Source organism: Squalius cephalus, assembly GCF_949319135.1.
Source record: "Squalius cephalus genome assembly, chromosome: 1".
NCBI classification, from domain to species: domain Eukaryota; kingdom Metazoa; phylum Chordata; class Actinopteri; order Cypriniformes; family Leuciscidae; genus Squalius; species Squalius cephalus.
The window spans coordinates 50868307-51012485 of record NC_137122.1 but is presented as its reverse complement, the minus strand read 5'-3'; the positions used below and the strand labels follow the sequence as shown (position 1 = coordinate 51012485).

The following is a 144179-nucleotide window of genomic DNA, read 5'->3' as shown; positions in this document are numbered from 1 at the left end:
AGACTCTAAAGGTATTAAATATACCATTTCTAGGTGTGTTCCCCAAACCATAGGAAGTTGCGTTTGAGTTTGGTGCTGAGTTTGTTGATATCGATGGCTCGAGAATCGATTATTCACTCATGCAGGGGGTGTTATGTGAGAAAGCGGTGTTCTTTATAAAATAATCACTTCAGAAATAGTGGAGATTGCATTTATTAGGATTAATGGGATATTATAAAAAAATAATCTAAACTATAGCCTAACCTACATATTTTAAAAGTGTGTCATATATTGCTGCCACAGTAACGGCCCACAAATGTTTACGTGCTTTCTTCTTTCTCCTTGTTCGCTGAGGTGGAGCTGTGATGAAATATTGTTCTTGTAAATACTTTACAGCACTTACTTTACAGTAGCCTAATAAAAGTGAAGGCTACATTGTGCGTACGGTGCTTAAACAGTGAAGTTTGAAGTGATCTCTTCTTGTAAACTTAGAGATGTGGATTCGGACGGCAGTTAAATCACCACACAACCTTGGTGTTCGTCAAAAAACAGTAGCCTAGGTAATTTGGCCAGAGATTTCTTCGTGGGTTGAGTGAGAAAAACACTGACATTCTGGATTCAGATGGCAATAAAATCACAGACTAAACCCTGTAAATGTTTAAAATACCGTATGACCCCCAAAAGGGCTCCGCGGACAGTGCCGTCTTTCATTATTTCACTACTCGCTGTATCACTGCCATAGTTTGAGCAATCATTCACAATCATTGCCTTTAAATAGACTCCTAAGCCTTTAGTGCCTAATGGTTTGCCAGCTGATGAAGGCATACCTTTGGTTAATATAATCAAAAAGCTAACAACAATCAGTGTAATTACAGTTTTATTCTGTGCATGAAAACACTTGAATTAGCCTAATTGAACACTGTGTGTATTAACTTCAGAATTATATTCGTATATAGGCTACTGATGTAAAGAGGTTTTTCTTTTTTTTTTTTTCTCAATAGCCTAAGGTACAGCTTAAGGTATTACTTAAGAACGACGTAGCGTTAAGAAGATTTCAGGAAACGCATCAGCCAAGGACAGTACAATACATTTGCTACAAAATTGTCATCATTATCATTTCCCCACAGGCTATTTACATTATTTCTGTACATCATAAACATTTGGGTGACAGAAATGAGTATGTTCTAGATGTAGAAGCAGGACATTTTGTATACTTACTACAACAGTGTTATTTCAGCCTTGAAGATAATACAATTATAATGTCCATTAAAGCCATAAAAAAAACAAAAAAAAAACGGTAACACTTAAAGCACTTTGCGTATAATGCATAATAAAGGTATTCATAATGTACGTTATAATCCATATATTTTCTTTAATAATTGTAAACAAAGTTTTATTTGCAATTCCATTGTTACATATGATATTGGTTGTGTGTCATGTGTTTTAATGCATTATAGGTGTAACAATGAGTAAGTATTATAACTGTGGTTACAATTATTCATGAGATCATATTATGCCTTATAAGGTGCATTGCAAGGCATAATTAATACATAAAAAATATAATGCATCATGCTGTATTTAAAGGCTTTAAGTAAAGTGTTACCAAAAATTCACTATTCACTTAATCCATATTATACAATACAATACAGGATGAGCCTCTAGTATACAAAAATACTGAATATCTTCAGGATATATATCTTCAAGAATATCTTTGTCAGCTCTCATCATTCGTAAATATTATCAAGAATGACAGTGTTGGTACATCAGCCTTTTTTCTTTTCTTCTATTGACCTTAGTGAGAGAGTTTAGACATGGCCAATGGCATCTCTGTGTGTGTTTGTGAGCAGCAGAAGCAGTCGGCTATTCTGAAAGCCTGTGTGCAGTTTAGATCCTATACAGTAGATACAGCCAGCAGACAGAGAGAGAGAGAGAGAGAGAGAGAGAGAGAGAGAGAGAGAGAGAGAGAGAGAGAGAGAGAGAGAGAGAGAGAGAGAGACTGCTTCAGGTTTCTAATCACTGTTACACAGTTACATACTGTCACAAAGTACTTTTAGCATTAAAGTTTCATTAGAGATTGCAATAGTAATTCACAAATCATGGGCAAGTGTTTATCACTGCATAATGTTTAAAACATTTTATTAAATTAAATTAGATTAAATTTGGAACAATGCACTTAATAAATCATTAAGTAAAACATTCAAAATGCTAGGCTATATATAGTTTTGGCATTAATAATTATTATACTTAAAGAATTATGTTAACAATTTGTTAAAATAACAGAACAAAATAAGATAAGTTAAGACAAAATATTAAGAACTTTTCTGTGATTTAATTTGGGATTACATTTGTTTATTATTATACCAAAAAGGCAATGGCACCAAAGACACTTACAACTTTAAATTGTGATCGGATGAGCTGAAAAATTAGCAAAGCAATAAATGTATGTTATTGCTGTTGCTGCCATAATAAAAACGACAAGCAACTCAAGGCCTTGACTTACCATAATTATACTATGAGCGAGGAGTATTATTAAGCATAACAAAAAGCAGTGTCCAAAACCCCCTTAACCAATGTTGGGGAAAAGTTGCAGTTCCTAAACGTAGTTTCCAGGGGAGGGAACGCATCTAATCTTTCAATTAACCAAGCGGCTGTTTTTGCATCCCTCCACCTCTTCAACTTCACCAACATAATGTCATCTTGCTACCAGACTCATCTTCCAAGCATTAGTAGTCCCTCTGGGGGGTATATAAGCTGCTTCCTCGAGCCCCTCCACTGAGGAAAGCAAGCCAAATAAATGTAATATTTAATAGCTTAAAGATTATATGGGTAAACAAACTAGTGAAAAGTTAAGGCGTTACTATGTTTTTACTCCCTAAAATTAACTAATTGCGTTACTTAGTATGGAAAGTAATGTGTTACGTTGCCTTTTCTTACCTGGGTTGGACTTGCTTGCTTAGCTTGCTACAAAAAGTTATATTTTTGGCAAATGTTATGAATATGAATAAGCCTCAGGCTGAAGGAAATGCAAATTCACACCTGTAGAGGGCGCAGCTCAAACAAACATTTCAGTAGTGCTGCACTTCTGGGTCACAGAAGACTAGAAGCAGGAGAAGAATACTAAATTTATACTAAAAACTAAATTTATTTTTGCTTATTAGTATGGTTGAATTGGATCACTGAAGTTCAGCAACATAGACATTGGTTAAAGTGAGATTAAATACACAAAGTATATTTGTGTTATTTAACATATTCAATTATGGCAGGTTTGCTTAATATTCTGAATTTGTATTTCACTGTTTTTATTCATTTTGAGGAATACTGAATCTGTTTTTATCCAAGCGAGATGAGTAAAAGCATTTTTATATTTAGTCTAGAACTACAATAAATGATGGGTTACTTGTAATGCATTGCCCCCAACACTACCCTTAACCATATTAAAATCACTGTAAAATCATACAGCCTCAAGTGATTAGCTTTTACAAAGCAATATAACACTTATTATAGCTCTGACCTGAAGCTCTGCACGTTCCTTCTCATTGTATATTCTGTGCATTTAAAGATAATGTTTGTTGTTGGGTTATTCATAATGCTTCCTAATTTCTTGTACAGTGTTATGAGACCTGACTTGTACTAGAATTAGTAGAGAATATTCTGAAAGCAAGCCATAGGAAAAAAAATATGAGCATTTTCGTTAGCGGATATAATGTGGAATAGAACAAAAATCTAATAAGACCATACATTTTTCTGTCAGAACACTATTGAAGCATTTATATTTTGTTTGTGTGTTCCTAACTGAGCTTCATTTGCATGTGATGCAAAATCTTTTGTATCTTCATTAACAAAGCAGAAGGAAAGACTGCACAAACAAAATACTGTGACTCACTATCCGCAGCCTTCTTTATTTTCCTACAATCTATTGTTTTCATTTACTGACCCTTTGTAGATGGCATCACCATGAATATTAGCTGTCAGATGAACTCAACTGATAAAGACTCTATTTGTCGTCTCCATTATGACTGTGATGTGTTTTCCCCACCACTGATAACACATTTTATCACGAGAAAAGCCCTAAACAACATTGTTATCTGAAAGCTGGTGTACCGCATTGAGCTATTTATTTCTTATAGATAAAAGACAACAGTAGAGAGGTTAAAAGTATAAACTGTGTATATTACACTCAGTAAATCTCACTAAATGTCTGAAATTATACTAAAAGCGCAATCAGTGTTTTTCCAATCACCTAATTACCTCACGCCATGTGTCTGCTAATGTGATTATTTGATGATTAGCCCATTTATCGTGACATCTGTGATCGATAACTCAGTTCTCCGGCAGTTTGGAAGCATGATTAATTTCAGACCATCACTAGTTATCTTCATCTAACACAGTGCTTCTCAGAGTGTGGGGGACGGTTTTTAAAACCTAGTGAGGTCTATCCACATGCAACCATCTGAATGCTCATGGGTACTCAGTTCTGGGAAGAGCCGGCGCCAGTGCACATATTTCTTGCAGCGACTGCTGAAATCACGTTCAGTGTGTGTGTTTGGGGGGGGGGGGGGGGGGGGGGGTTGGGGCTTGGGGTGATACAAAACAGTATCATCAACATGGTTATGGTTTCATCTTGTCCTTTAAAATGGTGTTTATATGAGGACTGCCTGCTGTGGAAACTAAAGAGAAGTGATTATCATTACAGCTCCCCATGCTGTCAGAGCCATCACAGCGTGCCTCTCATCGTGTAACTTCCCACAGTCTCTCTGCTAATGGCTATGAATCAGATTTCTTACCACATTGTGACAGGCGTGTAGTGTTCTTGACCTATTAATAGTTTGTTTGATTGCTTTATTTAGTGTCATTTATAATAATAATACATTATATACATACATTTTAAGTATAACATTTACTAATACATTATTAAAATCAAAAAGTGTGGTTTCAGGGTCCTTGGCTTCACTTTATGCCAAAAAAGGTTCTGAATTTGTGTATTACTATCATGGTTAACGTGTTATTTACATTTTTTCTAGTGATAAACAATGCTTACAAGCTGTTTAATTCATAAATTTCAATTAAAATTTTAAATGTATTAAAGCAAAATTAATTAAAACTAAATCCATTAAATGATCCCATGATGGGGTAATGTTTTAACCATGTTAACTAATAGGATCTTATTGTTAATTGTTACCAATTAAATTTAAAATCCAATTGAGATAAGAACCATTACAAGTACACACTTCAAAATGACTTTAGTAATCAACATTTCAGCCTTGTTTTACAGTGAAAAATCTTTACAGTCACAATACAAAATCAAAAGTCTTGTTTTCTATAGAATATTGCAATGATTATTTTTTATGATTTTTTAAGTATTTAAGTATTATTTTAAAAGTATCGTGCCCTCGTAATATTTTAATCATAATAACTTTCCCTCCCTCTCGCAGCTCATCTCTTCTCTTCTTTGATGATATGTTTACTGGCGTGAGGGCGGGGCAACCTGTCACTCACATGAGATCGACCAATAGCAAACTACAACCATTCATTAAATTCCCCATGGATAAAATCAAGCCCCGCCCTACATTTGTTCTTGTTTAAGCAGCTGTTTTACTCAGATGTACATCACAACATGGAAAAAAAGATGATTGCAACTTCGGTTTCATGCCGACTTGAGACGTCCGATTGCACATAATATTGTTTTCAGAGGTGTTTCGATTTTTTTATCAGAAATCAGATAAAATAGTGATTAAGAAAATGGTTCTTGCAGTGTGTTTTCACAGTACATAACTGCATGATAACTGTATGCAACTAAATTTCCACTTTGTCAAACAAGCTGTGGTTGCAGAATTTCTTAACTAGACATATACAGATGTGTTGTGAGAAAATGTGTGGCAGCCATGACTGTTAAATCATGGATAGATGCCCTGTTTTCCATCCCCTAATGGATTCTGTCTTACTGAGCTCAGACTCTAAAACCTATAGAGATTAATAAGACATCTGAAGCATCATCCACTGACAGAGTCAACCCATTACTGGCTGAAATGGCAAGCCAATGTCTTTATCCACTTTCACACAGCACTTACCTGTTTACGTAAGTAAAAAGGAGCATTCATTTGTGATATTGACAGTGTGGAGAATAGGATCAAAACTTTTTTTTTTCTCTTGCTAGTCAACTGCTAACAATCTTTTGCAAAACCATCCTTGCACTGAATTTAATACAACAATTTATGTAAGAATCTCATGCTCTCAGATGTAATGGTTGGACCTTTTAAGCTGTCGTATATCAGAAATATTTGGCTAATAGTTTCCTCTTGCAATTATTTGATTAGTGTCTCACCAGCTATTATGATAAAGTCATGTTTGTTAAAGAATGTTGTTTGTAAATTTTAATTGTGTTACTTAATCATGTAAAGAAGGCTCATCAGTCTCACAAATCACCACTGCCCTCTCTTGTCGTTAAAGACAAGAATTCTCCAATGATGTCTGTCCAACTCTATTGCATTAGTGAGATAGAACACTCTGGCAAAGCTTTGCTGGGTGGCTTTATTTTACATGCAGCTTCCATAGAACTTTCTATGAATTTTCTCAAACTATTTCTTTTCTTAGGCAAGCTTTAAACCTATTTCAGTCTTTCAATGCATTTTATTACAAGTAACCCCCATTTTTGAAGTTGTCATAAAATAGAAGTTATAACCATTTTTACTTGCATAGTGTAACATACTGTGCAAGTGAAATGGCTTCTCGAACAAGAAAAAAAATTCTACAGGAAAACTAGAAACAAAAACATGGGAAACAGAACAACCACTAAGACTAACTGAAAATGAGGTCTATAAATGCACAGAAACACTAGGGACAAAATTAGATAATTAACTAGACAACTAGAGGAGCGTGGGCGGGGGCTTAGGAGGAGGACTTAGAGCTGGCAGATGAGACAACCCAGGATTGGGGAGGATCCAGGGAGGAGATGACGGAGGGAGGAGCCCTCATCTCAAACCATGCTAGCAGGCTGAATGCGCACGGTGGAGCTGATGGAGGGAGGAGCCATGGTTGATCCTTGGTGGAGAGGCCAGGTGAAACCAGGGGGATGACGGACAGAGGTGTAGACTCAGGAAGAGCCGAAGAGACTGGGTAACACCGAAGGACCTAGCCAGAGCCGAGGTGGAACCAAGGTGCCGAAAGACTGAGGTGGAGGGGTCAAAGGGATGGAACAAGGTGGATCTGAAGGGACGAGGAAGCCCGGTGGACCGGGTAGGACGGTGGTCCCAGGTGGAGCCGAGGGAGCGAGGAGCCAAGGCGGAGCCGACTGGTCAACAGGCTGACGTGGAGGGATGGGATCGGAGGTTCTAGGTGGAGCTGGCGAACTGTACTCCCAAGGCCCAAGGATGAGTTGAATGGGTGAAGGGAGCCAGCAAAGACATGGCCGAAGAACTGGACAGAATGGGCAGAGGGTTACAAGACAGCCTCCATGGGCATGACAGGGCAGTCAGTGAGTTCAAAAACGGCTTCCTTGGCCAATACAGAGCAGGCAGAGAGTTCAAAAACGGCTTCCTTGGCCAATACGGGATAGGCAGAGAGTTCAAAAATGGCTTCCTTGGCCAATACGGAACAGTCAGAGAGTTCAAAAATGGCTTCCTTGGCCAATACGGGATAGGCAGAGAGTTAAAAAAAACTCCTTGGCCAGTATGGGACAGGCAGAGGGTTCAAAAACGGCTTCCTTGGCCAATACAGAACAGGCAGAGAGTTTAAAAATAACTTCCTTGGCTGACACAGGACAGGCAGAGGAGGAAGGGTGGGAGCATCATAAACCACACTGACATAATGCTGGGCGACAAAACAGGTATGGAGTTAATCCTTTCACTCTCCTCTATGATCACAATAAGGTCTGTGCTCAGCACACTTACGCCAGCCTTGGTACTTTGGGCCGGGCTCCACTCCATGCCCTCGTACTCTCTAAGAACTCCCACAGGACAAAGAGACTGGCTCACACACTTGGTCAGAATTCTCTTCTGACTTGGGCTACGGGACAAACTTGGCCTTGGGTTATGCTCCTTGATGAAAGTGATGGCCAGCTAAAGCACCAGGTCAGACTGGGCTTCTTTTGGCTCTGGGTCTGCGGTGGGCTCAGGCTTCACCTCCTCGCAGGGCTTCGGCTCTTCTTTCGTGGTGGGCTTGCACTGTGAGTCTGGGATCTGTCATGAGGTGGCCGGTTGGGGGCTGCTGATGCCATGTGTGCTGCGGGCACAAGCTGGACTGGATCCTCCTCACTCTCTCTGATGGTGTTGGGAGATCCACACTGCTGTAATACCCACTCAACGAGATTGTTGAGTGTCCCTTAAGGGCCATCTCCAGATGGGTATCAGATCTAGGAACCTCTGCATGTGCACCTCAAGGAATAGATCCCCTTGGGAGAGGTATAGGAAGTGCTAATAGACCCATTTTATTCTGGTCTGATCTTCTGTCACACCATGGCTGCAAACAAACAGAAATAACAGAGCGTGTTTTAAATCGCATGCAATTCTTTTTAATTAAATCAAACTGAAAATCACACTTCAACTAGAAAATTTGAAAAAAAGGGGAAAAAAACATGGGAAACAGAACAACCACTTCAACAATGATGAGATCAGACAAAGACTGGCTGAAAATGAGAACTATGACCACACAAAGAAACACTAGGGACAAAACTAGATAATTAACAGGTGAGACACATGACAGCAAATCAAAAACCATGGTAACAAATGAACACAGATCAAGAAAACTGATCTAGAGACAGTGAAAACCAACTCGAAGAAAACTCAAACCCAGAAATAAAAGTAACATAGATAATGTACAAAGGTTTGATGATACTGCTAGTCAAGTCAAATCTTCTTTAACATTCTTCCACAGTAAATATGACATGGAGGTGAGTAAAAAAAAAAAAAAGTCTACATACTTGTTTTAGGGTAAATTGTTACATTTTTTTTATTGTTTTATTATTTATTTATTATTTTATTTAACTATTCATTTAATTCCTTTAATTTTCTTATGCAACATCAACAAATAAATGAATTTTGAAATTGAAAAGAAAATGAGTATGGATATGTTACAATGCCTCTGTTCCACTGCACTAATTAACATCCATAATCCACAAACAACACTGTATATTGTCTTACCATGTTTAGTTTTACAGCATTTGTTGACTAAGCCTTAATAAATAATAATAAAAAAAAATCCAGGGAGATTCCAAATCATCTGTATTTCATAAGCGAAAAAAAAAAAAAAAAACAGTCCGTCAAGAGAAATGCATACTTGCATTAATCCATAGAAAATAGATCCATAACACACAGCTGACTGGCAGCAGAGCCCTGCACCTGTGCTCTCTGTTCTCTGTTTGCAATGAAAGAGGGAAAGAGACTGACATGAGGGCCTCTGGGCTGGTGGTATAAAACCAGGACCAGTCCCAAGATGCAAATCAGCCCCCAGACCGAGTTTTGGAGCATGTAAGTCGGAGTCAGGGGAGAGGTGTTGTGCGACAGGCTGGATCATGCCTCACCGAACCCATTTATTCTCTCTGATCTGACTGACTTTATGCAGTCTTTTCACTGCCCTGATTAAAAGACACACCTAATGATAATAATCCATTTAATGATTAATGTAAGATTAATGTAAATTATAAAGTATTATAGGCTACTTATAATGACGAAACCATTATAGATGTTTTCAGTTTGTTGGTGTATATTAAATGAGACATTTTGTCAATTTAGAATGAAGCAAAATAATCTCTGATTCACTTCTAGGCAGATGTCCTTGTTATGATTCAAGAATAAACAGTAAAAGCGAAATTTAAAATTGAAACACATTTTTCAATTACTTTTCAAATTGCCTTATCTTATAAAAAAATGCATTCAAGCCATTTAAAATCATTATTAAAAGCGCAAAATTATATTATGCTCTTTATGGGCATTCATCAAGAAAAAAACATCCACCAAAACAGTTCTGATCCTGTGAGGACAGATGAATCTAGAAAACACAGTCTAATTCACCATCAGGGACCGAGTCCAGAAAGCACCTCAAAAAAGATCCTCCCTCCTACCAACAATTGTAATTCCTCAAGGCCTCGTGATGTTTATAAAGGCGACTCCAATCTGACCCGCATCTTTACAACTTAAATCATCTATCCGGTAAGAAGAATGCTTTTTCTTGTCTTTTCTGTGTCTTTAATTATAATCATTCAAAGCCCTAAATACTGTTGCATGCTTTTTATAAGGTCGGTATTTTGTAGGTGCCACTAAAATTTTACATGAAAATGGATGTTCTTGCCGTCATATTGGTTGCTTTAAAACAGGAGTATCCAGTTTTGCTCCTGGAGGGCCACTGTCCTGCAGAGTTTAGCTCCGTGATCAGCTGGTTCAGGTGTGTTTAATTGTGTCGGTGTTGAACTCTGCTGCATAGTGGCCCTCCCGGAGAACGTTTGGACACTCATGGTTTAGAATATCTTCAAAACTTATAAACAAACTTTAAATTATTATTGTACATTTGTTGTTTTGGGTAAGTTCCGGATCAAGTTTGTAACTTATTTTTTTAAGATTTAAAGTGTTAATTTGATAGAAACTATTTTAACTATTTTAAACTAAACTAAACTTGTCAAATACAAAATTTGCAGAGTTAAACCAAAAAAAAAGGGTCACACTTTAGATTAAGGTCCAATTCTCACTACTACGACTTTTGCTTCAGTAAACTCCCAATTACTGCTTATTAATAGTTAGGAAGGCAGTTGTTAAGTTTAGGTATTGGGTAGAATTAAGGGATGTTGAATATACTCATGCAGAATAAGGCATTCATATGTGTTTTTTAAGTACTGATAAACAGCCAATATAGTCAAGTCACCTTCATTTATATAGCGCATTTAACAACATAGATTGTTTCAAAGCAACTTCACAGTGATAATAGGAAATTAAAGTAACAGAGATTGTTTTGGCTTTACAGCAGCTCTAGAATAAAGTTATTGTCCAGACTCTAAACTATATTGTTTCCAAAAGAATTTATTGAAATTACACAGAATAATCAACTTGTCATCATTTGAGAGTAGGTCAGATTCATGAAAACTGACTTCTGATATAGATTTTCATATGTGCTCAATAAAGCAAAAACAAGCCTAACCACCCCAAATATATAAATGGACACACTTTATCAAATCATGTGCCTATATTATTGCCCTGAGCTGAAAGAGAAAAAGTCAATTGATTAACAGTGTCAATTCAAGGAATATTCCTAATCTTTCTCAGCATATGTGTCCCACTGGAGAGAGTTTGACCTGAAGGCAGAGAGAGAGAATAGGTCAGGGACATGCTCAGGGCCACAAGGGCCCTTCTGAGGTCCCAGTGGAGCAGTGGTACAGAGAAAAGCATGACAAGAACACATGAAGCTTACTGTCCCTTCAGACTTAGCAGGGAGGTGCTTCACATAAACTGTGCTATAAAGGAGGCAGATGAACCACAGAAGTCCCTTAGTCCTTTGCATGTGATGTTAGACATGTTTTGTAGTAGCTAACAATAAAGAAAAATTACAGATAAATAGTTCTGACTCTAAGTTCTGATTAGACAAGTCACTGTATATGTTTGATCATATGTGATTTCTATTCTTATCTTTTACAAAACAGTGAACACATCTACAGCTTATCCTAATCTGTGTAAATTAATGTTAAATACTAGGAGCCATATTTACTAAACATCTACTGACGACACGCAAATGAAAGAACACAGACGCAGATCTGGCTCATTTCCATTATGACCAAAGCAATCTACCAAGACCAGCGCAAATTAGCCTCTGGTTTAAGACATGCTTTTTTTTGGGCGGTAAATAATGACGCAAACACCAGTAAATTGACAAGCGCAAATCACCTTGCATGATTCATTTAAATACTCTCCTCCCATAATTTTTGCGTCTGAAAGGGAAACGCCTACAAATGCATATGAAATACGGTCAGCCACAAAAATAACAATGTCAACACCTAATTTTTCACTGCGTGTTTTTAGTAAATCCTGACAGTTGTTTTTTTAAATGCCAAAAGAGTTACTCTGGCACAAGCTGGTAGTAAATCTTGCCTAAAGTGTGCTGTTGCCACAACCTATCCACAGGAGTGAGTTGTAACATTAATAGAAAAAAGATATTTAAATGTTTACTTTTGTACTTCAGATTTGTTTTTTACTTGATTAGATTTTAGATTTGTTTTCTTTGATTCGGGAGGGTGGTAGTCATGAATGATAGTGATTTCCCTCCTGTAACTGTTCTGTGTTTAGACTGATGTTACAACACTTATGGTCTCCCCTATTAATGCACCAAGTTGCTATGTTGTTTGTCAACCATTAATGATCATTGAATGTGATTTGTTGTGCAAAATATGTTAATTTAAGCTATCAAATTAATTTTTAAGTTGGACATTGTGAACAGCGTTGCTACAATTGCAATAGCCTCATAGTGAAGTCTGTCCTTATATATCTATGTTGTGGAAACAGGGCGGGACTCATGTCTTGTACTGATCCTGATGGAAGTCCCTGTCGACAGGTGGTTCTGCACAGATGTGTTCCTGTGCACTTGTGTTTGTGCAGTGACTGCACTCCTGTGGGGTTAGCTGATGTATTGTTAGATCACAAAATGTGACATGATCCACAAACTGGCTTTAAGCTTGAGGCTACCAAAAATGTTATTGCTCAGATGTTGCTTGGGATTGTCTCATTTAAATATTTACCTCTCAAATGTTTCTCTAAAATTCCTTAGGGGAAATAAAAATGGACACAAATGAGAACATTGGTGACATCAAACAATGTTGGTAAAATTAGAAAAGGTCTATTGAAATCTCTGACTTTATATTGCAGACTTTGGTATTGTGGGATTACAAATTTAATAATATCTTTTAAGATTTGCTGATCCTGTGTTCTGACATAACATCACATGAAAAAGTAAGGTGAACTACATTGGATTTGGCATTCAGATGGCATCAGTTTACTGGTTAGAATAAATAGTTTCCAGTGAGGGGGAACTATCTTCCTACTGAGAGTTTAACTACATAGGCTTTCGCACCAGAGGAATGTTTTCATGAGCTGTATTCGAAATCACCTCCTATAGCTTCATTCACTATTCCCTACATTACTCCACTTACACTCACCTAAAGGATTATTAGGAACACCATACTAATACTGTGTTTGACCCCCTTTCGCCTTCAGAACTGCCTTAATTCTACGTGGCATTGATTCAACAAGGTGCTGAAAGCATTCTTTAGAAATGTTGGCCCATATTGATAGGATAGCATCTTGCAGTTGATGGAGATTTGTGGGATGCACATCCAGGGCACGAAGCTCCCGTTCCACCACATCCCAAAGATGCTCTATTGGGTTGAGATCTGGTGACTGTGGGGGCCATTTTATTACAGTGAACTCATTGTCATGTTCAAGAAACCAATTTGAAATGATTCGAGCTTTGTGACATGGTGCATTATCCTGCTGGAAGTAGCCATCAGAGGATGGGTACATGGTGGTCATAAAGGGATGGACATGGTCAGAAACAATGCTCAGGTAGGCCGTGGCATTTAAACGATGCCCAATTGGCACCAAGGGGCCTAAAGTGTGCCAAGAAAACATCCCCCACACCATTACACCACCACCACCAGCCTGCACAGTGGTAACAAGGCATGATGGATCCATGTTCTCATTCTGTTTACGCCAAATTCTGACTCTACCATCTGAATGTCTCAACAGAAATCGAGACTCATCAGACCAGGCAACATTTTTCCAGTCTTCAACTGTCCAATTTTGGTGAGCTTGTGCAAATTGTAGCCTCTTTTTCCTATTTGTAGTGGAGATGAGTGGTACCCGGTGGGGTCTTCTGCTGTTGTAGCCCATCCGCCTCAAGGTTGTGCGTGTTGTGGCTTCACAAATGTTGCATACCTCGGTTGTAACGAGTGGTTATTTCAGTCAAAGTTGCTCTTCTATCAGCTTGAATCAGTCGGCCCATTCTCCTCTGACCTCTAGCATCAACAAGGCATTTTCGCCCACAGGACTGGGTGTTTTTCCCTTTTCACACCATTCTTTGTAAACCCTAGAAATGGTTGTGCGTGAAAATCCCAGTAACTGAGCAGATTGTGAAATACTCAGACCGGCCCGTCTGGCACCAACAACCATGCCACGCTCAAAATTGCTTAAATCACCTTTCTTTCCCATTCTGACATTCAGTTTGGAGTTCAGGAGATTGTCTTGACCAGGACCACACCCCTAAATGCATTGAAACAACTGCCATGTGATTGGTTGATTAGATAATTGCATTAATGAGAAATTTAACAGGTGTTCCTAATAATCCTTTAGGTGAGTGTATATAGTCTTGAAGGGGTGGATGAAAATATGAGTGAATTCGGATACTGAGTGCGCCAAAAGGGCTGTCGCTTTGCATAGTTTGTGTTTTTTATTGCATTTTTAATTATTTGAAACTTAGTAAACTGGCAGCTCCAGTAGTAATGAAAAGACTGATCTTGAACTCTTTCATGGAAACTGGCATGTTTAAAAGTTTATTAAATAATTTAATAATCTTAATAATATACCTGTATGATATTGCGCTGTAGCCACATTGGTCCAGCGATTTGGAAAATGGATGAATGGATGATTCATGCAGACGACATCTTCTGGCAAGACGCAAAAATTCATTTGGCATGACTGCCACAGTGCATTATGGGTATCCTCTAGCCATTGAGTGCACATTGGTTGTACACTCGTCATTGCGGTGCATTATTGGATTGAGTAAGTGCACTCGATAATGTCCACTATTTCGGAAACCACTACAAATGGTTGTACCCCCAAATAGTGCGCTATTTAAAGGTATAGGGGGCGATTTTGGACACAGCCATAGTTTAAATAACCCAGTGATTTTCAAAGTGTGGGGCACCCATTTTTTTTTAAAGCTTTAAAGGGGGGCATGACCGATAAAGTTTGAGAACCACTGCTATAACCATTGGTGGAAGTACCCACTTTTTGGCGTGTTCACATAGACGGAACTGGGAATGATTTTAGTTATAGGATTGTCTTTTGGGGTTACTAAATTAGCTCCTACTTCAGAGTAGGGTCTAACCCAGCACTATAGAGGATATGTGCATGACGTCACCGTCGGCCGGAGTGACTGCGGTAACGCCCACTGAGTAGCAAAAAGACTGAGCAGATCATTGGTACAGCATTGATTTTTAACGTGAATGTCGCGAAAGACACACAAAACATATCTAAAACAGGAAAGAGCTTGGATTTGAAAAGAAATCTGAGGTATATTTTTATAGACTGCTGAAAGCTATAGAAAAGAGAAGCAACTGGATCACTACAATTCACAGAAACAACTGACCTCCACACAGCAAATGTGGATTTACAGTTATCATTTTTTTTTTGAGTCAATATGTTGAATTTGGGGGTAAAATCATACACTATAAATTGTATTGTTCTATACTGTATTGACAACTCATCCATTAAATATTTGACATCTTATATTTTGCATAATTGGATGTTTTTAAATAAACACTGATAAAAATAAGTTTTAGGGCTGGACGATATGAAAATATTTATAACATTGATATCAACCGGATTTAGACCTACCTATATTGTATTTATATAAAGCGTTCACTGGCAAATTTGCTTTATGTATTTCCCCTGCGTCGAAATCAGACACATAAATGTGCTGCATGCCAATATCCATGGATCACTGGACCTTTGGTAAGTTGTAAGGAACACTATATCGAGTCCAACCTTTAGTTTAAACTGATAATCGTTTGTTTTATTCACGTTTTCCCCTATTAAATCCAGTCATGCAGCCGCTCTTCTGGCACTCAGTCCGACTGAGGGGGCATGGTCCGGCGGGAAAGTGACATCAATGCATAACCTCTATAGGAACTACCAGTGACGTAAGCGTACGTTGATTGGCCCAAACGTATGCCATTTTTACACACAGTTTACATATACAGTACTGTGCAAAAGAACTGCGGGAACGTCTCCAAGACGCTTGAAGAAACCTTCCTGCAAATCTACCTGAAAAACTATGCGCAAGTGTACCTGGACAAAAGCCGTTTTAAACACAAAGGCTCGTTAAACTATATATTGATTTGAATTAGTTAATAGAAGTTAAATCATAAATAAATTCAATTTGTGATTTTATTTTTGAAAGCATTCTCACTTTACAGCATTTTAACACAAGTGCCAGTACTTTTCACAGTACTGTAGCATTGCAGAAAGGTTTCTTCAAGCATCTTGGAGACGTTCCCGCAGTTCTGGATTAGTTTGTCTCAGTTTCTTCTGTTTCTTCATGTAATCACAGACGGACTCGATGATGGTGAGATCAGATCATATCGGCTGTTGTCAGATTCCTTGTGCATACAGAAATAGGCATAAACATTCAGAAAGCTAATGTCAATGACATTTAACTGTCGTCATTGTCTGCTGTGTTGTTTTTTTCTCAGCCTTTTTCTCAAGTAGTCACAGATTTCATGTCTCAGCCCTCCTTTTTGCTCTTCAATCGCATGACTACGTCTACACTCCATCTCTGTTATCACGAAAAACATGACACACAACAAAAACACAGCTCCGATCATGGCGTCCTACATCCTCCAGCTGTTGACTTTGTTGAACTAGGCTAGTTCCTATAACCGAGTTCCTATAACTACCTGGTGCAAAAGCCTCTCATGTGTGAATGTTTAGTCATCTCTAGTTCTCTATATGCTTTGGTTAAGTGGTCACTTCTGAGGCTGTGTGTAAGATCAACAACTTTACTGATTGCCTTTAAAAACTATACTGCCTGATAAATGTATAATTGCCTTAGTCGGTCTCGCTGACTACTGTACACCCCAACCAGCACATTCTCAATAAATAAAAATGCTATATCTTATCTTGTAAGAAAAAGATTTTACCCAAGTTCTGGAGTTTGCACTGAACCCATGCAGCCAAAGGATCCTACTAATGCTGAAGTACCTAAATGGTACTGGTTTTTTTTAAAAAAAGTGTAATTTTGGCCACAATTGTTGTGTTTTAAACAATTTAAACAATGTTGGGGAATCAAAAAATATTTATTTTGCCATCCAGCAAAGCCAGCAGTCTTTGACTTGTGTAGTGTTACATGTTCACTGATTATTAGGGCCCAAGCCCTGAAAGGGCGAAGGCCCTATTGTTTCCGGAAGGATTTTTTTTTTTTTTTTTTTTGTCTTTTTGCCACTTTTGGGGCCCTTAACATGCTCAAAAACTCTTGAAATTTTGCACACACGTCAGAACCTGCGGCCATCAGGGCCGGGCTGAAGTTGGTACCGGGGCGTGGCAGGGGGGCTCGACAGCGCCCCCTGGAATGGGGTCCGAAAACTTGGTCCATAAATAAAACACGCTTGCATGTAATAATATGAAACTCAGTACACATATAGATCTTATCGGGCCGAACAACTTTCGTGCTCTAAGTTTTACAAAAGCCCAACAGGAAGTCGGTTATTATACGTTGTTTGGAAAACGCATACAATGGAATGTGAAATAATCCTCCTAGGGATTTCATCTGATCGCCACCAAACTCAGTGAGAATAAAGTCAAGACATTGAGGATGAATTCTTGCGAACGGATTTTTGATATCTCGAACGGTTTGGCCGTGGCGAGGAAACGAATTTATGGCGAATAATGGGACACAGGAAGTGTGTTATAACTTCTGCATACATTAACTGATCTTGATGAAACTTCCGCAGTGTGTTCGTTGTAAGAGGCCGATCACATGGATGTGACTATTGTGAGTCAAAGTTATAGCGCCACCAACTGGCAGCAGGAAGTGTGTCACTTTCAAAATGCTTTGAAGTCACCCTCTTAATTTTACCCGATTTGCTTCAAACTTTATGTGTATAATGTAAACACACGGCAGATGTAGACCTGTGAAAGGATTATTGATATCTTAGATACTGTTGCCGTGGCAACGCATCAAATTTTAATATTCTTTTCGGATGCGTTTGAGACTCTTAGCATGCTTGAAATTGGATGAAACTCGACAGACACATAACACTTATTAGCCAGTAGACATGTGAAAAGTTTCAGAAACGGACGTGGCAGGGGGGCTCAACAGCGCCCTCTTGAACAGGGTCTGAAAACTTGGTCCATATATCAAACACGCTTGCATGAATTAATGTTTAAAAGTTGCCGAATCCTTAAAAGTTGTCGAATGCGCATGCGTCACGTCTGAACGCGTTGTTGTCTTTGGAGCTCCATCGATCTGATTTATAATTCTTGATTTTACTCTTTAAACTTACTTACAACAAACATTTTCTACTTTTCCTCACTGAGAAGCACTACTGCTCAAACCTCATAGTTACAACGCGGACTGTTGAGCAGACGCGTCTCAAGCCTATTAGTGATCCAACGCTGGATACTCCTATAGGTTACGTCCGTGGATCACGGCTGAACGCTTCTCAACACTCACTTACAAACATTTTTCGCCTATCGTGCGTCTACTCTACACCCGTACCACTAAAAAGACGGATTATATCTAAGACTTCAGTCATAAATTTGTATTAATATTGATAGCATCACTGGTAGCGTCGTTGCTAACTTACTGTCCATCTGTTAAAATGGCGAATATATCAGATGTAAGTAGTCTACCTTTTGGTGCAGGTGAGGACACATTTGAGCTGCACGTGGTGCAGTCTGAGCTGGAAGCTGTTGAGAAACAGATCCACGACCTTTTAGTGAGACAAGCCGAACTGATAGACTGATAGACTGATAGAACTGAAGCCGTTACTCAGCATCGGTCCCGAGCGCCGAGGTCGCGATCAGCCATGGTCTCGTTCACTCCGGCTCCAACACGCCACCACGAAGCCTGGATATTTCCGCAGCGGAAGACGCGAGTCAGGTCTAGACCAAGACCCTCTCCGACCCTCCCGGTTTTCGAGTTATCCACACAAAACCGCTTCTCCCCTCTTCGCAAAACAGAACGCGATGCTGTGATCATCGGCGATTCCATCGTTCGGCACGTCCACGCTACATTAGGTAAAAGTAAGGTGCACAGTCACTGCTTTCCTGATGCTCGTGTTTCTGAAATCGCTGCTCACGTACCCGAGATTCTGAACGGTGACGTGCGCGTCGGAACTGTGGTCTTGCACGCGGGAGTGAACGACATCAGGCTGCGCCAGACGGAAGTTCTGAAGAAAGACTTCAGGAATCTGATCGATACGGCACGCAGCACATCGCCTGATATAACGATCATTGTGTCAGGACCGCTTCCCACGTACCGTCTAGGACATGACAAATTTAGTAGATTATTCGCGCTAAATGAATGGTTAACGTCATGGTGCAATGAGCAGAAACTGCTCTTTGTAAATAATTGGAATCTGTTTTGGGAGAGTCCTAGGCTTTTCCGTGCTGATGGCTTACACCCAAGCAGATCTTCTGTCGGATAACATCTCCAAAATGTTAAATACCTTTTGACTAGTAACCAAAAGTCCAAATCATAGTCTCTGCTGCACCAAATTAACTGATATAAATACTAGTGTAGAACATTGCATAGAAATTGTGTCTATTCCTCATTTAGTGCGATCAAATAATAAATTACTGCAGGATCTAGGAAAAATCGAATTGTTATTAAAACAGAAAATGTTGCTATTAGTAAACAAAAAAAAATTCTAAAGCTTGGTCTTTTAAACATTAGATCACTCACACCTAAGGCAGTTATTGTAAATGAAATAGTCACAGATAATAGCATCGATGTACTTTGCCTTACTGAAACCTGGCTTAAACCAAATGATTATTTCGGTCTAAATGAGTCTACTCCATCAGGATACTCCTATAAGCATGAGCCCCGTCTGTCAGGCTTCTGGGTGGATGATGTAGGAGACGTACATGAAGATGATGAAACAAAGGTTTTAATTCTCAATATCAAAGGTACACGAAACAGGAAGCGTATACTCAGAACATAGAATAACCTAACATAAACATTGACCGACAAGTGAAGAGTGAAAACCAGGAACTTAAATACACACACAGATGAACACAAGACAGGTGATGCAGATAATGATGATGAACCGGTGGGTAATGAAGGGAGTGAGTTCAGGTGTGGAAACAAGGAGGATTCTGGGAACTGTAGTGCAGACAGGACGATGACAGACAGTGAATGTGACACCGTCTGATTGGTCGTGGCGGCGGTATTGCAACAATCTATAGAGATTTTCTTAGTGTTACTCAGAAAACAGGTTATAAGTTTATTTCATTTGAAGTACTTGTACTAAATGTTACGCTCTTAGATGCTAGAAAAACATTTAGTACAAGTACTAAATGTTACGCTCTTAGATGCTAGAAAAACATCCCTATTATCTTTAGCCTTGGCTACCGTATATAGACCGCCAGGGCCTTACACTGATTTCCTAAAAGAATTTGCAGATTTTCTCTCAGACCTATTGGTCAATGTCGATAAAGCATTAATTGTTGGAGATTTTAACATACACGTAGATAATCAAAATGATGCGTTAGGGCTGCGTTTATAGATTTATTAAACTCCTTTGGGGTTAAGCAAAACGTTACCGGACCAACTCATCGTTTTAATCATACACTCGATTTAATTATATCACATGGAACCGATCCAACCGATATAGATATCATTCCACAAAGTGATGATGTAACTGACCATTACATGGTAACTTGCATATTACGTACCCCTGTAATATATCATGCTGCGCCGCGTTATCGATTAGGCAGAACAATCCTTCCATCCACCATAGATAATTTTTCAAATTGCTAATCGGATCTGTCTCAGCTGCTCAGTGAACCCAAACAAACAGATGAACTAGAGGAACTAACCAGCACTATGAGCACCATTCTCTCTGGAAAATTGGATATTGTTGCACCTATTAGACTAAAAAAGGTCAGAGAGAAAATTAAAGCACCATGGTACAACAATACTACGCATGTTCTAAAGAGAGAAACCCGTAATTTAGAGCATAAATGGAAACAAACTAATTTAGAGGTTTTTAGAATCACTTGGAAAGACAGTACGTCACGTTATAAAAAGGCCCTAAAGGTAGCCAGGGCTGAGCACCTCCGCAAACTAATAGAAAATAACCAAAACAATCCTAGGTTTTTATTTAACACCGTGGCTAGACTAACAAATAAACAAGCGTCACCTGAACAAAATATTCCGTTACAGTTTAGTAGTAATGATTTCATGAATTCTTTCACTGAGAAAATAGAAAACATCAGAACCACAATTGTAAACGTTCAATCCTCAATCGCGCCTTATAACTATAAGCCTCGATTATCACCCCACAAGAAAAACTACAGTGCTTTACAACTATAGAACAAATAGAGTTAAATAAACGTATCACTTCATCTAAAACAACAACATGTTTTTTAGATCCCATACCAACTAAACTACTGAAAGAAATGTTACCTATAGTGGAAGAGCCTCTCCTCAATATTATTAACTCATCTTTATCTTTAGGTCATGTTCCAAGAACATTTAAACTGGCAGTTATAAAACCACTCATTAAGAAACCACAATTAGACCCAAATAACCTAGCAAATTATAGACCCATTTCAAATCTTCCTTTTATGTCTAAAATACTAGAAAAAGTTGTGTCTGCCCAACTAGGCTCTTTCTTGCAAGAAAATGACATCTATGAAAAGTTTCAGTCTGGTTTCAGGCCGCACCATAGCACTGAAACTGCGCTCGTTAAAATCACAAATGATTTACTCTTAGCTTCTGACCAAGGCTGTATCTCAATACTAGTTTTACTTGATCTTAGTGCTGCGTTCGATACTATAGATCACACAATACTCTTAGATCGACTACAAAATTATACTGGTGTTCAAGGACAAGCATTAAGCTGGTTCAGATCATACCTATCTGACCGCTACCATTTTGTCTATTTAAATGGAGAAAAATCTATCATAACTCCAGTAAACTATGGAGTGCCGCAAGGATCTGTGTTAGGCCCTCTATTATTCTCAATATATATGCTGCCACTTGGAAATATTATAAGGAAACATGGAATTAGTTTCCATTGTTATGCTGATGACACTCAAATATATATTTCATCACGGCCGGATGAAAACGCTATATTATCCAAATTGACAGAGTGTGTTAAAGAGATAAAAGATTGGATGACGCGCAATTTTCTTTTATTAAATCCAGACAAGACAGAGGTAATACTTATCGGTTCAAAAAACCGCCCACAAAACCTCTCACAATACAACTTTAACATAGTAGGATGTCCTGTTACTTTATCCTCTACAGTAAAAGACCTGGGTGTTATACTTGACTGCAACCTGTCTTTTGAAAATCATATTTCATATGTTACAAAAACAGCCTTTTTCCACCTTAGAAACATTGCTAAGCTACGTAATATGCTATCTGTTTCTGATGCAGAAAAGTTAGTTCATGCGTTCATGACCTCGAGACTAGATTACTGTAATGCTTTATTAGCTGGTTGTCCTGCATCCTCAATAAACAAGCTACAGTTAGTCCAAAATGCCGCCGCTAGAGTTCTTACTAGATCAAGAAAATTTGACCATATAACACCAATTTTATCATCACTACATTGGTTACCTATAAAGTTCCGTATTAATTACAAGGTATTGCTACTGACTTATAAAGCCCTAAACGACTTAGCTCCAGTTTATTTAACGGATCTTCTATCACCCTATAATCCATCGTGCTCTTTAAGATCACTAAATTCGAGGCTTTTGGTCATACCTAGGATATCCAGATCAACCAAAGGAGGGAGATCATTTTCACATTTAGCTCCAAAACTCTGGAATAGCCTTCCTGATACTGTTCATTGCTCAGACTCGCTCTCCCAGTTTAAAACTAAATTAAAGACGCATCTCTTCAGCCAGGCATTTATATAATATTTTTAATCTTACAGTTAAATCCGGTCTCTAGTTCATAAACGCCAGAGGAGAACTGGCCCCCGACTGAGCCTGGGTTCTCCCAAGGTTTTTTTTTTCTCCATTAGGTCACCTGATGGAGTTTTTCGGTTCCTTGCCACTGTTGCCTTTGGCTTGCTCAGTTGGGGATACTTAATTCAATCAATCAATCAACAATACTATTGATCAGCATTACCAAACGTGGACGTTTTACACTAGAAACAAACACTGATGTACTATTTTATTTAATACTGTGAAGCTGCTTTGATACAATCTGTATTGTGGAAAGCGCTATATAAATAAAGTTGACTTGACTTGACTTAATATGAAACTCGGTACACATATAGATTTCATCGGGCCGAACAACTTTCCCTCTGTCAAGTTTCACACCAGCCCAACAGGAAGTCGGCTATTATGGGTTGTTTGGAAAACGCTTGCTGTGGAATGTGATGTACTCCTCCTAGAGAATTCATTCAATCACCTCCAAACTCAGTCCGCATGAAGTCAAGACATTGAGGATGCTAAATTGCGGATGGATTTTTGATATCTCGAACGGTTTGGCCGTGGCGAGGAAACAAATTTATGGCGAGAAAAGAGAGAGACGAAGTGTTATAACTTCTGCATACATTAACTGATCTTGATGAAACTTTAGCAGTGTGTTCGTGGTAAGAGACCGATCAGATGGATGTAACTATTGTGAGTAAAAGTCATAGCGCCACCAACTGGCAGCAGGAAGTGTGTCACTTTCTAAATGCTTTTGACAAAAGTGAAGGGGTTAATTTTATGTACAGTCACAAAAATCAGTACACATATTGGTCTCATCGAGCCGGACAATTTTCTAATTTACAGTAATTAGCTCCGAGTAACAGGAAGTCAGATATTTTGGTTTGAATGTGGATTTCTTTGCAAAACCAGCCTCTGTATTTTTACCCACTCCTCTTAAGTGGTTTATTTTATTCCCACCAAACTTTTTCAACATGATGAAAATACATTAAAGATGCTAAATTGTAAACAGATAATAAATATCTCAAACGGTTTTGCTATGGTTTTTTATATTTTTTAATATTTTTTTTTTGTTACATTTATTATATACAGGTGCTGGTCATATAATTAGAATATCATCAAAAAGTTGATTTATTTCAGTAATTCCGTTAAAAAAGTGAAACCTGTATATTATATAGACTCATTACATGCAAAGTGAGATATCTCAAGCCTTTATTTGTTATAATTTTGATGATTATGGCTTACAGCTTATGAAACCCACAAAATCAAAATCTCAGAAAATTAGAATATTACATGAAATCACACAGTAATTACACAGTAATCCCATGGTCATTGAAGCAGGTTTTGGTTCTTTTGGCAGTGTGGGCAGGTGCAAATCCTGCTGGAAAATGAAGGAAGCATGAAGTGCTCTGAAAATGTCCTGGTAGACGGCTGCGTTGACTCTGGATTTAATAAAGCACAGTGGACCAAAGTCCTCTTTTCTGATGAGAGCAAATTTTGCATCTCATTTGGAAACCAAGGTCCCAGAGTCTGGAGGAAGAATGGAGAGGCACACAATCCAAGATGCTTGAAGTTCAGTGTGAAGTTTCCACAGTCTGTGTTGGTTTGGGGAGCCATGTCATCGGCTGGTGTTGGTCCACTGTGCTGTCCACTCAACGCAGCCGTCTACCAGGACATTTCCAGAGCACTTCATGCTTCCTTCAGCAGACAAGCTTTATGGAGATGCTGACTTCATTTTCCAGCAGGATTTGCACCTGCCCACACTGCCAAAAGAACCAAAACCTGGTTCAGTGACCATGGTATCACTGTGTAATTACTGTGTGATTTCATGTAATATTCTAATTTTCTGAGATTTTGATTTTGTGGTTTTCACAAGCTGTAAGCTATAATCATCAAAATTATAATAAATAAAGGCTTGAGATATCTCACTTTGCATGTAATGAGTCTATATAATATACAAGTTTCACTTTTTTAATGGAATTACTGAAATAAATCAACTTTTTGATGATATTCTAATTATATGACCAGCACCTGTATATATATATAAATATAGCTGCGAGCAGCGATGGAGGGCCCAAGCCGGTGACACCGCCACCCCGGTGGCTTTAGTGTAACTAAAGGCACCAGGGTGGCGGTGCCACCGGCTTGGGCCCGCAATCGCTGCTCGCAGCTATATTTATATATGTATATATTACCTTTGCAATTGCAAAGAAAACTTCTCTTCTGTTGAAATTCTTTTGAAATTTTGAGTTCCAGGTAAAATAAAACTGAGTACGAATTGCTTGGATTTATGCAGTACACAGAATGCTGTTTCATAGCACGAAATCACTCAAGAAACAGAGAGAAAATCACACTGTGAACTTGGATTTAGCCAGTCTGATTTTATATTCAGAACTGAATTTGTGAGCTTGCCATTTTAATGAGTTCTAGTAACACAATATTTTTTACTGTTCGTTCTAGAATTTCATTACAGATCCTCAGAAGTCATGGAGGCTCAACTGCGTCACGACACAAGATTCAGCTACATCCTCAGAAGCAACCTGCCCCCATCTAACCTGACGACCGATTCAGTCAATGCGACGCATGCCTTCAATGTGTTTGATGGGTGTGAAGAAATGATGGCTGGTTACATTTTTGACCTAGCTATACAGTCCTTCAATGTGATCATAGGAATACCTGCCAACATCCTGGTCATAGCACACCTAATACACACCCGAAATGAGCCTTCAACTTCTGACATCTTCCTTGGCTGCCTGGCTTTCACGGATGCCTACTTCGGATTTATGACAATCATAGCGTTCCTCAATCTCTTCCACTGGAGGAGTGCCATGGGTTGGAGGGCTCTGAAGTTCTCTTATGGCGTAAAAGACACCAGCGGACCGCTCTTCCTCTCGTGTGTCTGTCTGGATCGATTTATAGCCGTTCTCTTCCCCATCACATTCGGACAGTTGAAGGACATCAAATACAGGATCGGTCTGAGCATCGTGGTTCTGCTGCTCACTTTTGCTTATGCTTCAGCCAAATCCGTTGGTGGCCTGCCCAACTTTGAAAAGGTTTTCACTGGTGAGGTCTTGTTTGTTTTCACCTGGATGATGGTGTGTAACGTGGCCATCCTCTGGGCCCTGAAACGCTCACGAGGCTCTGGTAAAGATGAGATGCACCCTATGAAAAGAAAGGCGTTTAAGATGGTGCTGTCTATCTTGATCATCATCGTGACCAACTATCTCCCTCTAGTTGCTTTGTTCCCCTTGGAAGACCACTATCCACATAAGATCTTCACTTGCTATGTGCAGCCAGTGGGTTATGCCTTTTTAAACATCAGCAGCACTATCCAGCCCTTAATTTATTTGTCCCGCCTAGAGAAAGTACCATTCTTGCCTGAATCTTGTGTAAAGAAGTTATGCTGCAAGGAACAAGACAAGCCCTTAAAGGAATGATAACTTCTGCCAGGGTCTGAAATCAATGTTTAGTACTATACTACTGAAATACTGGCATTGATCATTAAAAGTAAATTAGAGGCTTTGTTTCCATAGTTCTTCAGTTTTCAAAATATCTTTGTAAATAAGCAAACTTGTTGGATATTTGTAACTACAAATCATTATTTTTACTAGATGTTTCTAGACTCTTTCTATTTGTAATATGTACTTTGTTTGAAATGTTAAAGCATAAATGTATCTGTTGTAAATCCTGAGACACACCTAAATAAAACATGCAAAGATTAATTTAAAGAGTTGTGGCGCCACCGTGTGTTACAGACAAGAAAATAAGGCAAAACCAGAAGTGTGATCCCATGAGGTAACAGGTAACATCCAATGGCTATATTTTCTGTGTCTCAGTTGTGTGTCAGCTGAAGCATTATCAGGCCTAATCTGCTGGGTAGAAAGTCAGTTTAGAGTGAAAGAATGGAAGGTTGTGAACAGACAAGGTTTCTTCCTACATTATCCAGCTGTAAGAAGACAATAGCAGTCAGAAAGAAGAGAGAATGGCATTGCTGACTGAACATTGCCCCCCTGAAGAATGCAGCTCGCTGCAGAGCGACAGGCTGTTCTGGGAAAACTCGGGTTCGATGTGTAACATGCAAGGTGTTCTTATGCTTGCAAGTTGAACGAAACTGTTACACAGTCTTTCACACCAATTAAGTGTGATAAAAAGGAAGATAAAAAGAACATTACTAGTTTGGAGAAGCAGAAGTTTTGGAGTGTTGTTGTTGTTGTTAAGTTATTGTTTTTTATTTGGATATAAATTTCGTAACACTCCCCCCCCCCCCCCCCCCCCCCCCAAAAAAAAAGATTATGTGGAGATTACACTTTTTTTACAGGGGGCATGATATAGAAGGGGATCACTAAGCTCAAAAACAAACAATCAGCTCTTTAAATTTAAAAAATGCCACTGAGCTTTCCTTTAGTTCAGTTGTTCTTTTCCTTATGGAGATGCATCATAAATGCCATTTTTTTGCAAGTGTTTGAATAATGAATAATACAATTTTAATATAATTTTATAAAATTAATTAATGCTTAATTTTATGTCTTGTCTCTTAATCTTTAGACATGATCCGAGTTCAGTCAAAACGCTTCCACCCCACTGATTGAGGTATTTTTGCTGGTTTACAGGCAAAATGGTCTTCCAGAGAGAGTTGGTCTACACACGTCTACCAGAGGAAAGGAAAGCTGCTGGATGAATCCAGGTTTAATGGCTATCATTGACCAGGTTTGTGATCTTCTATACGTGGTTTGTGATGATCTTTCCTGAATTTCTTTTACAGAATGACTTAAAGGGTTAGTGTAGGTGGCAGGTACGGATTGATGATGTCTTTTATTTTGAAATTTTTCACTTCCAGTTTGTTACATCACTTGGTATTGGTGCATATAACCTGTTAGTTTGCCTGTGGATAGAATGGAGGACGGGGGTGAGTAGCTATGACCCATTTGGCAACATTTTTTTGTTGACTGTTTCCGTTTCAGTTTTGTTTCGTTTCGTTTCATTTTTTCTTATTTTACCGTCATCATTCAACATTCTCCTGTTCTTTTCAATATTACAAAAAAAACACATGGATTTGCGGTTGAAACGCGTCATCTTTTACTTCCTCTACTCAGCCTCTTTAACGGCTGCCGCTATAGTTAGTTCACACAAAATTGAAAACTATCAAATAATTTACTCACCCTCAAGCCATCCTAGGTGGCTCCATGGGGTTGATAAAGTCCATCTGAAGCAAAGCGAATAATTTTTGTAAGAAAAATATCCATATTTCTAACTTTATAAACTCTAATCACTGGCTTCCGTTAACGGCCGTACGCAAGTCTAGTTCCGGTGGAAGACATATTGACGAACGTGGAAGCGCAAAAGAAAGGGCTAAACAAAATACTGGTCATGAATTAGCAGCCTAAAACAAGAATTTTTACAAGCTTGAGTTTGTTGCCCAGCCCTATTTGTTTGAACCGCGAGAGGCGTTTCCTCTCACCTAAGCTTACACTACTCCTACATCCTATGTCATACGTCAGGTATATAGACCTAGGATGGCTTGAGGGAAAGTAAATTATGGGGTAATTTTTATTTTTGGATGAACTAACCCTTTAAGGCCTGTTCACACTAAGAACGATGACTATAAAGACAACTATAATTATAACTAGAGTCCACACCAACGCGCAAAATTCTGTTTAAATGCATGCTGGAGTTTTGTCGTCTGCCGCTTTAAATGCTCGAGTTCTTTAAAGCAGGGTGGATTCTGATTGGTTGCCAAAGTGGCATAAATATACAGTTAGTTGCATCTACAGTTACGAGTGGGATAGTGATCAAAACGTGGATTACACCTGTGGTGGGAGATGACTCGAAGGTTCTTAATAAATAGGCCTATAACTACCTCTGAGAGCACAGTTGAATGACTTAATTTAAATCAAATATGGGACCATTGTCATGTGCACACTGATCAGGACATCTAAAACTTTTAAACCATCCAGGCTGCTCTCTACTCATCCCTGACAGCTGCTGAAAGAGGTTTCTAAGTATCACGTTATGTTCTACAATGTGTACAAGAAAGACGTACTAGTGTAATGGACGTAGGCCAGTAAGAGCTGTTCATGTAAACCTCACTCCCCTGGCATCAAGAGGTGTGCTAGCATCTGACGCTAGAGACTGTTGTCTTCAGCATCCTTGTTAGAGTGCCCTCCTCCCACTCCTACACAATTAGTAATCTGCTAATTTTCTTTAACTGTATTTGCCATGTTTTGTTTGTTTTCCTGTTGTATTATTTTCCTGGCAGGAGAATTGATTCATTTTTATAATTTGATTTAGTCATAGCACATCACTAGCATTTAGTATCCTATTAAAAGAGGAAATTTATGGCCTCATTAATGCACACTTCCAGCATCTTTGCGTGAAATACAATGAACAAATATAGCTGCAAGCAGCCATTACCGGGGCCAAGCAGAATAAGACGACAAGACATGCCAACATGTCTGAAAGTGTCAGACCAACTGCAACAATGAGCAATTAAATACATTTAAAGAGGATTTTAGGCAAAATGCCTGAAAAATCATAGAAACAATAATTAAAAATATGATTTAATGGATTATCACTTTCGACCAATAGGTGGCGCAGTTACAAAACTGATGTGATGTGGTCAGAGTGAAGTGACAATGACACATACAAAGTTTGGTGTCAATATGTCAAGGCATTGCAGAGATAAAGCCTGAATAGTGCTATTAGCATCATGACTCAAATTTGCTGCTGCGCTATACGAAAACGGTTTCGTCTATCGACACGAAATCCATAACTTTTAGTCGGCATGGTCTGGAGATGATACGATTCGATTTTGGTGAAAATCGGACAAACGGTCTAGGAGGAGTTCGAAAAAGTAGGTTTTGACTGAAAATCAAGATGGCGGACAGGAAGTTCGGCCAAATAAGGAAAACTTGGTATCTATGTTCTCGGCTTGACTCAGGGAATCTATTAAGACCAGTGGCATTTCAATAGCTAGATTTATTCAAAAGTTATTAACCTTTTTGGAAATTTTGTTATAACTTTTGACCACAAGGTGGCGCTGTCTCGAAATATTTTGAGTACCTTCAGGGAATGGTGCTGATGGCACATTCTGAGTTTCGTAATATTACACCAATGCATTTGTTAAGTATAGCATTTTATTTCACAAAACTGTATTAAAGTCAATGGGAATTTCATGTTTTGTTCTATTATAGCGCCACCAAGAGGCTCAGTCCCACCATTTTTTTACGTGTCCTCAGAGTGAGCCCATACATATGTGTGTCGATTTTGGTGAAGATATCTCAATTCACTTCGGAGTTATAAACATTTATACGTGGTTTCGTCTCGATCGGACAAACGGTTTCGAAGATATAGGCAAATGTTTTTTAAGCGCTAAATCACAACGCTACACAAGCCGTAAGGCGAAACCTAACATGTTTGGTATCGTTGGACTCGGCAAGGATTCAGGACTCTAATGAGATGAGTCTCGTGAAAATAAGTCGACCACACCTAAAGTTATAAGCCTTTGGGGGAAAAAAATCGCCACTAGATTTATCGAAAACGGTTTGACGAATCAACTTGAATTCCATAGCTTTTTGTCGGCATGGTCTGGAGATGATCTGGTTCAATTTTCGTGAAAATCGGAGCAACGGCCTAGGAGGAGTTCGGAAAAGTAGGTTTTACGGAAAATTCTAAATGGAGGAAAAATTTTTTTGATAGGCCTTACGGTTCAAAAGTTATTAGCATAAATATGAGTGAAACTTTGGACAGTTGGTGGCGCTAGAGGGATTGAGTTGGAGACTCCAAATTTGCCATGGTGACTTTTCAGACTGTCCTTTATCAGTGTGCCAAATTTCATAACTTTCCCGCAAGCGGTTCTATGGGCTGCCATAGACTCCCAGTCGGAAGAGGAAAAAGAAGAATAAGAACACTAACGATTACAATAGGTAGGCTTCGGTGCTTGGTCTGTTTAAGAACTGAAAGGCCGTTTGGCTGTGACAATGGACGAGCAGGAAATATGTTGAGTGAAAACTGAAAAGCCATCTTTTAAATGCAATCTTCCCATTCCTAATACTCTTCCTCCACAGACGTGCAATTTAAGGGAGCATGAAACTCATCTCTTTAGGTAGCCTATACTTTAGCAGACATGCAAACTGAATTTAAACCAATAAACATGCACAGACAAACTGGTCGTTCTCACACGTTTTATACAGAAATTTGTTTGTTCTATATATGTAGCTTTGATAATTATTCTTATAAAGTCAATGAACATGTTGTAGAAGCATGTAAACCAGCTGCTGAAAATGGGCGCAGCGGTTTAAGTGTGCTTTATCTTTTGACCACCAGATGGTACCGTATGGAAAAAACATTTCAATACATGATGTTTTATTAACAAAGTCCGGGAGGAGCACGTTCAGATAATTAACCTAATTAACACGAGAGGAGCGCATTCAGTTAATCAACTCAATTAACAAGAGGTATATATAACAGCAGACTTACCTCTGTTCATTGACAGTTTATCAGCATCTTGGTTGGCAGCTGCCAGCCTGCCCGAACAGCTACATGCTCGCCAACCCTCCCTGGCGTCCTCCTATCGTTCGGCCATCCCAACGAGTAGTAGGATTGAGGCAAGCACTGAATAATTCTGATGTGCTGTTCTCACGGAAGATGAACAAAGCAGAACTGTCTGATCTCTACGTTACCTTACAATCAGTTAACCTCTCTAAGTCTACTCCAGTCCCCAAGATGGACAACAGGAAATTTGCCTCGCTTGACGCCACCATCTTCCTCCCACGCAAGATCCGGCTCACTTTGAGTGTTGGGCTGCAGTGGCAGGCCTTCAGCGATCATGGGCCGCGCCCTAGATTCCACCACAGTAACCCCCAATTTCCACCAACTGCGGAACGGCTGCGGATCCGCTCCGGAACGGTGGCGGAATCAATAGGTTTCCATTAAAGGGGTGGTGTAATGCCCTTTTCACAAGATGTAAAATAAGTCTCTGATGTCCCCAGAGTGTGTATGTGAAGTTTTAGCTCAAAATACCCCACAGATATTCTTATATAGCATGTTAAAATTGTCACTTTTTGAGGGTGAGCAAAAACGCATTGTTTTTGTGTGTGTCCCTTTAAATGCAAATTAGCTGCTGCTCTCAGCACAGGGGGCGGAGCTTCAAGAGCTCCTGTCCTTTTACCTCACACAGACATGCACTGGAAATGTCAATGTTTATGTTCAAACTGGAGTCAGACAATGATGGAGAGACTCAAGAAGAAGTGACAACATGTAGAATGCAACAGGACATTTCTGAATGGTTAGTTGATGAATTTATGTAGCTTATGTGTGGTTATCTTCTAGTCATTGATTAGCATTTTCTGTCATGATAATCTATAAATCTTGTTCCCGGGGGCGGGATTTATGTAAATTATAGGGTTAGTGATGTCACTAACCCGGGAGGAAGCTTGTGTAGTCCCTACCAGCCATTTGCTGTAGTCCTTAAAAAACAATTTCTTTAAAAGCAAATATCTTCCTTTGCTTTGAACTTTGAGCGTTGTAACTTTGCAGATGTTGTTTATGCTCAAACAGCAACATTACACACTAACTAAAGTTAGAAAAGTGAAATCATAATCAACCACCCCTTTAAAGTCAATGTGTGTATTTTCACTGACTGCGGAACGGCTGCGTTCCGACTCCGTCCCAGCTCCGGCGATCCACAGCCCTCCGGAGCAGATACGCAGAGCTTCTATTTTTGCCGGATGCCGCAGCCGTTCCGCAGCAATTCAGCACAGGGCAGATTGTGCGGTTATTGTGTGGACACGTTATATCACGCGATCATATGTGAATCTCGTGGGTCCTCGTGACTTCAGCTGTCAGTCATGGCCGCAGCCGTTCCGCATCAAATCCGGACCTGGTGAGTATTGAAGAACGGCAGAGCATGGAGCCGACACGCAGCGGAGGCGATCCGCAGCCGTTCCGCAGTTGGTGGAAATCCGGGGTAAGACTTCACTCGCCTCCCGTAGCGCTGCATGCCCTCCCTCAATCTCTTAGTCTTTTCCTCCCACTGTTTCAAACCCTTTTATTTTTCAGTGGCCTATTGCAGACGCTAGTATGCAGTCTCTGCTAGTGGCGCATACCTAAACATTTCAGCACTTTCCTTTGACTGTCACTAACCCCTCCTCCTTTCTGTGGCCTGCAGCTCCAGCAGCTCAAGCAAACTTTAGGCTGCCTCTGCTTGCAGCATAAGCCCACATGTCTTATCCTCAGCCTAGCTTTTTATTCTGATGCTTCTCTCAATTTCTCTCCCCAGATTCAAGCATTGAGACTGCCTCGACTAACAATCGCAGCCCCGGCTCCTATCCCTTTCAGCTCTCTCCTCCAAACAAAATCACATTATTCTATCTTCACAGCAACACTGATGCCCATCCCAGTAGCTCACAACATCCGAGCACAGTTCTACCAGAAAGACTCGGGAGGTAAAATTATGTAACAAAGCATTAATTTATTAATAGCCCAGCAAGAAAGTATTGTGTTATAAAGTTATTTGGCATAGGCCTCGTCCGTATAGCTCGCAATCCGAGAGTAACGGAATCTACATTTCCTGCCTGAAGATGAAGGCAGGGGTGCAGCCGACCCCCTGGGAGGTATGGGCAGGGACTATCCTGCTGGTGGTGAGGATGGAGGGTGAATGTTGGCGTCAGCATCTGCCAACTCAGACATGTGTAATTACCGATCTTTTATACAACAAGTATTAGAACACGATTGGTTAGATGTGAAGGTAATAAGTGACTTGAGTCTTCCTTGCGGAACTTACGCTAAAGCTTTCATATCCTGGCAGGTGCGGACGTTGATCTCTCATCTCTACTTTCTCTGCTTCCCATATCCGAATCAAACTGCCAAATAGAAAAATGCAAGTATTTTTCAGTCATGATTATTTGGAGCTTATAGCTGAGCTTGCGTTGTCCTATGGAGGAGGACCCTCATCAGTAAAAAAAAAAAAAAAGCCTCTTGCATTTTCCGTCCGTCTGCCGGCGAGGCTAACCCGTCCGATGCCGTGAATATTGAATCTGATGCCGTAAGCTGCTCCCCGACCGGGCGTCCCAAATTATGCGTGTGATTTATATATGCGCCCACTACTACTATGCAGATCACTGACATAAAAGTAAGCACATCAAAATGTGTGATGGACGTCAAAATGGAATGTGCATATTTTGTTTGATACATGCTTCTCAATAATCCTTCTGATACCTCTTTTATCAATCAAAGAGTTGTCTGTGCAGAAAGAGGATGGATATCTTTCCCAGATTCTCCCTGAACTGGCACTTCACCTATATCACATCAGAGCCATCAACATGGACAATCAATCTGACCTATGTGTGGCAGCAGTTCTTTTAGCTTGTGAAAGTCTTCCTCACATTCAGCAAAATGGAAAATGTTTTTCCTGTCAAAAAACAAACACTCTAGAGAATGAGCTCCAAAGAGAATAAGAAAAAGTTCCAAAACATGCAAATCAAACAAAGGTAAGAACTTGCACACTTACTAAATACTCCCAAACTAATTTTTAATAACAAACCATGTGGTTTACTTTCAACGCATGCAAGTTCTGATGAAGACTCGCATGAGTCAAAATATTAACCACAGGGTTTGTTATTAAAATAGTTTTAAGCATTTAGGAAGTGAAAGAGGTAGTTCCCTTGTATAACGAATCTCCTGTACTTGCTGATTTGTCCAAAAAAGCTCATGCTTTCCTTTTTTTTCTGTGATATTAATTTGGCTTCCAGCTTTTCCATGTGTGGTCTATTTTTGCCATGACCATTAACGTAACCTCCCTACTACCTTCAGCCCGAGATATGCTATAGGATCCAGCACTCCTCCGTGACCCTACAGAGGATAAAGCGGTATGGAAGGTGGATGAACAGATAAATAAGGTAACCTACAGTTTGTGTCCATGAGTATTCTGGTTGATGGTCAGTGATGCCATTTAAAGCCTTTAAAACATCTTTTAGATGGTAGAGAATCTCTTTCCAGGACCTACGATCACCACATCATCCTGGTAACATCCATTAATCTTTAAAAAGTAGTGCCCCATGGACACAAAATGGCATTATGATATACTGGTTAAGCCCATGGGAAAGCTGTACAACAGGGGAACTCAATCCTGATCTACCTTCCTGCAGAGTTTATATTTGACATTATTTAAACACACTTGAACTAGGTAATCAAGGTTTTGCAGTTATAAAATGCAGTTGTGTTAGAGTATAGGGATGGAACTAAACTCTGCAAGAGTGTAGATCTCTAAGAGCAGGATTGATCCCAATGTGTATAGGAACTACACTAAGTAAGTGAATGAGTAATTGGAACTTGCTAGTATCCTTTACAAATACATGATATAAAATAACCCTTGTCACTTATTTCATTAGACTTTCTAGAGTCTTGATACATAATCATACAAATCTGTTTCTCCAACTTGTGAGACCCTCCATCAAGAGCAGCCACACACAGTAACACACAGCAGTCATGCTAGCTAGTGCACTCAAACTGGCAGAAGAATCCTGCACCTGTGCTCTCTGTTTGCAATGAAAGGGGGAAAGAGACTGACATGAGGGCCTATGGGCCGGTGGTATAAAACCAGGACCAGTCCCAAGATGCAAATCAGCCCCCAGACCGAGTTTTGGAGCATGTAAGTCAGAGTCAGGGGAGAGGTGTTGTGCGATGGGCTGGATCATGCCTCACCGAACCCATTTATTCTCTCTGATCTGACTGACTTTATGCAGCCTTTTCACTGTCCTGATAAAGTAATCTTTATAATAATGGTACACTGCTTTTGTAGGAAGTATTGCAGATTCAAGTTCTTAAATGTTTTGTCAATTTGGAATGATTAACATATTGGCTAAATTATTTTCAGACAAATTGAATTTTTTATCATTCCAAAATGGACACGTGGGAACACTGTAGGCAGAAAATGTAACAATTTAAAGATCTCTCGCTTTTTCTTAGAAAAGCTGCTCTTTCCCATTTCTAAATTGAATCCATAAGATTCAAAATAATCCAAAGTAATCCTAATGAGTAAGTTCTAAAACAACACACTATGAGCTTTGACCAAGAAAACACCCACCAAAACAGTTCTGATCCTGTGAGGACAGATGAATCTAGAAAACACAGTCTAATTCACCATCAGGGACCGAGTCCAGAAAGCACCTCAAAAAAGACCCTGCCTCCTATCAACAATTGCAATTCCTCCTGCGCTCGTGATGTTTATAAAGGCGAATCCACAATCTGACCCGCATCTTTACGACTAAAATCATCTATCTGGTAAGAAGCACACTTTTTCTTGTCTTTTCTATCTTTTCAGTCTTCATGTTATGGATATTGATACCCCTAAATACTTTTATGCATGCCTTAATAATGTAATTATTTGTGCCATAGGCTTTTTTCTTTAAAATAATGGTTGTTTATCTTGCAGTTGTTTAGGTTGTGTGGACAGTATGTTCAACTATTCTAACTATAAAGAGTTGTTAATATTACAATGTAAAATGACACTGATGGTAATGGGAGATCTTTGGTACATTTTTTAAACTTTGAAGTTTTCATATAATAGGATTGTTTTTCATCATTTTTATAACGGTAACTATTAAAATATGTTGATGTAAAATTTTACTTGCTAGATTTTGCTAAATTTAAAACTAGCAAAAAATTTTACCATTCAAATACAAGCACAAGACTTGTTGGTGGAAGTTGAAAAAAAAGGTATTTTGGAGAAGGGAAACTGATCATTTACTCATTTAAAGTTTTAATATTTGTCCCATTTGTCCCAAAACATCTTAACAATACTGATGCAGTACATTTTTGGCAAAATTAGAAGAGAAATCATCTATGTGAATTCAGTAACTGGTCATACCAGCAAAGTGATTTAGAAATTTTGCAGAGTTTAGCAGCATCATGTTGACTAGCATGTGGGAAAACAGTGTTTGTTTCCATTACTGATTAACATTCCTCTGCTATTATTTTGGTGAGAGGACACTCACTAATAATAATATAATATGTTTTTACTCATGAGTCCTCTTCTCTTCAAGTGTCTGGCTCACTTGGTGTAAGATCAGTCACAAATTGGATTTCAAAGATCCATTAGAAGAGCACACAATACATTTTCAAAAGAGAGTTTGTTGTAAGAGAGAACTCTTACATGGAAAATAAGAGATTATGTGACCGAATCCCTGGCAAACATATTTATTCTTTTTCATTTAATATGAGAATTGATTAGCTCTACATCTGTTGTACAGCACTATTAACAAAGATTCACCCCACTACATGTTTGGCTTCAGCAGATGTGAAAGGGGTGGTGGGGAGGAGAGTAGCACAGGGAGCTCAAAAAAGTGACCAAAAGGTCAATTCATTCATTTATTTTCAATTTAAGGATACAACCCCTTAAAACTGCCTCAAACTGCTTTCACCAGTTGATGAAATTATCAATCAAAAACACACCTTCTTGCAATCTATACTTTTGCTAAGTTGGTGTTGCGCCTGTCACAGAGAAGAGGATGGAGGGTTGTGGTTGAAACTTGTTTGGCTATTTCCCTGCCATAGTGTAATGATTATGTAAATTAAAGTTGTTTCAGATATAGCAAACGTGGTTACATTTTTTTTTTTCTTCTTCTTTGAAGCATGCATAAGACCATGAATATACATTAAGGGAGTAACAGGTCAATTCTGTTTTTATGTTGACTTTATCTTGATTTAAAGCAGTGTTTCCCAACCCTGGTCCTTCAGTACCGCAACAGTAGACATTTTAGATGTCTTTCTTATCTAACACACCCATTTCATGTGTTGGAGTCTCTAATGAGCAAGTTGAATCAGGTCTGATTATGGAGACATACAAAAAGTTGTGTAGTGTTGGGCGTACATCGGGACCACTATTAAGAACCACTGATTGAGAGTGTGTAAATAGTTCACAACAGACTTCTCAAATAACTTTAACACTCGTCAAAATCAAGTTTCCAATTTCCCCCTCTAGCTGGTTGAAGTCCCCAGAGCTGAAGGAGAAAAACACAATTGTTTAAGATCAATCCCTGGGAGCCTCCTTATCCTTTAGCAGACGTGCCACTGGAGAGAGTTTAGCCTGAAGGCAGAGAGAGTAGGGCCACAAGGGTCCTTCTGAGACCCTGGTGGAGCAGTGGTACAGAGAATGACATGACAAGAATACATGAAGCTTGCCGTCCCTACAGACTTGACTTAGGGTGGTGCTTCACATAAGCTCTACTATAAAGGAGACTTTGTGGTTTGACATGTTTTATGTTTCCCAACTTTTGTCCTGGAGGACCCCCAGCAGTGCACCTTTTGCATGTCTCCTTATCTAACTGTAACACATCTATTTCAGGTCTTGAAGTCTATGGTAATGAGGTGTTTGATTAGAGCAGGGATGTCCAGTCCTGGTCCTGGAAGGCAAACTTCCTGCATGATTTATTTCCTACCCTAATTAAATGCGTCTAAACCAGCTTAACAAAATCTTCAAGATGACTTGCAGGCATGTTTGTTGGGCCAAGTTCTGCAGGACATTCACTCTCCAGGAGCAGGATTGGACACCCTTGAATTAGGGAGACATATCAAATAGGCAGTGTTGGGGGTCACTCCAGAACCAGGGTTGGAGAAAAACAGTGTCAATCATTATTTAAAATCATGCAACAGATGACATTCCTTGCAAATCAATTTTCATGTTAAATCAATTCTATTCACAATGTACAAGTGCAGCTCCCTTGCATAGTCAAGTAGGCCCTTATATATCCAAGCTGAGGAAATGGGGCTGGTCTCATGTCTGTCTATTATGGACCCTGAATTCCCTCTTGACAGTTGTTCTGCACAGATGTGTTTTTGTGTACTTGTGCTTGTGCAGTGGCTCCCCTCCTGTGGGTATATGTAGCGGGATAACAGGAGAATACCCCCGGGGGAGACACTGTTTGTCATAGCTGATGTATTGTCAGATCTCCAAATTTGAGATGATCCATGAATTGCCATTAAGATTGAATCTGCTCAGATGCCCTGTACCAAATATATTTCAATGTATTTTTTTCTGTATGGGTCCCCAAAAGTGTCAAAAATATATGTGGCACATATTCCAAATACATTGAAATATATTCTGAAATATAACAAAAATATATGATGTTAAGTGTGAAATATATTTATTGGGCCAATTTCAAATATTTACATATATTCCAAAATATACTCTGAAAATATATTTCAAATATACAGGTGCTGGTCATAAAATTAGAATATCATCAAAAAGTTGATTTATTTCAAGAATTCAACTTAACAGGTGAAACTAATATATTATATAGACTCATTACATGCAAAGTGAGATATTTCAAGCCTTTATTTGTTATAATTTTGATGATTATGGCTTACAGCTTATGAAACCCACGAAATCAAAATCCCAGAAAATTAGAATATTACATGAAATCACACAGTAATTACACAGTGATACCATGGTCATTGAACCAGGTTTTGGTTCTTTTGGCAGTGTGGGCAGGTGCAAATCCTGCTGGAAAATGAAGTCAGCATCTCCATAAAGCTTGTCTGCTGAAGGAAGCATGAAGTGCTCTGAAAATGTCCTGGTAGACGGCTGCGTTGAGTGGACAGCACAGTGGACCAACACCAGCCGATGACATGGCTCCCCAAACCAACACAGACTGTGGAAACTTCACACTGGACTTCAAGCATCTTGGATTGTGTGCCTCTCCATTCTTCCTCCAGACTCTGGGACCTTGGTTTCCAAATGAGATGCAACTCATCAGAAAAGAGTCCTTTGGTCCACTGTGCTTTATTAAATCCAGAGTCAACGCAGCCGTCTACCAGGACATTTCCAGAGCACTTCATGCTTCCTTCATTTTCCAGCAGGATTTGCACCTGCCCACACTGCCAAAAGAACCAAAACCTGGTTCAATGACCATGGTATCACTGTGTAATTACTGTGTGATTTCATGTAATATTCTAATTTTCTGAGATTTTGATTTCGTGGGTTTCGTAAACTGTAAGCCATAATCATCAAAATTATAACAAATAAAGGCTTCAAATATCTCACTTGCATGTAATGAGTCTATATAATATATTAGTTTCACCTGTTAAGTTGAATTCTTGAAATAAATCAACTTTTGATGATATTCTAATTTTATGACCAGCACCTGTATTTATTTTGTGTATGGGTACCTATTAAGCGGTCTACGTCAGGGTTACCAATCCTGGATAGCTAGTTTCCTGCATGTTTAAAGGCCCATGCATGCAATGGAGCTAAAGTCTGCAGGATGTTCCTGTCCAGGAGCAGGATTGGCTGCCTCACTCAGAGGACATAAGCCAGGGATGTCCAATCCTGCTCCTGAAGAGCCAATGTCCTACAGAGTTTAGCCTACCCCTACACACCTGTGTGGTTTACAGTCAAGGCATTGATTAGCTGGTTCAAGGATGCATTATTGATATGCAGGACAGTGGCCCTGTGGACCAGCAGGTTTGGTCAGCCCTAAAATAAACACTTCACCATCCAAGGCTCTATTTAGTATAAAACAATCTAAATCTGATACCCATTTCTAAAACATATATCATTAATGTTAACAGGAATACCTAATTATATTGCCATGTCAGATATGTTCAATTATCTTTATAATGTAATTTTCTCCTCCTCCAGAATTTCATTCATTGGTTTCAGTTCCCTAGAAGTCATGGAGGGTCGACTATCTCACAACACAAGAGCAAGATACATCCTAAAAAGCAACCTGAATTCCTCTAACCTAACGACCGATTCAGTCAATGCGACGCTCGCTTTCAGTGTGTTTGAAGGGTGCGAACATATGGTGAGTGGTATCATTTTTGACCTAGCTATACAGTCCTTCAATGTGATCATAGGAATACCTGCCAACATCATGGTCATTGCAAACCTAATAAACACCCGAAATGAGCCTTCAACTTCTGACATCTTCCTGGGCTGCCTGGCTTTCATGGACGCCTACTTCGGATTTATGACAATCATAGCGTTCCTCAATTTCTACCACTGGAGGAGTGTTATGGGTTGGAGGGCTATGAAATTCTCTTATGGCGTAAAGGACACCAGCGGACCGCTCTTCCTCTCGTGTGTCTGTCTGGATCGATTTATAGCCGTTCTCTTCCCCATCGCATTCGGACTGTTGAAGGACATCAAATACAGGGTCGGTCTGAGCATCGTGGTTCTGCTGCTCACTTTTGCTTATGCTTCAGCCAAATCCGTTGGTGGCCTGCCCAACTTTGAAAAGGTTTTCACTGGTGAGGTCTTGTTTGTTTTCACCTGGATGATGGTGTGTAACGTGGCCATCCTCTGGGCCCTGAAACGCTCACGAGGCTCTGGTAAAGATGAGATGCACCCTATGAAAAGAAAGGCGTTTAAGATGGTGCTGTCTATCTTGATCATCATCGTGACCAACTATCTCCCTCTAGTTGCTCTGTTCCCCTTTGAAGACCACTATCCACATAAGATCTTTACTTGCTATGTGCAGCCAGTGGGTTATGCCTTTTTAAACATCAGCAGCACTATCCAGCCCTTAACTTATTTGTCCCGCCTAGAGAAAGTACCATTCTTGCCTGAATCTTGTGTAAAGAAGTTAAGCTGCAAGGAACAAGACAAGCCCTTAAAGGAATGATAACTTCTGCCAGGGTCTGAAATCAATGTTTAGTACTATACTACTGAAATACTAGCATTGATCATTAAAAGTAAAGTAGCTTTGTTTCCATAGTTCTTCAGTTTTCAAAATATCTTTATAAATAAGTAAACTTGTTGGATATTTGTAACTACAAATAATTATTTTACTAGATGTTTCTAGTTTCTTTCTATTTGTAATATGTACTTTGTTTGAAATGTTAAAGCATAAATGTATCTGTTGTAAATCCTGAGACACACCTAAATAAAACATGCAAAGATTAATTTAAAGAGTTGTGGCGCCACCGTGTGTTACAGACAAGAAAATAAGGCAAAACCAGAAGTTGTTTGTAATAGATCTCTGAAATAAATCTATTTATTAAATCTATTATCAAACATTTATTTGTTATGCTTAATTTAAACTACTGTGATCCCATGAGGTAACTGTGATACTTGAGACATCTCAGTTGTGTGTCAGCTGAAGCATTATCAGGCCTAAACTGCTGGGTGGAAAGTCAGTTTAGAGTGGAAGAATGGAAGGTTGTGAACAGACAAGGTTTCTTCCTACATTATCCAGCTTGAAGAAGACAATAGCAGTCAGAAGGAAGAGAGAATGGCATTGCTGACTGAATCCCAAAATCCCCCCTCCCCCCCACCCCCCACCCCAAAAAAAGAGATTATGTGGAGATTACACTTTTTTTTACAGGGGGCATGATATAGAAGGGGATCACTAAGCTCAAAAACAAACAATCAGCTCTTTAAATTTAAAAAATGCCACTGAGCTTTCGTTTAGTTCAGATGTTCTTTTCCTTATGGAGATAAATGCCATTTTTTGCAAGTAAGTGTTTGAATAATGAATAATACCATTTTAATATAATTTAATACAATTAATTCATGCTTAATTTGATGTATTGTCTCTTAATCTTTAGACATGATCCGAATTCAGTCAAAACGCTTCCACCCCACTGATCCCACTGCTGGATGAATTGAGGTTTAATAGCTACCATTGACCAGGTTTGTGATCTACTATATGTGGTTGGTGATGATCTTTCCTGAATTTCTTTACAGAATGACTTAAAGGGTTAGTGTAGGTGCCAGGTACGGATTGATGTCTTTTATTTTGAAATTTTTCACTTCCAGTTTGTTACACCACTTGGTATTGGTGCATATAACCTGTTAGTTTGCGTGTGGTCAGGATAGCATGGAGGAAGGGGGTGAGTAGCTATGACGCTCACTTTTTTGTTGACTGTTTCCGTTTCAGTTCTGTTTCGTTTCATTGCATTTTTTCTTATTTTACCTTCATTCAACGTTCTGCTGTTCTCTTCAATATTTAAAAAAAAAAACACATGGATTTGCGGTTGAAACGCGTCATCTTTTACTCCCTCTACTCAGCCTCTTAACGGATACTGGCTGCCGCTATAGTTAGTTCACACAAAATTGAAAATTATCAAATAATTTACTCACCCTCAAGCCAACCTAGGTGGCTCCATGGGGTTGATAAAGTCAATCTGAAGCAAAGCGATGCATTTTTGTAAGAAAAAAATCCATATTTATAACTTTATAAACTCTAATCACTGGCTTCCGTTAACGGCCGTACGCAAGTCTAGTTCCGGCGGAAGAGTGACCTCTGACCTGACACATGACATATTGACGAACGTGGAAGCACAAAAGAAAGAGCAAAACAAAATACTGGTCATGAATTAGAAGCCTAAAACAATAATTTTTAAAGAGACATGTTGGAGGAGCTTGAGTTTGTTGCCCAGCCCTATTTGTTTAAAACGCGAGAGGCGTTTCCTCTCACCTTAACTTACGCTACTCCTACATCCTATGTCATACATCAGGTATATAGACCTAGGATGGCTTGAGGGAAAGTAAATTATGGGATAATTTTTATTTTTGGATGAACCCTTTAAGGCTTGTTCACAGCAAGAACGAAAAATATAAAGACAACTATAATTATAACTATATTAGCATCCACACCAACGCGCAATATTCTGTTTAAGTACAAATGCTGCAGTTTTGTCGTCTGCCGCTTTAAATGCTCAAGTTTTTTAAAGCAGGGTGGATTCTAAATGGTTGCCAAAGTGGCATAAATATACAGTTAGTTGCATCTACAGTTACAAGTGGGATAGTGACCCAACTCTCAAAACGTGGATTACACCTGTGGTGGGAGATGATTCGAAGGCTCTTAATAAATGGGCTTATAACTACCTCTGAGAGCACAGTTGAATGACTTAATTGAAATCAAATATGGGACCATTGTCATGTGATCAGGACATCTACAACTTTTAAACCATCCAGGCTGCTCTCTACTCATCCCTGACAGCTGCTGAAAGAGGTTTCTAAGTATCACGTTATGTTCTACAATGTGTACAAGAAAGACGTACTAGTTTAATGGACGTAGGCCAGTAAGAGCTGTTCATGTAAACCTCACTCCCCTGGACTCAAGAGGTGTGCTAACATCTGATGCTAGAGATCGTTGTCTTCAGCGTCCTTGTTAGAGTACCCGCCTCCCACGCCAGAGACTCCGGTTTGAATCCCGCTCAGAGCAGGTCGAGGAGGACTGGCTACATTTGATGCCATGACCTGGATGGGAGTGAGGTTTAGAGGAGTGATGGTGCGTTCACACCGGACGCGAATAGCGCGTCAGGCGCGAGTGATTTCAATGTTAAGTCAATGCAAAGACGCATTACGCGCGTAAAAAATTCCTGCAGAGCGAATGAGGCATAGAGCGCACCACGGTAGACGCGAATTGAGTGTCTGGCGCGTTAAGCGCGAATGATTTTATAGTGCTTTTTGTGCATTCACGCGTTTGACGCGAATTCGCGTCTGCCGCCCGAGTTGAAAAATCTGAACTTCTGCGTCAATTCGCGCCGCGTTAACCAACCAGGAGCCTGCTTGCTGCTGTCACGTGGTGAAGTGACAGTTTATAATGTTATTTTATGTTTGGCCTCAATAAATTATTTTGTAATATGACTAAAATGCACAACAAAGCAAATCTTTCACATAAAAACTCGATTTCAATATATGAGAGAAACTCATTTTGTATTGAATGCTATTTATTCCATATCTATTCTAGATTATATGAAACATTATTAATCTAATGTAAAGACAACAAACACAATTTAGTGAATAAAAACTAAATAAAAAAAATCACAGGACAGGTTTCACTTTTGGAGGCTGGCTCCATTTATTATCAAAACAAAAATAAATGACAGATTAGGTGGGTGCGGGCGAGGGTGAACCTCGCGCCGGGCTGTACAGCGCGGGCTCGTCAGGCAGCGACCACTCGAGGCCGAGGCCTTATACGGCCTACGCTGTCCTCGTCAGCGTCCTCACCATTAGGTCCACCAAACCTAGATCCTGAAGCAAATTGTGAAACTCCTGAAACCCTCCGGAGGGTCTGGTGGACCCGAGTACAGCGACGATGTCCCCTACGCAGCTGTTTCTGCTCTCCAGAGCATATACGAGCTGTGACTCTCTCGATTAATGCTAATGCTAATGCTCGATAAACATCTAAAAAAGATGGCCCCCAACGGGTTTCGAAACTTTCGCCTCCGGATTCGCCTTACAAAGGTAAGCCCATTATTATCATTGTTGTTAATTTTCTGAACACGAATGACACATTTTCAGATTTTAAGGTGTGTGCAAGGTTTAAAGTCTGTTATTTTCTTGACTGTCGTTTGCAAATATTTGACATGCTTAGTTTCTACCTGTTTGGGTAGAGACATTTTTGTAATCTGCTAATTTTCTTTAACTGTATTAGCCATGTTTCGTTTGTTTTCCTGTAGTATTGTTTTCCTGACAGGAGAATTGATTCCTTTTTATGATTTTATTTAGTCAAAGCACATCACTAGCATTCAGTATCCTATTAAAAGTGGACATGTATGGCTTCATTAACACACACTTCCAGCATTTTTGCGTGAAATACAATGAACAATTAGTTTGTTTAAGAACTGAAAGGCCGTTTGGCTGTGACAATGGACGAGCAGGAAATATGTTGAGTGAAAACTAAAAAGCCATCTTTTAAATGCAATCTTCCCATTCCCAATAGTCTTCCACCACTGACGTGCAATTTAAGGGAGCATAATACTCCTCTCTTTAGGTAGCCTATACTTTAGCAGACATGCAAACTGAATTTAAAGCAATAAACATCCGCAGACAAACTGGTCGTTCTCACACGTTTTATAAAGAAATTTGTTTTTTCTATATATGTAGCTTTGATAATTATTCTTATAAAGTCAGCGAACATGTTGTAGAAGCATGTAAACCAGCTGCTGAAAATGGGCGCAACGGTTTAGGTGTGCTTTATCTTTTGACCATCCCAACATCTTCGGCCATCCCAACGAGTTGTAGGATTGAGGCAAGCACTGAATAATTCTGACGTGCTGTTTTCACAGAGGATGAACAAAGCAGAACTGTACGATCTCTGTTACCTTACAATACCATCTTTACCTTAACCACCATCTTCCTCCCACGCAAGATCCGGCTCGCTTTGAGTGTTGGGCTGCAGCGGCAGGCCTTCGGCGATCCTGGGCCACGCCCCACATTCCACCACAGTAAGACTTCACTCGCCTCCCGCAGCGCTGCATGCCCTCCCTCAATCTCTTAGTCTTTTCCTCCCGCTGTTTCAAACCCTTTTATTTTTCAGTGGCCTACAGCTCCTTTTGCAGAAGCTAGCATGCAGCCTCTGCTAGTGGCTCAGACCTAAACATTTCAACACATTCCTTTGACTGTCACTAACCCCTCCCCCTTTCTGTGGCCTGCAGCTCCAGCAGCTCAAGCAAGCTTGAGGCTGCCTCTGCTTGCAGCACAAGCCCACATGTCTTATCCTCAGCCTAGCTTTTCTTCTCATGCTTCTCTCAATTTCTCTCCCCAGATTCAAGCGTTGAGGCTGCCTCAACTAACAATCGCAGCCCCGGCTCCTATCCCTTTCAGCTCTCTCCTCCAAACAGAATCACATTATTCTATCTTCACAGCAACACTAATGCCCATCCCAGTGGCTCACAACATCCGAGCACAGTTCTACCAGAAAGACTCGGGAGGTAAAATTATGTAACAAAGCATTAATTTATTAACAGCCCAGCAAGATTGTGTTATAAAGTTATTTGGCATAGATCCCGTCCGTAGCTCGCAATCCGAGAGTAACGGAATCTGCATTTCCAGGCAGGCAGGGGCGCAGCCGACCCCCTGGGAGGTGTGGGCAGGGACCATCCTGCTGGTGGTGGGGAGGATGGAGGTGAATGTTGGCGTCAGCATCTGCAAACTCAGACATGTGTAATTACCGATCTTTTTTACTACAAGTATTAGAATACGATTGGTTAGATGTGAAGGTAATAAGTGACTTGATTCTTCCTGGCAGAACTTAAGCTAAAGCTTTCATATCCTGGCAGGTATCCTACTTTCTCTGCTTCCCGTATCCGAATCAAACTGCCAAATAGAAAAATGCAAGTATTTTTCAGTCATGATTATTTGGAGCTTATAGTTGAGCTCGCGTTGTCCTATGGAGGAGGAAACTTCTACTTACCATAAGCTTTTCTCAGCAAAGTGCGCTGTACAGGTCGCTCAGTGGAACCAATGCCACCTACTGGGGTGCACTCTACCCCGATCTACACAGCAGGGTGTTCCTAGGGTGCAGAAACATTTCATGCACAATCTGCAGTACAGTGACACATTCCACCATGACATGCTCACAAATTAACCCCTCCATTCCCCCCTGCCCAGACACAACCCCAGTTAAATCCAACAGCTACGTGCCAAGACCTGCAACCACCAACGCAAATCCAACTATTTTGGGGATTTTGCAAAGGATGCTGGTTTGTGTCTCCATGGCCCTCCAAGCTTCAGGACACACCACAGTCCTCAGCACTATTCAAGCTTTACCCTCTTGTTGTAGCAGCCTTCCTGTGGGGGGAAGAATGGGCTGCAAGCAATATTTTAGTGCACTGCGACAATGAAGCAACAGTTCAGTGCTTTAAAGGGGGGGTTAAATGCTCATTTTCACTCAAACCCCTTTTAATCTTGAGTACCTATAGAGTAATATTGCATCCTTCATATCTCCAAAAAGTATTTTGTTTTATTAAATTTTTAACATAAAGATAGGCTGTACCGAGTCTTTCCGGAAAAAACCGAGCGGCTGGGGGCGGGCCGTGTGGGCGAAGCTTAGCTGTGCTAACGCACCAAGCTAGTGACAACACACAGAGACATTTGTTCAACAAACAGTTTTACTCACCGTCCGGTTCCAACGCACGACCGCGAACCTTTATCATTGTGACTGCTCGATCCTTAAGCATTAGACGATCTGCAAATCCGTAGATCTGGGCTTTGTTTATAAAACAATCATCATCGAAATGCAGGGAACAAAAGTCTTACACAACTCCGTTTATGCTCAGGAAAACAAACTCCATCCACGGGTTCCTTAACGCTGGGTTCTTTGGGAATCTGTGCAGGGTTGTCTTGCCCTGGCAACCAAAAACACACTTCTTTGGTGACATTGACTTCCCAAAAGCCGGGCAGGGCGCTTTGATGGCGAACTGCTTTCACTCTCTTGCTCTAGTCTACGAGTGCGCGCGCGGCCGCGATCTTACCGGAGAAGTGCCCTTAGGACCCATATAAGGAAATTCCGCCCTATCTTACGTAAGACAGAGCCATACTCGAAAAAAAACTTTCCGAAACTTGTGACAAACCGGAAGGAGTATTTTTGGAACAAAAATACTCCTTCAAACGTACAACTTAGTTTTTGAAACTTTGTCCATGTTTAGCATGGGAATCCAACTCTTTACCAGTGTAAAAAACTCAGTATGCATGAAATAGCATTTCACCCCCCCTTTAATAAAGGTTGTTCCCATTCACCAGCTCTGATGTCACTTCTAAGATGTCTCATCTGGATCTCAGCGTGCGATCAATTTATCATAATTGCTAAACACGTCCTCAGGTCAGAAATCAAATCGTTGACTCACTATCTCTCTTTCTATTTCGTCTAGGAGAAAGCAGTTTCTCCTAGAACCCTCAAGTCCAACATAACAGCATGGAGATGTTTCAAAGTATTCCACTTTTCGTATAACACGCCGTTCCCCGATTTTTCTCTCCATTCAGTCACCTCTTTTATCGCCTTCCTTAACAGCGTTAAGGGCTTCCAAGTCGGGTCCATCAAAGGTTACCTGAGCTGCTTGATTCTTTAAAATCTGTACATCGTTGCCATTGACTGTTTGACTCTGAAGAAGACGCATGGGCGTCGAAACGTTAGTCGTTTTGCACCAATAAATATAACTTAAAACGTTGTGTGCTCCGGTCCTGCTCCTTGGTCCTAGCTAGACCTTGGGTCTCTTCTTTTGATTTCTGTGTCCTGTTTCGTGAGCACCAACCAGGCTGAAGAGCAAGTGACCCCTTTCTAGTTACCTGAGCTGCATCAAAATTTTCCACAAATTGATTTATGGCGCACCCTCCCCCGGGATAAATAGTTAACAATCCTCCTCCTGATCAAAAGGATTCAATGATCCCAGCCCACCCACCCTAACACCTTTTTTTGGTTTTCTTATAGATGCTTTGAACTCACAATAAATAACTCCAAAAATCCACCCCACCATCCTAGACTTAGCAAAACAATCTCATATTTGATTAAACAAAGCAAGACTATATTTTCATCTATATTTTCAACCATATTTTCAACCTCTCGTCACCAATCCAACCATAGCAATCCGTTCTTGCGTACCTTCATTTAGAAGCTCTCAGGCTAAATACCCTTTTGAACCTCCATTCTTAGATGACTCCAACAAACCTGTTAACACGCTTTTGGTTCCAAAAACACCTCAAATCCGCTCTCTGACAATCCCAGCAAAAACAAATTTCTCTAGTCACTCTTTCCGCATCGGGACAGGAACCTCAGCAGCCCAAAAAGGCCTCTCACAGCAGCAGATCCAAGCTCTCGGAAGATGGTCCGAGATGGACCTTCCAAAGCTACATCTTGTCTTTAGTCTGGCGGCTGTCCTTTGCTCATTTGCTTTTTGGGGGAGTACTCTGAGTTTGGGCCAAATTCCAAGCTTGGAGCCCTCCCCCCAGACTGCAGGTACGTACAAGGTACATAATAATATACAATGTGATATTACAATACAATATTATATCAAACTGAAATTTTAAATTTAATTTTGTAACAGTTTGGCTACTCTCTCCAATTTATTAATTTTGCCTGTCTGTGCATGTGTGATCAAATGCAGTGACAAGTTAGGTCACACACATATGCAAATTAAGGGGCATGTCTTTGACTTTCAGACATACTAATTCATTTACTTCTAAACAATGTGAGATACTGTTGTTTTATGTGTGACTCCAAGTCATCTGTGATTTGCAAGTTTGTATTTTCAAGATTTGCCATGTACAGGTCTTTTGTAAAGTGATCCGCACACCCATGGCTGATTTGTGTGACTTTGCAGTTCAACTCTCTCACAACAGAACTGCAAATCAAGCAAAGTCTGGGCTTTTTTTCTCCATATTTGCCATACACAGTAGTCATGATTTAATTCTCTATCGATACCAAAGTCATAATCCTTGGCTGAGTCACGAATAGATGCCATGCGATGGTTTGCCATGGGCGGCCAATTCTACTCCTATTGGAGGGCCACCTTTTTGGCAGTTTTTGGCATTGGCATGGCAATTATCAGAATAATGACATAATGACTCTCAATCATTGCTCTGGCAAAACTTATGCTGGAATATATACATTGTGATTCAAAATTAATATATACATGTGTGATTCATAAATGCGCCCACTACTACTATGCAGGTCACAGACATACAAGTAAGCACATCAAAATGTGTGATGGACGTCAAAACGGAATGTGCATATTTTGTTTGATACATGCTTCTCAATAATCCTTCTGATACCTCTTTTATCAATCAAAGAGTTGTCTGTGCAGAAAGAGGATGGAAATCTTTCCCAGATTCTCCCGGAACTGGCACTTCACCTATCACATCAGAGCCATCAACATGGATAATCAATCTGACCTATGTGTGGCAACAGTTCTTTTAGCTTGTGAAAGTCTTCCTCGCATTCAGTTAAATATGTCTTAGAGGAGCCGTGTTTTTTCTTGTCCAGTTCGTGGACTGCCAATGTAGCAAAATGGAGAATGTTTTTCCTGTCAAAAAACAAACACACTCTAGAGAATGAGCTCCAAAGAGAATTAGAGACAGTTCCAAAATATGCAAATCAAGCATGGGTGAGAACTTACCCAATACCCACCTCACACTTACTAAATACTCACAAACAAATTTTTAATAACAAACCATGTGGTTTACGTTTCAACGCATGCAAGTTCTGATGAAGTGTGTCTCAAAATATTAACCACAGGGTTTGTTATTAAAATAGTTTTAAGCATTTAGTAAGTGAGAGAGGTAGTTCCCTTGTATAACGAATCTCCTGTACTTGCTGATTTGTCCAAAAAAGCTCATGCTTTCCTTTTTTTTCTGTGATATTCATTTGGCTTCCAGCTTTTCCATGTGTGGTCTATTTTTGCCATGACCATTAACGTAACCTCCCTACTACCTTCAGCCCGAGATATGCTATAGGATCCAGCACTCCTCCGTGACCCTACAGAGGATAAAGCGGTATGCAGGTGGATGAACAGATAAATAAGGTAACCTACAGTTTGTGTCCATGAGTATTTCTTCTGGTTGATGGTCAGTTATGCCATTTAAATCCTTTAAAGCATATTTTAGATGGTAGAGAATGTCTTTCCAGGACCTACTGTAGATCACCACATCATCCTGGTAACATCCATTAATCTTTAATAAGTAGTGCCCCATGGACACAAAATGGCATTATGATATACTGGTTAAGCCCATGGGAAAGCTGTACAACAGGGGAACTCAATCCTGATCTACCTTCCTGCAGAGTTTATATCTGACATTATTTAAACACACTTGAACTAGGTAATCAAGGTTTTGCAGTTATAAAATGCAGTTGTGTTAGAGTATAGGGATGGAACTAAACTCTGCAAGAGTGTAGATCTCTAAGAGCAGGATTGATCCCAATGTGTATAGGAACTACACTAAGTAAGTGAATGAGTAATTGGAACTTGCTAGTATCCTTTACAAATACATGATATAAAATAACCCTTGTCACTTATTTCATTAGACTTTCTAGAGTCTTGATACATAATCATACAAATCTGTTTCTCCAACTTGTGAGACCCTCCATTAAGAGCAGCCACACAGTAACACACAGCAGTCATGCTAGCTAGTGCACTCAAACTGGCAGAAGAATCCTGCACCTGTGCTCTCTGTTTGCAATGAAAAAGGGAAAGAGACTGACATGAGGGCCTATGGGCCGGTGGTATAAAACCAGGACCAGTCCCAAGATGCAAATCAGCCCCCAGACCGAGTTTTGGAGCATGTAAGTCAGAGTCAGGGGAGAGGTGTTGTGCGATGGGCTGGATCATGCCTCACCGAACCCATTTATTCTCTCTGATCTGACTGACTTTATGCAGCCTTTTCACTGTCCTGATAAAGTCATCTTTATAATAATGGTACACTGTGCTTTTGTAGGAAGTATTACAGATTCAAGTTCTTAAATGTTTTGTCAATTTGGAATGATTAACATATTGGCTAAATTATTTTCAGACAAATTGAATTTTTTTATTATTCCAAAATGGACACGTGGGAACACTGTAGGCAGAAAATATAACAATTTAAAGATCTCTCGCTTTTTCTTAGAAAAGCTGCTCTTTCCCATTTCTAAATTGGATCCATATGATTCAAATTAATCCAAAGTAATCCTAATGAGTAAGTTCTAAAACAACACACTATGAGCTTTTACCAAGAAAACACCCACCAAAACAGTTCTGATCCTGTGAGGACAGATGAATCTAGAAAACACAGTCTAATTCACCATCAGGGACCGAGTCCAGAAAGCACCTCAAAAAAGACCCTCCCTCCTACCAACAATTGTAATTCCTCCTGTGCTCGTGATGTTTATAAAGGCGAATCCACAATCTGACCCGCATCTTTACGACTAAAATCATCTATCTGGTAAGAAGCACACTTTTTCTTGTCTTTTCTATCTTTTCAGTCTTCATGTTATGGATATTGATACCCCTAAATACTTTTATGCATGCCTTAATAATGTAATTATTTGTGCCATAGGCTTTTTTCTTTAAAATAATGGTTGTTTATCTTGCAGTTGTTTAGGTTGTGCGGACAGTATGTCCAACTATTCTAACTATAAAGAGTTGTTAATATTACAATGTAAAATGACACTGATGGTAATGGGAGATCTTTGGTACATTTTTTAAACTTTGAAGTTTTCATATAATAGGATTGTTTTTCATCATTTTTATAACGGTAACTATTAAAATATTTTGATGTAAAATTTTACTTGCTAGATTTAAAACTAGCTAAATTTTTTACCATTCAAATACAAGTACAAGACTTGTTGGTGGATGGTGAAAAAAAAGGTCTTTTGGAGAAGGGAAACTGATCATTTACTCATTCAAAGTTTTAATATTTGTCCCATTTGTCCCAAACCATCTTAAAAATACTGGTGCAGTACATTTTTTGGCAAAATTAGAAGAGAAATCATCTATGTGAATTCAGTAACTGGTCATACCAGCAAAGTGATTTAGAATTTTTTTTAGAGTTTAGTAGCATCATGTTGACTAGCATGTGGGAAAACAGTGTTTGTTTCCATTACTGATTATAACATTCCTCTGCTATTATTTTGGTGAGAGGACACTCACTAATAATAATATAATATGTTTTACTCATGAGTCCTCTTCAAAAGAACAAAGTTTTTTTTCTCTCTCTCTCTTTGCATTAGTACTACTGTACCTTTGCAATTTATGCCTTTTCTGGTCTGCTTTAGTCATGATGGAGTCAACACTCGAACCAAGTGAATATAAAGTATTTATCATAACATTAATATTACCAATATTATTATCAGTATTATAATTATAAACAGTCAAGCCTTCATTGGGGGTGTCTGGCTCACTTGGTGTAAGATCAGTCACAAGTTGGATTTCAAAGATCCATTAGAAGAGCACACAATACATTTTCAAAAGAGAGTTTGTTTGCCATAACTCTTGCATGGAAAATAAGAGATTATGTGACCGAATCCCTGGCAAACATATTTATTCTTTTTCATTTAATATGAGAATTGATTAGCTTTACCTCTGTTGCACAGCACTATTAACAAAGATTCACCCCACTATATGTTTGGCTTCAGCAGATGTGAAAGGGGTGGTGGGGAGGAGAGTAGGACAGGGAGCTCAAAAAAGTGACCAAAAGGTCAATTCATTCATTTATTTTCAATTTAAGGATACAACCCCTTAAAACTGCCTCAAACTGCTTTCACCAGTTGATGAAATGATCAATCAAAAACACACCTTCTTGCAATCTATACTTTTGCTAAGTTGGTGTTGCACCTGTCACAGAGAAGAGGGTGGAGGGTTGTGGTTGAAACTTGTTTGGCTATTTCCCTGCCATAGTGTAATGATTATGTAAATTAAAGTTGTTTCAGATATAGCATACGTGGTTAAATTTTTTTTCTTCTTCTTTGAAGCATGCATAAGACCATGAATATACATTAAAGGAGAACTCCGGTCAATTTTAACATTGAGCTCATTTTTTTGTAAATTTGGAGTGCTGTCAGTACAGAGAACAACGACAAAAATCGGTGTTGCCTACACCGTGTTATCCTCTTTTTAAAATTTGCACCCTGTTGACTTCAATGGGGCAAGTTTTAAACCTGCTTTTAGCCTCTTAACATCCTTGATGTGTCATTACAAGTGCCCAGGTCATGTGAGTGATTCCTTCAGAGTGAACACGGGTGAATCTGACTGCAGTAGATGTGAAAGATATGGATAAAAATGATAAAATTTCAGCCAGCGCACATACCTGTATTTACATCCCATTTTTCGGCTGAAGTCCACAGTAGTCGATTGTCGAGTTCACGCGTATAGGTTTAGTACGTACGATCATGCGCCCGAACTCGACAATCGACAACTGTGGACTTCAGCCGAAAACAGGATGTAAATACAGGTATGAGCGCTGGCTGAATTAACATCATTTTTATTCATATCTTTCACATCTACTGCAGTCAGATTCACCGCGTGTTCACTCTGAAGGAATCACTCACATGGCTGTGCACTTGTAATGACACATCAAGGATGTTAAGAGGCTAAAAGCAGGTTTAAAACTTGCCCCATTGAAGTCAACAGGGTGCAAATTTTAAAAAGAGGATAACACGGTGTAGGCAACACCGATTTTTGTCGTTGTTCTCTGTACTGACAGCACTCCAAATTTACAAAAAAATGAGCTCAATGTTAAAATTGACCGGAGTTCTCCTTTAAGGGAGTAACAGGTCAATTCTGTTTTTATGTTGACTTTATCTTGATTTAAAGCAGTGTTTCCCAACCCTGGTCCTTCAGTACCGCAACAGTAGACATTTTAGATGTCTTTCTTATCTAACACTCCCATTTCATGTGTTGGAGTCTCTACTTAATGAGCAAGTTGAATCAGGTCTGATTATGGAGACATACAAAAAGTTGTGTAGTGTTGGGCGTACATCGGGACCACTATTAAGAACCACTGATTGAGAGTGTGTAAATAGTTCACAACAGACTTCTCAAATAACTTTAACACTTGTCAAAATCAAGTTTCCAATTTCCCCCTCTAGCTGGTTGAAGTCCCCAGAGCTGAAGGAGAAAAACACAATTGTTTAAGATCAATCCCTGGGAGCCTCCTTATCCTTTAGCAGACGTGCCACTGGAGAGAGTTTAGCCCGAAGGCAGAGAGAGTAGGGCCACAAGGGTCCTTCTGAGACCCTGGTGGAGCAGTGGTACAGAGAATGACATGACAAGAATACATGAAGCTTGCCGTCCCTACAGACTTTACTTAGGGTGGTGCTTCACATAAGCTCTACTATAAAGGAGACTTTGTGGTTTGACATGTTTTATGTTTCCCAACTTTTGTCCTGGAGGACCCCCAGCAGTGCACCTTTTGCATGTCTCCTTATCTAACTGTAACACATCTATTTCAGGTCTTGAAGTCTATGGTAATGAGGTGTTTGATTAGAGCAGGGATGTCCAGTCCTGGTCCAGGAAGGCAAACTTCCTGCATGATTTATTTCCTACCCTAATTAAATGCGTCTAAACCAGCTTAACAAAATCTTCAAGATGACTTGCAGGCATGTTTGTTGGGCCAAGTTCTGCAGGACATTCACTCTCCAGGAGCAGGATTGGACACCCTTGAATTAGGGAGACATATCAAATAGGCAGTGTTGGGGGTCACTCCAGAACCAGGGTTGGAGAAAAACAGTGTCAATCATTATTTAAAATCATGCAACAGATGACATTCCTTGCAAATCAATTTTCATGTTAAATCAATTCTATTCACAATGTACAAGTGCAGCTCCCTTGCATAGTCAAGTAGGCCCTTATCCAAGCTGAGGAAATGGGGCTGGTCTCATGTCTGTCTATTATGGACCCTGAATTCCCTCTTGACAGTTGTTCTGCACAGATGTGTTTTTGTGTACTTGTGCTTGTGCAGTGGCTCCCCTCCTGTGGGTATATGTAGCGGGATAACAGGAGAATACCCCCGGGGGAGACACTGTTTGTCATAGCTGATGTATTGTCAGATCTCCAAATTTGAGATGATCCATGAATTGCCATTAAGATTGAATCTGCTCAGATGCCCTGTACCAAATATAACTCATTACCACTCATGAAAGTGTACAACTCTGCTCCTAAAGGACTACTTTCCTGCACACTTCAGTTGCAACCCTGCCCCAAAACATGAAGTAATCCTGTCATTCTCCAGTAACCCGAACACCTTGATTAGCTGGTTCAGGTTTAGTTGAAGCTAAACTCTGTAAGACAATAGCACTCCAGGAACATAATTGGCTACCCCTGGGGAAGCTTACAGTATAATTCCACGTGTACAAATGCCATGTTGGCCTTACCCATACACAAAAGAAATATATTTGAAATATATTTCTTTTGTGTATGGGTACCTATTAAGCGGTCTACGTCAGGGTTACCAATCCTGCATAGCTAGTTTCCTGCATGTTTAAAGGCCCATGCATGCAATGGAGCTAAAGTCTGCAGGATTTTCCTGTCCAGGAGCAGGATTGGCTGCCTCACTCAGAGGACATAAGCCAGGGATGTCCAATCCTGCTCCTGAAGAGCCAATGTCCTACAGAGTTTAGCCTACCCCTACACACCTGTGTGGTTTACAGTCAAGGCATTGATTAGCTGGTTCAAGGATGCATTATTGATATGCAGGACAGTGGCCCTGTGGACCAGCAGGTTTGGTCAGCCCTAAAATAAACACTTCACCATTCAAGGCTCTATCTAGTATAAAACAATCTAAATCTGATATCCATTTCTAAAACATATATCATTAATGTTAACAGAAACACCTAATTATATTGCCATGTCAGATATGTTCAATTATCTTTATAATGTAATTTTCTCCTCCTCCAGAATTTCATTCATTGGTTTCAGTTCCTTAGAAGTCATGGAGGGTCGACTATCTCACAACACAAGAGCAAGATACATCCTAAAAAGCAACCTGAATTCCTCTAACCTAACGACCGATTCAGTCAATACGACGCTCGCTTTCAGTGTGTTTGAAGGGTGCGAACATATGGTGAGTGGTATCCTTTTTGACCTAACTATACAGTCCTTTAATATGATCATAGGAATACCTGCCAACATCATGGTCATTGCAAACCTAATAAACACCCGAAATGAGCCTTTAACTTCTGACATCTTCCTGGGCTGCCTGGCTTTCATGGACGCCTACTTCGGATTTATGACAATCATAGCATTCCTCAATCTCTACCACTGGAGGAGTGCCATGGGTTGGATGGCTCTGAAGTTCTCCTTTGGCGTTAAAGACACCAGCGGGCCGCTCTTCCTCTCGTGTGTCTGTCTGGATCGATTTATAGCCGTTCTCTTCCCCATCGCATTCGGACAGTTGAAGGACATCAAATACAGGGTCGGTCTGAGCATCGTGGTTCTGCTGCTCACTTTTGCTTATGCTTCGGCCAAAACCGTTGGTGGCCTGCCCAACTTTGAAAAGGTTTTCACTGGTGAGGTCTTGTTTGCTTTCACCTGGATGGCGGTGTGTAACATGGCCATCCTCTGGGCCCTGAAACGCTCACGAGGCTCTGGTAAAGATGAGATGCACCCTATGAAAAGAAAGGCGTTTAAGATGGTGCTGTCTATCTTGATCATCATCGTGACCAACTATCTCCCTCTAGTTGCTCTGTTCCCCTTTGAAGACCACTATCCACATAAGATCTTCACTTGCTATGTGCAGCCAGTGGGTTATGCCTTTTTAAACATCAGCAGCACTATCCAGCCCTTAACTTATTTGTCCCGCCTGGAGAAATTACCATTCTTGCCTGATTCTTGTGTAAAGAAGTTAAGCTGCAAGAAACAAGACAAGCCCTCAAAGGAATGATAACCTTCGCCTGAAATAATGTCTGAAATATTGCTTGAAATATTTACATACTGTAGCTTAATAGTTCTGCATTTTCATAGCTCTTCAGTTTGCAATATTCCTTCTATATAATCTATTATAAATTGAACTTGGATCAGCAAAAATAATTCTCTGTTATGTTCTATCTCTGTTATGTCTTTGAATTGTAACACTGAATTCTGAATATCAAATCATTCATTATGCAAATTTACATTGTTTGTAACTTCAAGCATTAATATTATATTTTATGAATTCTAATGAAAACATTCAAAGGTTAATTTAAAGAGTTGTGGCGCCCCCATGTGTAACAAAGCAAAACTTAGGAAAGTAGTTTTTTTGTTGAAAGTTGTCTTTTTGTTGAAAGTTGTTTTTTTTATCTGTTTTTAATGAACCCCAGAAATAAATTTGTTCAAACATTTTGTTATTTGTCATCCTTGACCATTTCCTTAAATTGATGAATGTACGTTCAAATGTGATCCCATGAGGTTTTGTTGTTTTGACTCATCATCAGTACATCCAGTGGCTTTATCTTTTCTGAGTCTCAGGTTTGTGTTGTTTCAAGAGCTTTCACTGCAGTCAAACAAAGCTTATAGGGCCCAGAGTCCTCCACCAGGGTATCCTGGCTCTCCTACTCATTGAAAGCTAGGTTACAGGTGAGTTAAGATCTGGATAACATTCATAACTGCAATACATGCACCCAATAATGGCTATAAGATCTTAGATGCAGGGATGTCATGCACCTCGGTTTTTTTGAGGGGACACCAGTTACAGTTCTGGCACATTTTCCTGTGGCTGTGAGTCATGATAGTCAAGTGGTGTACTTTATAGTATGCATGCATGGGTCTGTGTTCAAATCCTGATACAGTATAAATTCTTATAATAAACCAAGCAAAATTTCAACTGAACTCAACTGCAGTGATCATCCTGCAGCAGCGGAAATTGACTTTTTGATAACACCATTGTGTTTCTTGGGGGGAAAAACCCTACCACAAATAAAAAATAACAAAAAAACAAACAAAAAAATCATTAGGGCTATTTACTATTTAAAATTATGAACTGAAGCGAGAACAAACAATCTCTGCATTTGGAAGAGCATTTTGTGAATCAGAGACGTTTGTCTGCAGCTCTTAACATAGATTCCCTAGCACGTTTCACAAAAGGGTTGACATTTAAATGAATATATTCTATATATTCTGTCAAATTTTGGATGGATCTGCCCAACAACCAGTAGGCCTGTACAAAAAATCCTTTGAATCAAATATTTAGCCTTCAAAACATAGAATTTCTGTTTCTCAAAACAGAGGAAAAAGTGACAGTTTTGGAACATTATTAATTTTGCATCTACAATAACTGTTGAACTTAAAGGGATAGTTCACCCAAAAATGAAAATAAGCCCATGATTTACTCAACCTGAAGCCATCCTAGGTGTATATGACGAATACAATCAGAGTTATATTAAAAAATGTCCTGGCTTTTCCAAGCTTTATAATGGCAGTACAAGTCCATACAAGTGCATCTATTCATCATAAAAGTGTCCCAAAGTGTTGCGTTCTTGTAGGAAAATTTCCATATTTAAAACTTTATCGATTAAAATAACTAGCTTCCGGCAGACGGCCGTACGCAAGTCGACTTACACCAAAAGAGTAACACTTGACGATGTATGACGTAGGATGTAGGAGTAGCGTAAGCTTTGACGCCTCTCGCGGTTCAAACAAACAGGGCTGGTCAACCGCGTTCGTCATTACGTTGGAAGTTGCATTTAAAATCCATTTGGATTCTGAGAGGACACGTGCCTCCTCAATCACTGAGATATAATCACTGACAGATTCAGAAAACAATGTGCATTTGTTTGAATGGTTTTTAATAGCAATAAAGATAAGCTTGCAAATTAATGTGTAGAAATTAAAATTGGAAGACAAGGTCACAGGCACATTAAAGGACAAGTTCGGTATTTTACACTTAAAGCCCTGTTTTCAGATCGTTTCTGATGAAATAGAACGGTTAAGATTGAAATTTGGACACATGCTGCTGGCCCGAAAATTTTCGGTTTCTGTGGTAGCACCCCCCCCACCTCCACAATGGCTGCATAGGTGCACTGGAACAATCCTTCCTAAAACACATTAAACTTTCGTTTACAAAGACGTGAAACTCATCGAGTGGTCAGGGGTGTTCACTGATATGCTCACACAAAAATCGCTGCAAAAGATGCTTTCCAACAGGTGTTTTACCATTCGTTGTAAAACTGTGGACCTATTTTTCCAAACGCCTCACACCCGTACATTCTTCCGTTGAGAGCTTGAATAATAGACGGCGGCGGAGTAATACCGTACCTCACAGCACATCCAATACAAGTCAATGGAGTTGGACAAAAACTACGATAAAACTTGTTGGAAAGCATCTTTTGCAGCGATTTTTGTGTGAACATATCAGTGAACACCCCTGACCACTCGGTGAGTTTCACGTCTTTGTAAACGAAAGTTTAATGTGTTTTAGGAAGGATTGTTCCAGTGCACCTATGCAGCCATTGTGGAGGTGGGGGGGAAAGCGAAAGAAACCGAAAATTCTCGGGCCAGCAGCAGCATGTGTCCAAATTTCAATCTTAACCGTTCTATTTCATCAGAAACGATCTGAAAACAGGGCTTTAAGTGTAAAATACCGAACTTGTCCTTTAAGGGCATGTTTACACGACATCGATGTTAAGAAGTCTTTGGGCTACTTAGTACAATACCAATACCATGCAGTGTGCATCTATTTAATATAAGTGTAGTGTACTACTAAGAGGTTATGTTACCCTACTGTCTGCTTTAGCTCAAACAGCAGAGCATGGCAAGATCAGGGGTTGATTTCCAGGAGATGGATGAACTTATAAAACGTAAATCGCTTTAAGCATCTGTGTGTACAAATGTGTATTTTCACAGTATATATTTTCAAAATTATCATTTCTCTATTTTAAATTATACTTTCATGAAGACACCAACACATGCTTGGATAGAATTCGCAAAGGATGCTTGCTCTGCGTGTAAAAGTATGGCAATAACTTTTCTGTAAAGACCTGTTTGAAAGTGTATATAATTTCCTGACATGAAGGCTTTGAAAAAATCACTTCCCCTCTGTCCCAGTTCAGCTGAACCAAGACCCTCTGCAGTTTGTCCTCCACTTTTAGAGATGTTGGGGGTGATGCCATAGCCCTGTATTGCCCATCACGAAGGCAAATGGTCCAGAAGCCATTCTCTGGTCTCGCAGGTACTTCCTGATTTCTCTTCACACGCTCGCTGGCCAAGCCCAGGATCCAGTCCTCGTTGTCACCAACCTCGACCTCCCAGCTGTGGCTTGCTGAGTTAAAGGCAGTGCAGCCCATCACCTCTGCGCTGATGTGGAAACGCTCAGGGTTACTGGGGAGCCCTTGGTTTGGGGTGCTATAGTGGAGACTGGTGAGGTCATCGGAGAGCGTCAAGCAAGGGTGGGCTGTGTTTGGGTCCAGAATTATTGGGCCTGACAAAAGAAGACAGATGTTGAAAACATACAGTGAGCATGTTTACATACACTCACTGATATGCTGATAACTCACAAAAATCAAATTGATTGATTTAACTAATTGTCCTAGCAACGCAAGCAAAGTGTGTTTACAAGACTTTATTTAAAAATTAGGTTATTGCCTGGTAGTGACATAAAAACCCAATCATTCGTGATTCTGACTTTGAGTATTCCAGTTGTTATGTGAGAATTGATGTTAAATAAGCCAAATTTTCACTGTACGCTTGACAGTAACATTTGATTTGGCATAGGTTTTATGCCGGATGTCCTTCTTGACACAACCCAGACTTAATATTTTCAAAACCTTGATTTGGATTTGTTAAAATTGCCATTGTGAAACTTGACTGGATTTTATTTGGCAGAATATTTTACTGTTTTTAATATTTTATTTTAATTATTATTTTTATAATACATGAAATGCTCAACACTGTTTTGTTTTTTTTGTCATTATATACTTTTCAATTTTGAACCAGTGCGAGAACACATATCATCTCTGCATTTGATTCTGTTCAAATCATATAGGCTAAATGCCATATTTTGGCTTTAAAACAGAAATTCAAAAAAAGGTGACAACTTTAGGACACTTTTATTTTGCACCTTTTTTTTCTTGCACCATGCACCTTTACTAGTTTGGGATTTAATACTTTCAATTAAAGGTTGTATCAGCGATTTCAGGCCCAAACATAAATGATCCCATTCATCTAATCTTTCCTAACGATCTGCTAGCTGCCCGCCCCATAAGCATGCCGTCAAAAAAACGCGTCTCTGTAGGCAGCCTAGGTTCTGAGATCTGCACACAAAAACAATTGGTTTCACCAACCACTCAAAACCAAAATAAATAGTGTTCCAACCAATCACCAACAGGGGTGGGTGTTGTGAGGTTTTCGCGTGCAGCCGTCATAGGCAGCCATGCACGAGTGCAAAACCTCACAACACCCACCCCTGTTCGTGATTGGTTGTAACACTATTTATTTTGGTTGAGTGGTTGGTGAAAGCCTGAAATTGCTGATACAACCTTTAAAGTTTAGAGTCCAAGTTTATTATTATTTCAATATTGTTTGATCATGATTCAAACCATTCTTTCTTTGAATAATTCTATTGTAGTTTGATTGAATTATAGCTAATATGACATCACAAAATCCCAATATGCAGTATGTGGTCCTATCTTCCATTATTAACGCAGCTTTAAATACTTATAACTATGCAGCAAAATAAATTGACTACAATAACCCAACCAAAATATGGTTTCAAAATAAACCAACATGTGTCCTTTACTTTAAAGAGGTACTTACTGTAAGGTGCAACTGCCTGCATGCTCTCCCAGACCTTGTACTTTAGATTCCCAAGATACTTAGATTCATCCAACAAAGATCCAGACATGTATTCTGGATCCTGTAATGTGCTCCATGTTCTGCAAATAAAAAAATAAAATTATATATACACACACACACACACACACACACACACACACACACACACACACACACACACACACACACACACACACACACACACACACACACACACACACACACACAATACATACTGTCACAACGTCAGTTTGTTCTGTTCTGTTTAGTTTATCTGTAAATTAGTTCAGTTCTTTCTTCATCCGCCCCTGTCTGTCTCTATAGTGTTTGATTGATTGTTAGTTCAGTTCAGGTGTGTCCTGTTAATTTGCTCTTCAGCTCTGTCTATTTAAACCCTGTGTTCTGTCTTGTTCTTTGTCAGTTCTTAAAGCTACACTGTGTAATTTTTTAAGTTGATTCTTTGCAAAAAACACTTTGTTCTTTCAAAATGATGTGCTCATTAATGTGTAAAACTCATTAATGTCTACCAACTAATCAAGTATTCTCGTAAGCGTAGAATCTGCCATTTAGAAAACATACGAGCGGGTCGCTCGAATGGCGGCAGCCATGTTGCGCCTCCATCTTGAAAATACATTCGCCAAAGAGGGACATACCTGGAAATTCAAGCTTCGCCTTTCGCGTTTTGACACTCAGTGGCACCGTGACGAAGACGAGGGGGAGATTACTCGCGACTGCCAGCAGATTTGAAATAATACGGCCACCATAGGAGTTGAAGGTCCCGTTCTTCGTGATCCCATGTTTCAAACTTTAGTTAGTGTGTAATGTTGTTGTTAGAGTATAAATAATATCTGTAAAATTATAAAGCTCAAAGTTCAATGCCAAGCGAGATATTTTATTTAACAGAAGTCGCCTACATCGAACGGCCGGTTTGGACTACATCCCTCTACTTCCTTCTTTAATGACGTCACTAGAACAGTTTTTTGACTAACCTCCGCCCACAGGAATACACAAAAAAAGGGGGCGTGGTCTTGTTGCGCTCCCACGGAGAAGAGGAAGAGTTGCGTTTGTAGAGTGTGTTTGTCGCCATGTAGTCGAGACGCTGTTATTTTCATCCCGGAGTCCAATCACCTTTGTTTGGCCTTCCCAACGGGCAACGTGCGCTAAGCTGCTGTCGAATCTCAACACAGGAACCGCTGGCACAATCAGAACTCGTTACGTATTTCTGAAGGAGGGACTTCGTAGAGCAAGGAAGTAATCAGCCCGTTCTTAGGACAGTGAAAACAGCGGTATACAGATAAGTAAATTGTGTGAAAAATACTGTTTTTTTACACGCGAAACATGAACACATGTTATATTGCAATAACAACACAAAAAACACACGAAAAACAGGACATTTAAAATGCCCTCGGAATGGGAGGGGCTAGAAAGTAATATTCAGTTGGTAGTCATAAACAATTTCACCGCTAGATGGGAGAAAATTTTACACAGTGTAGCTTTAATGTTGCGTTTAGTTGGTTGTTCTATTCTTGTTCTGAGATCATTTTGTGAAGTTTGAGTTTGTTTTTTAATAAAGCTGCTGCACGTAGATCCTGCTTCCTTCATTTCTCCAACCAATTGTAACACATACAAGATCTTGACCAAAAATGAGAGGCACCTCTTGATGGAAATAACATCACAACATTTATTTCCATCAAGAGGTGCATACATTTTTGGTCAAGATCTTGTACTGACAATGCAAGAGTCCAGTACTCTGTAAAGTCTCCTCCAGCACATCCCAAAGACTTTCAATGAATTTAAGGTCTGGACTCAGAGGTGCCGATTCATGTGTGAAAACGATTCTTCATGCTCCCTCCCAACCATTCTTTCACAGTTTGAGCCTGATGAATCTTGACATTGTCATCCTGTAATATGGCCATGATGTGTCTTCCTACATTGTTTAAGAAATGAAAAGCTATACACTCCATCAATTAGTGTTACAAGAACTGTTGCCAAACATAAAACATGCTAGAAACATAATAATCACTGCAATAATGATCAATTGAGCATTTGCCTATTTAAATCCAAACAGCATTTTTTTTGTATAGTCTTCTAGGACACAGACATAAAAGAATGACACGGAGAACATATTTTTGTACTGTATATAGTTCCCCCCTGCGAATGCAACCATTTTTAGGTTGCGACTCTTAATTTTCACAGAACCACTGAATTAGAAGCAATAGCAAAAACAAAAAAGGAGAAAGCAAAGGAAAAAAGTAACAGGTAACACTTTACAATAAGGTTCATTAGTTGATGTATTAACTAACATGAACTAACAAAGAGATATTTGTTACAGTATTTATTAATCTTTGTTAATGTTAGTTAATAAAAAATCCAGCTGTTCATTGTTTGTTCATGTTAGTTCACAGTGCATTAACTAATGCTAAAAAAATACAACATTTGATTTTAATAATGTATTAGTAAATGTTGGAATGAATATGAACTAAGATTAATACATGTTGTAGAAGTATTGTTTATCCTCAGTTCATGTTAACTAAGGTAGTTAACTAATGTTAACTAATGAACCTTATTGTAAAGTGTTACCAAGTAATGAAAAGAAAGTCATAGTTATTCTTACCCCTCTATTGTTGCTTTGAAGTTCTGTAAAAGAGAAAGGTGAATGAATGAAGGAACGAAAGAATGAGAACATGTTATTCAAATGTATTTAAAAATTCTCACCTGCAGCAATGTTAAATCTTCAGCGTTTATGGTTTGCTCCATTTTCCTGATCATGTCTGTAAGAGATGATATCCTCCGTCCATTATCATCGTCTCTGTTCTTCACGGCCGCGACCCGCCGCTCTTCCTCCTCCTTCAGTCCTGATAACCTGCGCTCTTCCTCCTCGTACAGAAACTGATGAAGCTTGAGAAACTCATCCTTCATCTGTCTCTCAACCCGCTGAGCCTGATTCTAAGACAAATAACTGACATTGAAGACACCTACTGACTGACCTTCTGACAAAAGTCACTTATCTGATCAAATTAAATATTTACCTTAATGTGCTCCAGAGTAAAGGCTGAAGATTGTCTTGCTTTATTGTATAATTCCAGCTTATGTTGCAGTATCTTTATGGCAGCACACATTTCATCCTGCAAATGAAATATCTTTCTTTAAAGTAAAACTAAGGATATATTTCTCAATGCCATGTGGGTAACACTTTACTTGAAGGGGTGTACACCACCATTACACCACTGTAATGTTAATGACACATTTATGACAGGTTATGATGTATTGGTTTATGTCAAGTTGTCATATTTGCACCAAAAAATGTCATAATTGAGCGAATGACACTTAATGACAATTTTCATAAACATGCATAAAACCTCCTTCATAATCATGACATGTGTCATGTCATGATTATGAAGGTTTCATGTCAGTCTTATGCACACCCCTTCAAGTAAAGTGTTACCGTAATGTGCTCAAAACAGTGCTTCAGGAACGAGATTTTGCTTTGGGCATCAAAATTAAAAGTTAGTATGTTTATTTATTTCGCTGTCCTAACAATGCCTTATTATTGCCCAGTTTCACAGACAAGGCTTAAAGGGTTATAGTTCACCCAAAAATGAAAATTATCCCATAATTTACTCACCCTCAAAACTTTCTTCTTTCAGTCAAACACATTCAGAGTTATATTAACATGCGTCGGGTCAGAGGTCACGCCGGAACTAGACTCTTATACGGCTGTTACCGGAAGCCAGTGACTATAGCTAATAAAGTTATGGATATTTTTTTTACACAAATGCATCACTTCGCTTCAGAAGGCCTTTATTAACTTTATAGATTACTTTTCTGATGGATGGATGCACTTATTAGGTCAAAATCTCAGGCTCTATTCGCTTACATTATAAAGCTTGGAAGAGCCTGTTTTTTTAAAATATAACTCTGATTGTGTTTGGCTGAAAGAAGAAAGTCATATACACCTAGAATGGCTTGAGAGTGAGTAAATAATGGGATCATTTTAATTTTTGGGTGAACTAACCCTTTAAGTCTAGTCTCAGGTTAAAATGCATGTTGGAGCTAAAAGTTAAAGTCGCCATGAACCGGAAGTTACAAACGACTTTTCTCCAGTGTTGTGACGTATTTCCAAGTGAAACGGAATATTGAACAGAGGGCAGGGTTTTACTCTCCTCTCCAGGGCGCTCCTCTTCTCCATCTCTTGCTCATAGCAGGTTTGAGGGGAGTTGCCACGCCCTCGCACCATAGCACATGACAGGAAGAGAAGAGAAGTCGTTTCGAGGGGGGAGGGAAGGATAACATTAAAGAATTGAGAACATTAAGATTGATTAAAGAATATAAGGGCACATGAATTTTTAAAAATTAATGAAGTGCGCAGATAAATCATTTGTAATAAACACTACAATATTACATATAAAAATACGAATGGTAAAATTTGATTTCATGGCGACTTTAACAGTTAACTGAAAGTGAATTGCACTGGAATATTTTAATTTCCATTGCTCTGTCTCAAGATGCACACACGTAATGTTTTTGCCTAAAGCAAGTTTATAAAAGCTACTTAAATGTCATCATTTTTAAATGTCAAAATATAAAAAGACATAAATGTCAAAAAAGGCCTAATGTCTTAATCTAAGCCCTGTCTGTGAAACTAGGCCAACATGGTTTGTTGCATTTGCATTTAGCATTGTGTCTTTTTTCAGAGCAGACCTACAACCCACTAGATGAGAACAACCAGTGCAGAAAAACTATATGAACAACTGAAGCACTTTTTCAATACAAACTTCTCTTTCCAGCAGCACTACCTAATCCAACGGTGCAAGTACACTTTGAAAGATTTATGTCACATTTTGGATGGAGTCGATCACATTTTTCCAGAATACAATAGGACGCATATGCCACAATGGGAGCTCGAAGAAGGGGAATGAAGAAGGTGTTGTTTGAAAGCCTGCCATGATCTTTTTGGCCGAACACTGTGATAATGTCAAAGCAAACTTGATAAACAGCATTCTTATGCCCTGCCGCTGTAAATCTTGAGAACAGCAACACAATGTTACACAGTGTGTCGAAACAATGTGGCTCTGTCAAACTCTACCTTGCAGTCCAGAGCCGCCTCTTCCGTGGGAGAGCAGTCGTGACCTTTGTGCATTTTTGAGGCTTGGCACACCACGCAGATGGGCTCCTGATCCACCAGACAGAAGAGTTTGAGCTTTTCCCCATGTCTCCAGCACAGGGTGTTTGATCCAGGCGCACCGCCCTGGCCTTTCCCCAGCTGAAAAGCTTCACACAGGTTTTTGAGGGCCCGGTTTGAAAGTGGGCTTTTCTTGGAGGCTTTTCTCCTGCAGACGGGGCAGCTGCGAAAGACTGCGCTCTCCCAGAAGTGCTCCAGACAGCTCCTGCAGAAACTGTGGCTACATGGCAAAAGCACCGGATCCTGGAAGATGTCGCAGCACACGGGACAGGAGAGGTCCTCTTCGGGAAGGTTTGCAGACATGTCCTTTAGCAGGTACCGCTTTTTTTCCGGTTTTAAGAGGAGGGCTGGTTGTCTGCGTTAGACATCTCAGCTAAAGCTTTACAGGTGTTCTGGTTTCATGGAGCACAGCGCTGATAATGCGTCTGTCTTGACATGCAACAGTAGAGAGGGAGGGGTCTGAGCACTCTGAACTAGTAAAACTTGAAGTGATTGTTGAATAATGTAGAGAGTGGATGGTAGTTGATCCACTTCCTACAGCCCGTTCCTATAGTCAAATTCAAATAGTAGGTGTGGTTTCACTATTTAAGTTCTGCTGCCCATAAATCCATTATTAATATATACACAAAAAGGTTCCAAAAGGGGGCTTTTACAGCGATGCCATAGAAGAATGGTACCCCCCCCCCCCCCAAAAAAAAACTTTCAGTGAAAAGAACCATTAGTGTAAAGAACTTTTAAAAAATCCAAGCCTTCCACTATATAATACAACTTTTTTCCATAATAAAGAACCTTTTGTGGAAAGGTTCCGATGATGTTAAAGGCTCTTCATGGAACCATTGATGCCAATAAAGAACTTTTATTTTTAGAATTATTGTGTATATTAATATAAGTTTATATTTATGCATTGTGACACACATGCAAATCTCATTAATGCAAAACAATCTCTGTAATGCAGAACAACCATTCTAATTATTTAAATGTAATTGTATAATTTTAAATTAAAAAATGTTTAATTAAAAATGATTTGCTGGACAAAATGGCACTCAAACCAATCAATTAATCTTAACTTGTTTTTTCTGAGTAAGCAAGGGATAGTATGTGAATAGTAGGATTATTAGATTTTTATAATTAAGTTAAGTCTAAGTGGAAAAGTAATAGAAGACAGTTTGTTTGTTTGTTTGTTTGTTTGTTTGTTTGTTTGTTTGTTTTAAGTGTTGCTATTCTAGCAAAGTGAGATTAATCTGTATAGGGTTCCTCAGGGGTCCATTCTTGGACCCTTACTATATACATGATTTGTCAAATGTTTCAAATATTCTTACTCCAACAACCTTAGTACTCTCTCACTCAAATTTTAATTGATGAATTAAGAATGTAAATTATGGTCTAATCACATATGCTAAGTGGTTTAATTTAAATAAATTATCTTTAAATATAATATATATATTATTATTATTATTTTTGGTGGTAAAAAATTATACCCTGGATTTATCAAAAATTACAATTGAGTGTATTGAGATGCCTCAAGTGTCAACTATAGAATTCCTGGGAGTTTTTGTTGATGAGAGCTTGAGTTCACAAGTTCACTATAATAAGGAGGGTCAGGCACCTTGTTACGTGAGTGTCTTCTTACTCTTAACTACAGTTTAATGTATCCGTATCTCTCATATTGTAATAAGTTTGGGCGAACACTTTTAACATTTCACACAAAAAAAACAAACAAATCCTTCATAAACATTTTGTTTGGATTGCAACCCGATCAAATGCATTTACTTCGCCTGCTTTGTTATTTCAGAAACGTCCGGTTCTGATATTAATATTTCTCAAATGTGTTTTCACTTATAATATTCAAGTAAAGGTAACATTCCAGACCAATTTAAGATGTATTTTAAAGTACATTCACAGGTTCACTGTAACTTAAGACGCCATTCTCTATTTCCTATATTTTTCAGACGTATCTTTAATAGTGGTCCTTATGGTCGCCTATCCTCTCAGCATCCCACCCGGTGTCTCCACGAGCTTCTTCCAAGCTTCTGGAGCCTTCTCTCCTCGGTTGCCACAGCGATGACGTTATCTTGCAGCACATGTTCAGCCCAGTAACGGAGCTCAGAGGCGGGCGTTATTAGAGAGACGAGCAGGAAAAAAAAGCAGCTCAATCCGTGAGTGTGCAGAAGACAGACAGCCCTCGGTTCGATTCCCGCGTCCCCGCCAGTGTCCCTCCTGCTGCATCATGCGCGAGATTGTGCACCTGCAAGCCGGCCAGTGCGGCAACCAGATCGGAGCCAAGGTAAAATGCACAAATAAATTGCTTTGTTTGAGAACGGACGGCTCAGATTGGAAAAATGCACGCGATGCCCTCCGAGGCGACAAACCCGCCTTTAAAGAAGCTTTCATCAGCTGCATGCAGGATGTAAAGACGCATTTGCCCAATCTGAACACATTGCGAAGAGACTGGGAGTGGAAACCACTCAATCATTGTACGATGGGGAATCAAACATTCCTTCTGTTTCCCCTTTTTATAATAGCGATAATCGTGCCATCATGGCACATTTATACAGTTAGACCTATACACCCTTCAGGGTAGTTGATGGCAATGAGATTGAATTGTTGGATTGGTTCCTCCTATCGACGATCATGACCTACTTAACGCTTTATTAGCATATGGAAATAAAATATTCTACTTTTGCATTTAATATTTTGCAAATAGATTACATATTCATATAATATAGTGACATAATGCATTCGAGACCTACATCGCTGGATGAAAATAACATCACATTCATTGTTATAGATATTCCTCGGATTCTTTTTTGGAACCTTGAAATTGACGTAATCCTCAAGATTCCAAACATAAATCGGAGATACTCTTTTAAAACACACAACTTATACATTGTGGGATGCATTTAATTTGCTCATCAACGTTAATCATTGAGTTTTGTTTTTTATCCTACATAAAATTGTAACTCTACATATTTCCTGCTAATTGCATTCTTGGTTTTTAAATTTCTAACCAGATAAATATGATTCTTTACTCGGTTTCTCTGTCTCCCTCTGCCTCTGCCTCTGCCTCTCTCTCTCTCTCTCTCTCTCTCTCTCTCTCTCTCTCTCTCTCTCAGTTCTGGGAGGTTATCAGCGATGAGCACGGCATTGATCCTACTGGAACATATCATGGAGACAGTGACCTGCAGCTTGACAGGATCAGTGTTTACTACAATGAGGCCTCAGGTATTTAAAAAAAATGTCTTAAAGGGGGGGTGAAATGCTATTTCATGCATACTGAGTTTTTTACACTGTTAAAGAGTTGGATTCCCATGCTAAACATGGACAAAGTTTCAAAAATTAAATTGTACGTTTGAAGGAGTATTTCTGTGCCAAAAATTGTCCTTCCGGTTTGTCACAAGTTTCGGAAAGTTTTTTTCGAGTATGGGCATGTGTGACGTCAGATGTAACGGAATTTCCTTATACGGGTCCTAAGGGCACTTCTCCGGTAAGATCGCGGGCGCGCGCGCACTCGTACACCAGAGCAAGAGAGCGAAAGCAGTACCTCATCTAAGCGCTCTGCTCGGCTTTAGGGAAGTCAGTGTCACCAAAGTGGGTTTTTGGTTGCCAGGGCAAGACAAACCTGCACAGATTCCCAAAGAACCCAGCGTTAAGGGAATAGTGGATGCAGTTTGTTTTTCCGGGGCAAAAACGAGTTGAGCAAGACTGTTTCCCTGCATTTCGACGATGATTGTTTTATAAACAAAGCCCAGATCGATGGATTTGCAGATCGTTTAATGCTTAAGGATCGAGCAGTCACAATGATAAAGGTCCGCAGTCGTGCGTTGGAACCGCAGGCGGTGAGTAAAACTGTTGAACAAATGTCTCTGTGTGTTGTTAACGTTACTAGCTCGGCGCGTTAGCACAGCTTTAGCACATCGCCCACACGGCCCGCCCCCAGCCGCTCGGTTTTTTCCGGAAAGACTCGGTACAGTCTATCTTTCACTTATAAATATAATAAAACTAAAGACTTTTTGGAGATATGAACGATGCAATACTACTCTATAGGTACTCAAGATTAACAGGAGATTGAGTGAAAATGAGCATTTCACCCCCCCTTTAAAGATTACATTCTGCATCTTTATTAAATATTTAAATAAATATTATATTTGGTGACATCATATAGTGGGATCCAAAAGCCTGAGACAGCATTGGGAATCTGGGATGTAAACGTAGCATTGTTATTGTTAACTATAACTATTAAAACCAAATTGTCAAATGAAATGCTGAGGTAAAAGAAAATATATCTGATAAAAAATCCAGAATAAAGAAATATTGCATAGCTTGGAAACTGTTGAAGTACTAAAATTACTAACTGAAATAAAATTGAACTAAAACTGAAATAATGAATTAAACATTTTGAAATATTTTAAAATTAAAATACATTTAAAACTGAATATAAAAACACAAGCTAATTCAAAATATTTACTGTAAAGCGTTACACGTTACATTAACTTAGTAATATCAGTAAATTGTGCATCATTGCAACTAACCCTAAACCAAACCCTAATCCTTTAAGTAGGCTACATGTTGTTAATTAAAATTACTCAGTAGTTAAATGTAACAAGTAAACCTTAAAATAAAGTGTTAACTATATAATTATATTAAATTAATACTAAGTAAAAGTGGAAATAAAGTGTTTAGATTTAAATTATGAAATTTAATAAATAAGAGCAAATGTTTTTCTCCATTTTTAACTCATTTGCACTAAAGAATGACGAAAACCAAGTGCTGATGCACTTCGGAATTATTCTTAAAGCTACACTGTGTAATTTTTTAAGTTGATTCTTTGCAAAAAACACTTTGTTCTTTCAAAATGATATGTACTCATTAATATGTAATTACTTATACCAACTAATCAAGTATTCTCGTAAGCGTAGAATCTGCCATTTAGAATACATACGAGCGAGTCGCCATGTTGCGCCTCCATCTTGAAAATACATTAGCCAAAGAGGGACATACCTGGAAATTCAAGCTTCGCCTTTCGGGTTTTGACACTCAGTGGCACCGTGACGAATGGAGATTTTGTCTCTCAGCCCTCTTTTTTAATATTTCAGTCGCATAACTATATGTCTACTCCATCTCAGTTATCACAAAACCCATGACACACAACTAAAGCACAGCTCTGATCACCGCGACTTCATTTTTCGGCCGACTTACGTCACTTCAGAGTTCATACTGGCGCTGTGAATACAACCAGGAAAAATGTCCTAGGTGAAAATTTAGTTCTCAGGGAAACACCCTGGTGGCTAGTTCCTATAACCCGGTGCGAAAAGCCTCTATGATCATCAGGCTTTACACAAACAGCTCGAGTCCTGCAATCAGTACAGCAAAAGGAAGACAGAAAGACCAGTTGAAATTCATTCAAGCTTTCAGTTGAATTTTTCACTTAAATTGTTATGCTGATTTGAATAAAAAGTTGTTTTTTGTAATGCAAAATGTAAGCACTGTGTTTAAACCTCGTTGTATGTACAGAAATATTGCCTGTCTGGTCAGTCTGACCTACTGTATCGGTCTCTCTGTTTAGGTGGGAAGTATGTTCCCCGTGCTATCTTGGTGGACCTGGAGCCTGGCACGATGGATTCAGTTCGTTCTGGACCCTTTGGACAGATATTTAGACCTGACAACTTTGTGTTTGGTAAGCGTTCATCAAATACCAGCACAATGATGGAAATAACAAAAGTAGGGTAGGAATTCACATTGTAATGAGTGTAATTAGTAGGTATGAATCCACACTGAATGAATGAAAAATGAATTTGCCTCTTCTATTAGATGCTAGGAGTTCAGATTTGACTTGGTGAATGCCTGCAAATTCGTGTCAGAATGAACACCCCAAAGACTATAGATGTACCGGGATGGTGTACTTGTAATGCAAAATATATGGCGGAATAAGCCCCGCCTTCTAAATAAAAGAACCAAAAGAGAGCCATAGAAGCTCCAGTTCCCTTAGAAACCTGACGCAAGCTTAGGTCTGCACATGAACAACAACCTGATATACATTGTTTAAACTTTATTTGAGCATAAGAAACTACATTTATGAGTCATGACAGATTTTATTGCTGATTTGAAATGTTTAAATGTAAATTTGGACAGTAGGTTAAGGGATTTCAGGATTCCCCCATTCAAGTAGATAGGACATGATGGATAGGATGCCCAAAATAAGCCGTGTTTCCACCGCAGGAACTTTCCCCAGGAACTAGGGACTTTGGGGTGGTACTCTGTGTGTTTCCACCGCAGGAACCAGGGTCTAAATGAAGTTCCGGGTAAATATTTCTCCCTCAGAGGTACTTTTTCAAAGTTCAGAAACTTTCGGGGGTTGGATTTGGGCACTGAACACACTGATTGGTTGAGTTAATGCCGCATTTTAATTGGTTGACTCCATGCAGCATTTTATTTAATCCATCATTTTTAATAGTCTGTTGCGTTGCATGCAGTAAGAGTTGTTTGCTATTCGAATCAACAATGAAGTTAAAAAAATACGACCAATGGAACAACGACGAGGTTAAGGCTTTATTAATCTTAAATTCAGAAGATGAAAACCAGCGGGAACGGTAAAGTAGCGCGCAGTCCTACGTCACCGGATTAATTTGCCTAATCCTCACGGTACTTTAGACCTCGATGGAAACGCAGACAGCAACAGGTCTGGGGGAAAAAGATTCCTTGGACAAATTGTTCAGAGTAATTTCGGTGGAAACGCGGCTATAGCTGCCAGGAGTCCTGATTTTTCTGAGTTAGGCGCGATCCTGGGTCAAGATATTTTGTTGATCCTGGAACAACATTCCTTCCAAAAATTTAATCCTGACCATATCCCTACCCCTAAACCTAACCCTACCCATAAGTTATCCCTGAAATCAGAGGGAAATGATGGTGAATAACTGATGTAGAAGCACCTAACCCTGGTTGTAAGCCTAAACTTGACATAAACTGTAAACTTGTCACTCAAACCTGGTTGGTTGATTGGAATGTTGTTCCAGGATCAACAAAGATGTTGATCCAGGGACATATTGTACTTGTTGCAGTTCTGCCCAGAACGCGTTGCAAATATGTCCGCAGAGTAAACTGACTTTCCCCGAAAGGAACCGTCAATGCTCAATTCATATTGTAATGTTTGCAGGTCAGAGTGGTGCTGGAAACAACTGGGCCAAAGGTCACTACACAGAAGGAGCAGAGCTGGTGGACTCTGTACTGGATGTTGTTCGTAAGGAAGCAGAAAGCTGCGACTGCCTGCAAGGCTTCCAGCTCACTCACTCTCTCGGCGGAGGCACCGGCTCCGGCATGGGAACCCTCCTCATCAGCAAGATCCGCGAGGAGTATCCCGACCGCATCATGAACACATTCAGCGTGGTGCCCTCGCCCAAGGTGTCCGACACCGTGGTGGAGCCCTACAACGCCACGCTGTCCGTCCACCAGCTGGTGGAGAACACTGACGAGACCTACTGCATCGACAACGAGGCTCTTTATGACATCTGCTTCCGCACGCTCAAGCTCACCACACCGACCTACGGCGACCTCAACCATCTCGTCTCCGCCACCATGAGCGGCGTGACAACCTGCCTCCGCTTCCCCGGCCAGCTCAACGCCGACCTTCGCAAACTGGCTGTCAACATGGTGCCCTTCCCACGTCTCCACTTCTTCATGCCCGGCTTCGCTCCACTCACCAGCCGAGGCAGCCAGCAGTACCGCTCGCTCTCAGTTCCCGAGCTCACGCAGCAGATGTTTGATGCCAAGAACATGATGGCCGCCTGCGACCCGCGTCACGGCCGCTACCTGACCGTGGCTGCCGTCTTCCGCGGACGTATGTCCATGAAGGAGGTGGACGAGCAGATGCTGAACGTCCAAAACAAGAACAGCAGCTACTTCGTCGAGTGGATTCCCAACAATGTCAAGACCGCCGTTTGCGACATCCCACCACGCGGGCTCAAAATGGCAGCCACTTTCATCGGCAACAGCACGGCCATCCAGGAGCTCTTCAAGCGCATTTCCGAGCAGTTCACCGCTATGTTCCGCCGCAAAGCTTTCTTGCACTGGTACACCGGCGAGGGCATGGACGAGATGGAGTTCACCGAGGCAGAGAGCAATATGAACGACCTGGTGTCTGAGTACCAGCAGTACCAGGATGCCACCGCCGAAGAGGGCGAGTTCGAAGAGGAGGGCGAGGAGGAGGTCGCCTAAATCGCAACCACCAGCCGAAATAATGTTCTACTCCATCACCATCATTTCATCCTTCTCACCACAAACCGATGCTCTCCTGTGGTTTGGTTTTGTGTTTCTAAGTGTTGTGAATGCAACAACGCAAGTGATTTTAACTGTGAAGCCTTCAGATTCCATAACGATGAAACTATTGTCCATGTCAATCTGAATAAAGGCAAATTCTGAATCTGAAGTGCTTTTGTTGTGTTTTTTTCTAACGTCACATAGGTTTACATGACTGTCTAATTTACATCAGTGGTCCTCAACTTGGGGGCCAGGATGACTTAAAACAGTTAAAAATAAAACAAAATAAGCGTTAAAATCAGCTTAAAACAGCTAAAAATCAAGATGGAAATCATGTTTTTGGATTTTATTTGTTCCCTCAACAACTGCCATTTTTATGGTTCCCATGGTCTACAAAAACTTGGATATGAGGGAATTTTAAAAGTGATTTGTAGACCTGAAAAAGTCATGGAAATCTAAAATCTTAAATTGGTTAATTAATTGGTAGTAAAAAGAATAAACTCTGTAGAACATTTTAGTAGTTATTGATGGAATTTAATTATTCTTTTCAATATTTTTAAATATATTGCCACTCCCCATTTTTGTGAAGGAAAAAAAGTTTCATTGACATCAACGGTTTCAAGGAAAACATTTAACATTCATGGAATCTTTCCATTCAACAAAAAGTTAATTATAGTGGAAACAGGTTCTTTAGATTATTAAAGTTCCTTCACACTAAGAAAAAAATGGTTATTTTAAAAGGTTATTTGGGGAACCAAAAAAGGTTCTTCTATGGCAAAACTGTGATAAACCCCTTTTGTAGCCTTTATTTTTAAAAGTGTACAACCTTGAAGTCAAAAAGGTTGAGGACCACTGATTTACATGAACAGTTTCTTGATATTATCATTCAAATGTATGTATATATATATATATATATATATTCCATTTTACTACAGCAAATTAAGTCAAAAGCAAGACTGAAAATCTTAGCAACCACTAGAGAGCAGTGTTCCTGAAAACAACCTACTGAACAGGTCTTTCTTAGATCTAGTCCACATAATAAATCTTGCTTTGTTCTTGGCAAGCAAATCTGAGACCCAGCCTTAAGCAATGCTGTCTTATTGCAATACGCTTCCTAGAAAGACACTCCTCCATGCACACCCAAGATATTATTGTATTATTGTGTGTCAGCAATCATATGACATTTATGTAACGTTATAAAAACTCAAAGTAGCCTACACCTTTCCAGATACAAATTCAGAGACCTTTACTAGATATCTTTCACAGGCCTTGTAATCCACCTTATTTTTTTTGGAATTAGGAATTAAGAGGAATTCTCATATATCTGGAAATAACTTAATTCCTAATTCCAAAATCCAGAAGAATCTGATACTTATGAGTTATTAGCCACTATAGGTAATTATCAAGAGGAATAACAGTAAAACTATATGCACTACCAACTAATGTGTTTATGATGACGATAATAAATTAAAATACTATGATGATAGCAAAGACCAGTTTGCAGTGTAATGGGCTGTTTGTGTACAGCTCAAACAGGCTGACACCGGAAACTTTGCACATTCAAGTTAAAATTGGCTGTTGATAAAACATATAATTCCGGTTCTGACTTCCGAAGCGTTAATACAGCATTCAGCCGTAACAGCAACATTATATCACGGCACAACTCCTATAGAGAATCAGGACTATATATTCAGCAGAAGAATAACACTTAAATTAATTAGCTCAATCAACATGTTTTATTGTAAATGTGTGTAGTGTCCTCAATATTTTTAATGTGGAGTAACAGCAAAGCCACCCAAGGACATTCTGAATTGTAAATAAAGTAACTCTGTTGAGCGTTGTGCCTAACAACACCCTTCAGCCATGATTATATTTGCAATATAGTACAACCTCTCATGCCTTTTTGCTTAAATATAAACTGCACAGTGTAGCAAATTCTAAAAAGCTGAAATTTGAAAAGGCATTCAAGTTAAATAGAACGCATGAAATATTTGAGTGTAAACATTCACGCTATCATAAAAAGAATCAAAAACGATTCTAAGTAGAATTCATTGTTGCACTGATCAAATTTCTGGACAATTAATATTAGTTACAAATATATAGATATAGAAATGTAACTGAGGTAAATCAAGACAAATGAAATCATTTCTGAAATGATCAAAGTGGTTTCAACCAACCAGATATGAAAGTAAATACATCCAATATTGTGAGCAAATGGGTCTCAATAAATATTTAAAGGTGTAGTGTGCAAAATCTAGTGTCAGGAAATAGACGCACCCCCAGCTTCTATTACTCAGTCAAACAGATAATCCCGCCTCCAAACTCACACCATTGGTTGAGCTGATGCTGTTAAGCTAACCAAAGACTTTAGATATATAAAGACGGTCCAGTCATATTACTATGAATAGGAGAGAGTGAAACACACAATATGGCGGAATAAGTCCCGCCTTCCAAATAAATGAGCCAATTGGTAAAAAACAGTCAGTGTTTCTTTACTAAGAGGCGCGCTTATGACTGCATATGCGCATTGGCTGGTCCAGACAGAAAAACGCAGGGTTTATTTCATGATTTGAGTGATTAGAAACAATTTATAAGATCAGATTTCATTGGTAATTTGAAATATGAAGCTTGGTAAACAGCTTTTGAAGAATTTGATGTTTCCCCATTCAATGAGTTTGCATGAAATAGTTGCCCAAGAGGCGTTTCAACGATGGCCGCCGAGTGAAATGACTTGCCTTCAAGGGACTTTGGTCTGGCCCTTTTCTGGATGCAAAAACAAACAGATTGCACTTTTGTTTTGTGCCACTAAGAGTGGAGAAATTAGAAACTTCACCTTTAAACATATCTTAACATTACATACAAAAATCTGCATTTGTATGTGTAAAGGAACAATTAAAACACAACGCAAAATGAAATTTTCAGAGAAAAGCTACCAGTCTAAAATAAGAATGTCAATGCTAGAGAACAGCACATGCAGATCTATACTGCGAAATGTGTTTCCTTTTGGAGAGAGTAGTTTTCCTTCAAGTTTCTTCCGAGTAGTCAGACTCGCTTTGTTTAGCCAAAACATATGGCCAGTGCTCAGAAACAGTGCGTAGTTAATGTTTATCCATTTAACCATTTTGGAATTGATTCACCATCATCATGTGCTGCTGGTTAGTTATAAACCAGTGTGTCAAATCAGTCTCTCCTCCTTGGGTAGTTTGAGGGCGTCTGGCGTCTCTACACCACGGGTTCCTGTTTGCTCCTCTGAGCTGGGGCGATACGTCCCCTCCGTCTGTCTCTTCTTCTTTACCACGCAGAACAGGAACACCAGAATCGCCGTCAAAATAGCCAACGCTCCCAGGACCACAGTTGGTACAACAATGGCCACGATATTAGGGCCCTGGACAAAGAAAAGTAGGAATGTTAATCATCCAAACGGAAGTACTACAGGACGCTGCACTGCATTAAGCACTGACTTGTGGCATTAACTACATTTACATGCACCCTCATAATGCAATATGACGACCAGATTTTAATTTTCAAAAAAACTTTCATGGCCCCCAGAATATTTAGTTATTCAAATACCTAAATATTCTGGGATATTCTATGCAATATATAAAGAGAAAGAACTGTTCAGAATTCAGAACTATAAATCAAAACATAGATGGAATAGTGAATGCCATTTAATGTTTGATGATCACGTTTTTTTTACATGTGCGTAAGCAATGTTTCTATTGCTTTTTCCAGCTTCTTCTCCTTTGTTTTGATCAGGAGATTCTGTACTCTTTCAGAAGCTGTGTAATAGCGCTCCCTACCATTTTACAGTGAAAACATGGATTGCCGGGAAATTCCGTCAATGGCGGGGAAGTGTTGTGTCATAAATGATGGAAAACTCCATCAATGGCAGGAAAAGAGTTAAGCTCATAATCGTAGTAACCATAATAGTAGTAAAATATGGCATATGCCTAATTTAAATTTCCTGCCAGTATTCTGCTCTGACCAAAGTGTGCAAGTGCTTGTGATGTATACGAATAGTGATGTATAACAGGAGTCACATTTTTGGAGTGCTGAAGAAGCCGAGTTCATGTTGACAATGTTGTGTGATGAATATAACGGAGTACATTGATGGTCGAAAACAGACATGCAGACATTTTATGCGCGTCACCGAAAAAAAATCCAATACGTCCGTAGAAATGTGTTTTGCATTTGATTCAAGTAGATTAAAACAGTAACACACCTACAGTGCTGTGCATTGGGGTATGTGAATAATGGCAGTAACAATAACCACAATTCTTAGCGAATAATCAGAATAATCACATTATTGGTGCATATGTAAACGTAGTCCTTCTCACTGCAAGGCATGCAATGACGGTCTGGCCCAATTTTTGCATTTCAAATGAGTGATCAAGAACAGATCGCTTAGTTTCTTTAAAATTCAGAATTGAAATGAGAATCCCTTTTACATTCAATGCCTGCATTTAAGCTGAGCTTAAATGGAGGTAGCAAACAGGATTTGAGGACGTTGTCAAATGGAATGAAATTCATTTAACTGCTGTTGGTGCAGTTGTTAATAATTACAGTATTCTTTCGGTATGAATTACCCATAAACATTATTAATATTAGTATTTTTTTTATTTTGGAAGAAAGTAATACTTTTATTCAACAAGTATGCATTCAATTCAATTCAATTCAATTCAATTCATCATGTTTAAAAGTAACAGTAAAGATGTAACAGCACAACTGTTTTCAACACTGATAATGATAATAAATGTTTCTTGATCATCAAATCATCATATTAGAATGACTTCAGAAGGATCATGTGACACTGAAGACTAGAGTAATGATGCATCACAGGAATAAATTACATTTTAAAACATATTAACATAATAATTATGTTTTATATATATAACAATATTTATTAATGTTTTTGATTAAATAAATGTAGCCTTGGTGAACATAACTTTTCAAAATTCATTAAAACAATTCTTACTGACCCTTAACTACTGGCCATGGTTGCAGAACAATTACTTATGAATACTACGGAGTACTGCATATGACATGCGGACAAAAATATATATATTGTGGTCACAAATTAAGAATTTGTTTCTTCGTTTTACTAAATTGTGCGCACTATATAATAATTTGTTTCTTCGATTTAGTAAATCATGGCCACGTTGTACTCATTTTCTCCCTCGTTTTGATTGAACTACAATTAAAAAGGGAACAAATTATATATCGTACACACAATTTATTTAAAACAAGGGAACGAAACGTGCTGACATATTCGTAAATCGTGGGAACAATTTGTTCATTTGTGGCCACGATATACATATATTTTCCTGCATGTCATGTGCGGCTCCGTAGTATTCAAAGGGAGCCAATTCTGAATTTTGGGCAATTCTGATTCTCATTGAGCAAATGAAGAGAACATTCTCCAACAGTTAAAGGGATAGTTCACTTTGAAATTAAATTTTGGTATGTTTTAGCTTACCTCAAGGGCATCCAAGATGTAGGTGTCTTTGTTTCCGCAGTATTTTCAATTCTGATATTTTTAGGTCAAACCGTTCTTGTCTGTCAGTCATTTAATGCAGGTCTGTGGTCACTGTCTCAAAGAGCATGCACAGAGTCCAAATTAAACAATTCCCCATCGTAAGTACACATTGATGGCCTAAGACACGAAATGCGGTTTGTGTGAGAAAACAAACAGTATTTATATCGTTTTTAGCTCTTATACACAGCCACGTCCAAGTGATCTGAGGGCGCGCGCGCATCCTGGTGTGTGACGTGTACGCAGACTGGTGCATAGATATATACACTAGATGTCGCCTTGTCTACGGCAGTTCATTGGAACGAATGTCTTTAAAGCGACATCTAGTGTTTATATCTTTAATTTGGACGATGGGGAATTGTTTTAATTTGGACTCTGTGCATGCTCTTTGAGACAGTGACCACAGACCTGCATTAAATGACTGACAGACAAGAACGGTTTGACCTAAAAATATCAAAACTGAAACTACTGCGGAAAAAAAGACACCTACATCTTGGATGCCCTTGAGGTAAGCTAAAACATACCAAAATTTAATTTCAAAGTGAACTATCCCTTTAATCAGATACTTATAGGAGAACTAATATTGACAGTTGATGCCCTTCAGGCTAATATAGAGAGAGGAAAGAAACACACGCTACACCTCAAGGAATCTCTACTTACTGGGCTGGGAGTTGTACTGGGCATTGTGGTGTTGTCCTCTGCAAATAGAAAACATTACAATGAGATGACAATTAATTGTACAGATTCTGAATAACGGTCTACAGACTCTAATATGACTTTTGTACTCATCCTAGCTAGGGGTGGCTCACAAACCACAAAATGGTTTCTCAGTGACAGTGTTGCAGCTCAAAGTAGCATGTGTTTTCTCTGCGGTTCTTTAATATTTGATCTGAGGTGTGTTTCAGGATCATTTCAAGTCACATCACTATGACATGCACCACTGTCACAGTGCTCGCCACCAACACTATAGTTTGTTAACAATGGGAAAAAAAGAAGCAAATATATGAGGACGAGAACTAAACATTAATAAAAGAGGAACTCGAGAGTGTTGTTGTTTTTTTCATGTCAAATGGTGTGAACTGTGATATGTGCACTCACAATTTAAATGATTTACAGCAACATTATGAAACCCAGCGCATGTTCAGAGAGCTGGACATCTGGACCTTAACACAAAATTTGATATCAAAAATATAGCTAAAGTTGAGAGGCGCTGATTTAGAGCTTATTGTGTGATTCTATATTAATACACATCTGAGAAGTAGCGGCCTTCGCTATGTTTCACTTGAAACGGGCCTCGCAACAGAAAGGGGCCTTGGCTTGCGCTCGAAAAAGAGCCCAATCCCCCGCCATTACGCAGAGCACACACGCAACAGGGTCAGAAATTAACGAGGGCTTGGGGCAAAAATGTCACCAGACTTAATAATGCAATCAAAAAATAAGATATGGTGCAAAAAAAAAAAAAAAAAAACCTACATCCTAGCGCACTCCTAAAAGTTGACAAAATACACTTTTAGCATACACACGTTTAAAATGTACATTTACATTTACATTTAGTCATTTAGCAGACGCTTTTATCCAAAGCGACTTACAAAGTAGGACTAGATTAAGCGAGTCATCATGAAGAGGCAAAAAACAAAAAGCAGCGCAAGAAGTGCTCAAGATACAAAGTTCAGGCATTATTCAGAGTAGCATAAGCCCGATAAGTGAGGTTTAGAGGGAAAGGGGAGGTTTTTTTTTTTTTTTTTTTTATGAGGTTAAGTGCTCCCGGAAGAGATGGGTTTTCAGATGTTTTTTGAAGGTTGTCAGGGATTCTGCATTCCGGATGAGGGTGGGGAGAGCGTTCCACCAGCATGGAACTGTGAATGAGAATGTTCTGGAAAGTGATTTTGTGGCTTTCTGGGATGGAACCACGAGACGTCGCTCGTTGGCCGATCGTAGGCTTCTGGTAGGGATGTAGACTCGTAGGAGTGAGTGAAAGTAGGAGGGAGCTGAGCCTGTGATAGATCTGTAAGCAAGCGTCAATGCCTTGAACTTGATGCGAGCAGCGAGAGGTAGCCAGTGCAGTGAGCTGAACAGAGGAGTGACGTGGGCCCTCTTTGGCTCGTTGAAGACAAGACGGGCTGCAGCATTTTGGATCATCTGTAGAGGTTTAGTTGCACATGCTGGAAGTCCGGCCAGAAGAGCATTACAGTAGTCAAGCCTAGAAATGACCAGGGCCTGGACGAGAAGTTGTGTTGCATGCTCAGTTAGGAAAGGCCTGATCTTCCTGATGTTGTGCAGTGCAAACCTGCATGATCGAGCTGTCTTTGAAATGTGATCTGTGAAGGTCAGCTGGTCATCAAACGTTACTCCAAGATTTCTCACCGACTTTGATGGGGTGATTGATGATGACTCTAGCTGGATAGTGAAGTTGTGCTGTAGAGACGGATTGGCAGGGGGGACGAGAAGCTCAGTCTTTGCCAAGTTGAGCTGCAGGAAGCCGCATGTACAAAATGTACAGTTTCTTCTGGGAAAACTGACAAAAAATATTTAAAGCGGGGCTCAGTAACTCGCTTTTTGCTCGCAGGTTTCTCTCTAGAGCTCCCCCCACAGCTTCGGAATAGATATTTGACAACACTGTTGTAAAAACTCGTAGGCGATTCTCGGACACCAGAGGCTAGTAGATCAATGACATCAAAGCAGATGTGACATTCTTTAAAACGTCTTCTTCATTCGGGTTCAAACAGCGTGAGGGAGCGCAATAATGACAGCATTTTAGCAGATTTCTTTTGGCCGTAAAGCAATTGTTTACATCGCGAGACCTGATATCACGCGAGACTTCCTGACGCGGCGGCCGGCGGCTCAAAGTTGCAAGTGCGTATTTTCCGCTCACGGGCACCAGGGGGGTGCGAAACGACCACCATTCAACCCGAAATAAGTAATATAACCATTCCAATGACTCCGAAGCTGTTCAGTTAAGGTAAAAAAGTTACTTAGTTCACCTTTAAATGACTCATCTTGCACATACACAATTTGACTAGAGTGACAATGTCCCTCCCCCCAATGCCACAGAATAAGCAAGAAGCTATGAATGGTTAGGCTACTATAAACTAAAGGATATTGGCTATTTTAAAACATAGGGATGAGCCTTTCGACACGTCCCCCCTTCCTGTTTCAATACGTCTACACGGGAAAGAAAGCGGCACGTGTCAAGTGATTACATGGTCTTTGAATATTTTGTGTGGTACTGTATGACGTCATATTCAGTGTATATGCATTGATAATTTTGCTGTTGAACATAACATTTTGAATTTTCAACATGAATATCTTTTAGCTTTTCTAAGTACTGTGTCTAATGTGGCGATCCATACAATGGTAGTTGCTGTTAGTAAGTTAAATTAATTTCTGTGAATTATAATTCAAATTCAGTTATTCTTTTTTTCCATCATCAACTGCGTAATGTTTAGAAAAGTCTGTATGTCATTTTTCATTGGTAAACGTTATAGTATAAAATCTATGCCACCAAACATTGCAGTTTATAACTATGCACTGTTGTATTGTTGTACATAAGATGCATTTTTTTTTGCTGTACCACCAATCCCTATATTGGTAAGCTCTATCACAGCCTCAGAATTACCTTATACTTTATCATAGTTGTCTGTCTCCTTGTTTAAAATTAAAGTAGGACCAGTAAAGTATCAAATGGTGCATTGGTGCCCCATGATTAACCTCAATTCTCTAAGCAATAACAAAAACCTCAAATAATCTCAAAGTTTGGCAACTTTGTAAAATCTCACATTTGTGATTGTTGCACTTTGACAAACCATAGTGTGCTTTTGAAGGTCAGAGAACAAGTAATGGTACAAAAACTATTGACTTGATTTGAAATAAATGTTACACTTGCAAAGTGGTGATTTAGGGCACGTTTACACAACAACAATGCTAAAAATTAAAAAGTTCTTCCTTTACGTTTTTCGCGTACAGACGACAACGTTGTCAAAACGATCCCCGTTCACACAGCTCCGCAAAAACGACTAAAGCCGATGTATTATTCATGCCAGGCCTGTAGATGGCGATGCCACTTTGTAAAGAAACGCTACGACGTAATATGCATGCATGACATCACCATTTTCACAAATCTGCGTTTTTGTGACGATAACAGTATCGTTTTCAGAAACTTGCACTTTGAAACCTGTTTTCAAAAGTTTGCATTTTCAAGCCTACAAAACTTTGTTGTCGTGTAAATGAACAACCAAAATGAATACAAAGGTTTCAGTTTTTAGCTGAAAATGGTGTTGTGTAATGTTTAAATGCTATGAAGGCACAAAAACACAAATACATAGAAGAAAGAGAGAGAGTGGGAGAATGCATATGAAAAAGCTAAAATGTTAATGATTTACGAGAGTAAACAATCCCTCAAGGACAAAGATAACTTTAAAGAAGGAAAGGAACTAATCATGAAGCACGTGAATGCAGTTTAAGTATGTAGTGGGACATTTTTTGGTTAAATGTTTTCTTTAAAAGAGTGGCAAAGAAAGGGTTTTAGTAAGATGGAAACTTTTGTTAATTCTTTAAATAGTTTAACTTAGTTGAGTTCGTTCCAGTGTTTGTTTTGAAAGAATGTGCTTATGTTGCAATAAAGAAATGATGCAATGACTCGTACATGTTCAAGAAAGGGTAAAAAGGTATTTTAAAACAAATAGCAAGGAAACTGAGATGAGCAGAAAATGTACATCCCCATTCCTAGTGCAACTAATGAAGCCCTTGATTGGTTGCATCAGGTGTGCTTGAGACAACACCTGTTTTGCAGATTTGTGCTGTTGTGAGGGAGTTTGTTCAGGGGGTTGAACAATTTTGAGACTGCAGAAGTCATTAAAAGTTGCATTTTCAGTTGAATTTGGGGAAAACACTCGAAACATTTGTTGTGTTGAACTATTTCAATTGCTTTTGTTAGATTTGTTCATTGCAAACAGCTGAAGGTCTGTCAATTTTGCCAAAGAACCTGATTTGCAAAGGGGGTTGAATAATTTCGATAACAACTGTATGTATGAATCTCAAAAAAATGTTTCATCTCCAAAATGAAAGAAATTACATGTAGCCTATTTTGAAGCATTGTGACATTATTTTTGACAATTCTGTACCAAATTCTCACTTTTTAAATCAGCATCAAAGCATGTACAACCAATACTACAATAATGCGTTTAAATAATATATAACATTTTCACTATAAAGTAATGAGAACTTGATATGTTGTATTACAGTGAATAAGTACAGTTTGTGTGGGGATATGCACCTGTCCTACATGTCATGAAAATAATGTCACAATACAGAAAATAGTAATGACCCCATTTTGTATATGGAAAATATCATTTATTGTGATTTTGGGGGTAAAATGTGATCTGGGTGGATTTTATGATACTCATAGTTTGAGATTACACAGTTCTCATACCTTTTTTCTTTTTTTTTTTCTTAATGGCGAGTACAATTTTATGACCTCCCAACAATACCTTAGATGTTGTTGCAGAAAACAGACATGCTTGAGCTTGTTTCTGGGGCACTTCACTTCAGGCAGTCTAGTACTAACTTAGTACAAGTTAGAGGAGTGTTACTCGGATCATGTTCAGATTAATCTGACGCAACTCAACTGAGCTGTTTAAACGCAGTGAGCTTTAACAGTGATTAATAATCCGGATACTCTCAAAGTTCAGTTTCGGACATGACTGCAGAGGTGGAGCGAGTGACTCACCCTGGGCCGAAACATTCCTGAGAAGCAGCAGCATAAAACTCCCAGCCAAAAGTCCAACCTGCCGAATCATCTCCGGGATGGAGTCAATCTGCACCCCTACCCCCGACCAGAAGGGGCTGACGCTCCGGCTAGGGTGGAGCGGAGGTGATCAATAAATCATGTCCGAGATCAAAGAATAAAAAAATCTAACGAGCTGCAAAAGAAGAGTAGAAACGTCTGTTAGGATCTGAAGTTGGTTTGCAGATTTGATCATTCCTATAGTTTAAAACAGTGAGTTTCTTCATAGAACCGCAGATGCAAATACTGTAGTTGTAGAAAGGAACTATTTGTTTTTATAAGTGTCTTGGAATAATTTAGCTCACTAATCTTTTTTGGCTATGATCTCCTAAATTTAAAAATATATATATATTCAAATACACTGATTCATTCCAGTATGCCTTATTTTTCTTATCTGTGCAAACTTGGATTTTAAACAAGGTCACCATGTGTAACTTCTGTTCTGGTAACAAATATATCAACATTTACTAATACACTATTAAAATCAAATGTTATATCTGTTAACAGTAGCTAATGCACTGCGAAGAAACATGAACAAACACTGAACAGCTGCATTTTTATTAACTAACGTTAACAAAGATTAACAAATACAGTAACAGATGTAACTTATTTCTCATGGTTATGCTAGTTAATACATTAACTAATTAGACCTTTTTGTAAAGTGTTACCAGATATTTAAGAGTGTCCAGATGTATTGAATGTGTTTAATACTTAACAGCTGACTCCTGGCAGGTACTTACTTTTCATTTCTGTTCATGTAACCTCTATCCAGTTCACAACCTGAACATTCCTTCCACATTATTTGTGTTGCTAAGGAAACATTCATCCATTCGACACGACACGACACAAGAACAGAAACAAACTCATACCTGTGTGTCCACCTTCATAATCCACGATGTTTCCTTACGAGTTTTTCCTGAATGTATGTATGTGGACTATATGTCCGCAGGTCGCTTCCGCCTCTCACCTTACCGGTCAAATTAAGGATTTAAACCGAAACTAGCTCGTCACTCCGGCGTCCTGCTCATAATAAAACATTGTCCTTCGGGATCCTGCCCTGCTTTCAATGGTGGTCTTGTATTTACTAGAATGTTGAGTGAATGCGCGAGTTGGGGTTTGTCTTCTTCCTAAATTCTCATCGCTGATCACATGGTTCAGTGTCGTGTTACAACACCTGAATCCAGCAGCTACTACCTGTGGCGCGAGACAGGCGCGCTATTGTGCGCCGAGATCCACCTGCGCACTGGAGCGATGCGCGCGCTCGCGTCCTCTCTCAGTAACGGCTTTACTGACGCACGTCATCCTCACTGTTTCGATCTTTGCGCCCTTTACTAGTTTGAATGTTAAACGGTTTCCATCTGTACCCGACTGATTTTTTTTTATTTATTTTTTTTAATGGAAGCAATTTTTAGCTTTTAATTTTAGATTTAATTTATTACCTAATCTAACATAAATAACAAATAATAGAAAATAAATTAAATAACATAAACTAGCCCTCTCTCTCGTCTCACACACGTTATCAATTTACATTCGGTTTGAAATGTTCTCTCACAGTTGTTGCGACCTCCAGTGGTAGCGAATGAACTTTTAATCTCATAAGAAAGAAATTCTTGACATACCAAACTTCTGTTAATCCTTTCCTGCTTTTAGGAAAATTATTAACCACTTCGTTTCTGTTGTTTCGTTGATGGTACACACACAGAAAATCACAACAACAACAAAAAAAAAAGGAAATTAGCATAATTCTCACTCACAGTAAAACGTACGACAACAACAACGAAAATAATAATATTATAATACACAAATATAGCCTACTACAGTAGTGGTAGCAGTAATAATAATCATAATACATCTACAGGCATAAAATGCAGAAAGTGTTTCACAAGTTAAAAAAAACACAATACATCAACATCCAATAATCATTCTGATATGCTGAGTTAATATCAATGTTGGAAACAGAACTTGTCTTGTGCTGCTTAATATTTTTTTATAATCTGTGATACGTTTTTTCAGGATTCATTCAAATAGAAATCTTTTGTAACAATATACACTACTGTTCAAAAGTTTGTGGTCAGGCTATTCTTTCGTGGGTTTTCTTTTTTTTAGAAAGAAATTAATACTTTTTTTCAGCAAGGATATTTTAAATTGATAAAATGTGATAGTACATTTTTATAATGTAGAAAATATTTCTATTTTGAATAAACGCTGTTCTTTTTCACTTTTTATTCATCAGTGAATCCTGAAAAAAGTATTATGTTCCAAATATATATATATATATATATACACTACTGGTCAAAAGTTTTAGATCGGCAAGATTTTTTATGTTTTTTAAAAAAAAAAAGTCTCTCCTGCTCACCAAGGCTTAATTTATTTGATAGAAAAACAATAAAAAAAAACAGTAATATTGTGAAATATTATGACAATTTAAAATGATTGTTTTCTATGTGAATATATTTTAAAATGTAAGTTATTCCTGTGATCAAAGCTGAATTTTCAGCATCATTACTCCAGTCTTCAGTGTCACATGATCCTTCAGAAATCATTCTAATATGATGATTTGATGCTAAAAAAAAACATTCATTATTATTTTCAATGTTGAATATAGTTGTGTACAATTTATTTTCAAAATTCTTTGATGAATAGAAAGTTCAAAAGAACAGCATTTATTTAAAATAGAATATTTTCTAACATTATAAATGTCTTTACTGTAACTTTTGATCAATTTAACTCATCCTTGATGAACAAAAGTATTGATTTATTTTATTTCTTTCCCCAAAATAAAATAAAAATTCTTACTGCCCCCAAACTTTTGAACGGTAGTGTTTAATGTTACAAAAGCTTTCCATTTCAGATAAATGCTGTTCTTTTGAACTTTCCATTCATCATAGCATCATGAAATAAAAATGTAAAAAACTGTTTTCAACACTGATAATAATCATAAATGTTTCTTGAGCATAAAATCATCATATTAGAATGATTTCTGAAGGATCATGTGACACTGAAGACTGGAGCAATGATGCTGAAAATTCAGCTTTGATCACAGGAATAAATTACACTTTACTGTATATTCACATAGAAAACAGCTGTTTTAAATTGGAATAATATTTCACAATACTGTTTTTTCAGTATTTTTTAATCAAATAAATGCAGACTTGATGAGCATAAGAGACTTCTTTCAAAAACATCAAACATAGTAATGTTTCCAAACTTTTGACCTGTACTCTTATACTTGAGCTATGAATGATTATGAAGCCAGTCGGAGGACTCGTCTATTTAACAGCTGTCACTGTCGTCCAATCAGCGTCCGCAAAATCCGGAACCTCTGGTGCACTGACCAATCAGCGCGCAAACCAATCCGCTTCCCCCGATGAGTCACTAGAGCTGTCTGAACAGTCTGGCGGGAGAGAGCGCGCGGCTCGTGTTGTCAGTCAGTTTATGAACGGTGTTCGCGAAATAATATTTGTTTTACATCTACACGTTACTCTAGATCATATCTTGCGGTATTTTTTTCTTTTAATTTGGGAGGAGAGACAACATAGACTTCTCTGTTCTCCTGCTTTAACAGTACACAGTCTACGCTATTGGACTTTCACAACATAAAATAGCTCGCAAGCTAACAAGTGAAGTCAAGGACTCGAGCGTTTACTTTAAAACATCTGTTGAATATTTAAATTGGTTTTCGGTCTATTGAGTTGTTTTGGGGGTAAATTGTGACAATTTCCGTGTTACTGTAACGTTAGTAGAGCAATGGCAAAAGTACAAGTGCTAAATGTAGCTGTCCTGGACAACCCAAGTCCATTTGGAAACCCGTTTCAATTCGAAATAACGTTTGAGTGCATGGAGGATCTTCCTGAGGGTGAGTGTTTGAGTTTAATTCAATTTTGATGCATTTTCTCGATGTCCTTTATTGGCTAGCTAGCTAACGCGCTAACTCCCCCAGATGACGTCAGTCAGAATGGCGGGTGATTGAACCGTGTTTAACTTATCCTTAACATCGTGTTAGTATGCGTGGATATACCGGTAATTATGTTATGAACTAACTGCAATAATACATATTGATGGTATTTAATTATTAAAACCTCCCAAATTAGCAAATGCATGACTGCGATTGCCCAACAGTATCGTTTTTTCTTGCAAGTATAATCCAAATTAAATCCAGTCCAAATGTCACTAGTTTGAAAATAGCATGTTTTTGATGAAAAATACAGAAAAGTATTAGTATTGTGAAAAACTCTTGCTATTTAAAATAACTATTTTATATTTTAAAATATAATTTTTAACAGCACAATATATCATTAAAATATCATTACTCCAGTCTTCAGTGTCACATGATCCTTTAGAAATCATTATAATATGATTTGATGCTCAAGAAATACTTCTGATTATTTTCAGTGTCGAAAACAGTTATGCTGCTTAATATTTTTGTGAAAACTTCATTTTTTTTCCCCCAAGATTCTTTTGATGATCCAAGAAGTTTTAAATAACAGCATTTGTTTAAAATAGAAATCTTTAGTAACATTATCATTTTCTTTACTGTCACTTCTGAATGGTAGTGTATCGTGGTTTCCACAAAAATGTAAAGCAGCAGAACTGATTTCTGAATGATCATGTGACGCTAAAGACTGGAGAAATGTCTGCTAAAAATTCAGCTTTATAATCACAAAATATATTAAGATAGTAAACTATTAGCTTATTGTTTTTATTGTATTTAATTAAATTTAATTAAATTAACGCAGCCTCAAACACATAAAGAAAAACGTAATACTTCATTATTCCAAACATTTGAACGGTAGTGTGTTATAGTTCTTTTTTTTTTTCTGAATAGTGAATTAATTGAGCATTAACATGCAATTAATTGTGTTTCTGTGTTCTAGATCTCGAATGGAAGATTATTTACGTCGGCTCAGCAGAAAGTGAGGAGTATGATCAGACTCTTGACTCTGTCCTGGTTGGTCCAGTTCCTGCAGGCCGACACATGTTTGTTTTTCAGGTGAGTTCATAACATTGTCAGTATGAGCCAAAAATAATCTTTTAGAAGTTTAACAGCCATTTTTTCTAAAACTCAAGTTCATTTATTCAATTGCTTTTCATTAGATTTAAATGTATTCTAGCAAAATGATTGAAAAAAATGATACAAAAAAAAAGCTCAAACGTGCTGCGTAACACGAGAGTGAACCTCATTGGTTCTTTAGAAGCTCAAACGTGCTGCGTAACACAAGAATGAACCTCATTGGTTCTTACGGAAGCTCAAACGTGCTGCGTAACACGAGAATGAACCTCATTGGTTCTTAAGGAAGCTCAAACGTGCTGCGTAACATGAGAATGAACCTCATTGGTTCTTAAGGAAGCTCAAACGTGCTGCGTAACACAAGAATGAACCTCATTGGTTCTTACGGAAGCTCAAACGTGCTGCGTAACATGAGAATGAACCTCATTGGTTCTTACGGAAGCTCAAACGTGCTGCGTAACATGAGAATGAACCTCATTGGTTCTTAAGGAAGCTCAAACGTGCTGCGTAACATGAGAATGAACCTCATTGGTTCTTAAGGAAGCTCAAACGTGCTGCGTAACATGAGAATGAACCTCATTGGTTCTTACGGAAGCTCAAACGTGCTGCGTAACACACGAGAATGAACCTCATTGGTTCTTACGGAAGCTCAAACGTGCTGCGTAACACGAGAATGAACCTCATTGGTTCTTAAGGAAGCTCAAACGTGCTGCGTAACACACGAGAATGAACCTCATTGGTTCTTAAGGAAGCTCAAACGTGCTGCGTAACACGAGAATGAACCTCATTGGTTCTTAAGGAAGCTCAAACGTGCTGCGTAACATGAGAATGAACCTCATTGGTTCTTAAGGAAGCTCAAACGTGCTGCGTAACACAAGAATGAACCTCATTGGTTCTTACGGAAGCTCAAACGTGCTGCGTAACACACGAGAATGAACCTCATTGGTTCTTAAGGAAGCTCAAACGTGCTGCGTAACACAAGAATGAACCTCATTGGTTCTTACGGAAGCTCAAACGTGCTGCGTAACACGAGAGTGAACCTCATTGGTTCTTTAGAAGCTCAAACGTGCTGCGTAACACAAGAATGAACCTCATTGGTTCTTAAGGAAGCTCAAACGTGCTGCGTAACATGAGAATGAACCTCATTGGTTCTTACGGAAGCTCAAACGTGCTGCGTAACACACGAGAATGAACCTCATTGGTTCTTACGGAAGCTCAAACGTGCTGCGTAACACGAGAATGAACCTCATTGGTTCTTAAGGAAGCTCAAACGTGCTGCGTAACACAAGAATGAACCTCATTGGTTCTTACGGAAGCTCAAACGTGCTGCGTAACACACGAGAATGAACCTCATTGGTTCTTAAGGAAGCTCAAACGTGCTGCGTAACACAAGAATGAACCTCATTGGTTCTTACGGAAGCTCAAACGTGCTGCGTAACACAAGAATGAACCTCATTGGTTCTTAAGGAAGCTCAAACGTGCTGCGTAACACACGAGAATGAACCTCATTGGTTCTTAAGGAAGCTCAAACGTGCTGCGTAACACGAGAATGAACCTCATTGGTTCTTAAGGAAGCTCAAAGTGCTGCGTAACACGAGAATGAACCTCATTGGTTCTTAAGGAAGCTCAAACGTGCTGCGTAACACGAGAATGAAGAATGATCCTCATTGGTTCTTACGGAAGCTCAAACGTGCTGCGTAACACGAGAATGAACCTCATTGGTTCTTAAGGAAGCTCAAACGTGCTGCGTAACACAAGAATGAACCTCATTGGTTCTTAAGGAAGCTCAAACGTGCTGCGTAACACAAGAATGAACCTCATTGGTTCTTAAGGAAGCTCAAACGTGCTGCGTAACACAAGAATGAACCTCATTGGTTCTTAAGGAAGCTCAAACGTGCTGCGTAACACAAGAATGATCCTCATTGGTTCTTACGGAAGCTCAAACGTGCTGCGTAACACGAGAATGAACCTCATTGGTTCTTACGGAAGCTCAAAGTGCTGCGTAACACGAGAATGAACCTCATTGGTTCTTAAGGAAGCTCAAACGTGCTGCGTAACAAGAATGAACCTCATTGGTTCTTAAGGAAGCTCAAACGTGCTGCGTAACACACGAGAATGAACCTCATTGGTTCTTACGGAAGCTCAAACGTGCTGCGTAACACACGAGAATGAACCTCATTGGTTCTTAAGGAAGCTCAAACGTGCTGCGTAACACGAGAATGAACCTCATTGGTTCTTACGGAAGCTCAAACGTGCTGCGTAACACAAGAATGAACCTCATTGGTTCTTAAGGAAGCTCAAACGTGCTGCGTAACACAAGAATGAACCTCATTGGTTCTTACGGAAGCTCAAACGTGCTGCGTAACACACGAGAATGAACCTCATTGGTTCTTAAGGAAGCTCAAACGTGCTGCGTAACACAAGAATGAACATCATTGGTTCTTACGGAAGCTCAAACGTGCTGCGTAACACAAGAATGAACCTCATTGGTTCTTAAGGAAGCTCAAACGTGCTGCGTAACACACGAGAATGAACCTCATTGGTTCTTAAGGAAGCTCAAACGTGCTGCGTAACACGAGAATGAACCTCATTGGTTCTTAAGGAAGCTCAAAGTGCTGCGTAACACGAGAATGAACCTCATTGGTTCTTAAGGAAGCTCAAACGTGCTGCGTAACACGAGAATGAAGAATGATCCTCATTGGTTCTTACGGAAGCTCAAACGTGCTGCGTAACACGAGAATGAACCTCATTGGTTCTTAAGGAAGCTCAAACGTGCTGCGTAACACAAGAATGAACCTCATTGGTTCTTAAGGAAGCTCAAACGTGCTGCGTAACACAAGAATGAACCTCATTGGTTCTTAAGGAAGCTCAAACGTGCTGCGTAACACAAGAATGAACCTCATTGGTTCTTAAGGAAGCTCAAACGTGCTGCGTAACACAAGAATGATCCTCATTGGTTCTTACGGAAGCTCAAACGTGCTGCGTAACACGAGAATGAACCTCATTGGTTCTTACGGAAGCTCAAAGTGCTGCGTAACACGAGAATGAACCTCATTGGTTCTTAAGGAAGCTCAAACGTGCTGCGTAACACAAGAATGAACCTCATTGGTTCTTAAGGAAGCTCAAACGTGCTGCGTAACACACGAGAATGAACCTCATTGGTTCTTACGGAAGCTCAAACGTGCTGCGTAACACACGAGAATGAACCTCATTGGTTCTTAAGGAAGCTCAAACGTGCTGCGTAACACGAGAATGAACCTCATTGGTTCTTACGGAAGCTCAAACGTGCTGCGTAACACAAGAATGAACCTCATTGGTTCTTAAGGAAGCTCAAACGTGCTGCGTAACACAAGAATGAACCTCATTGGTTCTTACGGAAGCTCAAACGTGCTGCGTAACACGAGAATGAACCTCATTGGTTCTTAAGGAAGCTCAAACGTGCTGCGTAACACGAGAATGAACCTCATTGGTTCTTAAGGAAGCTCAAACGTGCTGCGTAACACGAGAATGAACCTCATTGGTTCTTAAGGAAGCTCAAACGTGCTGCGTAACACGAGAATGAACCTCATTGGTTCTTACGGAAGCTCAAACGTGCTGCGTAACACGAGAATGAACCTCATTGGTTCTTACGGAAGCTCAAACGTGCTGCGTAACACGAGAATGAACCTCATTGGTTCTTAAGGAAGCTCAAACGTGCTGCGTAACACGAGAATGAACCTCATTGGTTCTTACGGAAGCTCAAACGTGCTGCGTAACACGAGAATGAACCTCATTGGTTCTTACGGAAGCTCAAACGTGCTGCGTAACACGAGAATGAACCTCATTGGTTCTTACGGAAGCTCAAACGTGCTGCGTAACACGAGAATGAACCTCATTGGTTCTTAAGGAAGCTCAAACGTGCTGCGTAACACGAAAAATTTACCTAATTGGTTCTGGTAGAAGCTCAAACACGAAAGTCAGAAGTGTAACACGAGAATGAACCTCGTCGGTTCTCACAGAAGCTCAAATGTTCTGTGTAACATCCAAAAATGTATCTCATTGGTAGGGTTGGGTACCAAAACCTCAGCGCAGCATTTTTATCAAGCTCGTATATTTAAATTCAGTAATACAGTACTGTGCAAAAGTTTTAGGCCGTGTGTCCACCAAAGCGTTTTTTCACGCGACTGGCGTATCTTTTCAATTGTTTTCAATGGGAACGCGTCGTTTTTAAAACGCCATGAGCGTAACAAGGCGCTGAGCGTCTTTTTCACGCTGAAGCGCTGAGCGTTTGACGTTTTTTACAGGTCACCCAGAGTTGAAGAATGTTCAACTTTGGGTAAAACGCAGTGCTCATCACTGTCACTTTTTACCCAACCGTCCAATCACAGTGGAGGAGGGGCGGGACTAATATCACACCGACCAACCGCCACATTCTGCTTGTACAACGTCAACAGATGATAACAACAAGCATAATAACGGAACAAAATCATTTAAAACCAGAGCAAGAGAAAATACATTATATTGTATCGACATTTTAATATAGAATCAACACAGAAACAAAATATGTGTGAAATGAGATACTAGTAACACTTTCGTGGATATTCTGTATCATAACAAGCAAAGTGTCTCAACTGAAAAAAATTCTTTGCGTATACATTTGGGCGGTGTTATGAAACTCTGCCCCCACACACTGACGTAGATTTGTGGGGGCGTGTTTAAATGAAGCGTTTTAGGAAGGCGTGGCTGAGCCTTAACTGTTATAAAGAATATCTCTTTAGGTTTGACACTTTGAGCTTTGTAACTCTGCAGGTCTTATACTTGCACTAACAGCTACATAGCACACTAAAGAAAAAGAAAAACAAGAAATCGCATCATATGACCTCTATAATAATACAACAACGACTCATCTCGTGTGCCACTGCTTGACGCACAATGGGTGAACTGTTCATGTAATGTTGTTCTGTATTATAAAATGTACACATGAAAAGACAATTAGTGCACTTATCCTGTAGTTACACCCAGTTTGAGTCATGCAAGTGTTCTAAGTAATATTTGTCTTTTTTTGCAACAGGCAGAAGCTCCAAACCCTGCCCTCATACCTGAGAGTGATGCTGTGGGTGTTACTGTTGCTCTGATCACATGCACATACAGAGGACAGGAGTTCATACGCATCGGCTACTATGTTAACAATGAGTATACGGACACGGAGCTTCGTGAGAACCCGCCCATTAAACCCAACTATGGACAGGTGAGAGATTAATTTCTTATAGACCATGTGAAATTAAAACTGCAGTCTCGCAGCTTTCAGTCCATGTTTGTTCTATATCTGTCTATAGGAAATGTAATCTCTTTTGGAGAAACAAATTGAGAAAAATATTGTTGACTCATCTTGCACTCACATGTTTAATAAAAATTGTTGTCCAATGAAATGCTCTCTAGAATAACAATGTCCTCCCCTTAAAGTCACCATAAAAAAAATGGACAGATATTTGTTTATGGTGTTGCATTATGTATTTTAAATGATTCCTCTGTGCACATCCTTGTTTATTTTCATTCATGTGCCCTTGTAATTTAAGTAAGGTTCAATCCCTTTTCTCCAGCAACCTGTCACTGCATTCAGATCTGCCTCTGTTTAGTTTACAATGCCCACTTTTCTACGATCCAATCAATTCCTAATGGACAAAATGAAGTCCCATCCTTCTTTTTTATTTTGTTTGTTTAGCAGTTTCGCTTGGATATGTGTCACAAAAGGGAAGAAGAGTCTATCTTGGACTAGCAATATCCAAGTAGAAAACCTTAATTTAAGGCTGTCACTTTATTTTACTGTTTTTAAAATTGATGAAGCCCTTCAATATGTCCTGCCCCATGTTTTCTGTTTCTTAGGAAATACGTCACCACAGGAATGAACACCTGTACTAGTAAAATTTCATTAGGGCTTTAATAGTTTTGTTAACAGCCACTTTTAGTGTTAATTGAATTTGTCATATACAACATACAACGATCAGACTTTAGTAATAGTTCAGGTGCTAATAAAGTAAGAAGCAACAAAGTATTTCAAATATGAGGGTCACCATAGCTAGCAGTGATTTGGAATTTCAATCAAACAAAATTGTCAAATAATAATAATAATAATTATTATTATTATTGCTAAATACTCATTTTTCAAAAGAAATGCCTGAGCAATAGAGAAATAGTGATAGATTCCCTATATGTGTATGTGGGTTTGTGAGGTTGAATTCAAATAAAATGTTAACATTACTGTTTCTGAATAGAATATCTAGGCTACCTAATAAAAAATATATATATATATGAAAATATGATTCAAACCATAAATGGAAATTGGTGTGTCCTTATATGGTCACCAGTGGAGTCTGTATGTCATCTAGTGGAAAAGTTTGGTAGTGCGCACAAACATTTTTACTGAAAATTCATTTTTTAGATATCAATCTAAAATCTGGCACAGAACTGTTCAGATGTTTGGCTTTTTTCCCCCCTTTTTTTATGTTTTTGTTGAACATCTTTTGTAAAATATTTTCATAAACTTCTATAAAAAATGAAATGTTACTTATATATATATATATATATATATATATATATATATATATATATATATATAAATACTTCTACAATAATCTGCCAAGTGTCCCCTTTAAAAAGACACCAAACGTATCTCTGTGCTCCGAAATATTCAAGATTTATAACAAATTATATTTGGAAAATGTTCAGGTCTATGCTCAAAAAGCGGGACAGATAGTTAACGGGTTAAACTACTTTTTATTTAAAGAATTGTTAAACTCAGCAAGAGACTGGCGCTTCAGGACTAGAGTTGAAGAGCTCTGACATACAACAGAGCAATGTTTTGTATTTTGGGTCTGTACAGTTGCTTTTGAACAGCTCAAGATCATATAAAAATCCAAATATAGATTTCACAACATATCAAAATTTGCATGCATGTTCAGGACCCAAAATGAGAAGGTCACAACATTTCAAGAAAAACAACATGGGTTTAATAGTATTTCAGACAGCTTGAAAAAAGAAATTATAGCTCATTTTTATCTGTGGCTGACACAATATTTTTCAGTACTGAAATAATTTAGTAAAAAACAAAATATAACCAGAAAAGTTATTATATTTGGGGCTGTGCATTAACCCAAAAACTTAAAAAAAAATGTGTGTATATGTCAGAACATATCAGCGTCAGCATGTTGAAACTTTGCATGCATGTTTGAGAAGTCACAATGTCAAGGAAAAAAAAAACAGGCATTTCAGTCAACTCAAAACTCGAAATAAGTGCCTTTCTTCATGTGCTTTTCTCACAGCTCCAGAGGAACATTCTGGCTTCCAATCCTCGTGTAACCAGATTTCACATCAACTGGGAGGGATGTGCTGAGAAAATGGAGGATTCGGAGAACGTGGACCCCGCACCTAACACCATGCTGCCGCCGTCCTGCACCCCGGGAAAAGCACCTCCGCTGGGACTGGTGCCAGACAACTCCATGGACTGTTTGTAGTGACGCAGGCTCCTGTGAATAATCCTCACATCTCAAGGCTCATCCATGAGCTCAGGTCAATCTGGACACTGTGGAGGAGAGGCGGGAAAAAACACATCAGAAGGGGTTATCTCATTTTGTTACAGTTGTCACGCCTGTTTGAAACAAATCAGTGGTGTGACTGTGCACAATATCCTCCAGTACGCAATAAACATATTTGCTTTTCAGTTTGAAACCTTGAATGGAGAGCTGGTGAGTCATGTATCTGAGACATGATTTAGGTATTAGGATGTGCTGCATCTAATGCCGTCTGATCCAAACCCGATCCATTCTCAAACCGAAAGGCGATGGAAGATCAACTCAGTAGATAAGATGTCAGATGCATAATTCATTAACAGACACAATCAGCAATACTTGTGTGAAAGGTTGCAGCTACTCTGGATGAAATTTTTGTGGGTGGGACTGTATTATATTGTGTATAAATATATATTTCTGTCTTTTTGTATGCCAGGTCTCCTTGAAATAAATGTTTTGATACGTGACCATGCTCATTGAAGCCGTTTTACTTTGATTTGTGATGTGCACAGAGTGGATGCAGCTGTGCAGTCTTTTCATTCATAAAAACGCTGTTGTGTTGCATTATGCAGGAGTGACAGAAGCTTGCTTGTTGTTGCTTGGCAACATGGACTATTGCAGCATCTGTGACAAGACCTCAGAGTTTGGGGATGCACCGATATGTACATTTTGGTCAATACCGAAAACCGATAATTCTTTATATTTGAATGCAGATAACCGATATATTGGCCGATAAATCGAAATCCCATTTTTATATATATATATATATATATATATATATATATATATATATAATTTTTGAGAGCCTGAATACAAAAACAAAAGTCTCACCATTAAAAGCCATGTCCCAAGCACACAATTATAATGTTCTCATAATTTTATGTTGTCTGTATGACTGTAGACGCTTAACTGCACCTTTTTGAAGTGATTTCAATCATATTTCAAGCAATTTAAACCATCATGGCTAACATTGCATATCGCAATGATGAAGGAATGAAATAATTAAGGAAATACATTATTTATCGGCCAAAATTTCATATCGGGGCGATAACATAAAAAAATTGCATATATCGCCGATACCGATAATATGGTGGCCGATATATCGTGCATCCCTACCCAAAGTATCATCATTTTTTCATCGGTGTTCAAAAATATCAGTGTCCCCTTATGGGGTTTACTGCTTTATTTTATTGCACAGCATTATTAATGCAGTTGCTATGCACAGTAAAGCACGCGCAGGTTTCCATCTCTTGCAAGGCGAATCCCTTGCAGCCGATCGCGCAAATTTGTTGCCGAAATGCAATCCATGCGTAAATGACCTCGGTGTGGTTGTTTTGCAGAAGACAGACCTCGTTTTAATATTCCATAGACGTAGGGTGTTCGCGCGTGCTTCAAATTCTGACCAACTTTCTAAAAATAGACCGTCTTGACGTCAGACAGCCTATCACGGATTAGTCTAGCGGGAGGGGTCTGCGCGGCCATTTCGCTAACAAACACAACCGCAGAGGATCATCAAAGGATTGTGAATGAAACCGAATCCGTATTGAGAGGGCAAAATACCGCAGCCGCTTACAAAGACGAAAAGCGAACAGAGAAACTTGTGTTATTAGAATGAAAATAGATGACGTTATTTGTCAGTTTGCGGGGGTGGGATAAAGTTCTACAGATAGATATCGGTTGGCCAATCATCGCTCTCCCTGCGCTGGATTGATGACCTCTTGTCCAATCAGCTTCTGACTCTGCTAGCGCGTCATAAGCATAGCGGCCAATAGGTATCGCGTTGGGGCGGGTGTCATTGAAGCAGGAGTTCCCTCTAGCTGTGGATAGAGGATTAATGGAGGGGGTCTGACTGTCGAATTATGCGAACTACATAGTGCACAAGACCGAATTGCTTTATCAACATAAACAAGCAAACGTTCACGCTACCGAAAAGGTACGGAGAAGTGGGCGTGCTGCGACAGGAATCGCGCACGGACGGTGAAAACAAGGGCTTGTGTCGCTCAAGTCGAGGGCCTCGCTGAGGGTTAGCAGAGCGAGGAAAGAGGATCGAGAGAAGGAGAAGAAGACGGGCTCTTAGTAGTATTTCAACGGACTGGACCCGAAACAGGAGAACCGAGAGACCTTACCGAACCCGAAGCACAGCAATCGGACTGCTAATTACTGTTAGCTAGCTAGCGCTCGCTCGCTAGCTAGCTAACCAACTAACAAGCCACTATCAACCTCCAGACTTTATGTGATCTGACAGCATACTGTGATCCAGTGAGTTATGACTAGACATAGCTAGTGCAACGGAAGCAGAAATCGTATGATCATAAAGGGGACGGAGTCTGAAGACAGTTGGCGTAAAGAAAAGTCGATTTAGATCTGTTATACCTGGCCTGCAATCATGGGCAACGCGCCCACCGCCAAGAACAAGGGCAATGAGATGGAGAGCGGTAAGTGTGTGTGTGTGTGTGTGTGTGTGTGTGTGTGTGTGTGTGTGTGTTTACTTGAATCAGTCGCACTCGTGTTGTGTTTCAAAGCATAGTGTTTCTGGGCCCATCTTTTCCATTCATTTCCATTGAATGAATGACTGACATGATCTGACTGACATCTTGGTTAAAGGGATAGTTCACCCTTAAATGACCAATCTGTCCTCGTGTTTTATTACTTTCGTCTATTGATCACAAAAGGAGAGTTGCATTCACTTTCAAAGTATCAAAAAAAGAAAGAAGATACAATTAAAGTCAATTGTTATTGTGACCGAGGCTGTCAGTTCATAATAACATATCTTTCGGTTGAGAGCAACGTGATGGTTAATAAATTACAGTATGTTTTCGGCCACACTTTATATTATGTGTCTTTAACTACTGTGTGCCTACATAAAAATGTTACTTATTGTGTTGATGTTGTATTGCAAACACTTGTGCTGCTATTGAAGTGGGATATGGGTATGGTAAAGGTTAGGGACAGGTTTGGTGGAATGGGTAAGGGAAGCTGGAATTACATGCAGGTATTTTTAAAATATAAGTACAATGTAAAAACATGTAAACAATGTAAAAATATACATATTCCCCATGTAAACTTTGACCAATTTTCCATTAACGTCATGAAACCGATGTTACGATAGTCTATTCTTCCCCTAGTGAAATGGCTTCTCGAACAAGAATAAATGTGGGGCGGGGCTTGATTTTGTCCATTTGGAATTGATTAAATGGTTGTAGTTTGCTATTGGTTGATCTGATGTGAGTGACAGGTTGATCCCGCCCTCACACCAGGAAACACATCATCAGAGAAGAGAAGTCGCTGCATTAGGGAGAAGATGTTATTTTGATTACAGATTACAAGGAAATTAATTTAAAAAAAAATAATGATGTGCACAGATGAATTATAATAAATACGGCAATGTTTCATTAAAAAACAAGAATTGTTCATTTTGACTGTTAGCTAGGATCCTATGTGATCTAATAAAGTCACTTTCACTGACTGCTTTGAGATGTTACAGTTAAGTGTGATTGTCAAACCCGGCTTGTCCTTGATTATGACACGGAGAGTGTCTCTAAAAATCAAACAAATTACAAAACACTGTCTATTTTTCACATTCAGATTGTGCACTTCCTTTGCAACTAGTCATAACCATTTAATAACTTCTTTATAAACATCACTACCTTTGGATTTATAGGTGCTAGTGGTTATTATAGTGCTCTTTTTCACTCGTTTAAGTATTACGTTTGATACTGCAGAAATATAATAATGGAGTTACATTTTCTGCCTGAGAAATGGCTTGTAAAAGTGAATCTAGGGAAGTGTTTTCAAGGATTCTTTGTGTAAACACTTGAGATTGTCAGGAAGTTTTGGTGAATCTCTACAGCCAGCCTCTTGTAGTAATGTTTCATAAGTCAAGAACCTTTTAGGACACATTTGTTGGTTGCAATGCTTGGCAAACGCTATATTATGCTATATGTCTAGAAAAGTTAAAGCTGTAGGTTTATTTCTTTAGTTCGCCCAAAGAATTACAGTTTTGCCACAATTTACTCGCCCTCATATTATTCCAAACCTGTTTTTTTTTTTTTTTTCATTGAACGCAACAAAAGATATTTTAAAGTATATCCAAGCTGCACTTTTCCATACAATGAAATGAAATGGAGGGTTGTTGATCTCAATAAATGTCAAAAGGCAACATTAATCTAGTCCATAAGATTTGTGGGCTTATTCACTGATAATCTTCCCTTCTGTCACAGATCTCATTTCTCATTTCACATGGGCTTGTCTTCAAATATACCACATGAAGACACTGTGCATTATGCCAAGCACTGTTGGTTTTACGCGTCACATTATGGCGCCAAGCCTGAATATTTGGAAATGTGTTATGATCTGTGGAAGAAGGAAAGATTTTGTGCTAATAATCACTTAAATTTGTTTCTGTTTATCATATAAAGCTACGCTATGGCTTCAACATACTTGGACTATTGCACATTTGATTGTGCTTTTATGGATGCATCTTTCACTGTATTGAAAACATAGGCTTGAAATGTTTTTTTGTGTGTGTGTGTATTCCACAAAAGACACAAGTTAAACCGTTTCAAAACAGCACTGAGGCGAGTTTATGTTGACTGATCTTTTTTCTTAATCTTTACAAGAAGGTCATGTTGGTGCTGTTCTTTGATAAAGTATCGTGAATGGAAATCAGATATGCGAGAAGATTTTGTGCATGGTTTACCTAAATTGTATGTCCTATTTATAGAGAGCAATAGCTGTAAAGGTGCGGTCACATTAGCAACATTTCTCAAGCAAATGGACTCTATTGTCAATAATGTAGAGATGTATGAAGCACTACTCGCACAGAAGTCAATTTCAAACCAAGAAGCTTTCTGTTGGTCAATGCGGCAAATTCGTAAAACCCCCCGATTGCATGTGTTATTATTAGAATGGTATTAAAACCCGATACAGGTGGGATGTTTTGCAATGCAACCTCAGTCTGAACAGTCATAATCGAACTCATGTGACATTTAGACTCTAGAGCAACATTCGTCACAATTCTGCGCTCATGGGAGTCACTTCAAAGATTTTACATATATTCGAAGTTATCGAGACAGTTGCGAAAGGCAGTTAGTGAAGGACAGTAATGTGTCAGAACTCACAAGTATTACAGTGGCATGTACAAGCAAAACACGAGCACTCGTATCATAAAGCAATAAGCCCCTTGAAGCCGTGTTTTACAGTGGATTTAGAACAGCTAAGGGGCGTTGTTAGCTACGACGCACAGCGGAATGCCTAAGCTGTTCTAAATCCACTGTAAAACACGGCTTCAAGGGGCTTATTGCTTTTATAAAACGATTACTCCATAAAAATATTAATTTTAATATTAATTTTATTCATAAAATAAACACCAGCAACAAAAAATATGTAAAGGATAATGTAGAGCGATGCGGTTGTTATAGCGAATACAACACCGACAGGCTGATCAGGACCCCGACGCGAGTCGGAGGCTATAACAACCGCCTCGCTCTACATTATCCCGCTTATTACATGGCTACCTACCAAATAAATCAATAATTTGACACAAAATATTGATTTAAAAACGATTGTATTGCTTCCGCTAAAGAAAATAGTCTATTCCGTCTCTACAATTAGAATCCTGCGTCCGTAGCAACGCTCTGTTTTTCATGGCAACGGTGTGTTATACTTATCAGCGGTCTGTTATCAAGAAATAACAGACCGCATTCTACATTAGAATTCAACCAAGCCATGTAATAAAACGTTATAACACATTTATTCCTCCGCCAAGCAATGTAGTTCCAGAGGTTGCTAAGCCACACATGCAGCAACAAAGAATCACAAACGTCAGTTGCGCAGTAACACTAATGTAATGCGGTCACAGGTGTGTGTTTGTTTGTTGAGTACTTTACAACGGCTTCGAACGCGGCTCAACCAATCAGAATCAAGGACTGGAACCATCCGTTTTTTAATAAATGTTTAAGAACTCTGCTCTGTTTTTCGCATCCTTGTCTTTGTTTTATTTTGCCTTCGCATAAATTTGCTGCCCTCCGCAGACTATAAATAAAAGCGTAACCACTTACTTTAATGTCATCCGTGTTTACTTCCGTATGACGGTGTGCTGCGTGACGTCTTTTTATCGTTCTTTTGCGCATGCGGGTCAGTTCAGGACCATGATCTGTTCGCACTGGAATCTGATATTGGCCACGTTTAAAACAACAATGTGAGCAGCTGTACAAAAAATAAATGAAAGCAATAAATCAGAATTGAGCAGTAAGGCTAGCAGTGGATCTCTTGGAACTTGGTGTTAGTTTATTTGGCAGTTGAAACAATGATTAAACTATAATAAAATCACAGGCTGTGCTCTTCTTGATTATCAGTTGAATGCATCCCTCAATAAATTGAAATTATCTCGAAGTCGATTAGCCTAATGTCCTCGCCCATTTTAACTTTAACATAGCGTGGCAGTGATTGCAGATCATCATAAATGGAGGCTTGTTCCAGGAACAGCTGAGGAAAGGGGCCCTAATTCGGCAGCCGCACTGGATTTCATGAGAAAGGAATCTCTGACCCCTAAGGGTCAAACCAGCAACAATTGTTTGTATGAGGGGGATGTGAGTGAAGAGGACCCGAAACATAAACACAGGCCTGCCATGAGTCTTCAGAGAGCACTTGGGAACCGATGCGAGGAGGAGGTCTGGGCTGGTGAAGTCGTGGAGGCGGGGTCATATGATGCAGTCTGTGTGATCTAGCCAGCCTGGAGTGTTGATGCTGAACAGTCTCTTGAACATCATGTGATGACCACTGTCATGAACAAGACCACTTTGTGTGTGGCCTTCTGTCTGCCTCTTCAGGCGATGTAATCTCTTCGCTTTCTGTCTTTTTCTTGTTGGAAAACTTGTTGGAAATGAGATGTCTCCAAGATATTTCTTTATTTTATAAGCACTTTTTGCCCGATAGGGATGGGTGGTATGATTATATTTGTCTACACTGTGACAGTAGACCTGTGTTACCTGGTAGAGGATTTGCTGTGCAGTTTACCCCGGTACTGACAACATAGCAAGCAAGTCTTTGATTTATTTACATGTGAGAATAATAGGGGGAACATAAAGTAATCCGAAAATACACTGTTACGCGAGCAATTACTTGAGGGGTATTTGTTGGATGTAACAGTTTAGTTGTTTATGGCTGTTGAATAACGTTGCAATTTGCAGCATCAATGTAAAATTCCTTTGGTGTCACAAGTAGTGGTCGACCGATATGGGATTTTTAATGGCCGATGCCGATGCCGATATTGAGAAAGCAATCTGGCCGATTGGCCGATATGAGGCCGATACAATACATGTGAATACAGTAAATGAGAGACATAAAGAATATTGGTGAAACTAAATGAACATTTATTGTACATACTATTTATGCAAAATTCTTTTTGCAATAAAAAATATTTACTAAGAAATTAAAATGTAAACAAAAAGGTAAGGTAACACTTCAATAAATAAAGTTTTAGTGCAACTTCTTGTCTGCTTTAATATTTACAGTCATTTTTTCAGTCACATAAATAATTACTGCTGCTTATTGCAGGTTACAAATAACATTTACCATTAATGAACCAATCTAAACAATATTCATAAATTAATGACAAAATAGTATGTGAGATTACATACATTTTATGTACAACATAGTTAAATATAAATCTCACATAGTTTATTTACACTATTTACTTTAAAATAGTTTAAATAGTTCAACCTTTTTTTAAGGTTGTTTTACTTCAAGTATATTTAAATAATAATGATTTATGCGTTTAGTTTTGCTTGTTTGTTTCTTTAGAACGTTGCAAGCCGTCACATGTATTTGCATGACATACATGAACATATGAAAATGTATACTACACACGATGTTACGCCAATCATGGATAAATACAGTATATAGTGAATAACATTTTCAAGGATTTATTTTCAAACGTAATATTATTACATAGTGTTCTCCTCTCATCCACCTCACGCGACCAACTGATCTGTAATGCACGCGACCCAGCTTTTCCGTGCACGCGAGTCCGTTGGAAAACAGCGTCTAGTTTAAATGTAACCCGAGAACAACGCGCGTATCTGAGGGACAGCCAGTTACAGGATTTTTGACTGTTTGTGAGGTAAAATGTTTTCAGTTTTGTTTGAATTTGTTTATATCACATCTGTGACCCCCACTGGAGCTACCGCTGGGCTGCGGATCTGACATATCACGGTACTGTTTGAATAGACTCTGCTGCACGCCGGAGTGTTTTTGTGTGTAACACAATGTAGCGTCAGGTTAGAAAGCGAATGCGAATGGTCATTTACTGTGTCTGTCAGATGTCTGTTTCACTTCTGAGTGGCTTGTTTTACGGTGCTGGGCGGAGCAGAGCGAGTGTATTCAGTTCATTCACGCTCGCTCTGTTCGCGTCAGTGGAAAAAAGCGCTAATGCACAGTCACAAACTGTTTTGAAATATATCAGCCAAACGGAAAGATTTATCGGCCGATGCCGATATCTAAAAAATTCCAAATATCGGCCGATATATCGGCCTCGGCGATATATCGGTCGACCACTAGTCACAAGTCACATGTTCAATTGGCTTTGAACCCGATTCATCCAATCAGAATTTATGCTGAATTTTCTGTTTTATTATGATATTAGTTTAGCCTCTTTTATTATATTAGTTTGCCTCTGTTTTCTCTTATGCTGATTTAATATTCTAAGAATAATGGCTTGAGTTGAATTCACTGTATTATCCAATAATAGGCATTATCTGCTTAAAGTGTTTTCATAGAACAATGTGAAGCTCTATAAAGAAGAACGTTATTGAAGTGTAATTTGGTGGTTTAGTGGGATATGCTATGCACTTCATCTAAAACTATATAAAAAAAAAACTAGCTTTTATGACCTGTATAATTATTGTGCATGCAGCTTTTATGAACTCCTATTAATTATGAGTACTTTTATGATGAATTTTTCATGGTGCCCTGAACTGCAAAAAAAAAAAAAAAAAAGTGGATTCAAAATGGTGACAAACTTAAACCAATCGATGTTCAGTTACAGCACCTAAAATCTGTACTTTATACATTAAAGGAATTGTTTACCCAAAAAATAAAAAAAATCATAATTTTCTCACATTTTCTTTGGAGCTCAAAGGGAATTTGTCTTTATTCTTTTTTTTTTTCCTCCTCTTCAAAGAAAGTGAAGGTTGAATGTGCTAAACGTAAATGATAATTTCGACCTGTTCATCACGTGTGGAAAAGAGCAGCGTGAAGATCCTTCAAAATGTCTTCTTTACAATGGCTGCCGTGCGGTGTGTCCGTTAAGTCCATGAGACCATAGGGTGTCCCATTTGTCATTTTAGGCTTCAGTAGGGTGCTTGCGAGGGCCCCCTTTTGCGGTCGATATGTGCCCTTAATGCACACTTTTGCTGAGGCCACACTGGTGCGAGCTCCGCTGCAGACTTCTTCCTGACAGTCAAAGCACCGTTACGTCACGTTATGTGCGGACTCGTAGGAAGACAGCGGGTGTTTAGGGTGCCATTTGGGATGGGGCCAATGACTCTTTATTATTATTACTTTTTTTTTTTTTTTTCTCAGTGCGCTATTCATATTCTTTTTAAATCTAAAGTTTGGTGTCGGAAAAAAGGTCAAGTACATGTTGTTGGTCTACTACATAGTATACAATTTCTCTGCCATATATTTGATGCACAGGTTCATCCAAAGTGAAAGAACCCCTCGAGCCTAGCATGCAGCAGGCATAGTTAGTGTCGTCGGTGAAACAGATATGTGTGAAATGGATCTCAGTGGCATGCTGCTGCTAGAATCTATGTGTGAAGAGTGGATTTCTATTTGCATGTGACTGCATGTCATTTGAATATGCTTGATACATTCAGTTGCAAAAATGGAGTGGGTTTTTTTTTTTCTTTTCGCGGTGGGCTTTTGCATTCCCTCCCCTGGTTGGAATGGGGGACTTTGTTCACGGCGTGCTTCACATCCCTGTCTGCCCCATCGCCGGTGGACTGCCCTGATCCCCAGAGACAGGTGCTGGCTGCCATCCGGGGCCATGAGCCGGGGAGGTCCATATTTTACCGTCTGGACGGACAATAGAGGACGACATGGCAGACAACGCTGTGGATCAGATCAAAGCACAACAGTAAGGGTTAACGCCAAGGTGGGCTGTGGTGGAAACAGAAGTCCCTGACTGTTCAAGGAAGCCCACGGGAGGAAACGGGGTGTGTGAGCCCGGCACAGGAAGGCAAGGAAACGGAGAAGGTTCAGCCCTGCCTGCCTGCCTGCCTGCCTGCCCTGAGTCCCGAATCAGAGAGGTCAAGACAGAAGAGTCTGGTACAAGTAGGGACACTGACTTCTATTTTGTAAAAAGAGTTTTGAAACGCAGCTGTATAAAGTCGGATGCCTCTGCGCCACGCTTACTTTCACGGCTGTCTACAATGTCAGTGCTGCAGAGGTTGGCAGAGAGGCTGTTCCAGCGAGCCGGTCCCTGTCTCGGAGACTCTAGCGGTGGGGAGGGCGGCTACTACCAGTCCCAGGAGGAGTCAGAGGCCTCTTGCTGGAGTGAGTGACTGACCTGAGGCATTATGTTGGTTTAGGCTGCTGGCACAGTGAGGGTTTGGATATAGCTGTGGAAGGTGGGGCTTGGCAAAGGGGCGGAGAAACCTGCATGTCTAAAGGTCTTAACTCCCCGTCTGAAGTGCTGACCTGACTGTGTGTGTGTAAGATTAACTGATGATCATTTAAAATGTCTCGCATTTGATTATGGATAGTGATAGACAGGTGTATCGACCAGGCTATTTGAGATCAATTGAGAATAAACGGTTTCTTTTTACATTTAAGTAAGTGTTGTTTAAAATAAGGCCAACAGTTCATTTCAGAAAATTGCTTTCATAACCATTATATAATGAATGTGTTATTTTTCCGATTACCCTTATCTCTGGATGTAAATATTACCCTTTGAAAACCCATATTGACTTGACCACGAATTATAGATGTTTTTCATAATGGGATGTTGTAAACTTAAGTCGCGGGTGATATGGAGTTTGAGTTTAAATTAGCACCTCTCTGTGTGCTTCGTGGATTGATGTGGGACTGCCGACATGCACATTCTGGGTACAAAGCCCTTTTTTATTCCTCTCCTAATGTTTGTGCTGTTGCCTGGAGTTGGCTGCGTCATACAGGAGTTCCAGGGAGCTGGCTGTCTGTCTCCTGGAAACCTGTCAGTGTATCCCGCTTTGTTGGGGTCCCAGTGTTCTCCTGTTCGTTCCTGCCAGTCTGAATTATGAACTAGGGCTGCACGATTTGGGGAAAATGTCATATTGCGATTATGGTTTCATGAGTACACTTGCTTGGTTCTCAAGTAAAATGCACACACAGATTAGTGAAATGTGTATTTCTCAACTCAAACTAGCAACAACAACTAAATGCACAGTGTTTTCAAATTAAAATTAATATTTTTTACAAAATTAAATTACTGCAAACTTATTGTCTCAATAGTACAATAGTATAAAATAAATGTCATATTTACCTGTGCCCTTACTGTCTAACAGGAAGGACAGAAATTGAACAAAGTTATCAAACAGTTTGCACTGCATAAATGATAAATTAAATATAGACTCATCCTTATTAAAGCTACAAAAGTTCTTTAGTCAAGAGCAGTGAGGATTTTTCTCTGTTCCCTTTGTTCTTTGATTAACTTTACTGTCAGAAAGCTTTATTGGCTGCTGTCCCTTTAAGACCAGCCGCTGCTGACAGAGATGCGGGTCTCACACGTGACTCCATTCTCTCACAACTCTCCACGTTCATCATGAGACTGCTCTTATGTTATGAAGATACTCGACAAAACCAACATTTTGGTATAATTGTGTGTTATTGTTCGTTCAAGCATGAAAGAGAACTGTATTCTGGCGTGCTGTCTGTGCGCACGATACTGGCGCACGTCTTTTTTTGTCAGGACATTCACAGGCAGCTCGTGATTGACAAAAATTAACGGATGCTGCTTTGATTGTGTAAAATATTTTATCAATATTTAATCAATTTAACACGTTAACGTTGACAGCCCAAATTTATTTATATACCATAATAAATAATGAAGTATTTTGGGTTATATAATCGCATAGGCTTGACATCGCGATTGCGATGTGATTAATCATGCAGCACTATTATGAACTAATGCTAACAGCATTACCCGTTCATGCGATGATTACTTGGAGTGTAACTGTTCTCCACCCACGGTTCGGCATGCACTTGCACAACTGTTCATCTATTCTAAAATCTGACGACGCATCTATAATAATATAGTTTGATTGAATTATTACATACTATTGTACTTTTCTATTGATGGATATGCATTCTGGCTTCCCAATATGTTACAACAGCGATGATCAAAAATGCTCTAATATGATTATAACCAGTCATTTACGCCGTCATCACCCAGGTGTTGATAGCGCGCAAGCTATCTGTGTTTAAACTCATTTAAGCCTTGCCTATTTAAACATTCAAGCGCAAGAAGACGTGAAAGAGCTTGCGCGCCATAAGAAGATTTGTGTATGCACTCATCTGAAGCGCGCACACGGAGAGCCACGTCTCAGACAGTGTGCAAATATTGAGTTCTCCTTTAAGTCTTGTGTTTGAATGGGCAAATTCACACAAAAATTATGTCAGCATGCCCGTTTTGGAGAGTATCTTAGCAAACATAGTAGGTTATGTCTTAAGTGAACGTAAACGGTTGAGAAAGACAACGCATGTGTATCAGTGTGCTGGATCTGTGCATTGTTCTTAAAGTGACAGCAGCCTAATATTCCTGCTGACTGTGTTTTGAATGTTAATCAAATAACAAAAGACAAGGAAATCACTCACTGCTCTTGACGATAGCTTTTGTAACTTTGATAATGATTCATCTTTATTTCATTTATACAGTGAAGATTATATGCAGTGTTTGGTCCCGATCAGACAGAACACTTTTTTTGCAGTGAGAGACGCCTTTTTAAAAATAGTTTTCTATAGGTTGTTTGCATATGACGTCACGTTACTGCGTTGCCCTGGCGCGAAATGCAGATGGAGGGCAGGAAGTGATTTGCTACATTTAGGAAGCACTAGCCTATAACAAACTCAAAATGCCTGTGTTGCGTCGTTTATGGTTGCTCAAATTGATCAAACCGAGAAACCATGAGGAGTGTTTATCGTGTACCAAAAGTTGTTGTTCATAAGGGGGAAAAATGCAAGAAATTGACCGAAAAACGCCAGAAAAAATGGCTTGCAAACCTACGTCTGCGGTCGGGAATCGGAAAATGCCCGTGTGTGCAGTGATCACTTCATCAAAGGTCAGTTAATACAACTTATGTGGCTATGTTTGTGTAACGTAACTCTCACACACACACACACACACACACACACACACACACACACACACACACACACACACACACACACACACACACACACACACACACACACACACACACACACACACACACACACAGTTACCAGTTTCCGAACTTTGTAAAGTCAAAGTAATTGTTTCTTCTTTTCTTTGAGTTTGTAAGTTATCCCTGTAACTGAAGACAAACGCGTAACGTTAGCAAAGCTACCTACAAAGTGTTTTGAGGGTGCAGCCTTTAGTGGTGGTTTAGTGGTGTTTCGGCGGACCTTTGTGAGTGGTTAACCTAATAACGTAAAGTAAACAGCCGTAAAAGAAACGTCGAGAAGCGCCGCAGTGTTGAATGGTTGTTAGGGTTAACGTTACGGATTAATCCACAGGACAAAAATGAAAGAATGACAGCCTCAATGACAGGCAAATCTTTCAATTCAGTTGAAAAATCACTCCTCTTCATAACGCAAGGATCACATCCAACATATGTTTAGATTTTTTGTCTTTATCTTTCTCTTGTAATAGCGTCTAAAGTAGTACAGTACAGACTTTCCTCCATCTCGTCCATTCCGCTCTTCACTTCCTGTCCTCCATTTGAATTTCGCGCGTCATCACAATCACGTGACTGCAAACCACCTATTGGCAGTTAGCGTTTTGTGCGCTGTTTATGCGCCCCGGGCGCTTCACGTTTTAGCCGCCTGCTGCACCTTTTATTGTTGTAGGTGCTTTCTGAGTGGCTTTAGTTGAAAAAATAAAATAAAAATCAGCTCTTAGCAGAAAAGCGACTGATGTCATTCGTGGGTTTTTTTTCCATTGTCCAATCGAATTAATGGAGAGGCGGTCCTTCCGTTGTGATGACGGAAGTTTAGGTGTTTGTTCATACCTCACCCTTGATTAAGGTCAGAGCAAGTGCCCTTTGCTTGTCCATTTTTTAAAGTTTCTGCTAAAATGAGTTTACTTAACAGCAAACCAATGATTCTAGAGCGCTCGCGCTATAATTCGTTATTAGAGTGACAGGACTGCTGATTCGGTGGTTGCCTAGCAACATACAAACACCACAGCGCACTGCTCTTTTCAAAATTAGAAAAAGTAAACCGAAAAAGTCAATGAAAAGCACTGTTTATTTTATTTGTATCTTTGCTCCATTTTATTTATTTGTGCTGTTGCTTGTAGTTTGATTATTTGTTCTTATTTTCTTTATTTTTACTTGGCAGTAGTCCAAAACCGTGACCCTAAAACAGTGATAAAAACCAAACCTTGAGCAGTTTGAACCGTTACACTCCTAGCACTTACCCACTCTCAAATGACTGTTAGGTGAGACTTTTTGAAAGTCTGCCGATTGCACTACAAGCACTTGTTTTGTGGTTTGACATGTTTAACAGGTGAAGTCTTCATAGCTTCTGTTAAATCAGTAATTTTTTTGGTCAACGTGGACGTTTACTTAAAATACCTCCTACCTTTACTATCTTTGTATCCACAGAGTCAGCCTGTGGAAGCATGCCAAGTATCTGAGAGCTGAAAAGAGATTATACCTAGACTAGAGCAGCACCTATAGTCTTGAGAAATGAGGTCATGTAAGAGACTTACCAAAGGTGTCACTGTCCCTTGAGTCTCCACCTGGTCAGGGTGGCTGTATCTGGCTCAGTCTTTAAATCCATCTGTCCCTGACTCTTCCTGTGCCTCTGCCTCACTCTCGCAGTGCCACTGCATTTAGAGTCTGAAATGCCAGGCCTGAGGCTACATGGTCTGCAAATGGGTGCTGTTCTCATATGAGTGTGTGTTTTTGTGGACCAGCGGCACTCCTGCAGTCGATGCACCACTAGCCGACCCCCTTTGGTATGCGTCAGAGCAAGCAACAGCAGCCGAGGGCCACACTGATTGATCTGACTAATCAATTGTGGACTCTGTCCACTAGAGGACAATGCCAATGTTTGAGGGACCCAACGGGATGCATTTTGTGCCATACCCTTCACGTCCACTTTATTTCTCCACACGCTGGAGAAATAATAATAGTCTACCATTCCTTTGCTTCTTTAAGTTGATGCGGACTGCCACACTATCTGTTTATTGTCCATGCAACTCATTAGATGCAACATTGCTGTTATAGGTTTGTCCCTCCCCTTAGCGACCAGGTCCCTATTTGGATCAATCTGGTGCGTGTGTTTGTGTATGCGCTTGCATTTTAGGAGTGTGTGTTCCACTTGAGGGTGAGTGGAATGGCACTGTGTACAGAATAAATATTGATACAAACGAAGCATGAGGCCGATTGATTTACCAGGGTGATGTCCGCACGGAAAGCGAGGGCTTTAGTTCAGCATTCGGCGCTCGAGGAAGAGCAGGAGCAGCATACTGAATCATCAGCCGCAGTTGAAGACAAAAGCAGCGTTGAACACACACACACCTGTAGCTTTGAGCTGAAGTGGATGCGAGGGTCGGGTGTGCAGGGACCTCTTAGGAAGAGGCGTAGGGCTATGAGCCTGATGCTGTGAGGAAGAGGAGAAAGGAGGAACCGTCTCGGCAGGGCCCATGTGTGACCGAAAAAGCTCCAGAAGGCATGGTGGGAAGCGGGAATCTCGTTCTTCAGGAGAATCTCGTTCTTCAGGAGGATCGGTGGATGGGGGAGGAGGTGGTGGTGGTGGTGGTGGTGGAGGAGTGGAGGGTCCCACGCTCCTAGTGGACGGTAAGGGCACGGCTAACTTTGTGTGGGAATCGGTTATTTCCCTCCAGTAGTCATGGCACCCGTTTGTCAGGGAAGCCAGCACAAAGGCAAGGATCATATCCTGAGCCATTAATGAAATCGCAGCTGGGGCTATTTTTATCTGTGGTTGATGTAATTCTTTGATTTTTCTTTCGAGTTGTTTATGTGCTGTAGCTGTTGAGGCCTGACCTTTGTTTTGAATCTGTTTCAAGCACCTTTAGTTGTTTTATTGTGTGTTAGATCAACATCGAGTTTAGGTGAACTTTGGACGCTGTCCTCTCCCCTGCCTCTCGATCTTCTACTGTAGTTCCTCTACAGATTATCTAAATGAAGTTGAAATATGACCCTGGAGTGTGTGCAGTCCCATCAACCACTGTGTTTGTGAGAAAGAAAACTCCTGAATCCCTCTCAGAGATAATAAGGCTGGGGAATTGACGGGAAGTTGTGGGGCGAGGCTCTCTCTCTCTGGCTCTGGCTCTGGCTCTGGCTCTGCCTGGAGCATGTGGATCGAAGATAATGGCGGTAACCTCACTTTATGCCATCTGACTCTTTCACCACTGAGAGAGAGATCGTTTAATGCCCCACCTTTGGATTTTTAAAAGCATTGAAAAGCTTCATAAGGGTGTGACGTACAGGAATCTCACTGCGCTGCTTTGGACATCTCCTCTGGGCGCTGCAGTTGCAACAGTTGGATTTTCTTAGTGGCAGTGACAGCTTGCATTTCCCCAGAGAAAGCGCTGGTGGTGGGGAATGAGGAAGAGCCTGTAATCTTAGTGTTCCCACACAGCCCCATGAGAAGAGAGAAACATGCCCGAATGCTTCTGTGTAACTTCATTGGTGCACTTATCAGATTTCTGACTTGACTCTTTCTCGCTGTTTCTGAAGCAGAAATTATGATTCTGTGATAATTATTTTTTTCACATACATGCGAGAGATATATGAAGCGAGAAAAAGAGTCTGTAGATATCGATTTGGGTCTGAGCTCTTGTTCTGTCATGATGGGCTCAGGAAGTATTAGATAACATGAGCTCAGTCGATGTGGTTTTAACAACACTGGAAATTAGAACAGGCCTTACCACAGACAGGCAATGAAAGTGATTGCCACAGGCTCTGAACACACAACAAACATGATGAAAAACAGAAGTGGCCAATACGGGGGCCAAAGTTTAGAAAGCCAATTTCTATATAATGGAGATGGTTGTGTAGCGCTTTGCTCTAAAAGTTAAACCAATCTGGACAACTTTCCAGCATTTGTGTCTTTCCACAAAGTCTGTCCACAGATATGCAGATTGTTATATTTCACTGATTTTATACCTTAAATCAACATTAAAACCTAATGAAAAGCATGCTGGAATGCCTATTTCTGAGTAAAAATGTAAACATATAATTGATAAACTGCTTATGTGTAAAGTACTTTAATACAGTGTAATGAAGATCACTTTTGAGAATAATGGGAATCATTATCAGCACAGCTGGCTGAAATGCCACACGTTACTGTCATAAATAAGAGTAGACCAGCAACTCTGGACTTTAATGTGCTTTCAAGGCTGTAAAAGGTTTATGTTGGCCGCCATACTGCTATGGTCACCTCTACTGTTTTTACATGTCCTACTTGTGTTGACATTTTAACAGATTCAATAGGCAATGCCCCCTTTAGACATTTGCTTAGGACATAAGCATGTCCCTGAGTGCAACATGGTACATGTTGATCTGTTGTGCACATAATCTCACACCATTATTTTCCCCTTTCTCCTTGTATAGTTAAGGAGTTTCTCGCTAAAGCCAAAGAAGATTTCCTAAAGAAATGGGAGAACCCAGCACAGGTCAGTTAATCCCATTTTCTGCACTGCACACAAACACTTTGTCAGCCAGTGAACTAATATGAGATGGTGTGCGCCTCCTTCTGGACACAAGGGGAACTGACCAGCTGTTCGTTTATCTTTTTAAGTCTTTAAAAGAGTGAGTTCACAACTTTTGTACTTGTACCCTGAGGAAAAGATACATTTTGATGTAAAGTTTGCTGTATTTCATTACATTTCTGAAAGTGATACCTTGAAATGTAGGTCTTGTTGTTAGTGAACATTCAAATGATATAACAAGTAAAATAATCACAGTCAATTAAGTTTGACCACACAAGAATAGTCAGTGTTAAATTTGTCTTTGTACAAGCAAAATGTATTAACCTAAATTACCATATTTTCTTCTTTATTCCTCTCGATGAACAGAATACTGCATCTCTGGACCATTTTGAGAGGTTGAAGACTCTGGGCACCGGCTCGTTTGGGCGAGTCATGCTAGTCAAGCACAAAGAATCAGGCCAGCATTTTGCCATGAAGATCCTTGACAAACAGAAGGTAAAGCACTCTAACAGAAATCATCGCTAAAAGGTGTGTGTGTGTTTACAGGTTTGGCTATACTTTTGAGGGCCAAATGTCCTCATAGTGAAATATTATGACTAGTGTCACCAGTAACGCGAGCTACGTAATCGGATTGCTTTTTCAAGTAACTAGTAAAGTAACACATTACATTTAAATTTACAACAAAATATCTGAGTTACTTTTTCAAATAAGTAACGCAAGTTACTTTGTTTTCTCATTTACTGAATGACAGCTCTTCTGTTGAGAGAAATATTGGGAGTGAGTTATGTTGCGCTGTGTGAACATGATGGTAATTGTAGTTCTAGACTAAATGTGAGCAGGCATTTACTTTTACATTTGCTAAAAATATAACTTTTTTTGTTGTCTGAAGAAGTTAAACAAGCAAGCCCAGCCCAGGTGGGAAAAAGTAACGTAATGCATTACTTTCCATAAAAGTAACATAATTAGTTACTTTTTGTAGGGAGTAAAGCCATATTGTAACGCATTACTTTTAAAAGTACCTTTCACCAACACTGATTATGACAACTGACAATTTATTGGTCCTCACTAGTTAAAAAGGCTTATAAATTGGCCAAAACATGTTTTTATTAAAATCTAGTGTTCTGCACAGGTTTCAGTGATGGGTGTGTTTAGGACTTAGGGGTTGGTTTAGGCCATATATCAACAGGATATAAAATCAATGGAAGTCTATGCAATGTCCTTACTAATATAGTGAAACAAGTTTGTGTGTGTGTGTGTTTGTTGAGCTCATTTTCTGGTGTCTTTCAGGTGGTGAAACTGAAACAGATAGAACACACACTGAATGAGAAACGCATCCTGCAGGCTGTCAGCTTCCCATTCCTGGTGCGATTGGAGCACTCGTTCAAGGTATTTGCCGTATGTGTGTGTTAGGACGGTTAGGATTTGGGGAAGCATGAGATGGTCAGTTTAAAATAATTACATTTCTAATAACTTTCAATTTATCAAAGAATCTTGAAAGAAATCAAGGTTTCCACAAAAATAAGCAGCACAACTGTTTTCAACGTTAAGGATAATCAGAAATGTTTCTACAGCATCAAATCATCATATTAGAACGATTTCTGAAGGAGCATGTGACACTGAAGACTGGAAAATCCAGCTTTGGATCAGAAATAAATTACATTTTACAATATATAAAAATAGAAAACAATTATTTTAAATTGCAATAATATTTCACAATATTACAGTTTTTACTGAGTTTTTGATCAGCCTCGGTGAGTCAAAAATCTTTGTGTGTGTCTGTGTGTATCTAAATGGTTTTGTACTCTTTTCTTTTGTGTTCTCTCCACTCAGGATAATACTAACCTGTATATGGTAATGGAGTATGTTCCTGGAGGAGAGATGTTCTCCCACTTACGCAGAATCGGTCGGTTCAGGTGAGTTTTTCTCCATGCATATCACACTAGCTGCATAATCTTACTCCACCCAACCGTTAATTTGGTTTATTACTACATATTACTACATACGTACTACTACATATTGCTTTATTTTATTAAGCTACTTGTTGTTTTCTACTGTTTTTAGTGATGTACTACAAACTGTACCATGTCATCTTTATGATGACACTCAAAATTGCATCATATTCAAAATACTACTGGATTATCTGTGAAGTTCAAAGATTTATTGGTCAAATGTGCAGTGCCGACGGTGAAATGTGTTGCTACATTTTGCAGTAAATCTTGCGTAACTACAGACTACATCGACCGAATCCACTGAGTCGCAGTGTCAGTCTCAGATGGTCAACGTCGAGGTCAACTTGTTAAACCTTTGAAATGTATTCAGAGTTTCTTTCTGGAGGCACTTTGTAGCAACTATACTTAAACTGATTCTCATACCTTCATTTTTTTGTTGGTACAACCTTCCTCAGAAACTGCTGCGCTGAATGATAGTTTTAAATATGTGATATTGGATATTTTACGCCAGTCTGACTAAATTTCTCTGCCAATACTAATTCCTATTAAACCCCTTAATCTATTCCCTGTTCTCTAACTTTTATTTCTTTGCTCTCAATGCCTGGTCATTTTGCTGTCCAAGATGCTTGCTGAGGATGGCAAAGATTGAATGCTGTTTTTGTTTTCGGACGTGAGTGTGATTTCGGTCGCGATTCTGGTTAAAGAGATGGAATGCGTGGAAAGGAATAGATGGCATGCGTTTATAAATAGTCTATGAAGTGTGAAAATTACAGAACATTGTCATAACAGATAATAAAGTAATTGCAGTCACATTACATTCAGTCTTTTTTTGGGGGCTCTCCTACGTTTTCATTGAAACGGGCCTCTTCTCTTTTGCACAGAAGGTAGTTTTCATGACAAATTTATTCAAACTTACTCCTCGATTAGTGTTTTTATAGCTAACTAACAAACTGTGAACATTGGAGAACTTTCCTGTGGTAAATGCAACTTTAGGTGACATTGTTCACAAGCTTATTCTAATGGCGTCTTTCTGCGGTTTAAATACTGATTGAGAGACTACACGAGACCAGATACATTTCAGTAAGTTGTACTGTATCTTTCAACATACCTTTTGATGTTCATGCATGTTTTTTCATGCTGTAACTTGTATTAAAGTGTATTGAACTGAGGCGCTAAAGCGATCTGTCACGTCTTCATTTAAAAGCGTCAAAACGCCATTTAATGTTCAGATTTCGTGATTAAAATGGACAGAATTTGAAAGCTGAGACTTTATCACAACTAACAAAGCACAAAGCTCTTTGTGATTATTGGATAGGAAGTGCGATATGTTTGGTGTAGGGAAAACCGCAGACCTAGCAACCCTGGCTTGATCTATGTATGATTCATAGGGTCATAGGAGCCTGATTTAACGTCGCGGTTTTTAAACTGTTAATGTCGTGTTAACTTTGACAGCCCTAAATTCAACACAAGAGATTTTATACACACAGTATGAGTTGCAGTCTGACACGTTTTTTCCGCCCTCTTGGATATAATCAGCCGATGATCTTTTTATCAGTGAAAATAATAATAGTGTTTTAATAGTGAATAATAGCGGCGAATAGAGAAAATAATTGCATTTATCAGCTTATATCGGTTATTAGCTGATACATCGGTGCATCCCTACTACTATTATTATTATTATTATTATTATTATTATGTAATTTGTCACATTGAAAAACAGTCATTGTGACTGCAACACGCAAGTGGATTTTTTTGTTTTGCATACTGCCAATGTTTCTGGCTAATTTTTTTTTTTTTTTTTTTTTTTTTTTGTGAACATCCATTAAAAAGCTTGCAGTTAAAAGATCTATCTTGATAGTTTTCTGTCTAAGTACATGGTTATCAACCAGAAAACGTTGATGGTCAAAAGACGTAGATGGATTGTATACTATCATCATATTGGAATCATTATGAGCACAAGTAATTGCTGCCTGACATGTTTGTTGTGTCTGCTGAATACATGGCGTTAACCAAGCACACAACGTATTGTATTATATTATAGCTGTATATTACTGTTATTTTTCAAAAAGGACAAAAACAATGTGCAGTTCAGGTAATTGGGTATTTTAGGGTAGTTGACATGACGTGTCAAACCGTGGCAACGGTGTCCTGACACACTGTTTGCCCCGTTTCATCTGAAAACCTTTCAAAATGATGTTTTTCTCATTCTTGAATAGTTACTATGCGTGCAGGTCCCATGACCTCTGTTTGTTTACGTTGTGTCTGTCTGTCTCTGTCCGGTGCAGTGAGCCTCATGCCCGATTCTACGCCGCCCAGATAGTTCTGACCTTTGAATACCTTCACTCGCTTGATCTTATCTACCGAGATCTGAAGCCTGAAAACCTGCTCATAGACCAGCAGGGATACATACAGGTGTGTAATGATAGCAGCTACAAGACTGCAAACGTGTTTGAGACCACACAGGTTCTTTTTTAATGTCGGATTCTGTTCATATACAATTTTTATCGTCATTCTTCTTGCTTTTTTCCTCAGGTAACAGATTTTGGTTTTGCTAAACGTGTAAAGGGCAGGACCTGGACACTGTGCGGCACGCCTGAGTACCTGGCGCCAGAAATCATCCTCAGTAAAGTTAGTAACAAAGCTGCTTTACTTGTTTCTCATAGGCTAGTCTATTCCAGCATAACCTTGCCTCCTCCTGCTCTCTCTGTCTCTTAGGGTTATAATAAGGCAGTGGACTGGTGGGCTCTGGGAGTGCTGATCTACGAGATGGCTGCTGGTTACCCTCCGTTCTTTGCCGACCAGCCCATTCAGATCTACGAGAAGATTGTCTCTGGGAAGGTGAGCACAGAATATCAGGATTTCATTCACTCTGCACTGCACACACGTGTCAGTGTTGTTCAAATAAACCAACTGTTTAAAATTGTTCCTTGAAATAAAGGTAAAGTAAAATGTGAATATCTGATGAAAAACTTAAAGGGTTAGTTCACCCTAAAATGAAAGTTAAGCCATCATTTACTCACCCTGGTTTTGTTCTATTGTCGTATGCCCTTCTTTCTTTTCCGGACCACAAAAGGAGAATTTTTTTTACATATAATGGCAGTGAATAGCAATTAGCATCAAGCTTATAAAAAAAAGACACAAAAGTATCACAGAATGATCCCATGCGACATGTGCTTTATATTATAAGTGGCTGGGGGTATGTGATAGGGTTTCATTAAAAACTAACCAAAATTTAAAGTATTATTTAAAGGGGTCATCAGATGCCCATTTTCCACAAGTTGGTATGATACTTTGATACTAAAAAATACTGAAATAAGTTTTAAAATTACTAAATGAAAATAAAAACTAAAGCTAAAATAAAAATAAATTAAACCTAAGTAGTAATATTTTAAAAGAAAAAAATAATAATAAAAAGTTTATTGAAAATGAATAATAAAAAAAACGTGTGTATATATATATATATATATATATATATCTCCCAGGCCCAGTTATCTGACCAAAAGATAAACCAATGAGTCCAAAATTCAAGAAAAACGATCAACTTTTTATTAAGATGAAGAAGATAAACATATAAGTTAAATTGAGTATTTCAAGAGTAACATAAACCAGTGGGTGTATAATCTTCAGGAAGACCCAAGGCTCAAAATAACAAACAAAACTGATAATAAACAAAATATCAAACTAACTTCCCTCGAAGTTTCCAAATCAAAATCCAGCAAATTACTCTAAATACACTAACAAAACATAACGAACGTGATTTCAAAGAAAAGGGCAGGTCAACCCTACAAAACACCGTAACTGAAAAGAAAAGACACAATCTAAATCATGTACACTAATGGTCTGACGGCTGGAGAGGAGATCGGAGAAGTCTTTTTGTTTGTTCATTTTAATAAAGCTTTTCACTTTCAGCCTGCTACAGCCCATAATCTGCAGCACAGGAACATCTTTTGGTCACCAAGACCGGCCCGGAATCTCAACCGCTCAACTTCAGAGAGCGGAAGGGATAGTTTTAAACCCACATCAATCAAAGGGGTGGAGCCATCCCGCAGCTGATCTGGGGATCCTGCTTATAACAAACAGCACAAAAATAACAATTACGGAGAATACAAACAATATACAGAATCAAAACATTTTATACGAAATTACACAGAATTCCGTAACACTTTCTCTCTCTCTCTCTCTCTCTCTCTCTCTCTCTCTCTCTCTCTCTCTCTCTCTCTCTCTCTCTCTCTCTATATCTATATATATATATATATATATATATATATATATATATATATATATATATACAATAGACAATAGAGTCAACATTTGAAGTGGATCAAAACCTTTCATCAAAGTTATACATGAATTTTGAACAATACCCGTTCTTGTCTTAGGACAACTTTGATTAACTTCTTTGATCCACTTCAAATGTTGACTTACGTATGTATGTATGTATATACAGGGCTCCAGACTAACTTTTTTTATTAGGAGCGCTGTAGCCCCGGACTTAAAATTTTAGGAGCGCAAGCAGAAAATTTAGGGGCACACCTTAAATCACCTTGCAATGCAATTATTCATATTTTCCCCCCACATAACTGTATTACTGACAATTGCTTTGATAATAAATAGACTTAACGTACAGAAATTACAATGTGCAGTTTTATTTTAAGTTTGCAGGGCTCCAGACTAACATTTGACGGCAGAAGCACTGAGCTTAATTTGAGGTGTATAGAGTGTACAGTTTCCATTGGTTTTATGGTTTGAGTGTGAGATATGCTGCGCTCTAAATTTAAGTATGCAGTCGCTGTCAGTTAATTAGGATTCGACAGATAAACTGACATGTTGCTTTGACTCGTTTATTAAATATCATCTGTGTCAATTGTGATAAGACTTTCTGGTGTTGCGTCATGAATCCCAAGCACTGACGGTGTGTCTCGATCTTCCTGTAGGTCCGCTTCCCATCGCATTTTAGCTCTGACCTGAAGGACCTGCTGAGGAACCTGCTGCAGGTAGATCTCACGAAGCGCTTCGGGAACCTCAAGAATGGCGTCAACGACATCAAGGGCCACAAATGGTTTGCAACCACCGACTGGATCGCAATCTACCAGAAGAAGGTACCTGAATCAGACTGGGTTCTTTCAATGTTCTCACCTTTACTCAATCTTTAAGTCACACTGGTGGTGGTTGAGGAGAGATCCCTAGCCTGGGTTTCCCCATGCTGCCTCGATTTTATTCACGCTGCTAGGCAGCCTGGATTCCATGGACCAGATTTTCGCCTCAGCGAGGGGACCAATCACAGAACGGGGAGGGAGCAGCAAGACGATGACGACGTCACCCCTAATAACGCTAACCTCTCGGATAAAATCAGTTTTTTTCGATAAAAACATGTCTGTAGAGTGTCCATATATACCTTCTACCCTCATGTTTGTCTTGCACAAACGGCAATAGTCGCTGAACGCCATCGTGTACACACAAATCTCTGACCCATCGTCTTCTTCCTTGTCAAATTTCTGTCGCTCTACATACATCATCTGGTATAATTGAAACGATTGGCTATGAGCTACGTACAGGCGGCCCAATAAACGGCTCTGGGCATTCGTAAACCACGCCTCAAATACGAGAAAATTAACATGTGGTTCCCAGACCACGTCTCAATGAGAAGAGGTCTGACGTTAGCCAGGCTAAGAGATCCCCTGATATGGTTGTAAAGCGCTTTGGGTGTACAGCAGCACCACTGGAACTGGGAATGATTCTAGTTCTAGGAACGCCTTTTGTGGGGACTGAATTAGCTCCTACTTTAGAGTAGGGTCTAACCCAGCACAATTGGATCTACCAGTGACGTAATTGTATGCTAATTGGCTGAACGCATGCGAAAATGGTTAAAGAGCTGTGCAAACACAGAGTTTATAGCCTATATATTTACTCCACGAACATGTAAAACAGCGATAGATGGACCGACGCCGAAGTCCAGACACTTGTCAACCCTTTATGTTAAGGAGGAAATCCAATGTGACTTTGAAGCCACCAAGCGAAACATGATTATGTGTTTCTGCTCAGATAGCGACATTGGGCATCAATCACATGGTGAACGCTATACTTTTACTTTATACATAATACTTTTTCGTTTACGGCTTACGTCACATTTCAAAGTTCCAACTGGTGGTGCGTAGGGCTGTCACAATTAAGACATTTGACTGCCGATTAATTGTCTGAAAAATAATTGTGATAATGCCAATTAATTGTCTGTTGTAAGGTACTGGCGAAATTAATTAGAGCTTTGTCGTACATTTTTTGTGTGCTTTGTTCATTAAATAATTGTGATGAATTTAATTATTTTGTAAGTTATCATTTTGCAGTGTAAGATTACAATTAAATGTAATTATTTTGAAAGTGAGAGAGACAGAGAGAGAGAGACACAGAGAGAGAGACAGAGAGACAGAGAGAGAGAGACAGAGAGAGAGAGACAGAGAGAGAGAGACAGAGAGAGAGAGAGAGACAGAGAGAGAGACAGAGAGAGAGACAGAGAGAGACAGAGAGAGAGACAGAGAGAGAGACAGAGAGAGAGACAGAGAGAGAGACAGAGAGAGAGACAGAGAGAGAGACAGAGAGAGAGACAGAGAGAGAGACAGAGAGAGACAGAGAGAGAGACAGAGAGAGAGAGACAGAGAGAGAGAGACAGAGAGAGAGACAGAGAGAGAGACAGAGAGAGAGACAGAGAGAGAGACAGAGAGAGACAGAGAGAGAGACAGAGAGAGAGACAGAGAGAGAGACAGAGAGAGAGACAGAGAGAGAGACAGAGAGAGAGACAGAGAGAGAGACAGAGAGAGAGACAGAGAGAGAGACAGAGAGAGAGAGAGAGACAGAGAGAGAGACAGAGAGAGAGACATGAAGTATGAAACGCTTCAAAACAGAGCAGCACAAACCACATCCCGGGTGCAGAATGATGCGCTTAAAGCAACATGCAGTCACAGCGCTACGCATTGAAAAGTGCACAAAATCCTTGTGTATATCTATCCCACAGTTTATTGATCTTTTCTTTCTTCACAGTTTTAAATTCTAGTTATTGTGTGTGTGTGATGCCAATTAATAGTCTTATGTTGTGTGATCTAACAGACACCCAATTGCGAGTACGATATTGTTTAGAAACGGCGATAAACTCCAGCAAGATAAAGACATTTTATGCATATCCACAGTAGAGAACGCTCCCACTCCACTCCCATCTGCACTTTTTTTTTGGAATTGCGCACTCTCTAATTTGCCCTGACTTTTAAATCTGGCCCCAAGTATTATAATGGGAATATATAATATTAAAGAGAGTCTCTTTTTGATTGATTGACAGCCGCAGCGAAGAGAAGACGAGTTTCCGTGAACTTTAATTCAACAATGTAATCCAAAGATTCTTTTGTACCTTAAAATAATGTTTCCGAAATCGTTTCAGTGGTTCATCAACTCGTAACAGGGTGAAAGGCACTTCTGCATTCGCTTTGCGACCCTCTATCGGCTAGAACCGCACTATGCAAGTTTGCCAGATAGGGTAGCGGATCTGTAGTTCGAATGAGACATATGAAACTACAAATTTGACTTGCTTTACTACAGCCGATTGGTGGAGCCTATATAAAAAAATAGCCGTTTCTGATGTCGCAATAGATCATACTTTCATAAAATCATGCAACATACTCTACCTCGTCTGTGGACATCGTTATTTCCAAAGCCGGTGCTGGATAAACAAATAGCGTGCGTGCGACGGCAGGCTGTGGGCGGCGAAATTATTTACGACAGCGGTAATGGACAATTTCGCTTCCAACCTGTAGGGGGACCGAAGAGGAAAAGTGCTTTGGTGTTGCTTTAAGCTATGGAATGTCTTCAGATGACTTTGAATATAGTGCAGAAAACTTAACTGGTGCTTGTCTATTCCTCTTGGTCTATGACTCCCCCTTGTGCCGTATTAAAGATCGGTTACCATAAAACTGCTCTCCGGTGTGTTCATGTTTTCACTCGCGTCTGACCTCGATGGACTTGAACACAAGAAATTCACTGGAGAACATTTCCATGTCAATTAAAGTGGAGCCACAGATTATTACATAATGGCCACGGACCAATGGAAAGGGTTTAACTTTTCCAAAAAGTTTTGAACTCCCGAAATGAACTTCGTTTTGGCCTGATGAATAACGTTAGTTCTCTAGGGGCCTTTATGGTAATATTTAATCAAAAATGTAACAACCTTTTCCGCCGACTCATCTGTGTATATTTGTGTCTGTTTTCAGGTGGAGGCCCCCTTCATCCCTAAGTGCAAAGGCCCCGGGGACACCAGCAACTTTGACGACTACGAGGAGGAAGAAATCCGGGTGTCTTTCACAGAGAAATGTGGAAAGGAGTTTGCTGAATTCTAGAAGCAGCAGCAGTGGAGGAGAGGGATGGAGAGAAATTAGATGTGGGGCAACAGTGAGAAGAAAACGTTTTCCAGGGTGAGATGATGGACTGGACTGAGCCTGTATCTGGTAACAACAACAACAACAACGACAACAACAACAACAACGTAGAGCCCTCACACACGGATGGAGGGAGCAGAAGATCAGAAAGTCCTGAGAGAGACGCCAGCAGTGTTGCCTTTTCAGATCCTTCGTCACTCGTTACTTGTCCATTTTCATGTTTTCCCTCTTGTTTGGTAGCCAGGGTCCATTGGGCAGAGATTCAGTCACTTCTCTGTGACTGGCTGGCATGGGGATATTTGTGACGACTTCTTTCTTTTTTTTTTTTTCATTTTTTTTTTCAGAGATATAGAGGTTACTTTCTGGTACTGAATTTTGGCTTCTTCAGAGAAAATTACCCACCTCCCCCCCCCCCCTTTTTTTTTTAATCAGCAAAGGTGTCCTTGCTCTGTAGTTCTCCACTCTGTCACTTCTTGTTTACTTCCTGTGCACCTATTGGCACCCAACACCAAATCAATCCCACGTACTCCGTTCAAGAGTTCTGGCTTTTTGTTTTAGATGTCACACATTTGCCATTTGAATTTCAAGCATCGCACCACCATCCTTCAAATTTATCATCACATATTGGTTGGGTACAGTTTCCCACAGTGCTCTAAGATCAGGCAGAATCAGCCGCTTAGTATGAAGATTGTTGATTTGGATCATCATTCTCTAGATCATGTTGTGGCGTCCTTGCGTGTCCTAAAAGCCCAGCTTTGTCATACGAACAGAACGTGTTTTGGCTTTAAAATGGCCACCGATAAGACCGTAACACTGCTTCATATAACATGAACAAGCGTACTTAAAGCTCCAAATCCATGATTTTACACTTTTTCTTAGATGGCTTTGATTCAAAGATGAGTTTTCCAGGAGTAAATCAACAGGAAATGGAAAAGTGAAGGAATGCAGTGAATTGGCCGAGCACAAATGCCTCTTGTTTTTAGAATGATGCTTTTAAAGGAAACCGTTAAAGTTTTCTGTGGTTACACTCGGTTCCTGGTGGATGCTGATGATGATGATGATGTTTTTTCGTTGTTATTCGTTTCTGCCGTGTCACCTGCCAGTGACCAAACCCTTTCTGGCATTTCTTTTTTTATCCTTACAGAAGACGGAAATTCAATACGTTTTAACTCTCTACGGCTTCACTTAATCAATCTCTATTTCCGCTTCAAAAAAAAGCTTGTTGTTCGTGTAGACTTCATCGTGCGTTATTAAGACCAGTTAGCGAAGCTCCATTCGGCCTGTTGAAATATCGTCCAACAATTCGATCAACTTTCTCTCTTGCTCTTTAACTCTGTAGGATGCAAGAGAATCTAAATGCAAACGTCCCCATGAGTTTTGTTGTTTAGTTTGCAGAAGCGTGCAATAGTGCGTAGTGTGTTGCAAAGATTGTATTTCGTTATGCTCGGAAAGCTTCTCGTCAATGAGGACTTAATTAGATGTTTAAGGTGAAGTGCGCCACTAGTGGCACCAAACTGAACTGCAGTCTGTTGAGTAACCAAATGAAAAGGACATAATATATTAGCTTGAATGGATTGATAAGTCTTTATTTTTGCGTTTTTTGTTTGTTTGCTGCCTCTAGTGGCACAAAATTGACACGCTTCACATTTAAATGAGACGCCAATTATCGCTTGTTCTTCAGGAGTCGTCTGCTCATTAGGTGCCGCGCTAGATGCTCCTCTTTCTCATGCAAATTTTTTTTTTTTTTGGTTTGTTTGTTTTTTGTTTTTTTAAATGAGTAGTATAACTTAATTTTGCTGAATGTTACAGATCGGTGCCAGGTTAAAATGGTATTTCAAGCAACTCTCCGTGTGTCTTTTAATAATGGTAGCATCAATTGGACACTATAGGATGATGCCATTGATTTTACAGTATAAGATCAAATACCTGTTCATTTGCATTTCCCGCTCAGGAAATGATGTCACTGTAAGCTGCCAGGTGCACCGCCAAAACGGATCAGATTGGGTCCGTTTTTGATCATTCATACTTTTAGAAACAGAGACAAGTAAAAGGCAGATGTTTGTATTTCACGAAACTTTTGGATAGGTTTAGATTTCCTCTTCCTCACTCTTTTTTCCCTGCATGCCTAGCTATTGCTGGGACATTTACTCGCCCCATTTCTGGAGACTTCATAAAATGGGTGTACACACAGGAGAAACGGCTCCACCTTTTGGGGTTCAATAGCTGAAAAACAAAACAATCAGTGTTCAAATGATGCTTCTGTACGTTTCGATTTGCCAGCAGGCTCTTCTGCACTGGTTTTGTGATGTTAGAAGCAACGTAAGACTATCTTTAACTGGTGCACTGAGTTCTAATGTACAGGTTGGCTTTCTTACTAGCTTTATCCTCCTCAACTTTGAGCTTGATCGTGATATGGAAGGCTTCTGTTTTAAGCAACAGCGGTTTAAATCTGTGAAATTATGGCTCACCTTTTTTTTTTTCTTTTGTCAGAGCATGACATTCTTGGTGGTATTCATGTCATCCCTCCATGTCTGCCTGATTCTTGGGGCCCCGTCCCTCCCTTTCAAATACATGGGTGTCACACATCCTCCAGTCTCTCACTCATCTGTTCATTTACATTGTCAATCATCTGTGTGTGTGTGTGTGTGTGTGTGTGTGTGTGTGTGTGCGTGCGTGCGTGCATCAGTCCATGATACAGTTTGCCTTTCTACACATCCAGTTTCCTACACTCTTCTATTTGCTTTTTAAAAAAAGAAATCATGAAGAAAACATTTGATTTACTTTTGCATATTTTCTAAGTGTATTTTCAATAACAGGAGTCTCTTTCCTCTCGACATGGGTATGGTGATGGTGTAGTCTATTGTACCTTTTTCGGGAAACAATACTGTATATTCTCTGCCTTTAACAGTCTTAATTATTTTACCTTCTGGAGAAGTTGACGGATACCCGTAGGACACATCGAGTATGTTTAAAAAATAAAAAATACACAGAATAATATTTTGCAACATGTATCATTCCAATAAAGTTTTAATTGTTAAAATTACAATGATGTGGTGCCGTCTGAAATGTTATTTTTTTCTAAAATTTGTTCATAAGTTTATATTTATCAGTTAGATGTTAGGACAGAATGCATCATATTTATCATAGCAAATGTTTTACCATTTGTATGTGAAGCAAGAATTGGATTGATTTTCCCCCCCTTTAGATTCATCAGTGTTGGCATGACTTCATTTTCTTGCAAGTCTAGTCATTAGTCACATGACATTTTGTCTCAAAATGAGCTGGCAGCAGAGCTGAGCGCCCATGAGCAAAGATGGCGGATCACTTATGAATTTCAGGTGCTCGTGCACCAGACTAGCAAGTTCCTTTTTGAGATGCATGGAAATGCTGACAGCTTTCTGCAGGAAATATGATTAATCTTGAGATTTGCTAGTTTGCAGGATGCAACGGAGCACACCGCACAATGCTGTATCCCACAATGCAATGCACGTCACTTGACCTTCCGTTTCTAGTGTCATCAATAACCTGGAATTTCAAATCCAATCTTCTCTAATTGATTGGATTTCCAGAATTTTAAGATGCTTGACTCATAAAAGCAACCTTTTAAATTATTAAATGAAACTGCCAAACGATTTTGGGATTATATTTATGTTTGTTGCCTGATTAAAAGTCAGTGTGAAACAGAACATGCAATATAGTCTTTTCTCCCCTATTGAAATATATGTATTTCATGAAATGGATTGTGGAAGGAGAAAAAACGTTCGGTTTTGTTCATGGGGAATTGATTGGATGACTGGTTCGCTATTGGGTGATCTCATGTGAGTGACAGGTTGCCCCGCCCTCACGCCAGTAAACACGTCATCAGAGAAGAGATGTCGCTGCAAGAGGGAGGGGAAGTTATTTTGATTAAAGATTTTGAGGACACATGAATAAGACAAAAATAATGATTTGTATGGATAAATAATGATAAATACTGCAACATTCCATAAAAAAATAAGAATTGTCCATTTTGATTTCATGCTGACTTTAAACATGAGGCATAATAAGCTCATCTGAAAACTCATAAAATGTTTATGGTTGCAAAATGCCTTGTTTCGCTAACTTTTTTTACGTAGCTATTTGCTTTATTGGATTGCCAAACGTTAACAGATTTTTACTGAATAACATCTAAAATTCCAACGTTTTTTTTTTTTTTTTCACAGATAACTGGCTTAATTAAACAAGGAATGTAAAAATAAAACGGGTTTTTACCTCAGAATAATGCGGTCTTCGCGTATTATTATTATTATTTTTAAACATGCTACATGCTAGTCGCATTCCAAAACAGAACTTTAAGCTGCACGTAGAACAACAGAACAGAACAGAACAGAACAAAGCCTCCTTAAATCTCCTAGTGGCGGGACGCGCATCTCGCGCATTCCACCTTAAGCGCTCAATGTGATCAACGCACGCGTACAGTATGTTTCCGTTTTTTTTCTTTTTCTCCAGCGCGCTCGCGCCGCGACTCGAAAGACTGCGAGCGTCACGTCGAAGGCAACACTGACGCACTTCATCCACTCTATCAAGCTTGGAGCCCATTAGGAATAATGTCTAAGCCGTACCGAGAATGGATCCTGGGCTCCATAGACTCGCTGCGGTCGAGGAAAGCGCGACCGGACCTGGACAGAATTTGCAGAATGGTTAAAAGACGATACGGCTCGGACTGGGACCGAACCCGTTCAGAACTAGAGAAACTGATAGAGGAGCAAACGGTGCTGAAAGTCAACTATAAAGGCTCGGTGTCCTATCGCAACGCGGCAAAGGTGCTAAGAGGCAGGAGAAAACCCGAGCAGAGCAAGTGTGCGGTGAAACAGCCTTCTCTCGCGGACTGGAGCGCCGGCGACAGCGCTCTGGGTCCCGTGGATGAGGATCACATGGAGGATATGGAAGTAAGTAAACCTTAACCGAGCGCTGGCGCACTGAAGAGAGCGGCTGCGCTCCGACAAAAACCACACGCGCAATGGCAAGCATCGGCGCTTTATCACTAGTTTAACTGTTCTGGCGCATGAAACATGAAAGCAAGTGCACGCACGCACGCACAAACACACACACGCGCGCGCGGACTGGCGCAGACGGGGAGCGGCACGAACCTTCATGAGCGTCGGAAAATCGCCAACAATGGAAGCGCTTGATCTGATTCTGCGAGGTCGAGATCTTTCGGAGCGAGTTTTTGTTCGAGCGCAGACAGTCCCGTAACTCAACTTTAGCGATAAAATCCTTGTCCGTTGATCCAAACTAGCCGGGGAAAGTCACCAAAACATCACTGATCAGCCGACTGACGCATTTCGCACTAGGAGCGACACTGGAGGCACTTGCAATAGCGATTATTTACTACCGGGAGACCGCATTTGTCCACTTGTACGGGTCGTGACAAAGTAAATACGAGAATTTATAGGGATCATTGAAGCGCAAGTCATTGCACGGGCTGATCTAGATGAGCCTTTATGTCCGTGCACGCGAAGTGCGAACCAAGTCGTCATTGCGGCTCGTGAACTTGCGCTACTTATTTATCACGTGCACTACGGGGAACGTTAGTTTTGGATGTGTTTTAAAAGGAGGAAAATGTCGGCTATAGCCACGTTTAACATTGGCTTGCTTTGGGACGCGCTTCTCTCAGACAGGCAGCGCGCCTCGGAGCGAAGCGGGGCGGGTTTATGAATATTAATTAGGCTGCGTGAAGTTCCTAATTAATATACATAAACTCGCCACGCTTCTCTCTCAGGCCGCTGAAGAACCGCACGCTCACTTAATATTCATGAGCCGTCTCGCTTCGTTCTATGGGGATAGAGAACGTTACGTAATTTATATTCATGAGCCCGCTCGCTTCATTCGAACGTTACGTAACTTAATATTCATGAGCCCGCTCGCTTCATTCTCATGTGCTGTTGGAGACGGTTATGCTGCTTAATATTCATGAGCCCGCCCCATTTCATTCTGAGGGCGCGCGCTGTCTGCCGCCGGAGATAACCGCGACTCGCGAGTTCAGCGCGCCTCCGTTCAGCAATCCCACTCTGTAATGTTCCTCATACTGTATAACTAAGTTATTTCGCTATGCTTACTGCTCTGGTAGTAACGTTCCTAGTATAATAGCGCCAATCATCGCCAAAACTGGGGTTCAAAGTGTAGGAGAAGACGGGCGACGAGGAATTTCTGTCTGAATAAACAGTGCGCGCGGCCTTCAGACACCACTGAAGCTCGATTCGACGGTAATCCAGTTTTGCAGTGGGACGGTTTGAGCATAATCACAAAGTGCATTAGTCGAAATATATTCGTTTAAATGTAAAATGCAGGTAATTCTAGTATTGCTAATCAACATGCCGTCCTGTTTAAAGCCACTGAATGAATGCTAATAGATGTTTTCTTCATTCCTCCTGCCTGTGGCTGCTTATGATTTTTAGTGAAAATATTTCTGGGCTATTGAACATTCCAGTGTTATTGCCCAGGATGGTTCACTGAACCCTTAGCAGGGCATTATATGGGTTAAGTTGACATAATGGGAGACTGCCATTAAATGGTTTATTATAGGCGTTTCAGAAAATAAATTACACAATTATAAAACACAAAAGAATTAATGAAACAAAAACAACTGAAATGGCAAATCCCCCCAATTAAACAGCATAGTATGAACTGCACTCTATGAATTATACATATATTCTTAATAAAGCTATGAAAGATATTCAATGAAAAGCAGTGAATGATTTTCTTTTTGTTTTTTGATTAACATTAACGACACACAGCAGCAGGTAGGCCTATATGGCTGCATTTACACTGCAGGTCTTGATGCCCAATTCCGATTTGTTGACTATATCTAATTATTTTGACGACCAGGTTACATCATCTTTTAAAAGTGACCCATATCCGATATGCATTTACACTATGAACTTGGCGAAACAACCCCAGGTAGACGTACTGAACTGGAAGAGCTTAGGCCAAAAAGAAAGTAAAGCAGCTTGATTTGCATTGGACGAAGACAAAATTACAATAATACAAGCATTTGCTTTCCACAACATCATTAAAGGTCAGCAAAACGTTAGGTTGAGCCTTCGTCCTCCATTGCGCCATTGAAAAGAGTCATGTGATCGCGGTTGGTCTCCACCTGAGTTGACATCGTTCACAACCGTCGGTTTTCTTTCTCAACTGTTTACATTCACTTAAAACATAACCGACTGTGTTTACGTGAATACTCGCCAAGACTGGCATTTTGTCATTTTTTTGTGTGTATTTGACTTTTTAAGCGCAATAAGCAGCGAAAAAGAACTAAATTTAGTACTGAGAGGCTTCTTAATGTGCCGCACCTTTGATGTGAGCACAAAATCTGCTGGAATGACTAAAATTATGCGCAGTATGTGCAATCTCATGCCAAAATTCAAGCCCTGTAAGTTAACAGCAACAATATTCATCTGGAGCAAATGAAGCGAGTGAGTGAGGAGAGGAGGGTTTGTGTGTAACTCGCTGTCGTAGAGATGAGAGAGAGGGAAAGCGCTGCTGATATCGTGTATCTATTTTGTGGAAAATGAGTATTGGAAGTGTTTCAGATATTTCAGTACCTGTATGAATTTGTTTTTCTTTTTGACCACACTACAGTGCGCTTAGTTTATTATTTCAGATTCCTTTTTAAAAGACTACAATTGAAAAATGTGTATATGTGTATAAAATTCAACCCGCCAAAGTGGCTAGTAGGAATGACTGCGTTACTCTGCTGAAATACACCCACATTTGGCGGGCTGGCGGATGTTAATGTCAAGCCCTGGTCATATCTGTGCCACATGGGAGGAAAAAATCTGAATTGGGTCACCTGAACCATGTAATGTAAATTAATATAATGATATAGGCTAAAGACCAATATAATGATAATTATTTAGAATCGATTTGGCCCAACTGTTTATTTTCCCTTTAGACATAACTGACTGTGTTTACGTGAATACTCACCAAGACCGGCAATCAATAAATGTGTGTATTTGACCGTTCAAGAGCAATAAGCAGCGAAAGTGATCTGAATTCAGCACTCGTGCACTTCGCATGTGCGCCACAGAAAGCCGCTTGTCAATACCGAATTCTGTTCTCAGTCGAGGTTTATTGTTCTTTTAATAACTCATCATCAAGCATGTCCCGCTCGCTCTTCTCATTCATCCATGTTTCTTTGCTGCTCTATTGTGTTTAAGCAGTCCTGCGCTGCATGGATGTATTTACATACAGATAAACTATACAGAAAAATCTCTTATCGGTCGTCATATCGCCCAGCCCTACTCCACACCTGTGAAAACCCCTGTAAAAATATGCTGATTTGATGCTCAAGAAACATTATTATTATCAGTGTTGAAAAAACAGTTGTGCTGCTTCATATTTTTCGTCTTGAAAAAATGCTAGTGTATTTACAATATATATATAGGCTATATATATAAAGTTATGCAAACTGTTGAAAACAGTTTCAGATTGAAACCGTTCTGTTGAAGCCTCATGTTGCACTGGATTGTTGGCAGACTGTGGCCGTGTAACTTAGCCTGGTTAAAACCAGACCATTCTCAGTAGTAACTGAGTTATGGTCTGGCAAAGCTCCTTTAATAACTCATTTCCAAAGGGGCGTCACCAACGGACGTCGCTCAAATGCCTCTGGGCGCAATTGGATAGACCTAAAACTCCTAAAACCAATCAGAGCGATCTGCATCGTGTAAAGCCATATGCGGTGTCCCAAAGTTACACTACGCCATAAAAGTATGTACTCTTTTTGTGAAGAAAATGTATTTACTTTTGAATGTGTAGCAAAAAAGTAGGCAAGCTTTGGGACATACTACTCATCTTTATCGGACGGATCTGTCGCGTGCATCCTGTCACGTAAAGTGCCCTGTCAATCATCTTGTCACAGTTAAAATCCTCTATTAAATCTAATTTAATTTCCTACCGTTTCGGAGAGAAATGTAGTAGCACGTTCATCTGCCAGTGGGTCTTTCATGGAGACTGTCCTCATGTGTTTGCAATTTGAATATGATAATGCATTTAAAAGTTGGTGGCTTCACGAACGGACGTCGCTCAAATGCCTCTGGGCGCAATTGGATAGACCTAAAACCAATCAGGCATTGGTGCCGCGATTTCGAGGCCATGGAAATGGGCTTGAATGAGCTCTTTGCCAGACTACTTGCAGAGCAAATCTAAATTTGCCGGAAGTTGTCTGGGTTTTCCCAGGCTACGTGTAACTGATCAAGTAAAATAAAATTCTGCAATGTTTTTAGGACGAGATGTCGATGACGGCAGGAATGGACAGCAGTATGGATGAGGAGGGCGATGAGAGCAGTCTGGACGCCATGTGCGCTCAGAGCACCGCTGACTCGGGCATCAGCATGAGTCCCGTCACCAGCAGTAACACCAGTCTGCCTGTTCCTTCACCCACTTCCTCAAAGAACTCTCCTACCCATGATGCTCTGAGGCAGGACACCGACAGCGCTTACACTCTGCCCGAGCACATACAGCCAGCAGCCCAGCAGGACACGGGTACGTACTTCTCAAGATAAAACCCCAAACTGAGACGCTAATTCACATACATGTGTTAAAATACAGAATTAATCTTTTGAAACCATACTGCAAATTAACATGATGAAGTCTGCATGAAATGGAAGATCTTTTCTTTCCTATTGCGATGTATATCCAAATGAAACGACTTCTCGAACAAGAATAAATGTGGGGCGGGGCTTGGTTTTGTCCATCAGTAATTGATTAGACAGTTGTAGTTTGCTATTGGTGGATCTCATGTGAGTGACAGGTTGCTCCGCCCTCACGCCAGTAAACACATCATCATCAGAGAAGAGATGACGCTGCAAGAGGAGGGGAAGTTATTCTGATTAGATATTATGAGGATATGAATAAAAAAAATAATGATGTTCACAGATGAATCATTTACAATAAACACTGCACTACATAAAAAAAAAAAAAGAATTGTCCATTTTGATTTCATGGTGACTTTAACGTTATGGTTTTCCTGGCAGCCTCAGTTAAATCTGGCATCCTACTAGCCGAATGTTAGTCCTTAAACTTCATTTATCCAATTGTTTGAGAATCAGAGGCCCTGTTTACACCTGGTATTAAGATGCTTTTTGGTCGATTGGATCACAAGTAGACGAGAGAAACATTCCCGTTTACACATGGTGTTTTAATCTGTCTCTTTTGTCTCTTCTGTCTCTTTTGTCCACTTTCAACCACTTTTGTCCTGATTTCTTCTAGGGGAGGGTCTATGTGTCAGTAAATCTATGGGCTTTTTCAGATCTTTTGAATTAATAGGTGAAATGAGCTTGCGCAGTTTACACATGAACATGATCTGAGATGACGGAAAAACATACGGAGAGCAGCAGCTTTTGTTTTAAAACTTTGAAGAAAATTTGAAGTAAAAGTCCAAAGAGACAAACATTCAATCTCATATTTTGACAGCGTAAAGTTTCTACATGAAGAGATTTCAGCTGACTGTATTTGTCATTGTGGCCCACAGGGTCCGTGGAGTCCTTGCAGGAGCCAGCGGCCATCTGTCTCTCCACTCTTAAAGCCGAGGAGGAGCCGAGGGTGGAGGAGAGCGTGGCCACCCCTGATCCAGTCACGCCGGTGAGCACATCCGTCCTGCTTCCAGTCACAGCACATCTGTCATGTTCCTCTGCGTCTCTGTCTCATATTGTGCGTGTCTGTCTTCAGGACGAGGCGGTGATGGCAGACGGAGGGCCTCACGCTGTCTCTGATCATGCTGAGGAGGGTGAGGATTGTGCCTGTGCTCCTTAACTTCCATAGCGTATCAGGGTCAGAAATTAAGTCTTCCATTAAAGGTGCAGTAAGCAATTTCTGTGAAACACTGTTGCAGGTGGATCGGACCAAGAAGCACAACACACTTGTAGCCAATCAGCAGTAGGGGGCGTGTCCACTCATGATGGGGGAGGAGAGAGTAAGCCAATCAGCATTAGGGGGCGTGTCCACTCATGATGGGGGAGGAGAGAGTAAGCCAATCAGCAGTAGGGGTGTGTCCACTCATGATGGGGAGGAGAGAGAGTGAGCCAATCAGCAGGAGGGGGCATGTCCACTCATGATGGGGGAGGAGAGATAGTGAGCCAAACAATAGGAGGGGGCGTGTCACTCATGATGGGGGAGGAGAGAGTGTGAGCCAGTCAGCAGGAGGGGGCGTGTCCACTCATGATGGGGGAGGAGAGAGTGAGTCAATCAGCAGTAGGAGGCGTGTCACTCATGATGGGGAGGAGAGAGAGTGAGCCAATCAGCAGGAGGGGGCATGTCCACTCATGATGGGGGAGGAGAGAGTGAGCCAATCAGCAGTAGGGGGCGTGTCCACTCATGATGGGGGAGGAGAGAGTGAGTCAATCAGCAGTAGGAGGCGTGTCACTCATGATGGGGAGGAGAGAGAGTGAGCCAATCAGCAGGAGGGGGCATGTCCACTCATGATGGGGGAGGAGAGAGTGAGCCAATCAGCAGTAGGAGGCGTGTCACTCATGATGGGGAGGAGAGAGAGTGAGCCAATCAGCAGGAGGGGGCATGTCCACTCATGATGGGGGGAGGAGAGAGAGTGAGCCAATCAGCAGGTGGGGGCGTGTCCACTCATGATGGGGGAGGAGAGAGAGTGAGCCAATCAGCAGGAGGGGGCGTGTCCACTCATGATGGGGGAGGAGAGAGAGTGAGCAAGAGGGAGATTTGAAGAAAGACTGTAGAATGAGGGATGGCTAAGAGACATTACAAAAGAGAAAAGCTCAGAGGAATGTCACTAGAAAAAGAAGGGTTATGATCAGTAAAGAGCTTTAGGACCCATGTTAATATTAGATAAGAGACTAAAGAGGTGTGTTCATGCATTTTTGGGGCGGAGCAATGAAGGGAGGGGTGTGTTCAAATTTCAAATATCAACAGCTCATAAATCACTTACTGCACCTTTAAGGGCCAATATTTGCCCCTGGAAGTGATTTCCAGAGGCTTTTTTATTTATTTTATTTTTTTAACCTTTGTAATGGTAATTATTATGTTTACCTTATGTATCTGTGTTGTCTTTTTTATGTGTAACTTGTTTATGTCAAATACTTACATTTAACCAATTACTTCAACAATACACACAATAATTCACAATACACTAATTAGAATAATAGACTGTTGCCAATAAAATTGATCAACATCAACAAAAGCCATAATTTAATTTCAAAGGTGGAATGGAAGCTGCTTATGAATATGAATTAATGCTGCTCATAAGTGGCATACGTGTATTTACAATACAAATGCATAATGAATAGCCTACATGAAGAATAAACTACATTATAAAATTTTAAAAAATAACATTACAGGATAGGGCTGAAGTTTTATTACAAAAGATTACTGTCAATTTATTGCTCTTGATATTGTAATAATGATAATTATTGTCAATTAATATAATACAGAAAAAAAATTGTGTTTGGAGAAACCACGTGTCATATTCCTGTAGTCTTATTTTTTTTTTAAAACCTGTTTATGGCTTAGTTTTTATGCATTAGAAAATCAAGACTTCATTTGAAGTCTTGGTTGAAAGACTTTTTTTGGTTTGTTTTTTTATTGGTTGTGTTTTAGTAGCATGAAAAACAAACGTTTATTCACACTAGGAATAAAGTGAGTTAGTGAGCGTTTGTATTTGTAATGTAATTACATTTATTTTTTGATTGTAATGCTCAAATGCTGCCAAAAAATCTAATCAAAATACAAAATCTAAATGTATGGCCACAATCAACACTATTCAATCATCTTCACATGTCACTTCAATCGCGACAGTCATGATAGGTTTAGTTTATTTGTGCAGGGGCATTTTTTGCACCCTATCTTGAATTTGGGGGCCATTTCAGTCCCCATTAATTTCTGAACTGGCACAGAATCATTGTACATATATCAACTCATTGTACATATATTTTTTCAAAATTGTGCTTTCACAGGTGAAATGTGCAATAAGGAGCCCAAGAGCACGACAGAGGAAGAAACGATCAACAATGGAGAGATGAATTATGAAAAGTGAGTGAAAGTTAACATTTTCTTTGTATCTTTGGCAATAAACACTGAAATCTTGAGACTTAAAGTTCTAGTGTGACATTTCTGTGGCATCAAGCACAATTGGACAAATAGTAAATGTTTTCAAACACTTCATCATCCCAGCTAACAGGGAACATTCTCAGAACATTGGCTAATGTTCTGGAAAGGCTCTCTCAAAGTTATGAAAAAACTTTCTTCCAGTTACCTGGTCTTTAATAATGATCTCAGAACGTCGTTAATGGAACTTTTGTTTTTTTCTGAAACATTTCAATCGTTTTTTTTTTTTAAAGCATTACTACTTGTTTCAAAACATTCAAAAAGTAACATTCCTATGATGTTTGTTAAATCATCAAATGTAACGTTCGCTAACTCTTTTTTGCTAATCTTCACATAAACACACAAAAAAAACATTTTTAAAACATTTAAAAACTTGACGTTCTGAGAACATTCAGAAATAACGTTTCCATAACTTTATCGAAACGTTCTTAGAACGTATTTTAGGACGTGCCATTGGTTAGGTAGTACCACCTCAAACTCACACCATTGGTTAATATATTGTTGTTGTGATATGGAGAAGCCTAGTCTGTATTGCTCATGAACTTTGAGGTTTGAAGCTTTTTTTGTCCATTCTCAGTGATGCGGTGAAGGAAGAAGTTGTGCAGGACCCTTTGCTTTGGAGCGTGGCCGATGTGGCCCGTTACTTCACGTCCGTGGGCTTCCCTGAGCAGGCGCTGGCTTTCAGGACACAGGTTAGTGCTGTAGTCAAACAAACCAGTCAAGAACATGTGCTTGTCATAGTTAACCCAAAATCTAAAGAAAGAAAAAAAGTCGTGCAAAAGATGCTGTTTTCATGATAATTAAGTACATTTTCCCCCTAATTCATATTACTATAAAAGCCAGAAAAATGCACAAGGCGTCTCTTTAATTTAGACTGATTTTAGACTTGCCACGGCCTTGGAAAAACAAAAATTAGGACGTTTTTAAATTGCTATTTCAAGACCAGGAAATTAATAAAAATTAATAAAACTTCTGTAGTGAATATATACATTGTAATAGTTTCTAGCTCTAAAATATTTGATTTGAAATAGAAACATTATAAATGTCTTTACTCTCACTTTTGATCATTTTAATGTGTCCTTGCTGATTAAAAGTATTAATTTCTTTACTGACCCCAAACCTTTGAACGCTAGTGTACACCATCTCTTTTTATATCCAGAAGTTAAATGTCTTGGATCGGTGCCACGGATCTCCAGTAACCTTTGTATCTTCCAACAGGAAATAGATGGGAAGTCCTTACTGCTGATGCAGCGCAGTGACGTGTTGACCGGTCTGTCGATCAGACTCGGCCCCGCTCTCAAAATCTATGAGAATCATGTGAAGGTACTGCAGAGAAGCCAGTTTCAGGAGGACAGCCGCCTCTTCTCATAGTGCTGGTTTTCAGCCAAACAGACTGATATGCTCCTGGTTCAGAGTGCAGGCCATGAAATGAGGGGAAACTCTTAAAGACTCTTTAAGACTTGATTTGCACAATCCTCCTCAGCCGATCGTCTCTTCTTCCCGGTGAGGACATGCCGCATGATTCAGCCCTGCCGTCTGTTCATCTGTTCTGTCCTGTCGGCGTCCGTCTGTCCGTCCCTCACAGGGCTGATGGGACCATTCATCTTAGTAGAAGTGTTATTTTTTTCTGTGGTGGAGCTTTTCATTCACCAGTGTTTATTGTCAGATATAAGTTTCAGTGTAGCAATATTGTATAAACATTGTTCTTGTCCAATTAAATGTGCGATGTTTTACAGCAGTCTTTAAATGGACATGCAAAGTTAGGAAATAAATTCCAGTTTCAGAATCTGAAACTGCACTTGTGGCATCAATCTTTTCTGTTATGCATCGCACCTGCCAAGAAGAGACATGGAGCTAGTTCCTAGCTATGTTTCCAGCCACTTATTTTAATGGGAATTTCGGGATATTGCATGAAAACTCGCTGGATGGAAATGCAAATATATGCATAAATTCTAATCAAAAAACGTATGTGCTCAATTGTGGTGGATAAAAATTTGATCCGATAAGAAGCCCAGACAGCAACATAGTGTCGGCCCAGATCCAGCCCACATCTGGTGCGCGTTGAATACAGTACCAGATGTGGCCCGGATCTGGGCTGACACTATAGGGGCTTTTGCACCTGGTAATTCTAGAAACTTAGTTCACCAGGGTGGTTCCCCGAGAACTAATGGTTCTCTTAGGAACATTTTCCTGGTTGCATTCGCAGCACCAGTAGGAACCATTAGGAAGTGATGAAGCCGCGCTCGTTGTTGTTACTTTTACTTTGACGGCGTTGAGAACGCCACAGCCTGAGCTCACAGTGCTCGCATTCTCCGTGCTCATTAGTTTACGATCTGTCTAACAGTCCTGTCTAATACGTTATTAGATAGAACTGTTATATATAGAAAGACAGTATATGAAAAGGTATTAGCGTTTGCCGTGTGGTTGATGTCCAATGTCGATAGCGGAGCAGAAATACATAATCATGTTTGGCTTGATCCCCTCAAAGTTGCGTTGGATTTTCTCCTTAGCGTAAAGAAGGCTATCACTGTTTTCCATGTTCGTAGAGTTAGTTTGTGGAGTAAACATATAGGCTATAAACTGTGTGTTTACATGACTTTTTTAAAAATGGCGGCTGCTGGTGTTTCGCATGCGTTCGGCCAATCAGCGTGAACTAACGTCACTGGTAGTTCCTATTGTGCTGGGTAAAAAACCCTACTCTCAAGTAGGA

General features: G+C 39.6%; 9 protein-coding genes and 1 long non-coding RNA gene across 13 annotated transcripts; 7 read left to right on the top strand and 3 right to left on the bottom strand.

The window, feature by feature from the left end:
* Positions 1 to 25315: 25315 nt before the first annotated feature.
* Positions 25316 to 26275, top strand: LOC307166273 (G-protein coupled receptor 183-like; the record flags this gene model as incomplete). Its single annotated transcript, XM_079884518.1, has 1 exon — positions 25316 to 26275. Exon 1 carries the CDS (start codon positions 25325 to 25327, stop codon positions 26273 to 26275), a length of 951 nt encoding a protein of 316 aa, XP_079740644.1. The 5' UTR covers positions 25316 to 25324.
* A 14232-nt stretch (positions 26276 to 40507) lies between these two features.
* LOC307166269 (G-protein coupled receptor 183-like) lies at positions 40508 to 41458 on the top strand (the record flags this gene model as incomplete). The annotated part of the gene is made up of 1 exon (XM_079884508.1): positions 40508 to 41458. One exon carries the CDS (start codon positions 40508 to 40510, stop codon positions 41456 to 41458), a length of 951 nt encoding a protein of 316 aa, XP_079740634.1.
* Positions 41459 to 56961: 15503 nt separating this feature from the next.
* Positions 56962 to 57912, top strand: LOC307166267 (G-protein coupled receptor 183-like; the record flags this gene model as incomplete). Its single annotated transcript, XM_079884490.1, has 1 exon — positions 56962 to 57912. The coding sequence occupies one exon, from the start codon at positions 56962 to 56964 to the stop codon at positions 57910 to 57912; it is 951 nt and encodes a 316-aa protein (XP_079740616.1).
* Positions 57913 to 60465: 2553 nt separating this feature from the next.
* LOC307159338 (zinc-binding protein A33) lies at positions 60466 to 68572 on the bottom strand. 2 transcript variants are annotated; one of them, XM_079872642.1, is made up of 6 exons: positions 67861 to 68572; positions 65804 to 65899; positions 65490 to 65720; positions 65389 to 65411; positions 62757 to 62875; positions 60466 to 61422 (listed from the first exon to the last, which is right to left on the bottom strand). In XM_079872642.1, exons 1-6 carry the CDS (start codon positions 68257 to 68259, stop codon positions 60893 to 60895), a joined length of 1398 nt encoding a protein of 465 aa, XP_079728768.1. In that variant the 5' UTR covers positions 68260 to 68572; the 3' UTR covers positions 60466 to 60892. The 2 variants fall into 2 exon arrangements, with proteins under 2 accessions (XP_079728768.1, XP_079728769.1); XM_079872643.1 differs by having other exon boundaries at positions 65490 to 65714.
* A 1336-nt stretch (positions 68573 to 69908) lies between these two features.
* Positions 69909 to 76712, top strand: tubb4bl (tubulin, beta 4B class IVb-like). The gene is made up of 4 exons (XM_079873049.1): positions 69909 to 70240; positions 71070 to 71178; positions 73520 to 73630; positions 75107 to 76712. The coding sequence occupies exons 1-4, from the start codon at positions 70184 to 70186 to the stop codon at positions 76162 to 76164; spliced, it is 1335 nt and encodes a 444-aa protein (XP_079729175.1). The 5' UTR covers positions 69909 to 70183; the 3' UTR covers positions 76165 to 76712.
* Positions 76713 to 77190: 478 nt separating this feature from the next.
* On the bottom strand, positions 77191 to 89095 carry crb3a (crumbs homolog 3a). The gene is made up of 4 exons (XM_079875383.1): positions 88391 to 89095; positions 87465 to 87657; positions 82400 to 82437; positions 77191 to 79591 (listed from the first exon to the last, which is right to left on the bottom strand). The coding sequence occupies exons 2-4, from the start codon at positions 87532 to 87534 to the stop codon at positions 79382 to 79384; spliced, it is 318 nt and encodes a 105-aa protein (XP_079731509.1). The 5' UTR covers positions 87535 to 87657; positions 88391 to 89095; the 3' UTR covers positions 77191 to 79381.
* Positions 89096 to 90895: 1800 nt separating this feature from the next.
* asf1ba (anti-silencing function 1Ba histone chaperone) lies at positions 90896 to 100570 on the top strand. Its single transcript, XM_079874067.1, has 4 exons — positions 90896 to 91377; positions 92396 to 92511; positions 97580 to 97756; positions 99828 to 100570. Exons 1-4 carry the CDS (start codon positions 91269 to 91271, stop codon positions 100017 to 100019), a joined length of 594 nt encoding a protein of 197 aa, XP_079730193.1. The 5' UTR covers positions 90896 to 91268; the 3' UTR covers positions 100020 to 100570.
* Positions 99877 to 115279, bottom strand: LOC307161446. The gene is made up of 2 exons (XR_013821728.1): positions 115027 to 115279; positions 99877 to 100087 (listed from the first exon to the last, which is right to left on the bottom strand). It is a non-coding gene; the product is annotated as an uncharacterized lncRNA (long non-coding RNA).
* Positions 101446 to 130844, top strand: prkacaa (protein kinase, cAMP-dependent, catalytic, alpha-a). Of its 3 annotated transcripts, none has more exons than XM_079873163.1 (10): positions 101446 to 102508; positions 117899 to 117960; positions 118363 to 118491; positions 119284 to 119382; positions 119827 to 119909; positions 122231 to 122357; positions 122478 to 122573; positions 122661 to 122783; positions 124880 to 125044; positions 128195 to 130844. In XM_079873163.1, the coding sequence occupies exons 1-10, from the start codon at positions 102460 to 102462 to the stop codon at positions 128318 to 128320; spliced, it is 1059 nt and encodes a 352-aa protein (XP_079729289.1). In that variant the 5' UTR covers positions 101446 to 102459; the 3' UTR covers positions 128321 to 130844. The 3 variants fall into 3 exon arrangements, with proteins under 3 accessions (XP_079729289.1, XP_079729290.1, XP_079729288.1); XM_079873164.1 differs by lacking the exon at positions 101446 to 102508 and adding an exon at positions 110492 to 110630; XM_079873162.1 differs by lacking the exon at positions 101446 to 102508 and adding an exon at positions 115617 to 116119.
* A 1949-nt stretch (positions 130845 to 132793) lies between these two features.
* samd1a (sterile alpha motif domain containing 1a) lies at positions 132794 to 142947 on the top strand. The gene is made up of 7 exons (XM_079894772.1): positions 132794 to 133287; positions 137626 to 137884; positions 138873 to 138982; positions 139070 to 139127; positions 141319 to 141394; positions 142047 to 142161; positions 142688 to 142947. Exons 1-7 carry the CDS (start codon positions 132946 to 132948, stop codon positions 142838 to 142840), a joined length of 1113 nt encoding a protein of 370 aa, XP_079750898.1. The 5' UTR covers positions 132794 to 132945; the 3' UTR covers positions 142841 to 142947.
* The last annotated feature ends 1232 nt before the right edge of the window (positions 142948 to 144179 follow it).

Bases quoted from the DNA above. Each gene is read 5' to 3' on its own strand.
- LOC307159338 (XM_079872642.1), bottom strand. From the start codon at position 68,259: ATGTCTGCAAACCTTCCCGAAGAGGACCTCTCCTGTCCCGTGTGCTGC. The intron at 65,412-65,489 runs GTGAGAATTTTT...TCTCTTTTACAG, and splicing joins AAGATTTAACATTGCTGCAG to AACTTCAAAGCAACAATAGA. The intron at 61,423-62,756 runs GTAAGTACCTCT...TTCTTTTGTCAG, and splicing joins GCAGGCAGTTGCACCTTACA to GCCCAATAATTCTGGACCCA.
- tubb4bl (XM_079873049.1), top strand. From the start codon at position 70,184: ATGCGCGAGATTGTGCACCTGCAAGCCGGCCAGTGCGGCAACCAGATC. The intron at 70,241-71,069 runs GTAAAATGCACA...TCTCTCTCTCAG, and splicing joins GCAACCAGATCGGAGCCAAG to TTCTGGGAGGTTATCAGCGA. The intron at 73,631-75,106 runs GTAAGCGTTCAT...TAATGTTTGCAG, and splicing joins ACCTGACAACTTTGTGTTTG to GTCAGAGTGGTGCTGGAAAC.
- crb3a (XM_079875383.1), bottom strand. From the start codon at position 87,534: ATGATTCGGCAGGTTGGACTTTTGGCTGGGAGTTTTATGCTGCTGCTT. The intron at 82,438-87,464 runs GTGAGTCACTCG...TTCTATTTGCAG, and splicing joins CAGGAATGTTTCGGCCCAGG to AGGACAACACCACAATGCCC. The intron at 79,592-82,399 runs GTAAGTAGAGAT...TTCTTTGTCCAG, and splicing joins CCAGTACAACTCCCAGCCCA to GGCCCTAATATCGTGGCCAT.
- asf1ba (XM_079874067.1), top strand. From the start codon at position 91,269: ATGGCAAAAGTACAAGTGCTAAATGTAGCTGTCCTGGACAACCCAAGT. The intron at 91,378-92,395 runs GTGAGTGTTTGA...TCTGTGTTCTAG, and splicing joins CATGGAGGATCTTCCTGAGG to ATCTCGAATGGAAGATTATT. The intron at 92,512-97,579 runs GTGAGTTCATAA...TTTTTGCAACAG, and splicing joins GACACATGTTTGTTTTTCAG to GCAGAAGCTCCAAACCCTGC.
- prkacaa (XM_079873162.1), top strand. From the start codon at position 115,966: ATGTGTGACCGAAAAAGCTCCAGAAGGCATGGTGGGAAGCGGGAATCT. The intron at 116,120-117,898 runs GTAAGGGCACGG...CTCCTTGTATAG, and splicing joins TCCCACGCTCCTAGTGGACG to TTAAGGAGTTTCTCGCTAAA. The intron at 122,784-124,879 runs GTGAGCACAGAA...ATCTTCCTGTAG, and splicing joins AGAAGATTGTCTCTGGGAAG to GTCCGCTTCCCATCGCATTT.
- samd1a (XM_079894772.1), top strand. From the start codon at position 132,946: ATGTCTAAGCCGTACCGAGAATGGATCCTGGGCTCCATAGACTCGCTG. The intron at 139,128-141,318 runs GTGAGGATTGTG...GTGCTTTCACAG, and splicing joins CTCTGATCATGCTGAGGAGG to GTGAAATGTGCAATAAGGAG. The intron at 141,395-142,046 runs GTGAGTGAAAGT...GTCCATTCTCAG, and splicing joins GGAGAGATGAATTATGAAAA to TGATGCGGTGAAGGAAGAAG.